This window comes from Carcharhinus amblyrhynchos, chromosome 4 (genome assembly GCF_965287045.1).
Source record: "Carcharhinus amblyrhynchos chromosome 4, sCarAmb.v2.hapA, whole genome shotgun sequence".
In the NCBI taxonomy this organism is placed as follows: Eukaryota; Metazoa; Chordata; class Chondrichthyes; order Carcharhiniformes; family Carcharhinidae; genus Carcharhinus; species Carcharhinus amblyrhynchos.
In genome coordinates this window covers 15,759,967-15,887,712 of record NC_137327.1, presented here as the reverse complement: position 1 = coordinate 15,887,712, position 127,746 = coordinate 15,759,967, and the positions used below count along the sequence as shown (strand labels likewise).

At 41.3% G+C, this 127,746-nt stretch overlaps 1 protein-coding gene across 1 annotated transcript; it reads left to right on the top strand.

Annotated features, from left to right (window-relative positions):
* The first annotated feature begins 39,661 nt into the window (after positions 1 to 39,661).
* usp10 (ubiquitin specific peptidase 10) lies at positions 39,662 to 108,837 on the top strand. Its single transcript, XM_080186733.1, has 14 exons — positions 39,662 to 39,756; positions 67,846 to 67,914; positions 68,946 to 68,991; positions 69,651 to 70,742; positions 74,443 to 74,534; positions 77,085 to 77,194; positions 77,475 to 77,530; positions 77,807 to 77,910; positions 81,025 to 81,124; positions 86,801 to 86,978; positions 88,531 to 88,696; positions 89,799 to 89,943; positions 96,288 to 96,353; positions 106,740 to 108,837. Exons 1-14 carry the CDS (start codon positions 39,736 to 39,738, stop codon positions 106,925 to 106,927), a joined length of 2,433 nt encoding a protein of 810 aa, XP_080042859.1. The 5' UTR covers positions 39,662 to 39,735; the 3' UTR covers positions 106,928 to 108,837.
* Positions 108,838 to 127,746: the final 18,909 nt, after the last annotated feature.

Below are 127,746 nucleotides of genomic sequence, written 5' to 3'. Positions count from 1 at the left end.
CTCACTAATCTTTCACGCTACGTTAGAATAGGAAAGAGTTGTCAAACCTGCTATTCTGCCTTAATGCACAATATATAATTTGCATTTTAGAGAGGTGGATTCTTTGCCATCAATATTTTCTGAAGATTTGGATGTATTTTACTTTTTATGATATAACTTACAAACAGAATTTTCGCTTTTAATAAAAGGGTAGCAATTTGCTGTCATTCCTAGGCATGTGAAAGAACTTAACACTTCTGAGGTATCCTCCACAACCTCAGGCTGTCCCAAAGTGCTTCGCAGCCAGTGAATGCTATTGAAGTGTATCCACTTGTGCTACAGGAAAAGCAGCAGTCAATCTACCTACAGTAAGATCCCACAAACTGCAACCGGTATGTGACCAGTTAACTGAAGTTCAAAAAAGTACTTAATTGGCTGTGAAGTACTTTGTGATTTGGCAATCTAGTGAAAGGCACAATATTTATGCAAGTTCCTTCTGAATATAGCATGCATTTTAAAAATGAATCTGCACAAGGGCCTTGCATTTTGTAGGAGGAGGGCAGAGCCAGTTTTGGAATGAAGTTACCAGGAATGAAGGCAGATTCAACACTTCCTCCTCCTCCCTCAGGTCAACAAAACAAAGTAGATTGTCATCGATTTCAGAAAGCGTAAAGGAGAACATGTCCCTGTCTACATCAATGGGGATGAAGTAGAAAGGGTCGGGAGCTTCAGGTTTTTAGGTCCCTCCATGCTGACACTATAGTTAAAAAAGTCTACCAACGCCTCTACTTTCTCAGGAGGCTAAGGAAATTTGGCATGTCAGCTACGACTCTCACCAACTTTTACAGATGCGCCATGGAAAGCATTCTTTCTGGTTGTATCACAGATTGATATTGCTCCTGCCCTGCTAAAGACCGCAAGGAACTACAAAAGGTCATGAATGTAGCCCAATCCAACATGCAAACCAGCCTCCCATCCATTGACTCTGTCTACACTTCCTGCTGCTTTGGCAAAGCAGCCAACATAATTAAGGACCCCATGTACAAGGTGGACATTCTCTTTTCCACCTTCTTCCATCGGGAAAAAGATACAAAAGTCTGAGGTCAAGTACCAACTGACTCAAGAGCAGCCTCTTCCCTAATGCTGTCTGACTTTTGAATGGACTTCTCTTGCATTAAGGTGATCTTTCTCTACACCCTTTCTATGACTGTAACACTACAGTCTGCGCTCTCTTCCTTCTCTATGAACAGTATGTTTTATCTGTATAGCGTGCAAGAAACAATACTTTTCACTATGTTAATTCATGTCACAATGTTAAATCAAATAAAAAACCAAAGTTCAAAAGTGTTTAATTGTCTCAGAAGACTTTGTGATTTGGCAATCTGGTGAAAGGCACAATATTTGTGCAAGTTCCTTGTGAACATAGCATACATTTTAAAAATGAAACTGCACACAGGGCCTTGCATTTTGTAGGAGGTGGGCAGAGCTAGTTTTGGAATGAAGTTGCCAGGAACGCAGGCAGACTCAACACTTTTCCCCTCCTCCCACAGTTTGGCTGTATTTCTTTTTGTAGAACTCTCCGCTCACCTGACGAAGGGGCGAACCCCAAAAGCTTGTGGGGTTACTATCAAATAAACCTGTTGGACTTTAACCTGGTGTTGTGAGACTTCTTACTGTGTCTACCCCAGTCCAAAGCCGGCATCTCCACATTGGGAAATTTCTGCCTGTATATTGAAAGGCTGCCCCCTGTTTCTTTGTAGAAAACAAAATAAGAGCTGAAGAAAAGTGAAAGGTTATTTTGCTTTGCTTACACTTTAGTGAGAAACTTAATGTTGCCAAATGCTCCAAACACAAAAGTCTTTTTAACAGATTGTGGAGTTGGTAAAACATTATTTCAACCCCAGACCCTCAATCATAATGTTGAGATACAAATTTAATTTGGCAATCTGAGAGCCGGGTAGACAGTCTCAGACTTCGTGGCCAGATTTAGAGGGCTGGCAGAACACTGCTTATTCTGCCCAGCTTTATGAGTTGGTTGACATTTTTTAAAAATTCATTCCTGGGAGATGGGTGTTGCTGACTGGCCAGCATTTATTGCCCATCCCTAGTTGCCCTTGATAAAGTGGTGGTGAGCTGCCTGCTTGAAACACTGCAATCTATGTGCTGTGGTTTGACCCACAAGAATTTGCAAAGGCTGATTATAATCAACATTGACAAGGGTTTGTACCAGTATACAAGGTTGCCTTTTGGAGTCTCACCATTTTCCAGCGTACGATAGAGAGTCTCTTACAAAAAAGCATCCCAATGTAGCGGTTTACTAATCACTGGAACCTCACGTAAAAACACATCAGATTCGGAAGAAATTAAAAGGGTTTAAAGAAGCAGGCGTTAGGCTGAAATTGGAGAAGTGTGTATTCTAAGCTGAGAAAATTACGTAGTTAGGTTTTTGGGTCAACACAAAAGGGTCACATTCTTTGAAAGAGAAAGTAAAAGCTATCAAGGAGGTTCCACAACCAAAAGACAAATCAGAATTGAAGTCATCCCTGGGCATGGTGAACTATTATGGTAGATTTTTAAAATATTAGCCCCACTCCACCAGCTGTTAAAAAACATCAACTTTGGAAATGGCAAGAAAAACAAAAAGAAGCCTTTGTAAAGATTAAGCAAGCTCTTCAGACATTGGCCTTATTGGTGCATTTTGATCCAACCAAATCTTTGGTAGTAACCTTTGATGTATCACCGAATCAAGTGGGTGCAGTTTTGTCCCATCATATGCCGGATGGAGTGGAAAGGCCAATTGCTTTCGCTTCTTGAACACTGTCAGATGTGGAAACAAAATGTTCCCAGATAGATAAAGAAAGCTTACCTATGCAGTCAAAAAGTTTCATCAGTACATTTATGAACAGCACTTTGCAATAGTTTCAGATCACAAGACATTGTTAGGTTTATTTGGAGAACATAAGCCTGTGCTGTCAATTGCCTCTGCAAGTGTATAGAGATCGGCACTTTTGTTATCAGTGTACAATTATACATTTCAATATCACCCTGGGACACAAATAAATGCAGATGTACTCAGCCAATTGCCCTTGCCACAGACTGTGGCATCATCACTGATTCCACAAGAGATTGTACTGGTGCTGCATCTGGTAGAGTTTGCCAGTCTCTGCTAACACCTAAATATGTGGTCAGATACAGAGCCTGTGCTGTCAAAAGTTAAGAAGATGGTGGTGATATGAGAAGGCAGAGTTGCTTAAACTTTACTAACACAGAAGGACCTGTAAAAATGGGGTGTTGCTGAGGGGAGCTAGACTTCTAGTCCCAACCCAGAGGAGATGACTTCTGTTACAAGAAGTGCACGACACCCATCCGAGACAAAGCAGGATGAAGGCCCCAGCCACGCTGAGCATTGATGAGGAAATAGAAGGGATGGTTTTTCAATGCCCCAATTGCGCAGCTCAGTAGACCATGCTGCCACCAGCAAATCTGCATCCCTGGGAGTGGCCTGGTAGACCATGGGCAAGGATACATATCGACTTTGTTGGACCGTTTATTGGTCATATGTTCGTTATATTAGTAGATGCACATTCTTAAGTGGTCATGTGTGCAGTTGCCACTGCTACCATTACCAAAGTAAGGAAATATTTTGCCATTCACGGCATTCCGGAAGTTGTAGTGTCAGACAATGGTACATCATTCACAGTGGAGGAAATCCAAACATTTCTAACATCAAACGGGCTTCACCATGTTAGGTCAGCACCTTACCACCAGCCTCAAGTGGGCTAATGGAAGATATGGTACAAACATTCAAATTGTTGATGCAGAAACAAGAAAATAGGCTTCACCTTCTACATATAGTCAGTTTATTGTTATCTTATAACATCACTCCCATCACGGCCACAGGGGTCACGCCAGCCAAACCACTGATGGGATGCCATTTAAGAACATGGTTGGATATGATATTCCCAAATTTGGCGGGGAGGGTGGAGTCTAGGCAAACCTCTCAGAAAGAAAATGGGATTCAAGGGAAAAAGACATTGGGTGGGATTTTCCAGCCACATTCATCCCAAGACCAGAAAATCCCACCTGAGGTCAACGGACTTTTGCATGGTCCATGTCTCACCCGCTATGATTCCTGTGGCAGGCAAAGAACATAGAAAATTACAGCACAGCAACAGACCCTTTGGCCCTTCAAGCCTACACTGATAACGCTGCCCATCTGAACTAAAACCTCCTATCCCAGGGACCATATCCTTCTATTCCCATCCTATTTGTCAAGATGCCCCTTAAAATTCATTATCTGCTTCCACTACCTCCCCCAACAGCAAGTTCCAGGCAACCCACTATGCCCTGTTTAAAAAACGTGCCTCGTACATTTCCTTTAAAGCTTGCCCCTCGCACCTTAAGCCAATGCCCCCCAGTAATTGACTTTTCCACCCTGGGAAAAAAAACCTTCTGACTATCCACTCTGTCCATGCCCCTCATAATCTTGTAGGTCACCCTATTTATTAGGTCACCCCCCCCCCCCCACATCCCGCACCACCCCCACCCTACCCTGTCATTCCAGTGAGAACAAACCAAGTTTCTGGACAAGATAGAAAAATTCCACCCAGTGTGTTCCAAGTTGAGGATTCAGTCATGGTCAGAAACTTTGCGGTAGGACCAGCATGGGTGACTGGTAAGAGTGTGGAGAGGACAGGCCGGTCTCCTATGTCATGGAGATAAAAGGCTGTCATCTCAAGAAGCATGTAGGTCCTCTGAGGAGGAGCTAGACTCTGGATTGATGAGTTTGCCTTTTGCATCTGTCCAGGCTAATACTTAAAATTTCAAAGTGCCCACCACAGAAGCTGAGGCGCACTACCAGAGTCAGGAAGTGCCCGGACTGGCTAAACTTATGCTGAGCTTTTCCCTGGAGTATTCCTGTTCCTTTAATAAAATAAAATTGTTTTCCATGCTAATCTTGTTCTTTGTTTCCTCCAAAGGTGAATTCTGGAGTTAAGGGAGAAGGAGTGTGACAGCATAGCCCTTAAAGGGAGCATTACCTGAAGGCCAAGCAATGGGGCCGGACCCAACGTGGGAAGCTTGGCCAATTGGGAGAAAGGGCACATCGAGGAGGTCCTGGATCAGGAAGGTCCCTGGTTGAGGAAGTCCCACAAATTAGGAGGGGAGTGTATAGTTGATTCAGTGACATAACTGATTCAGCCTAGCCTTTCATTGTAAATACTTATTTATAGTTGGCAATAGATTCCTTGTTACTTTGAGCCACATCAAGTCACCCTTGATTTATTACTGCAGATTCTTGGAAATTTTGCAGTCATAACCAGGCTAAATATCAGTTCAAGTAAGTAGCTCCCTTTTCATTCATTGTATTCCTTGGAATTTTGCACCTTTCTATTTCGCTTCAGTGAGGCTTTTCCTGACGTTTCATTTTATATATTTTTAAAATAGTTTTTGTCTCTACAGCACTGTGGCAGGGACCCCATAGTAATGCCACAAACAAATTTGAGAGCAGGTAGTTTACTCAACCCATTCTGTTACAATTTACTCTGAGGAAAAATTACCTTCAGCATTTTGTAGAGGAGAGATGTATTGGTGCAAAGGAAAGATGACCAGTTTTAGACACAAGTCATAACGGAGTTTTCAAAGCAACTGGAGCTAAATATCTGACTGTGCAACTTCATACTGCTATTTCTGCACTTCCTTACAAAGAAATTTCCTCCATTCTTAAAGTTAAAAAGCCAATGCTCTGAGTGGACCAGGCAGGCCTGAATCCACTCTTTGCTTGCTCCAAGATTCAGATTCAAAATCCAATTTAAGGTCCCCACAAGAGCGACAAACAAGATCTTGGATAAAAGCAAAATACTATGGATGGTGGAATCTGAAACAAAAACGGAAAATGGTGGAAAATCACAGCAAGCCTGATAGCATCTGTAGGGAGAGAATAGAGCCAATGTTTCAAGATGACCCTTTGTCAGAGCTAAGAGCAAAGAGAATCCGCAGATTTATACTATTGGAGTGGGGAGTAGGGAGCGGGAGGCTGTGTGGAATTGAACAAAGAGAATGTAAGTGAGGCTACAGAGGGTTGAGAAGGTGCTAAGAGTGTCCATTCTTTTGTCGGGAAAAAGATACAAAAGTCTGAGGTCACGTACTAACCGACTCAAGAACAGCTTCTTCCCTGCTACCATCAGACTTTTGAATGGACTTACCTTGCACTAAATTGATCTTTCTCTACACCTTAGCGATGGCTGTAACAGTACATTCTGCACCCTCTCCTTTCCTTCTCTATGAATGGTATATTTTGTCTGTATAGTGTGCAAGAAACAATACTTTTCAGTGTATACCGATACACGTGACAATAATAAATCAAATCAGAATGCAAGAATGGCAGAACAGAGGTACAGATTGTTAAAGGGCTGCCTGAGGCAAAGGGTTTGATCTGATGGTAGATCTTAGCCAAAAGCATCTCTGTACTCTGTCCTGTGCATAATGAGTAACTTGTCACGTTCTCCTCAACTCATGACCTCAGACTCTTTACATTCCGTGCCCTTTTAAGTGGTGTTTAAAAAATAAAGTGTTTTATAATCTAGTGTGATAATTGTATTCCACTAAGTAGAGATAATCAGATTCTCCAAATGTTCCCTTGTTTAAACTGTTTGTGTGTCATGAAATTAGAATTTGACAGAAATTGAAATGAAGTATCGTCCGAACAGAAATGTTTATTTAATTGATGCTGTTTACCTTGAGTTGAAAGCACATTTTTGCGTGTAAGTATTTTATTTAGAAATGTTTAATTAATATTTTAGACCTAAAATGTTATGCTGCATGGCCTATTGTCACCTGTTAATTTACATGTTGTAAGTTAGAATGAACACTGACCATCTGGCCCAACCAGTCCAATTGGACTTGCAAAATCTCACTAACTGTCCTGTCTGGAGACAATACACATCTCTTTAACCTGTGCTTAATGCTCTCTCCACTCACATTTCTGCACCTTTAAGACTTGATTAGCTATAAAGATTTGCATTCCAATCATTATTCTGTAAATTGAGTTTGCGTCTTTATATGCCCTGTTTGTGAACAGAACTCCCACTTACCTGATGAAGGAGCAGTGCGCCTAAAGCTAGTGGTGTTTGCTATCAGATAAACCTGTTGGACTTTAACCTGGCGTTGTGAGATTCTTACTGTGTTCAACCGGTTCACGACACTGTTTATGCTCCATGTGGGCCTCCTCCCATCCAACCAGCACTAATCATAGAATCTCTACAATACAGAAGGAGGCCATTCAGCTCATAGAGTCTGCACCGATCACAATTCCACCCAGGCCCACTTTCCATAACCCCTCACATTTACCTGCTAACCCCCCTGACACGAAGATCAATTTAGTATGGCCAATCAACCTAACCCTCACATAGGAAACTGGAGCACCTGGAGGAAACCCACACAGACACAGGGAGAGAGTACCAACACCACACAAACCCGAGGCCGGAATTGAACCTGGGTCCCTGGTGCTGCGAGGTACTAGTGCTAAACACCGTGCCATCATGCCGTTTCTTCCCTCCCTCACATTTATCTAGTTTCCCCTTAAATACAGCTTCTGCTCCCTGTGGCAGTGAGATCCGTATTCTAACCAGTGTCTAGTTAAAGTTTCTCCTGAACTCCATACTGGAATTATAAGTGACAGTCTCATATTTATGGTCCCTTAGTTTTAAACTCCCTACAAGTGGAAATATCTTCTACGCATCAAATGGTTTCATAATATTAAAGACCTCTATCAGTTAACTCTCCAATTTTCTCTTTTCAAGGAAAAGAATCCCAGATATCTTTCCATTTCATACCATTTTTATACACATTTTTTGTTCATTTTCCAGTACCACTGTATCCTAAGATGAGAGATCACACAACATCAGGTTACAGTCCAATGGGTTGATTTGAAATCACCAGCTTTTGGCTGCTGCTCCTCCATCAAACTTCACCTAACAAAGGGTCAACTTTCTGAAAGCTTGTGATTTCAAATAAACCTGTTGGACTATAACCTGGTGTCACGTGACCTCTCATCTTGTCCACCTCAATCCAATACTGGCATCTCCAAATCGTGGCCGCCATCTACTGTGTCCTAAAGGTGACTAGGCTTGTTCACAGCAGTGGTGTTCACAGCATTAGCGTGGTGTGACTCTGCATGAGTTTAGTGTAACTTTCATACTTTGAGTCTCGGCATCTGAGCCTTTTGGCTAAGATGCAAATAAGATCAAGCCTAAGACAGGTAGTGAGAGCCTTATCTTGTCAGCTCGGATAGGCATAGCTAGGGGCTCAGCAAAGATTGACAAAGGTGCCATAGGCACAAGACAAAGGAAGTGTTAATGGTAGTGATAGAAATGCTAATAGTGATTTGATTTGATTTATTGTTGTCACATTTATTAGTATACAATGAAAAATATTGTTTCTTATGCGTTATACAAAGCATACCATTCATAGAGAAGGAAATGAGTGGTGATTGTAGTGTTACATGTCATAGCGAGAGTATAGAGAAAAGTCAACTTAATGCGAGGTAGGTCCAATTTAAAGTCTGATGGCAGCAGGGAAGAAGCTGGTTTTGAGTCGGTTGTTGTGTGTCCTCAGTCTTTTGTATCTTTTTCCTGATGGAAGAAGGTGGACGAGAGTACGACGGGGTGTGTGGGATCCTTGATTATGCTGGCTGGTTTTCCCAGGCACCGGGAGGTGTAGACAAGTCAATAGATGGGAGTAACAGTGTGTTAATAGTAGAATAACGGACAGCACTCTGAAAGCAAAGCAAGTTATAGGTGGCACTGTGGAGAAGGGGGGAGAAATATCCCAAACCGCATCTCTGCCTGCAACACCTCCCCATATATTTCCAACATAAAATCATTGAATCTCTACAGTGTACAAGGAGGCCATTCAGCCCATTGAGTCTGCACTAATAACAATCCCACCCAGGCCCTATCCCCTTAACCTCGCTTATTCCCCTGACACTAAAGGGCGATTTAGCATGGCCAACTCTCTTGACCTGCACATCTTTGGATTGTGGGAAGAGACTGGAGCACGCAAGGGAATCCCACACAAACACGGGGAGAATGTGCAAACTCAGCACAATCACCCAAGGCTGGAATTGAACCACGGTTCCTGGTGCTGTGAGGCAGCAGTGCTAACCACCGTGCCACTGTGCTGCCCCACTGTGTCACCCTCAAACATCTACAATATTTTGCTTTTATTCAACATAACAAGGGTGGCACGGTAGCACAGTGGTTAGGGTGGCACAGTAGCACAGTGGTCAGCACTGCTGCTTCACAGCTCCAGGGACCTGGGTCCGATTCCTGGCTTGGGTCACTGTCTGTGTGGAGGTTGCACATTGTCCTCGTGTCTGCATGGGTTTCCTCCGGGTGCTCCAGTTTCCTCCCACAGTCCAAAGATGTGCGGGTTAGGTTGATTAGCCATGCTAAAAATTGCCCCTTAGTGTCAGAGATGAGTAGGTTAGAGGGATTGGTGGGTAAATATGTCGGGATATGGGGGTAGGGCCTGGGTGGGATTGTGGTCGGTGCACCCTTGATGAGCCAAATGGCCTCTTTCTGCATTGTAGGGTTTCTATGATGAACTTGTTTTCAATTTTATCCTTATAGAAATGAAACTCAGTGTTTCTTTATAATTTTTAATAGTCTGATTAACTACTTTTAATGATTTGTGTATCTACCAGTAGGTCACTTTGTTTCTCCACTCCATTTGAACTCTTGGGGAAAAGTTTTCCTGACACCATAGAGAGTGATGTTGGCGGGGGGAAGATTGAGTAAATAGAGGCAGAGCCATATTGAGGTTGCTCACTAAAGCATTCCTGCCATTGGGAATGCTATTTCAATAGTTTTAATTAGAGGCATTTCATTTCAGGCTCTTTGGTATCTTGCCAATAGCAGAGCAGCCACATGGAAATGCCTCCATGTCGATGTAGATGGCCTCCATGTGGCATGCTGCAAGAATCTTTGGAGCCGGAGACTCCATGCCCCATTGAAGGGGACTTCAGGAAAGATAATTAAGCTAAAAGAGAAAATGCTAGAAAATCTCAGCAGGTCTGGCAGCATCTGTAAGGAGAGAAAAGAGCTAATGTTTTGAGTCCAGATGACCCTTTGTCAAAGCTAAAAGGCTTTGGAAGTGGGAGGTATTTATACTGCAGGGTGAGTGAATAAAAGATGAGTCATAGCCACAGAAACCAGGCAAACCAGCTGACAGCTGTCCACACAGAGGATAAAGGGTGCGAATGGACAAAATAAGCTAATATGAAGATGTCGGAGGAGGAAAATGGATCAGAAAGAGGTAAGATTCAGAAAAGGAGAAACGAAAGGGGAGAAACGGTAAGGAAAGGGGGATAAAGTAGGGGGAAAGAATGGGGGGAGAAAAAAATGAAGAAAGACAATAAAGAAATAAAGGGCAGAGAACAGTAAAAGAAATAAATAAAATAGAATGAAAACAAAGGGGTCGAGGTGGGGTGGAGCCAGTCATCTGAAGTTCTGGATTCGATGTTAAGACCGGAAGGCTGTAAAGTGCCTCGCCGAAAGATGAGATGCTGTTCCTCCAACTAGTATTGAGCTTCACTGGAACACTGCAGCAAGCCAAGGACAGACATGTGGGCATGGGAGCAGGATCCTGTGCTAAAATGGCAAGCAACCAGCAGGTCAGGGTCATTACTGCGCGCAGACCAAAGCTGCTCAGCAAAGCGATCACCCAGTCTGTGCTTGATTTCTCCGACATAGAGGAGACCACGTCGAGAGCAGCGAATGCAGTACGTCAAGTTGAAAGAGGAAAGTTAAGCCGCCTGCACAGCTCCCGTAAGCCAGAAACAAAAACAGAAAATGTGGGAAAAGCTCAGCAGATCTGACTGCGTCTGTGAAGAGAGAATAGAACGAACATTCTGAGTCTGGATGACCCTTTGTCAGAGCTCAAACAAAGGGTCATCCAGACTCAAAATGTTGGTCTATTCTCTCTCCATTGATGCTGTCAGACCTGCTGAAGTTATCCAGCATTTTCTGTTTTTGTTTCAGATTCCAGCATCCCTGATTGATCCTGTAATTCAGGTTGGACTTCCCCTCTCTTCTTCTTTCCCTTCCTTGCTGTCTTTTATCCATCTGAGGACCCGAACCTGCCTCAGCGGTACCCATCTACTCCCTGTGGGATGGCTCCAGAGTTGCCAGCCTCTGGGCCCCCCTGCTGTGGAGGCAGTCACTTAGAGGCTGCTTCCAAGGAGATTGCAATGCTGTTAGCAAAGTGTGGGCAGTGGTTCCTCACTGGGCTGTGCTGTTTGCATCCTGAAGCCCTCAAGAAATTTCTGACCTTATTTTCCAAGCGCTTTATAGGCTCCTTACATTTTTCTTCACAAAAGCAGCAATAGAAGTGAAGGCAGTAGAACAACCCATCAATTTCTTGCAGATCTTCCTTTAGTTTCGCACTTGTGTATTATTTTTCATGTCAGTGACATTATTCACGTATTTGCTCTTGATGTCAGTGATCAGGGAAGCAAGACTGGCATGTAACCTCAAGGGTTCCTAAATCTGGCAAGTCTGACGAAAGATGTTACATACCTGAAAATATTTTATTAAAACATATTTTAGTAGAATACAAATATTAAGGTCCAATTCGTATGCACTTAAAACCATAACCAGCCGTGCACTTATTTATTTTGAAATGTGAAAATGAAAAGCATATTACTTTCTTTTGCTGGGGGGAAGTTATTTTATTAATTATGATAACGGAAGTTAGATGTTTTTTAAATGAACAGTTTAAGTTTATTTATTTACATTAACCCTGCAATGAAGTTACTGTGAAAATCCCCTAGTTGCCACACTCCAGTACCTGTTCGAGTACACGGAGAGAGAAATTAGCACGGACAATGCACCTAATCAGCACATTTTTCAGACTAGATAGAGCTTGCTTTCGAATAGAAAATATTCCCACAATTCAAATGTATAACAATCACACACCAAGACAAAGTCAGAACAGGTTTGTCTGACTTTCAATTTAAATACATAACGTGGACTTCTGAATGCTTCAGAATTTACAAAGAAATTTAACTTCACTGCTGAGTGATAGGAAATTTTATTTCCAGCTGTGTACTGCCTCAAGCCCATAGGGTGTGGCCAGTGTTTCAATCCATTTCTGACAATTTGGCAAGTAATATATAAGTAATATACAAAACCAAAAACAACCGCAGATGCCAGAAATCTGAAACAAAAATAAAAGCTGGGGGAAACGCTCAGTTGTCCTGCAATAGTGGAGAAAACGGATCACTTAATATCACATCAGACAAGGAAGAGATTACAGCTGAGCAACGTTCAAAGAGGGACATTTTTAAAACATTCTTTCACAGCATGTAGGCGTCGCTGGCTAGGCCTTCTTGAACTGCTGCAATCCTTGTGATGTAGATACACCCACACTGCTGTTAAGGACGAAATTCTTTGGTGTGTGGCTTGGAGAAGAACTTGCAAGAGGTGGTGGTGTTCCCTTGTTGCCCTTGTCCTTCTGGGTGGTAGAAGTTGAGGGTTTGGAAGGTGCTGTTGAAAAAGCCTTTGTACACATTGCTGTCACTGTGCATCAGCGGTAATGGGAAAGAATGTTTATTAGGGTGGATGGGCTGCCATTCAAGCAGATTGCTTTAGAGTCATAGAGTCATAGAGATTTACACCCTGGAAGTAGGCCCCTTGGCCCAACTTGTCCATGCTACCCATTTTTTTTAAACCCCAAAGCTAATTGCCTGCATTTGGCCCATATCCCTCTACACCCATCATATCCAGGTAACTATCTAAATGTTTTTTTAAAGACAAAATTGTATCAGCCTCTACTAAGATCTCTGGCAGCTTGTTCCAGACACCTACCGCTGTCTATGTGAAACAATTGCTCCTTTGGACACCTTTGTATCTCTCCCCTCTCACCTTAAATCTATGTCCTCTAGTTTTAGACTCTCCTACCTTTGAGGAAAAGGTATTGACTATCTAGTTGATCTGTGCCCCTCATTATTTTATAGACCTCTATAAGTTCACCCCTCAGCCTCCTACGCTCTAGAGAAAAAAGTCCCAGTCTATCCAGCCTCTTCTTTTTACTCAATCCATCAAGTCCTGGTAGCATCCTGGTAAGTCCTTTTCTGCACTCTTTCTAGTTTAATAATATCCTTTCTATAATAGGGTGACCAGAATTGCACACAGTATTCCAAGTATGGCCTTACCAATGTATTGTACAACTTCAACAAGACATCCCAACTCCTGTATTCAATGTTCTGACCGATGAAACCAAGCATGCCGAATGCCTTCTTCACCACTCTGTCCACCTGTGACTCCACTTACAAGGAGCTATGAAAATGTACCCCTAGATTTCTTTGTTCTGTAACTCTCCCCAACGCTCTACCATTAACTGAGTAAGTCCTGTCTTGGTTCAATCTACAAATTCATCACCTCGCATTTGTCTAATTTAAACTCCATCTGCCACTCAATAGCCCATTGGCCCAAATGATCAAGATCCTGTTGCAATTGGAGATAACTTTCTTCACTGTCCACTATGCCACCAATCTTAGTGTCATCTGCAAATTTACTAATCATGCTCCCTATATTCTCATCCAAATCATTAATATAAATGACAAATAACTGTGGGCCCAGTGCTGATCTCTGAGGCACACTGCTGGTCACTGGCTTCTAGTTTGAAAAACAACTCTCTACAACCACCCTTTGGCTTCTGTCAAGAAGCCAATTTTGTATCCATTTAGATACCTCACCTTGGATCCTGTGAGATTTAACGTTATGCAACAACATACCATGTGGTACCTTCTCAAAGGTCTTGCTAAAGTCCATGTGGATAACATCAACTGCACTACCCTCATCTACCTTCTTGGTTGCCCCTTCAAAAAACTCAATCAAATTTGTGAGACATGATTTTCCACTCACAAAGCCATGCTGGCTGTTCCTAATCATTCCTTGTGTCTCTAAATGACTATAGATTCTGTCTCTCAAAATACCTTCCAACAATTCACCTACCACTGATGTGAGGTTCACTGGCCTGCAGTTCCCAGGCTTTTCCCTGAAGCCCCTTTTTAAATAAAGGTACAACATTTGCCACTCTCCAATCTTCAGGCACCTCACCAGTGACTATCAATGATTCAAACATCTCGGCTAGAGATAAGATAGAAGCAGGGAGATTGTTTCCACTGACAGGTAAAACTAGAAACAGGCGAGCAAACGGGAAAATTCCACCCACAGTCTCTCGTCCCCCACCCTCACACACAGTCTTTTCCCCCCACCTCTCATAGACATTCTTTGTTTCCCTCACCCTTCGCAAATACTCTATACCCGACCTCTCGCACACACTCTCCTCTGCCCCACACACACGCACATTCATACACACACACACACACACACACACACACATTGTTGAAATTGTACAAGATATGGGTAATGTCAAACTTGGACTACTGTTTTCCGTCCTGGTCACCTTATTATAGAAAGGATATTATTAAACTAGAAAGAGCGTACAAAAGATTTACTAGGATGTTACCGGGACTTGATGGTTTGAGTTGTAAGGAAAGGGACTTTTTTCCCTGGAGCGTAGGAGGCTTTGGGGTTATCTTACAAAGGTCTATAAAATAACGAGGGGCATAGATCAGCTAGATAGTCAACATCCTTTCTCAAAGGTAGGGGAGTCTAAAACTAGAGGCACAATAAGAAGTCTCACAACACCAGGTTAAAGTGCAAGAGCTTTAGGTGGTATCACAAGCTTTCGGAGCACTGTTCCTTCATCAGGTGAGTGGGGATGAAGGGGCAGCACTCCAAAAGCTTGTGATACCAACTAAAGCTGTTGAACTTTAATCTGGTGTTGTGAAACTTCTTACTGTACCCACCTCAGTCCAACGCTGGCATCTCCACATCATTAAAACTAGAGGGCATAGGTTTAAGGTGGCAGGGTCCAGAGGGGCAATTTTTCCACACAGAGGGTAGTGAGTGTCTGGAACATGCTATCATAGGTAGTAATAGAGGCAGGTACAATTTTGTCTTTTAAAAAAGTTAGACAGTTACATGGGTAAGATGGTATAGCGAGATATCAGCCAAACGCAGGCATTTGGGACTAGTTTAATGGTTAATAAAAGGGTGGTATGGACAAGTTGGGGTGTAGAGCCAGTTTCTATGCTGTAAACCTCTATGACTCTATGTATGCCAATACATGTGACAATAATAAATCAAATCAAAATTAAGATCACCATCTATTCTTTTAAACACCAATGAGTAAAGGCACGTTTATGCTGTATGAATGTGGTCCATTTTCTTAAAAACCTGAACTTAATCTGCAAAATTATACAGAAACAAGACTGACCAATTAAGCCTCTTTGTAGTATGACAATGATTTTGCCAATTGATTTCTAATGATGTGGAGACTGGATAATCAGACACCATGCTAACCTTCTCCCTTGACTCCAATAATTCAGAAGTTGACAGCTGATCACAAAGTAAAACGAATCAGTTCTGATAAACCTGGAACTTCAGAAATTACAATAGTTTAGGGACTGAGCCAACAAACCTTTTACTTTGCCAAGCCCATCCCTCCCTCTTGTTCCAGTTCCTGATGATACATGCTTGAGGCGCTGGGACTTTTGCATACGATGCACAATTCGGCTATGTTAAAAACAGCTGACTGGAACACAATCTCCAGTTGCTCTAAGTAAGCATTTTCTGTGTTCAATAAGAGGCTGATTGCTCTTGGTGAGAGGAGATTGCAGATGGGAGTGTATTTATAACTTCCTAACTTTAAAAGTGATAAGAAGCCAGTTGGAAAGGTTTGTCTTTTCTTCTTTCAAGAATTCTGTGTCACTCTGATTCTGACCTGTGTACCCACATTCCCTTTGAGCCACCACTGGGAGCCTTCAATTGTATAAAACACCCCAAGGCACCGCACAAGAGCTTTCGCATAAAAAAAATTGGCACAGTGCCACTTAAGGCGATATTGAGACAAATGAACAAACTTTTTGCAGAAAAAAAACTAAATTTAAGGTACGTCTTAAAGTGAGGAAAGAGAGGTGGAGAAGTTAAGGAGGGATTTCCAGAGCTTAGGGTCTTGACAGCTGAAAGACCAATAATGAGTGATTCAAATAGCTAAGCTCTGGAATTCCGTCTCTAAAATCTCTCTGTCTTTCCACTGCATTAGAGTCTTACACACAGAAAGAGGCCTTTGGTTCATTGCGACATTGTTATTTTTGTTATTTTTCAATAACAGTACTTTAAAATTTACCTTTTGCTCCAATTGTCAGACATGGTTCTAAGACCTCCTCCTTTGACTCAGTGGGCAATGAAACTTTCCCGTCTCACCTGCCATGGGAATTGTAGTGGACGGGGATTGACCACGAGCAGGATTTTCCAGTCTTGGGGCAAGCGCAGCAGGAGAATCCTGCCCAGTGTATTTTTGACTGATCACACTTCTAATTGAAAGGACCTATATAGTTGCAATATTATATATACACTTGGCACAACTTACCCAAGTGTAGAGTGTGATGGACACAAAGTTTTTACATATAAGAATAGACCACCTTTGAAATTTCTCATGGCAATCTTCCAACCTTTCCAGTCATGAATGCTTAGGACCCAAGTCATTTCAGAATTTTCTAGATTACAGAATGAGGATAGAGTGCCTAACAAGAGAGCTGAAAAGCACCAAAGATATAAATATTTCCCCAAAGCATAAAACAGTGATAAAACCCTATAAAACAGCACAATTGAACAAACAAATTAAGAGCAGGAGTATGTCCTTCTTTTATTCATTCATGGGACATGGGCATCGCAGGCTGACCAGCATTTATTGCCCATCCCTAGTTGAACTGGGTGCCTTGTTGGGCTATTTCAGAGGGCAGCTGAGAGTCAACCACATTGCTGTGGCGCTGGAGTCACATGCAGCCAGACCAGGTAAGGATGGCAGATTTCTTTCCCTAAAGGACATTTTCCGACAATCGACAACGATTTCATGGTCATCAGTGGATTCTTAATTCCAGGTATTTTCTATTGATTGCAAATTCCACCATCTGCTGTGGCGAGATTCGAACCCGGCTCCTCAGAATATTAGCTGAGGTTCTGGATTAATAGTCCAGTGATATTATGCATTGATCCTCGAGCTTGCCCTGCCATTTCATAAGATCACGGCTGATTTGATTGTGTCCTCATCCCCACAGTTGTGCCCATTAATATCCTCCCCTGTTAGTCAAGTGTTGTCCACTTCGGTAGGAATAATGGTAGGAAGGACTATTACTTACATGGCGAAAAACTGCAGCATGCTACGGTGCAGAGGGACCTCGGGGTCCTTGTGCATGAGTCGCAAAAACCCAGCCTGCAGGTGCAGCAGGTGGTCAGGAAGGCAAATGGAATGCTGGCCTTCATAGCAAGGGGGATTGAATATAAAAGTAGGGAGGTCCTGCTGCAACTGTACAGGGCACTGGTGAGGCCGCAGCTGGAGTACTGTGTGCAGTTTTGGTTGCCGCACTTACGCAAGGATATTTTGGCCTTGGAGGGAGTGCAGAGGAGGTTTACTAGGCTGATACCGGAGTTGAGGGGGTTGAACTATGAGGAGAGGCTGAATAAACTAGGCTTGTACTCGTTAGAGTTTAGAAGAATGAGGGGAGATCTCATTGAGACATATAAGATGATGAATGGGATGGATAGGATAGAAGTGGAGAGGCTCTTCCCGCTCAGAAAGGACAGTAGGACTAGAGGGCACAGCCTCAAGATAAAGGGGGTGCAGTTTAGAACGGAGTTGAGGAAGAACTTCTTCACTCAAAGGGTGGTAAATCTCTGGAATTCTCTGCCCGTTGAAGTGGTGGAGGCTGCTTCACTAAATATATTTAAGACGCAGGTTGATAGGTTTTTGATAGGCAAGGGGATTAAGGGTTATGGGGAGAGGGCAGGAAAGTGGAACTGAGCCACGACAGAACAGCCATGATCTTATTGAATGGCGGGGCAGGCTCGAAGGGCTAGATGGCCTACTCCTGCTCCTAGTTCTTATGTTCTTAAGTTCTTAAGAATCTAGCTATCTCTAACATAAAAATATTTAATGACCATTGACTAAAGATGTTTTCTGTGGAAGAGACTTCCAAAGATTCATAGCCCTCTGAGAGAAATAAATCCTTTTCATTCAGTCTTAACTGGGAGACCCCTTTATTTTTAAACTATGTCCCCTAGTTTTAGTCTCTCCCACAAGGAGAAAGATCCTTTTGGCATCTACATTAACCCCTTGTTTCAGTTAGATTGTACAACCTTTCCTCATAAGATAAACCGCTGAGGCCCTTGCACTGATCTCTGTGGCACTCCACACTTGTCAACCCAAAAATGATTCATGCCTTCTCTGTGTTTCCTGTCAACTAACCAACCCTCTCTCCAAGTTAATATGTTACTCCTCACATGAGCTTTTATTTTGCGCAGTAACCTTTGATGTGGTCCTTGTTAAATGTCATCTGGAAAACTAATACAGTAGATCTTTAGAATATAGTACGTCTTTATCCATGTTGCTTATTACCCCTGCCAAGAACTCCAGTCAAACATATCCAATGATAGTGAGAGTGATTTGCCCAAAATGAAACTAAGTGCCCAATGGGTGGGAAAACAGGAGACTTTCCTGCTATGTTTTCTGGGTGAGCTTACTTGGTTGAATTTCCAACACGCTGTGCTTCACAGAGTCTGCCAGGGGATTCACGCTGGTAGTGGGGCAGGGTGGGGGGGAGATTGGTGCATGCGCACTGTTCTCTCCAATTCGCCAGCCTCCTGATGGCTTCCCTGACACCCCACCCAAGATACCACCCCCACTCATGGCTATCCCTGATTGCCTCCTCCTTCCCCTACTGATCGCTGTGTAGAGTGCGCTGTGATCCCCCTCCCACCCCACCCCCTACATGACCGATTGCTTTGCCCCAGTCTGTTCTGGTGTTCAGAAGGCCCTGCCCCCTTGACATAACCCAGTGCCTGCTGGGCAGTGCCAGGATGTCAGGGTGGCACAGGCCAAGGGACACCCCCCCACGACCCCTGATCTCCTGGGGGAGGGGTGCATGGGTGGGTAGGGGGCTGCCTCAATGGCCTCGGTCTCCACCAGTAAGGCCGTCATGCCTGGTCCCTATTGCTGGGGACCAGCTTTAATTCCCACTGGTGGGAAATTCCCCTGGTGGGTTCGGCAACATTAGCGACCCTGGATGATGTCGTCCCAGGCTTGCTAATGAGATTAAAGTGCTGATATCAATATCGTAATCAGCCTTGCATGATCTCCTGGCGTGAGGCTAATTATGCCATAAAAAATGGCCCGGGAAAGAAGCTGGTCGCAATTCCCTGCTCAGCCCTCCTGCCGGTACTTCCCAGCTCACTGTGCTACTTGAACACTGCAGCAGGCCAGGAAAATCAAACCCTGTATCTTCCCGACGTGCTGTACGAAATTAATGCTTGGATCCACTCCAAATAATTCTAGACAATTGATGTTTCCAGACAATATATTTCCAAGCTGAAGAGGTTAGAGTGTAGTTAGAGTATCTGGTGAAGGATACAGCATTGTTTGGGACAGGGTGATGAGAGAGGTACAAAGTCAGAAAGCCAAGCATTTTGGCACAACAGCAGCTGAAATGAATAAGTAGGCCTAAGTTCAATGAGTATTGGAACAAGGGTCTGTAATCTGTTATCTGTAACTATGAGTGGCAAAGTCTGAAGCAGGCAAATGGGTGTATCTAAGCTGGGGACAATAGCACAGCAATTCCTGGAACGGAGACTGAAGAAAGAAGTTGCTAGTTCAGAGTTTCATTATTGCAGTTCAGAAACAGGTCTATAACACTGCAGCCAATTTCTGTGTCCTGTGCTAGCGCCTATAATAGTCTGATAATTTCTATCGTATAGTGTTTATCACTCATCATGTAATGCAAATCCTTCTGATTGAACTTAGGTCTATTTACTCATTTCAGCTGCTGTTGTGCCAAAATGCTCTGCTTTCTAACTTTGTACCTAATATTCCTCTCTCATCACCCTCTTCCAAACAATGCTGTATCCTTCACCAGATACTCTAACTACACCATAACCTCTTCAGCCTGGAAATATGTTGTTTGGAAACATCAATTGTCCAGAATTATTTGGAGTGGATCCAAGCATTAATTTTGTACAGCACTTTAGAAGATACTGGCTGTGATTTTCCCAGCTTGCTGCATTATTCGAATAGCGCAGTGAGCTGGGAAATACCAGCGGGATGGCAGAAATGGAAATTGAGACCAGCTTCTTTCCCGAGCCATTAGCCTTGCACCGGGACACAGTGTAAGGCTGATTACAACATTGAAATCAGCATTTTAATCTCATTAGCGAGCCTGGGAATGCATCATTCAGGGTCGCTAATGTTTCCAAACTCACCAGGTGAGGTTTCCATCAGCGGGAATTAAAGCTGGTCCCCAGCAATGAGGACTAAGCATGATGGCCTCGCTGGAGGGGGCAGGGGCCATTGAGCCCTTTGTGAACCCCCCCTTGCATGATTCTATTCTTATCTCTGTGAACACATCCAGCCCAACGCCAGCAATGTTTTTCCTTTCTGCCCCTGCACATTCACTTCTGGAATCCATAGATATTGCCTTAGGCCTCTTTATTACTCAAGCTACATACTGCTTCCAGCAGATATCATTCACAGAAATGTATTCGACCTCTTCACCACTTCACTTGGTTCCACAGCCTCCTCCACGCTTCCAGAATGCCTGTTTCACTTTAAGCCAAAAAACCTTGTGAAATTTTGATGTCCTGTTCAATATAGAACTTGAGCTTGAAACTATGCATGCTATCTATCACCACACCCAGATTTTCACCTCCATAACTTTGTTCACTCCCAGCTCTGCTGTAATCCCTCTATGTCTATTTTCTGAAAACTTTAAATGACTAGTGTTGCCCATTATTGTACACAGGTAAATCTCCCTTAATTTGTCCAGAAGAAAACCACGATGATATTATTTTCTGTTCAGTGCATTACTGATGTTGTAGATACACATTTGGAAATCTCCAGCTCATAAAGCTGCATTTAAGAACATAAGAATATAATAAATAGGAACACAAGTAGACTATTCAACCTTTCAAGCCTGCTTTAAAGTTTTAAAAGTTTATTTGTCAGTGCCACAAGTAGGCTTATTTAGAAACACTCAAGTGAGTGCCTTGTTCGAGTCTTAATGTTGCTTTCGACGTCATTGTCTATCTCTAGCAAAACCACAATCAAGGGATCTAAACTGAGGCGCGGTTATAAGGGTCCTGTCAGTGGGATGTTATACTGACTCTATGCTTGCGTCCCAGCCTCTACAGGGGCCTTATCAGTCAACGGTTCGACTGCTCCAGTATGCTGGGCCACACCTCCTTGGGGAAAAAGTGTTTTTTTTAAGAACTAATAGCTTTTATTATTCTCCAAAATATGACGCACACATTCAGTGTTTCTTGCTTGCAGCCGCAACCTGCAAATTTGGTCCAGGTCTCGTTGCCCTTGTGAAGTCAGTCTGCAGCCACCATGGGATCCTTCTCAACCATCTTCAGTCCTTCGAGAGCCTGCAGCACCTTCCTGGCCACAGACTTGGAGCCATTGCTAATGTGACTGGGCTTCACACCGTTCCGCTGTAAATCTTGGTCATGGCGCCAACTCCAACGCCACCCAGGTACAGGTGACACACCATGGAGGCAGCTCGGGTGTGGAACAAGTTCTCATCGTAAGGTGCCAGTTCCTTGTGTTTGCCCACTTTCACTGTGTCAACCCAATTGGGCACCTTCAGTTTGCCAGACTTCTTGAGAAAAGCATCCAGAGCTTTGACAAACTTCTGCTGATTCATGTCCTTAACTGTGGGCAGATCTATGGGGCTGGCCAAGCCTTTATTAAATTTTAATAGTACAATATAAACAAAACATTATAAATGTAACATTTCAAACATTAATTAAAACAGTTACCAAAGTAATGAATATGAAACATTAATTAAAAGTCAAAGTAATGAATAGGAAGCATTTTTTAAAACGCTAACAGAGTAATGAATATGAAGCATTTTTAAAAATGCTAACAGAGTAATGAATATGGCCAATCAATTATAACATTATAAATTGAAAATTGATGTCCACAATAACTGTCCATATATGGTCTGATTAAACAGGCATTTAGAGCCAGGTTGTCACTCAAGCTGATGACTTGGCTTGCATGTTTGTCAATGAAGTCTCTCATTTGTCACTGAATATTCCTAACAACTCCAGTGTTAGGGACAAAGTGAGTCTTGAGAACTGTTGGGCAAATATTTGGAATCTTGCGATGTTCAGGAACTTCACCAGGCTATTGTTCTTCTCAAGCCATTTGCCCCTTGAACCCATTACAAATCCAAAGTATCGAGGCTCAAGGCCTCCTGTCAGTTTTCTTATCTCCGGTCCAAGGTAACTTTATTTCTTGCATCTCTCTTCCTATGCCTTCTCCAAGCTACCGCAATGGTCTTCAAAACGGACAGTCGTATCTACCACCGCGACACATTAATCTTTTTCCTTCTTAAAAATGATGTCCGGCTTTCAGAGGGAACCATCTTTGGCAACAAGTAGTGGCTCCATATATGATGTCCAACTGTATTTTCCGATGTAATTGGGTAGTTGGTCTAAGATTTTGTTGTGGCGTTTTATCCTCATGTTTTTAATCAATGGGCAGCAGCCTGAGATGTGTCCAACGGTTTATGTGACTGCTTCAAATCATTTGTTGGTTTTTATGGCCAAAGGCCTTCCTCTTGTTAGAGTTGTCCCTGTGGAAGAAAGTACCTGGGAAGGAAAACTGAAAGCTTGGATATCCAGCTTAGAGGCTGCAGCTCTCTGGCCCAGACAAGGCGTGGAGATCCTGACAGTTCATGTCATCCCTAGACTGTATTTCCACTTGATCCTCTCTTAGGCTTCACAAAACACGCATTGTAGGAGCAAATTATTAAAGAGCCGGTAGGATTTTAATTGAAATGCAGGTTTGGTCCAATTGTTAGATCTTTTATCATTGTTATAATAGCGAATCCCAGCACCTTGATATTGTAGCCGCCGCCACTTAACAAATTCCCACCCTCTCCATCCTGCATATTTATTCAGTGGCTCCTGGGGACCTGTTTCCTCAAATCGAAGTTTGGTATTGCCGTCCTGATCATATCCATTGGATCTATTCCGTCATTGTTACCGTCATCTGTGTTGGGGAGAAAATCCTCAGTCTCTTAAAACATTGAGAGCTCACAACTCCTGCATGTTATCCACAATGTTCTGCTCGCAATACTGAAATAAGGCATGAATGATCCCATCCTTGGAAGCTGCTAATGATTCCCATTTTCTAATGATTGCAGCTGGTATTTGCACTTCAAATTTGGGAATTCCCAGATCTTCATTCCTAATTCGGAAATATAGGATGCCATCCGTTATGTGGGAGGAAGATTATAAATTGCTTCACAGCATTTTGGATGAGTTGATCCAATCTAATTAGTGTGCTTTGCGAAGCCTAAGAGAGGATCAAGTGGAAATACAGTCTCGGGATCATATGAACTGTCAGGATCTCCACGTCTTATCTGGGCCAGACAGCCGCAGCTTGCAAGCTGGATATTCAAGCTTTCAGTTTTTCTTCCCACATACCTTCTTCCACGCCTGCCCATGGATCTATTCGGGTACCCAAGTACTTTTCAGTTTTACCAGGGGAACATATGAGACTACCTCCCTCCGCAGTTGCCAGTTCTTACAATGATTATACAGAAAGATCTTTCTTTTATACGTAAAATGGAAGTCTTTCGTCTTGTTGATGTTAATGGCCAGACCCATATGTTCATAGAAGAACTGCAAAATCTTCAGGTGTCATCCAATCCCAGCATGTGAGTCACTCAGGAGGGTGATTCATCCTTGAAGGCCATTGACTCATGTTCCATCCAGGGTCATAAATACCCCTGAGTTGGTCTCTTCTAGACTGCAAATCAATGGATCCAATGATATGTTAAATAGGATTGGTGAGAGTGGGTCTCCTTGTTTCACATCCTTCTCAATTTTTATTGGGGTGGTCTTGGTCTTGTTACCTTCGATCACCACTGTGGTTGCCCTTGTAGAGGTCTTGAATCAGATCCACAAAAACTCTTGGAAACCGTACATGATGTAATGCTTTCAGTAATAATTTGTGTCCCACAGAGTCAAACGCCTTCGTCAAATCAACAAAGACAACTGTGAGGTCCTTCTACTGCGATGGTTTGCCCCTCCTTATGTTTTCTTACAAATTGCCTGTTTTTTATCTGCGGTTCTATTTAACATTGCACTGGATCCACTGATTTGCTGTCTAGAAGAAGCCAACTGAGGGGCATTGTAATTCTGGATGGGACACGAGTCAACTGGTCACATTGGCCTTCTCAGATAACATCACCCTCCTGAGTGACTCACACGCTGGGATGGGACAAAACCTGAAGATTTTGCTGTCCTTCTGTGAACATACAAGTCTGTCCAGGTTATTCTTTGCTCCCTTCATGATGTTCTGTAGCGCGGCGATGTTCTCATTGCATCCGGGAGTCGCTGCTAAAAATTCTTCATGTCTCGGGTTGATGTCAACAGCATCACTCAGCCTTTTCGCCATAATATTCGTGATGAGGCACAGCAGCATGGGACCTATTGTGACTGGACACCAGTTGTCAATATTTTTAAGGCGTTCTTGATCCTCGCATTTGGGAATCAAGACTGTCCAACTCTGTTTCATGGATTCTGGAATCATTTTAGCTTTCAACCACAGGGTGAACAGACGGAGTATCTGTTTATCGTCTTCCTCGTGGATGTCTTTGATCTTTTTACCATCCGGCCCAGGTGCACTGTTTTTCTTGATACTCTTGATAGCTTTAGTTATCTCCTCAGCCTCGATTGGCTTCATTAACTCTCCATTATCCATCTTGCCCTTGTAAGTGGCATATTCACTGATATTTGCCTTGCTGTTTTGATTGGAGAGTTTCTCTCAAAAACTTTCCTCCAGTTCTACCTTGGATAAAGGGCATGAAGTTGATATGGGCACACCACCACCCCCCCCCCCCCCCCCCCCCCCATGATCTGTCGAGCAAGTTGATGCCAGTTTTTATTATACAGCAGTTGGGTTGCTCTGAAGAGTTCTTTGTACTTTGCCCATCGTCTTTTCGCTCCAGTGTTGAAACCTGTCTTCGGTCTTCCCTTGTCCTTCCTATGCATAATTACCTGTGGACCCTCCCTTTTCTTGCTGTCTTCCTCTCCATTCATCAGAAGGTCGATGATGCTTTCCATTAGCCCTAATCCCAGGATAAGACTATCAGAGTCATTCCTAGCATTCAGGAGCTCCTTGGCCTGGGGAAGTTGGTGATCCATATCCCGATGTTCAGGGACTGAGGCCAGAGGTCGTCTAACAAGTCCTGAATGTGGGTCCGAGTCCACGATATCTGCCTCTTCCGGTTCTTGTTTGGATTCTGGGGAGTCCTCCACATCGTCTTCTACTGCGGTGGTTTGGGCTTCCTTACGTTTTCTTACAAGTTGCCTGCATTTATCTGCGATCTGCTTTATCTTCTTGGATGTTAAGACAATTGCAATTTCCTTGTTGATATACCTGCAACCGGTAATCTGCGTCTCAAGCTCTTCAAGTTGTATTTGCTCCTCTTTTATTGGTTTGTAATTGTGTCTTCCTGACTTGGCTCTGACTGGCAGTGAGTTCTTCAGGTGTTTGTTATTATGAAGAACAGGATGTTGGTGTCTTTCATGCTGTGAGAGCCCGCTCTGTGATGTGAAATTTAATTCACAAGCACTGCACTGGCGTTCCCCGATTGTTAAGTGCCACTTCTCACCTTTACACTTCGGATACTGGCAGGCGACGGAGTGGAACACTCCTGATTTACTGCATCGTGAACACATGGTCCGAATTGTCTTGATCTTATGCACTGTATTCAGATGTTTATTAAATGAGCCACTGTTGGAAGGATGGTGCCGCAGGCCTTGCAGAACAACCCATCACTAGGGTGATGGATGGTCACTTCTCTTACATCTGTTTGGTCTTGAGATGGTTTGATAATCACTCCTTCGATGAAGGTTACAGCATCCTCAGTACCACCATCTTCTTCAATTTCGGAGTTGTTTGCTGTAATTCCCATTCCCATTTTCAGGGATCAACATTCTTTATTATAGAAGGTGCGAGTTGGTATTAGCGTATCATCCGCTGGATGGGCCTTCCAGTTGGGCTCTTCTCCAATAATTTCTTCATCTTCCACTATCACAGAGGCTGATAGTGGGTCTGGTCCCTGAGTGCACCTCCCAAAATGGCCTGTAGTATCGTCCAGGTTCAAAATTTCCTCTTCTGTTTGCACGGAGGTCGATCTTGTAGCTAACTCCTTAGCACTAGATCCATTGCAATCTTGAGTTTTGTATTTTACACAGTGAGCGATCATGGACTCATCTCCGGGACGCCACCCATCTGGACTCCCTCATTACAAGTGGATTATTCATTACTTTTTTTAAGGGTGATGCCATCTTACCACAAGAATCTGATCTCCGTAGATCAACAGCCTCACACGTTTTTTCTAAGCCGTTTAGTCCCTTGGTAGCAAGCTATCAAGGTTACCAGCGGGGCCAATGGGGATGCACGACTGCTACTGTGGTCGCCAAAAACATGCCAAAACGTCCAAAGAGGTAACTACCAGTGTTGACTCTCCGGTGAGACCCGTCCAAGAGAGTCATAGTTACTCCTGCCAAAAATATAAGAATATAACAAATAGGAGCATGAGTAGGCTATTCAGCCTTTCAAGCCTGCTTTAAAGTTTTAGAAGTTTATTTATTAGTGCCACAAGTAAGGCTTACATATTAACACTATAATGAAGTTACTGTGAAAATCCCCGGCCCTTGCTCGGGTACACCAAGACAGAATTTAGCATGGCCAATGCATCTAATCAGCATGCCTTTCAGACTGTGGGAAGAAACTGGAGTACCCGGGGGAAATCCACTCAGACACGGGGAGAAAGTGCAGACTCTGCTCTGACAGTAACCCACGCCAGGAATCAAACCCAGGTCCCTGGTGTTGTGAGGCAGCAGTGCTAACCACTGTCCCTCCTCCTCAGTAAGATCATGGCTGAGATCATGGCACATTTAGAGTACTTCACCATTCAGTAAGACCATGGCTGGTCTTTTACCTCATCCCCATAACCCTTGATTTCCTTAGTATCCAAAAACATATCGATCTCTGTCATGAGTATACTCAATGACTCAGTAGCCCCATCCCTTTGAGGTAGAGGATTCCAAGGTTTCATAAGCCTTTGAGTGAAGATATTTTCCTTATCTCAGTCCTAGATCCTGAGTCTGTGGCCCTTCATTCAAGATTTTCCAACCAGGGGAAGCATCCTCCCAGTCAGCCTCTTAAGAATTCTATGGCCGTTATTTAGCCACTATGCAAGCTGCAGTGCAAATCCCATAATGGCTGCTAAATCTTGCGGGAGGCTGAAGTTGCAATGGTGAGATTTCAGTTCGGGATCTTCCCTGCCCCCTCCAATGTTGCAATGAGGTTCATATCCAGGAAGGGCATGAGCCTGATTTGCATATATTAGCATTCATTATAATATCATTACTGGGCCTGATGCTGTTCGTTCTGCTTTCAATCTATCTTCCCACCCAATCAATGTGACATTACGCAAGCATTCTGCTGGCCAGGTTCTCCAATAAATCCACTATCCTCCCCATAAAGACCGCGATACGTACATGTCGATACCACTTCATCAGCCAGCAGGAAGGTGGAGTCCTCCGCCTCTCATGCCACTCTCTTGAGGGCTGCCAACATCTTGTCAAGACCCATTCCAGAGGCCCATCATTTGACACAGACTTAATTGAAGCCAGTACCCCAGCAGTCCTTTTGAGTGCTGGTGACCTTGGCTGCCCATGTCTCTTCCTGCTGCAGACACGTAACAGTGAGGTGTCCACCTCAGTTTGGTACCTGAACTAGATCATGAAGTTTGTGCCTCTGGGCTGGGGGAGGGTGAAACTGCAGTGTCAGCTCTAGTGGTCCAATATCTTTGTCATTCTCGTTCCTCTACAGGCTGGAGACATTGCTGGAGTTGGGTTTGAGGTCAAGCCTCACCCTCTTCTTGCTGGTACTTGTAATCAAATGAGGAGAGAGTGAGTGACTTCATGGGCTGCCTCCAACATGACATTGAGCATAACCTTTAGCTTTCTGTGTAAAGACAGTAAACATAGTTCCTTACTGGATGGAGGCCAGATGGCAACCTTGCCGTCTACACATGAACAATTGAAAACCTCCCCTGCCAGCCCAGCAGCCCACTCGGTGTGAGATGCCAGAGGGCACCCATGCCTCTTCTTATCCCCTCCCTCTCTTGCTTTTGCTATGCATTAATTCATTCTCTGCAAGAAAGTAAGGTAGTTTTGGAGGAATTGGGATGCAGGTGGTGTTTGCATGATGCCAGCCTTCACCAACAGCCCACTAGCTAATGTGTGCCATGAAAAATGCACTGCAGCTAGTCCACAAGGTCCTTTAGCAGCACCCTCCAGAGTGGTGAGCTCATTTAGATAGAAGGATAAGGCCGACTGAGGCACTGCAGCAGCAGTGAATGACCCACTAAGCCAATGCCTGGCACACAACAAGCACTCTTTGATCGAAGATCCACAATTGCTTCTCTGGATGCAGACTACATGGACTGCAGTGGGCATTGGGGCATCATCACATCAGGTTGAGATATGCTTTGATGTATGGGCAGCACAGATGATACCTTGCCCCTGAGACCCATGACCCAGTTCCCATATTGTGAGGTGAGTATATGGAGTGGAAAGTTCACTTATCCTGATGGCACAGATGCATTGCAGGGCTATCCTGATGAATGCAGTTGGCACTCATCACCTTGGTGGCTGCCTCCCATTGTGAGTCAGGTGGGCTTCCTCCTCCCATCCCATTACAAAATTGGCTGAAAAATAGGAGTAAGAAGTCTCTCAACACCAGGTGATGAAGGTGATCAGGTTGACTCACCTGATGAAGGAGCAGTGCTTCGAAAGCTAATGGCTTTTGCTGCCAAATAAACCTATTGGACTTTAACCTGGTGTTGTGGGGCTTCTTACTGTGTTTATCCCAGTCCAATGCCGGCATCTCCACATCATGAAAAATAGGAAGCAGAGGTCAATGGGTATTTTTTGAGCTTGGGGGAAGGTTTGCAGTGGTGTTCCCCAGGAATTGGTATTGGGACCCTTGCCTTTCCTGATACATATGAATGATCTAGATTCTGTTGTGGGCGGACAGTTTCAAAGTTTGGTGTCATGGTTGAAGTGAAGCTTGCCAAGTGCATGACACTTGTTTATAGTCATAAAAGAGATCAATCCAATTACCTACCGGTGAGGCACTTAATTTGGAGGAGGAATATTATTCTGGTAAGTTAGCCTGTTAATGAGCATTCAAACAATGCAAATGAATAGAAATGGACTTCTCAACATTGTTTTGTGAGAAACTTGATCCGTCTTTTGCTGCAATTATATAGTGTGTTGGTGAGGCCACACTTGGAGTAGTGTGTGCAGTTTTGGTGTCCTTGAATGAGGAAGCATGTCCTTGCTATTGAGGGACTGCAGCAAAAGTTATCAGGCTGATTCATGAGATGGTAAGTCTTTCATATGAGGAGAGACTAAGTCGGTTAGGATTATATTCGCTGGAGGTTAGATGAGTGAGAGGGGATCTCATAGAAACTTACAAAATTCTAACAGGGTTATTTCAGGGTAGATTCAGAAAGAATTTTCCGATGGTGGGAAAGTCCAGAACTAGGGGCTATAGTTCATAGAGGATAAGAACTGAGGTGAGAAGAAATTTCTTCACCCAGAGATTAGTGAATGTGTGGAATTCACTATCACAAAAAATAGTTGAGGGCAAAATGTCGTCGGATTTCAAGAATAAATGAGATAATAAATTAGCTCTTGGGGCTAAGGGATTAAGGGAAAATGGGGGAAGAGGGGAATCAGGGTATTGAATTTGATGATCAGCCATGATAAAAAGGGATGGCAAAATCCTCGAAGGGCCAAATGGCCTACTCCTGCTTCTAGTTTCTATGTCTTTTACCACCCTTAAAAGTCACGGGGACAAAATTCCAAACTAATTTTGCACTGGCGGGAATTTTTTTCATTCAGGCCAAATTAACTGCCTCACCTGCCATGAAAATACCACTCATTCATTTTTTTTTTATTTGGTTTCTGGGAAAAAAAATACACTTTTCTTTTGGCAAATAAATACCACAGCTGAGTAAATAAATGTAAATGTTCCATTCTAAACCTCTCCACATTAATAATTAAAGTATAGCTGCTTTAATAACATTCATATTTATTGTCAACCAGCAAAATTAGGTTAAACATTTATTGGAAATGTGTGGAATTGGATGAAGCTGGCAAACAATATTCAGTACACGCGCCAATCATAAACCCTTAAAGACTTTGCCTCAGAAAATGATATTGTTTGAGGCAAGAGTCTCACGGGTTTCTTTGGGTAAAATCTAGTGGTAACATTAGGTTTTGTGTTGTTACTGAGATAGTACAATAAAAATCTGATAGAGTTTCTGGGCTTTGCACAGAATGGCATATACTTTGATCACTCTGTGTGCGTGTAACCAATTCCTATGCAAATGATTATACATTTTGAAATTGCAAATTGAGAGGACAAAGAATCTCTTTTTCTGCTGAACTTGCCTTCTATTGTTGTCAGCAACAGAAACTTTGATTTATACAGCCCCTTTACTGTATTAAAACATCCCAAGACATTTCACAGGCAAGTTATAAAACAAAATATTTCACGAGCCACATATGAAGATTTTGACACCATCTTCCAGTCTCTAGATAGTTGGAGATCTCAAAGATACGCATTGGACACATCAGGAATCCCAAAGTGTGCACATCCCCAGTACTTAACACAGCAAGTTTAAATGTCCTTTTGCAGTTTTACCCCAGCCAGATTACTCTACAATGGGCCAGAACCATGCAGATTTGGGTTGTTTGCCCCATACTTCCCTCTGCGTTTACATAACGTTACTTTAATCACCAGTTTAAAACAATGAATTATAGAAAATACTTAATTATCCATATATTCATAGAGTTATCATCAACTTCAAATGGGAAAAAAATCAAAAGAAATATTTACACTTTGGACACAGAGGGAGTGTATGGCTCTCACAGTCAATGTTGTTAACAATCAACACACCCCACACTTCTCTTGCCATTGCTTTACACGTGTATCACTTCAGTCGTACTGGTAGGAAAAAATTACACAGATGGAAATCAGCGGCATGTGGCAACCCTGTGTGTGGTCAACCAAATGTCCCTTGGGCCACACTCAAGCCAGATGGGCCACATGTGGATCCCAGGCCTCAGGTTGTCCCCCCCCCCACAAACTCTTCTGGAGTGTCAAAGCACCCCAGAACCAACAGCACTCTTCGCACCCACATTTCCCATTCCCTTCCTTCCCAGGCAGTGATATTCTCCCCTCCCCTTCAGACAGTGCTCACATAGCTGAGCCTACAGTGCTCAGCCACCCACGTCCTAACAGAAACCCAATGCTCCCCACGCCCGACTACTCGACACCCCCGAACAACACAAAGTGGCTCCATACCTGACTACCCACCCTTGAGCAACCCAAAATGCCCAACCCTGTGACTACCCTCTCCAAGTACCCAATTCCAACCCCCTCCCATCTGAGAACCTAGCCTTCCCAACAACTGACAGGCCACCCCACGGACCCCGAGCTTCTAACTTCTCCCTATCCCCACGACCACCCCCTTCCCCCTACCACCATCTACATTCTCACTGACCACCCGTCCTCCCCCAGCCCCCTGACCACACAACCCACACCACAACCACCTGACTGTCTTTGACTCCCCCCCTTGCTGAATAATTCTGTTCTTATTTCAGATTTCCAGCATCCACAGGGATGGCTTTTGTCCTGATTTCTATCCACTGTCCTGGAGTAGGAGAAACACAACATTAGCCAGGGATTCCTGCTTCTGATCATGCCCCGTTTACCATGGAATGCAGAAAAGTGACGCTGCACCTGATTGTTATCCCTGGATGCTGGAATAAGGAATGAGAAAATTAGGCAGGGTTCCTGTTCACTCTCCAGAGGCCCTGGAATGAAGAATGGTAAAAACAGACAGCATTCCTGTTCCACAGACTCACCCTTCCCTATCTGTGTAATCCCTTCCTGTCTCACATCACTCTGAGATATCTGTGCTCATTTAATTTTGGCCTCTTGCATATTCCTGACTTTAGCTATTGCTGGCTATGCCTCCAGTTTCCCGAGTCTTAATTGTGCAATTCCCTCCCTGAAATCTTTGCCTCCTTCCTCCTTAAAGACGGACTTCAAAATTAATTTTGGAGGATGGTGACTTCTTGCAAGCTGTCCCCGGCGTACCCTCTAATACTATATTTTACTCTTGTTCTCTGCATTTAAAATTGTACTCTAACTCTTTCACTATACTCTGCACCCTCTCCTTTCCTTCTCCCCGATGTACTCTATTATGCACCTCTGTGCTTTGTCTGTACAGCACACAAGAAACAATACTTTTGACTGTATACTAATGCATGTGACAATAATAAATCAAATCAAATCAAATTTGGTCAATTGCCTTAATCTCTCATGTCACTCGGTGTTAAATTTTGTTTTACACTATTCCTGTGTAGCACGTGGGAACATTTTATGCTCTGACAGTTGCTATATAAATTCAAGTTGTTGAACACTATCCAATGAGCCTCAATGGAAACTGTCAATGGCTGTCGGGCAAGGACAGGGTCAGGGTCTTACAAGCTGAATTAGCGTGCACATACATAGTGAACATGTGGATAAGGTAAAGAAGGGGATAGAGCAAAAGAACCAGGTGAGGAGGATATGAAGGAAATACACATAACAGTCCCCGTTCTCCAGCCTCCTTCTCGCACTGCTTAACGCTAGTATTTCTCTCCCTCTTTCACCCTGTCAACTCCAATCCCTACCCCCAAACCCCTAGCATCCTCTCCTTCTCACCATCCGAATCCTTACTTCCTGACCTCCAAATTTTCTGTAATCTTCTCTCTCCTATAAGCTCTAATATCTGTTCTTCCTTTTCTTAATTCATTTGTGGGGCATGGGGGTCACTGGCTGGCCAGCATTTATTGCCCACTTCTAGTTGCCCTCAAAAGGGCAGTTGAGAGTCAACCACACTGCTGCGGCTTTGGAGTCACACGTAGGCCAGATCAAGTAAAGGTGGCAGATTTCCTTCCCCAAAGGACATTTGTGAACGAGATGGGTTTTTCTAACAATCTGCAATGGTTTCATGGTCATCAATAGATTCTTAATTCCAGATACTTTTTATTGATCTCAAATTCCACCATCTGCCATGGCGGGATTTGAACCCAGGTCTCCAGAACATTAGCCGAGTTTCTGATTTGATTTCTTAGTCATGTGTGTACAGTGAAAAATATTGTTTTTTGCATGCTATACAAAGCACTCGTACATAGGGAATGAGAGAGTGCAGAATGTAGTGTTACAGTCATAGCTAGAGTGCAGAGATAGATCAACTTAATGTGAGGTAGGTCCATTCAAAAGTCTGATAGTAGCAAGGGAAGACGCTGTTTTTGAGTCGGTTGGTACGTTATCTCAGATTTTTGTACCTTTTTCCCGACGGAAGAAGGTGGAAGAGAATGTGTCCGGGATGTGTAGAGTCCTTGATTATGCTGGCTGCTTTTCCGAGACAGCAGGAAGTGATTTTTGATTTAATTTATTATTGTCACGTGTATTAATATGCAGTACAAAGTATTGTTCCTTGCATGCTATACAGACAAAGCATACCATTCATAAGAAGAGGTGAGACGGTGCAGGCTGTAGTGTTACTGTCATAACTAGGGTGGATTAGGATTAATAGTCTAGTGATAATACACTCGACCATTGCCTCCAGACCAACTGTGTCTAGTTTTGGAAGTCATTCCCGTCCTTACCCCAATTAGTCTCCCATTATTCTTCAAGTCAGGTAGGAACGTGTTTGGTCCATGTGGGGAAGGACAGGCGGTTGTTAACCAATATTTCACGTGCAGGAATGATCTTGAAGCCAGTGGGTGGGCAACAGGAGGTGTAAGGCAGTGACAACACCAAACAGTGGATGGTGACATCAAGGAATGGGCAGTAGTTTGCCTGCATTAACAGCCAATGACTCATGCAGAAGTAGATAGGAATGACCTCACAAGCGCTGCAAAGAATCCCATGTATAAACTGATAATATCTGAAAATAACAGTGACACATTCTATTGCCTCATTACTGCTGGTTTAATTTCCAAGTTTAAAAATGGGAAAAGCTTTCAGTAACTTCACCCCGAGCTTTCAACTTCATTGAAGTGGTATTGCCATCCACATAAATGGGCTTTGTCAATGGAAAAACTACATGTGCACTGAATGATAAATATTTTCTCATTTTAAGTTTGAAACTAATCACACACACTTACAAATTACCCAACACGGAGCATATAATAGAAAAAAAGTACTGCAGATTCTCAAAATCAGAAACATAAATAGAAAATGTTGGAAATACTCAGCCAGGCAGGCAGCATCCAAGGAGAGAAAAACAGAGTCCGCACTAATTCTGATGAAGGGTCACTGACCTCTGCTTGTTTCTGCACAGGTGCTGACAGATGTGCTGGGCATTTCCAACATTTCCCATTTCTACTGGAGCAAAGAAAACGTCTTTTGCCAGCCCTCCAAAAATAAAAGCAGTCAGACTTCTTGTGAGTCTCTCATTCTCCTTCAGCAAGAAACCCAGAAGGTGTGGCCTGAAATCCGACGTGGCACAACATTAAACTTGAACTTTTGAAAAATTTAAAAGGGGTAAAGACAATATCAATAATTTGCTGAGCAAAAGAAAATCATTTCAAAGCAATCATTTAAAAAAACTGCGTCATGAATAAAAATGGCCATTAAAAAGTGCCAAGCAGCACTTAATAAAATGTTTTTGTGCCTTTCTGCTTATGAAATAGAGGTAGAGTGAGACAGACTAGGCCTCAAGTGCTGGTCACCAGGGAACAGGGAAGGACTGGGGCTGAGCTAAGGAGTTGAGTTTTACTAGCACGGAATTTGCAGTAGCCTGTAGCACACTCCATGCTGGCCTTGATAAATTCATACAAAAGTGTGGATCGGAAGTAGGTTGTCTTTCAGCTTGGGTTTTCCCCCTTTCCTGATCCGGTGTGTGGATAGACTTTTGGGGAGAGAGGAGGAGGGCCATGGGGAGGGTATGTCTGCACCAAGCAATTTCTATGCGAGCTTCTTTTGGGGGCACCAAATAAACTAAATCATCAAATTGAGTGCTGAATTAAAAGGCAGCCACTTGAAGGGATACTTCATCAAAGTAAACAAAAGCTCAGAAGAAATTTTAACATCAAAACAAAATGTGATTGAAGGGGTTGATTAAACACTCCAGTCCGCATCGTGCCCACAAGGCAATGGAAAGTCTCAATCACGCTAACGAACACTCTGTGCTCCCTTTCCAGGGACACTTGGCAACAAAATAGCCACAGAAGAGGGGCAGTTGGGACAAATGACCCGCCTTGACTTTTAACAGTGCTCAGCAGAAGTATATGCCAGTGATGAGGAAGGAGTGTAGAAAAATATATAATCAGCCATGGATATCTAAAGAAATAAAGGAGAGTATCAAATTGAAAGAAAATGCATACAAAGTGGCAAAGATTAGTGGGAAACCAGAGGATTGAGAAATCTTTAAAGGTCAACAGAAAACCACAAAAAAGCTATAAAGAGAAATAAGTTGGATTATGAAAGTAAACTAGTTCAGAATATAAAAACAGATAGCAGAAGTTTCTACAAATGTATAAAACGAAACTGGAAATGCGAAAATGGCTGAAGCATTGAACAGGTATTTTGTTTCGATCTTCACAGTGGAAGACACAAATAACATGCCAGAAATGGATGACAAGAAGGCTACAGCAGGTGAGGACCTAGAAACTACCATCATCACTAAAGACGTGTTGAGCAAGTAATGGGGGGGTTAAAGGTAGTCAACTCTCCTGACCCTGATGGCATGCATCCCAGGGTGCTAAAAGAAATGATGGGGGAAATAGCAAATGCACTCATGGTAATTTACCAAAATTCGCTGGACTCTGGGGTAGTTCCCGCAGATTGGAAAACAGCAAATGTGACACCACTGTTTAAAAAAGCAGGTAGACAAAAGTGGGTAATTATAGGCTGGTTAGCTTAAATTCTATAGTAGGGAAAATGCTTGAATCTATCATAAGGAAGAGATAGTCAGACATCTGGACAATTGTCCCACTGGAAACACGCAGCATGGGTTCATGAAGAGCAGGTCATGTTTGACTAATCTGGTAGAATTCTTTGAGAACATTGCATCTGCAGTGGACAATGGGGAACCTGTGGATATGGTGTATCTGGACTTCCAGAAGGCATTTGACAAGGTGCCACACGAAAGGTTGCTGCATAAGATAAAGATGCAGCATTGTAAGATATGTTACAGCCAATGTATTAGCATGGATAGAGGATTGGTTAACTAACAGAAAGCAAAGAGTAGGACTAAATGGGTGTTTTTCAGGTTGGCGTTCGTGACTAAGACCATAAGAAGTAGGTGCAGGAGTAGGCCATCTGGCCCTTCGAGCCTGCCCCGCCATTCAATAAGATCATGGCTGATCTGAACTGGGTCAGTTCCACTTTCCCGCTTTCTCCCCATAACCCTTAATTCCCTTGCCTACCAAAAACCTATCTACCCGAGTCTTAAATATATTTAGCAAGGTGGCTTCCACCACTTCAACGGGCAGAGAATTCCAGAGATTCACCACCCTTTGAGTGAAGAAGTTCCTCCTCAACTCCGTTCTAAACTGCTCCCCTAATCTTGAGGCTGTGCCCTCTAGTCCTGTTGTCCTTTCTGAGCAGGAAGAATCTCTCCACCTCTACCCTATCCATCCTCTTCATTATTTTATACGTCTCTATAAGATCCCCCCTCATCCTTCTAAACTCCAACGAGTACAGACCCAGTCTATTTAATCTCTCTTCATAGTCCAACCCCCTGCTTCGGGAGTTGCCTATTGCTTCATGTCGTTAGTGTGCTTGAACTGGACCATCTCAAGGGCAACATGACAGCTCAGAGACTATCTCTGTTGCTGTGCAGACACATGGATTTGGGCCTGTGTCTGTGGGAGTTTGCACGTTCTCCCCGTGGTTGCATGGGTTTCCTCCCACATCCCCAAAGATGTGCTTTTAGGCTGATTGATTGGGTACTAAATTGTCCCTAAATTGGACCTCCCTGATCCTCGCACATTAGGCGTAGGCTAAAATCATGAATAGGACACTGAGACAGTGGGATGGCGGCGCGGGCTCGTTGGGCCGAAGGGCCTGTTTCCCGTGCTGTGTTGTTCTTTGTTCTTATCTCCGGTATCAGCCTAGTTAAACTCCTCTGCACTCTCTCCAAGGCCAAAATATCCTTGCGCAAGTGCGGCGACCAAAACTGCACACAGTACTCCAGCTGCAGCCTCACCAGTGCCCTGTACAGTTGCAGCAAGACCTCCCTGCTTTTATATTCTATCCCCCTCGCTATAAAGGCCAGCATCCCATTCGCCTTCTAGATCACCTGCTACACCTGCAGACTGGGACTGGGTTTTTGCGACTCATGCACAAGGACCCCCCAGGTCCCTCTGCACTGTAGCATGCTGCAGCTTTTCGCCCTTTAAATAGTAATCCCCCCTACTATTATTCCTGCCAAAGTGGATAACCTCACACTTGCTAACAACATAATCCATCTGCCAGGTCCTCACCCACTCGCTCAGCCTATCTAGATCCCTCTGCAGGCTTTCCACACCCTCCGCACAATTTGCTTTTCCACTCATCTTTGTGTCATCAGCAAATTTCAACACCTTACACTCAGCCCTTTCCTCCAGATCATCTATATAAAATGATAAATAGCTGAGGCCCCAGCACTGATCCCTGCGGCACTCCACTAGTTACCAACCGCCAATCTGAATAGCACCCATTGATACCAACTCTCTGCCTCCTATTAGACAACCAATCCTCTATCCACGCTAACACCTTACCCCCAACTCCATGCCCCCTAACCTTCTGAAGCAACCTTTTATGCAGCACCTTATCAAACGCCTTTTGAAAATCGAGAAACACCATATCCACCGGTTCCCCTCTGTCTACCGCACTAGTCACATCCTCATAGAATTCCAATACATTTGTCAAACACGACTTCCCCTTAACGAATCTGTGCTGCATCTGCTCTATCAAACAATTCTTCTCTAGGTGCCTCGCTATTTTTCTTTGATGACGGATTCAAGCATTTTTCCAACAACAGACGTTAAACTAACCAGCCTATAATTCCCTGCCTTTTGCCTGCTACCTTTTTTAAACAGCGGTGTAACATTAGCCGTTTTCCAATCTTCCGGCACTTCCCCGGAATCCAGCGAAGATCGTGAACGTAGCCCAATCTATCAGGCAACCAACCTCCCATCCATTGACTCCGTCTATCTACACTCTGCACTGTCTCAGAAAAGCAGCCAGCATAATCTAGGAACCATGCACCCCGGATATACTCTCGTCCACCTTCTTCAGTCGGGAGAAAGGTGCAAAAGTCTGAGGAAACGTACCCACTGATTCAAGAACAGGTTCTGTCCTGCTGCCATCAGACTTCTGAATGGACCTACCTTTCTTACTAATCTTTCTCTTGCACCCCAGCTGTGACTGTAACATTCTGCACTCTCTCATTTCCTTTATATAGGGTATGCTTTGTCTGTGTTCTGCATAAGAAACAATACTTTACACTGTATACTAATGCATATGACAATAATGAATCAAATCACTTCAACCCCACCCCCACCTAACCAGCTTGAAAAACAAGGAATGGGACTAATCTATTACCCTTTCAAATAGCAAGTACAGACCTAATTTGGCCACATTTTTGTTTCAGATTCCCTTGCATTAAATTGATCTTTCTCTACATCCTAGCTATGACTGTAACAGTACAGTCTGCACTCTCTTATTTTCTTCTCTATGAATGGTATGCTTTGTCTGTAAAGCTCACAAGAAACAATACTTTTCACTGTATACAAATACACACGACAATAGTAAATCAAATATTTATCCCTCAAACAACATCACAAGAACAGATTTACTGGTTGTGTGAGCTTACTGTACACAAATTGATTCCCCCTTATTTCCACATTGGAATTGTGACAATTTCTGAAGAGCCAAAGGGTTCAAATGCCCTGAGATAATTGTCCATGAATAAAAATTTGGAACAACCTGACACTGATATCTGCGATCAAAGGCCACAGAACCTTTCTGCCTCTGCGGTCTCCTTGAGTTGTTATTTGAGAAAAAGGCAAAACTCTCCCTCCCTCCACCCAGCCTCTTGCGCATGCTCCCAGACTCTCTTTGATTCCACCAATGGGAGAGGCAGGGGCGGACGCTGACCAATCCACGATTGGGATCTCTCGGGCCGCGCGCTATTCGTCCAATCAGCGCCGCGCAATCCTCGCCCAATCAGCGCAGCGCGCCTCCCCTCCAATCAAGGCCGCGCCTCCGACCCGGTTGGCCATTGGCAGAGCGGCACTCTTCGCGGCGGGAGCCAATCAGAGGACGGAGCGGGGCGGCGCCGCCGACCAATGGGAGAGAAGCGGGTTGGGGCGGGGGGAGGGGCGGAGGCCAGCGGCCGCGCGCAGGCGCACTGGGCTTTCGCGTAAGCGGACAACATGGCGGCAGACGGGGAAGCATGAGTTATCTCATTCAAAAAGCAGCAAAATGGCTAGCAACAATATCAAGGTAAAGAGGAAGGGTGGGGAGAGGAGAGGGAAGGCGGGCGAGGAAACGAGTTCCGGGGCTGGGAATGGGGCGGCCGGGATGGATGAAGGAGGGCTAGGGGCGAGCGAGAGAGAGAAATCCATGAGGTTTAGGCCCCGGGGTATTTTCTTCAGCCTGAGTCACATAGAGTTGTAGCCCTGGGCCCATACGCTGTTGCCTCTCTTTCTCCAATAGAAACATCTCTGCAACCCCAGATTGCCTGCCCGGATTCCCTTCCATTTCACTTTCATCGTAGGCAGTTTTTAAAAAATACATCTCCATTAATCGGTTCAGCCAGAACCAGCACCCCCCGCCCCCCTTTGAGAGATAAGGGGGTGTGGGGGAGGGGCGCATGATGATTCATTCCAGCTTCTACTCTCTCCCTCTGTGTGTATGCGACCGAGTCAGTGTCTCCAGCAATTTCAACTGGAAAAGAATATTCCAGGGTGGAAGGAAGCTCAAGATGCAAGTCTGTGTGTGTTTTTTTTAAAATCACATCACTAATATTAATGAGAAATTATTCGTGTTCCGTCTGTCTCTCTGGACATTTATCCTTAAGAATGGTTAAAATGGATACCGACATTTTTATTTGGGGAGGGGAGTCCTGTTTTGCACGTGGTCTGAACCAAGTCCCTTCTGTATGGTCTCCTAGTACTATAAATACGCGCACCAGAGATCTTTTTTTTAAGCCTCGTTTACGATGTATGTTTAAAGTTTATTTATTGGTGTCACCAATAGGCGTACATTAACACCGCAGTGAAGTTACTGTGACTGTTGCCTCATCGTGCTTGTGGCACACTCACTTTTAACGTGAAGGAGGTTTGGTAGTAATATCGTCATGATTAGTTCACAGCTTTATAAAAGATCAAATTATTGTAATCCAGCATTAGCTGCCAAATGTATAGTTTTTAATATGTAAATTCTCTACCCCGATAAATCATCATAGGAATCACATGCACAAATTTATCTTTAAAGCAACCTGCCATTAAGTATTGTTAGTTTAGTACTACAAATTAGTTGAGCTAAACTACCTGTGATGAACATTTTAAAAATAGTCAACTTAATTTTTCACATTCAGTTCAACATTTGGGGGAAAAACAATGTTCATTGAAGCTTCTTGGTTGATGGTGGATTTTTTAATTGGCCTTTCTTAGAGCTGCTCTGTTCATTTTATTTTATCAAAATGAATTTAGGACAATGGGAGGTTATCCAAAAGGTCATCTTTGCCTAAGTTCTGAACTGAAATTCAGCTGTGACTGCTTAATGTTCCTGATATTTCACTTCACGCAACATGTGGATAATGCTTGAACCTGTGTACACTAATGTTCTATTTCCAGAAAATCCCTTTTATTAAGGATTAGGACTCATAGGGGAAGAGGGTTGATCAAGTACAGGGCAGGTGGTGGATTGGGTGATTACACCAACTTGATGTCATTCTTTTGGTTGCGAGGAACTCAATTTTGACTCAGTTGAATACAGAGCGTTTTAAAATATTTATACTAACCTAACAGTGTAGCTGTGAAGGCAGTAGAAAATTATTAGCCCTAGGACGATCATTAATAGTTCTAACCACTTGTTAATATCAGTTGCTTTGTAAGAGAAATGTACTTATGCTTGAGAATTCAACAGATGATGTTTTGATGCCGCCTTGCGACTATGTAGATCTCCCGAAGAAACACCTTTTTGTGATTAATTTGTTTTCTATAATTATGAAAATAATTTTCCACTTCATATTGTGTTTTTTAATTTTAAAATTTTAACTTAGTTTGCTTTGCCCAGTTCTTTTTCAATGCTGAAATGATCATGCTAAATGGAAATTCACACTCAACAACTGTGGCACTTTCAAAAGCAACTGTAAAACAACAGTATCTTGCATTTGTGCAGTGCTTTCAAATGCCTTAGGGAACCTGGACAGCAGATTTGTCTTAAATCAACATTGAAAATCATTATTATCACTGCAGTCAGTTGGACTTGCTTGTTGGAATACATCATAGAAAACTTCAAATTGATCTTAAGATTTAATTTAAACATGCGTGGCTTTTTAGTAAGCAAAACATATTTTGATGACATTACTATTGTTTCTAGTTTTCTATTATTTTATCCTGCAACAGATAAATCATGACATTATAGTAACCTATGGTTAATGCTGTATTCTGAGCAGGTTAATGCCAGAAATTGGGTAAGTGCCAAGCCATTCAATTTAATACTTGTGTGAAAATTCAAAAAAAAACTTACGACAGCAAGAATATAGAATCAAGTGCTATAACACGTCTGAATTAGGTGCTTGCCTTTTTACTAGTGGGGTGCTTTGAATGGGGAGAAATGGAGTGAAAAACCATTATTTTGTTTGTATACATTTGCAAGTGTGAAAGAAAATTAAATGTTGCTGGATAAAGCCATCAATATAACTAAAACTGGTGGCAGCTGTTGGTGTCCCAACGTATGGAAATCCAGAAGTTTTTGTCAAAGATTCCACGACCTTCCGTAGCGTACACTGTTGAAGACCCTGCAGGTGGCAGCCCTCAGAAATGGCATGAACTGATGTGAACATTCCTCCTTATGCTGTAATAGCACTGATAAGAATCACAAAAATGTTTTCTTTGTTGTATGAAGCATAATTGAGTTTTTAGTGGACTTTAAAATCAACTGAGCAACTTCGCTGATCTTAGCTTATTTTATGTTTGTGGAATGTCAAATTTCTACTTGTTAGTTCTATCCTTTAAATTTTAAGTTTGTTTTGTTTTGTATTTTCCTCATTATCTTGCATGTGCCTGATTGCATTGTGTGTATCTAAATATTTATTTCACTCCTGAAATTGTTCAGCGTGATTGGCTGTTTAGTTTGATAATGTCACTGTTCTGGACTTTTGGAGATCTCCTCCACTTGGCGCCAGCATCGTACAGGTGCCATGAAAGAGGAAATCACCAGGGTGGTGGATGTTGGGGTATAGCTTTCTTCAAGGTCAACAATGACCGCTGTCACTTCACCAACCATCGGCACAGCACACGTGGTCACTCGGACCTTCGTTCCTTTGCTGGCTCTTTGGTAGATCTCTACAATTAGATCCTATCGCATGCTATTTTCCTGTAGCCCTGCAACTGTCTTCCTTCCAAGTATTTAACCAATTCCCTTTTTAAAATAACTATTCTTTTTCACGGCCCTTTCAGAAAGTAATTCCAACTTGCTACAAGTCGCTTCTGGTTTTCTTGTGCCAATCACTTTAAATCTAAGTTCTCTGTTTACCACTGACTTTTCTGCCATTGGAATGTAGCTGCTTATTTGCTCATCAAAACTGTTAATGACTTTAAACACCTCTCAACTTTCTTCCTGCCCTTCGTCTCTGCAGAGAGCAAGTCTATTTTTTCTTGTCTTCGGTACTGTTCTGGTAAATCTTAAGGCTTTGACATACTTCCTGAAGTGTGATGTTTCAAATTTAATACAATACTCCAATTTGGTTGTAGTCAGTGCTTTCTGCAGGTTTAACCTTGCTGTATTGTGCTTTTGTGATCTTTATAAATAAAACCAAAGATCCAAAGTAAAAGTAAAGTTCATTTATTAGTCACAATTAAGGCTTACATTAACACTGCAATAAAGGTACTGTGAAATTCCCCTTGTTACTGTACTCTGGCGCCTATTCAGGTCAATTCATCTAATCAGCGCTGTGGGAGGAAACCCACATAAATATGGGGAAAACGTGCAAGCTCCACACAGTGACCCAAGCTGGGAATTGAACCCAGGTCCCTGGTGCTGAGAAGCAGCAGTGCTAACCACTGTATCACGGTGCTGCCCTTTTCAGTAGCCTTTTAACTTGAATTTATTTTTCTGCACATGCCTATTCTCTCCCTTCCTGCACCCCCTTTTAAAATTATATCAGTTAATTAATATTGCCTATCCTCATTCTTCTTTCCAAATTGTATCACTTTTTTACAGTTAAATTTCATTTGCAATGTGTCTGCTCATTTCACTGGTCTGCTTTATGATGTACTGATGTATACATGTGAACTTGGGGTAGGAATGGGCCATTTGTCCCCTGGGTCTGCTCTGCCATCCAGTAAGATCATGGCTGATCTGATTGTAACCTCAACCCCACATTCTGCCTATCCCTGCTAATTTTTGGCTTCTTGTAAGTCAAGGATCTGTCTACCTCTTCCATAAAAATATTAACTAACCCTGACTCCAACCGTCTCTGGGGTAGAGAGTTCCAAAGATTCAAGACCACCTGAGAGAAAAAGATATCTTTGTAGAATCCACAGTGCAGAAAGAGGCCATTAGGCCATCGTGTCTGCACTGTCAACAATCCCACCCTAGTCCTATCCCCATAACCCCACATATTTACCCTAAGGGGTGACACTAACACTAAGAGTCAGTTTAACGTGGCCAATCAACCTAACCCGCACAGCTTTGGAGTTTATGAGCAGACTGGAGCATCTGTAGGAAACCCAAGCAGACATGGGGAGAATGTGCAAACTCCACAATGTGACTGAGGCTGGAGTTGAACCCAGGTCCCTGGCGCTGTGAGGCAGCAGTGCTAACCACTATGCCATTGTGCTGCCCAGTTCTTGTCCCCTTCTTAAATGAACAACGCTTTATTTTTAAACTTTGTACCCTAGTTCTATTCTCTCCCACGAGGGAGAGATTCTCCTTTCAGCATCCATCCTGAGAAGTCCCCTCAGGATCTTGTATGTTTCAACAAGATCACTTCTGTCTTCTAAACTGCAGTGAGTACAGGCCCTGCCTGACAACCATTTTACTTGTAAGATGAGATGTTTGCTACTATTTGCTGCATTTTTGAGTCTTGTCATACAGCAACATCCTGTATACCTAATTCCATGGCAAGTATTTGTGTATCAGAAAGACCAGCCGTCCTAATAGAATCCCTACAGTGCAGTAGGATGCCATTTGGCCCATCAAATCTGCTCCACCACAATCCCATGTAGGCCCTATTTCCATAACATGGTCAATTTAGCATGGCCAATCAGCCTAACCCGTGCATCTTTGGGCTGTGGGAAGCCTGAAGAGACGTCACTGTGTACTTCGTCCAATCCAAAAAGCAACTGTTCACCATTACTCCCTCCTTCCTGTCCCCTCACCAATTTCCCAGGAACTTCAGTGTCACTTAGAATTTATACTTAGTTTATGACCAATTGTGGGTAGAATGCCCGTGTGCTGAAAGACTTTACTTGTGTTGTGGTAGATAGATATGTTTGTGTGTCAGCATTAGCTGTTATAAATTTCTGTCAACATTTCAGTTTTAAATTTTGTAATTTCAGCTGTTGCCATGTAGTTTCAGGTTCTCGCCAAGAGGTGGCTATTTGAGCAAGTTATTGAAAGTGTCCTTTTCATTCCTTCTTGATCTGATTATTGCACCTGTAAATTATAATATATTGACAATCAAATATAATACACACTTGTGGTAAATGTAATGATTACTGTAATGCCAAAATTTAATTTGGATGGTAAAATGATACATCCTTTAACACACTGTGTAATATCTTTGCATGGGGGAGTGCTTCTATATTGCTGAATAGTGATTAAATTGATAGTTCCAGTTGAAGATATTTGAAATGCTTCTCTACCTAGGCCTTTTTTCTGTCTCTGAGCTGGACTATATAATATTTACATAATATATTAAAGCTCCTGGTGCTTTTGAGGTTATTTGCATTGCAACATTGAATGCAGAAGGCAAGAGCTTTTTCAGGTGGAGTTGGTTGTACTGCGAGTTTGTAGCAAGCCAGTGAGTTGTAAACATTAGTAGGAGCAGGAGTAAACCATTTGGCCCCTCGAGCCTGCTCTGAAAATCAAGCACTAAGATGAAGGTAGCTCACATTTCCTGGACAATAAGGGTTGTGGAATGATGTACTCTTGTCAGGGTCATCCCTGTCTGAAGGGCATATTAAAAGTAGAAAATAGATTAACGTACCAGTTATTGAAGGTCAAGCATAACAATCTCATAAACTTAGTTATTTAGTGAAACCTCATACTTCATCTTTGTTAATGTTACCAAGTGAAGTACATTACATGTTGGACTTCAAAGAACATTTCAAAACTTTATATTTAATTTAGTTTCCAATGAGAAGTGTTATGAATTTTAGTCTGTTTGCAACAGCCACTTTAGATTAGATTTAGCATAAATCTCAACCATCTGCAGTCTGACTACATCTGTTCTGTACCAGCCACCCTTTATTACCTGAATGAGCTTAGTGCTGAATAATGGCCAATTTTTGTGGTTTGAATTTGTCCCTATTGTAACTGATTGGGAATGAATTCAACTACAGTTATAAGGAAAAAAAAGACTTTAGTCCTGGGTTGGATTTTAACTTGTGTCCCAGAGATAAAATAACGGCGTTAACTGTCCAACTGTACCACCAAATCCAAGATTTATATAGATATTTACTTTGTAAAAACACCAAAATCTAACCATTTCATGTCCACAAACCATTTGAAATCATTGACTTGTTTCTTAAAATATTTATATCAACTTAAGATATGTCTGCAATTTTGTGCAGTTGCAACAGGCACACGATGTATTGTGTAATAACTTGAGTTGTGTAACTGGAATAAATTTTATCAAAAGGATGAAGTAAATGTACAGTTATAGGATAGACAAATTTCAACTTAATTTCACCTATATAAAAAGCACAATTGAATGAGTATGTTAAAGGTTTAACAAATCTGCCCAGTGCAAACAAAAGAGCTTTCCTACCTCATGTATCCACATTGCATTGAAAGGGGCCATTTTGTTTGTTCATTCACCAAGGATCATGCACATTGTCTTTCTCATATGCAGACAACATAGCAAAATCATTCATTCACATGGTCTTTTACCTTTGCTACTAATTTAAAAATAAAGGCCTGTTCCTGTTTCGTGTTTTTAGAAACGTAATTGTCTTTTTTGGTGTCTGACTTGTGGAAACCTGTCATCATGCCTGAAGCAGCTTTAATGTTGCACTAGTGCAGCACATGGAGATCTCTCACTCCAGAATCGATGTAAAGTTGTCAGATATGCTAAGCATTGACAGATGGTGAGACCTTAACTTGTTACTGGGTATGTCTTTCTAGCTGTGTGCAAACTACATAGAGCAGCATTAGCTCTAATGTAAGGATCTTTTAAACCATAATATTGATTAATGCACTTAAAACTTAGGGAGTTTGCATGCAAAATTCTGGAGCTCAAACTTAGTATTGTGCAACCGGTTGTGCAGAGGAATACTGCTCAAACTTAATCAGCAAAACCCATGCATTCTATCAGAGAACTGATAGGCTTTCTGGGATTCCTGAGTAGGTATACTATCCATTTTATGACTTGTAAGGTTATTTGGAACCTAGACTCCACATTGACAGATCTACCCAGTTACAGTCTTCCATCTTGCAAGATGATGGTTTACACTGATCAGCTCTGTTAAGCCTGTCTGGTGTTAACATTCGAAATTGTAATGCCCTCTCCAAGGACTGGGCAAACTTTATGGAGACTCTGGCCCTTTGAACCATCAGGGTCCATTCTCCACCTTCCAGGCAACATTAATAGTTGGTTAATTAAGCGATTTGGCAAACTGGAATACCCTGTTTTCATTATCAGATTGCTGCATCCGTAAGAGTTTGCTTCTGAATTTTCAGTGCAAAGCATGTCATTTAGAGCTACTTTGACTACAAAGAAGACTACCTTATTACTTTATCAAAATTTTTAATTGTCATTATGGGCTAACATGGTGTGAATTCAGTGAGACATTATGATAAAATCATTGTGTTCTATTTAAATGTTTGATAGCAAACTGTTTTAGTTAGATTGCGTCAACATGTTAAATTATGAAGTAAATATCATGAGGTTTGCACTTGAATAAAGACAAAAGCTTCTCACCTTCTGTGAAGCTGGCTACACTAAAAGCTATTAAATTTACACTTCTAAAGGAAAAATAAGAGCTGTAACAATTTTTTACCTTGGGATACTTAAAAGCTATCAATGTTTTTAACAAAAGAAAATGTCTGTCTTTTACAAAAGGAGGTTTTAAAGAAAATGTCTTTATATTGTACCTTATTACTACCTCATCATGTCCCAAGATATTTTATAATCAATGGGTTACTTTCAAGATAAAGCCACTGTTATGTAGGCAAGCATGGGAGCTAATTTGTGAACTGTCTGATACTGCATAATGCAGATCTAACACACCGCCAGTTTGAGGCAAATGTGTGTAGCGAGATGGCCCAAGACATTGTGTTGAACACGTAAGTCAGAGATTCCTAGATGAGAAGGTCTCTGGTTCAGTTTTTGACTTGTACTCCATTAACTAATCTTGGCCATGTTAAACTATGATTTGGGGAGGTAGTGGCATTATAAGAACATAAGAATATAAGAAATAGGAGTAGGCCATCTAGCCCTTCGAGCCTGCCCCCGCCATTCAATAAGATCATGGCTGATCTGTCGCTGCTCAGTTCCACTTTCCCGCCCTCTCCCCATAACCCTTAATCCCCTCTCCTAACAAAAACCCATCAACCTGCGTCTTAAAAATATTTAGCGAGGCAGCCTCCACCACTTCAACGGGCAGAGAATTCCAGAGATTCACCACCCTTTGAGTGAAGAAGTTCCTCCTCAACTCCGTTCTAAACCACCCCCCTTTTATCTTGAGGCTGTGCCCCCTAGTCCTACTGTCTTTTTTGAGCGGGAAGAGTCTTTCCACCTCTATCCTATCCATCCCATTCATCATCTTATACGTCTCAATGAGATCTCCCCTCATTCTTCTAAACTCTAACGAGTACAAGCCCAGTTTATTCAGCCTCTCCTCATAGCTCAACCCCCTCAACTCCGGTATCAGCCTAGTAAACCTCCTCTGCACTCCCTCCAAGGCCAAAATATCTTTGCGCAGGTGCGGCGCCCAAAACTGCACACAGTACTCCAGCTGCGGCCTCACCAATGCCCTATACAGCTGCAGCAAGACCTCCCTACTTTTATATTCAATCCCCCTTGCTATGAAGGCCAGCATCCCATTCGCCTTCCTGACCACCTGCTGCACCTGCAAGCTGGGTTTTTGCGACTCATGCACAAGGACCCCGAGGTCCCTCTGCACCGTCGCCTGCTGCAGTTTTTCGCCCCGTAAGTAATAGTCCTTCCTACCATTCTTCCTACCAAAGTGGACCACCTCGCACTTGCCAACATTAAATTCCATTTGCCATTTCCTGGCCCATTCGCCCAGCCTATCTAGATCCTTCTGTAGACTCTCCACACCCTCCGCACAATTTGCCGTTCCCCCAATCTTGGTGTCATCAGCAAATTTCGACACTCTACACTCGGTTCCCTCCTCCAGATCATCTATATAAATGGTAAAAAGCTGAGGCCCCAGCACCGACCCCTGGGGCACTCCACTAGTCACCATCCGCCAATCCGAATAGCACCCGTTGACCCCCAGTCTCTGCCTCCTATTTGACAACCAATCCTCTATCCACGTTAACACCCTACCCCCAACTCCATGTCCCTCGACCTTCTGCAATAACCTCTTGTGAGGCACTTTGTCAAACGCCTTCTGAAAATCTAGAAAGACCACATCCACCGGCTCTCCTCTATCCACCGCCCTAGACACATCCTCATAGAACTCCAGTAAATTTGTCAGACACAGCTTCCCTTTAATGAAACCGTGGTATTGTCACTGGACTAGTAATCCAGGGACCTGGTTTCAAATCCCACCATGGCAGATGGTGAAATTTGAATTCAATAAAAATCTGGAATTAAAAGTTTATTGATTGTAGAACCATTGTCGATTGTTGCAAAAAACCCTGCCTAATCCTTTAGGGAAGGAAATCTGTGAACCCTACCTGGTCTGGCCTACGTATGACTCGAGACCCACAGCAATGTGATTAACTCTTTCTGAAATGGCCTAGCAAGCCATTCAGTACTAGGACAATTAGGGATGGGCAATAAATGCTGGTCCAGCAAGTGACGCCCAAATTCAATGAATGAAAAAGTAGTATACGGTGCTAGGGAACAGTGTATACTCAATATTCTGATTCATGCAGTTATGTTTGTAAATTAACAGTCAGTCGTCCTTATCTACTTAAATTGTACGCAACTGGTCCAATTCATCTTGCTGCATTTTCTTCACTTGGAGTTTAAAAATAGTAGTAATATGGCTACCATTAAGTGAAAATTTGTGGTTAATCTGGGGTCAGTCGAAATGATGAAACATTACTGAATTTGTTGCTGAAAATTGCTACCTGAATCTCATTTAGCTGGTGAAGGAGAGGATAAACTACAGAGTAAATAAATTTGGGCTGTTTTATTGCTATTTGTTTTCACCTACTCAAACATTTCAAAAATGGGAATGGGGATTTTCACATCAATGTAACATTTTGTTTTCAGTAAGTGCTGTGCTTTATTCTGATTCTGCTTTTGAAAATCTTTTGAACTTTGATTTTTAATCTCAATTTTGAGGATATTTTACAACATTAAATTTTATAGAATATACTCTCTCAAATTTGAAGTGAGACTCTTGAGCATATTGTTTTTGTCATGTATTATTGGAGTCTGATGAAATGTGTGACTAGTATAAATGTTTTGTGTATCAGTGATTGTATTTCACAAATCCATGACCATGTGCTGGTGAATGAATGAGCTAACATTCCATGATGGCTTTTTGAATAAGTGACAACTAGACTTTAACGAGTCATCGTAATTTAAGCATGTGTTTAGGTACATGGATTCCTTCCTTTTGTCTCTCCCCTTCTCTCTTTGTAGGTAATTTAGTTTTGTGGCCTGTTGATTGTTTCCATGGATTTGGGATGTGCAAACTAGATTATAGAGTACAATGGCTAATAACCTCATGGAGACTTGACAGTAGTTAAATGGTTAACGATGGCTAGTCAAAAAAAAAGCTTTTGCAATACTGTTAATACTGCAATACTTTTTCCAAAAAATTGTAAAGATAAATCAGTTCAAATTTGGCTATATTTAAAGTGCGTTTCAGTCAATTTCTTTCAATACAGTATCTGCGATACATCAGTACGCTTGCCATTACAGGTTATATTTGCAATGTACAATTGTGTTTCATGTCAAATGTTAACAGACGTATATAGCCAGAGAGGTTTTAGATGATTTGCAGCCCCTCTTCATACTGAGGCCACTTTGACAGTGGCCTATTGATGCCTACCCCCAACTGTGCATGCCTCTCAGCATTTCGATCTGGATCGTGGAATGTGCCAGTTTGCAACACCCTTGAGCTGAACCAGATAGCATTCCCTCACCATCACCAAAAGTGCCCAATTCATTCTTTGTAACATTGTTGATTCCCACCCTGCCTCAGCACGTCGAGTGTTGAAATCTCAGGCGTGCTTTTATCTCCAGACTAGACAACTCAAATGCTATACTGGCTGGCTTTCCAACTTCCACCCTTCACCACAAAGCTCATCCAATTCTGCTCGTATTCTGTCCGCATCCTGCTCACCCGTTACTTCTGTTCTCACTGATTTACACTAGCCTCAGGTGCCTTGATTTGAAGTCTCTTCCTGGTCAAATCTCTCTGTGACCTCATTTGTTCCTAGTTGCAGGATAAAAGGTAGGCCATTTAAAACTGAGATGAGGCAGAATTTCTTCAATGAGGCTGGTGACTTTTTGAACTTTACCCCAGAGGGTTGTTGAATTTCAATCATTGAGCATGTTCAAGACAGAAATTGATGGATACTTGTTACTAATGACATAGGGATACAGAGGGAAAAGGGTGTAGGGGTAGATAATACGCCATGATCTGTTTGAATGGTACAGCAGGCTTGATGGGCCAAATGGCCCACTTCTAATTCCTAAGTTCCCATTTCATTACCATCTCCCACCCCACATTCCTCCCAAGAGCACTGTATTCATCCAATTCTGGTCCCTTGTGAGCACACAGCATCGCAACATTAGCTATTTCTTCAGCTGTCTAACTGTGGCATTTCCTCAATTACTCCTTTCAAGGCATTCTTTCGCAGTAATCGCCCATCCAAATTATTTCCCTGTTGACTTGATATTATTTACGCTGACTTAGAGCATGGCATTGGTAGGAATGGACTGTTACAAGGGTGGAGGTGGTGGTTTTGGCGATGAAGGTGGTGTGCTGTTAGAAAGGATGCTAAAGTTGCAAACAATCTGGTTCAGCAGAGACAGTGACCAGGGAGAGGAATCACTGAATGGAATTTGTTGCAGATTTTAATAAAATCCAGAATAATTTTGCACCCCACCCCCTTAACTTTAATCTGGTGGTAGAAGTTCCAAAACCAGTCGTACCATGCCTATTGTCATATTTTCCACTGAGAGGTAGCTATATAAATGATGTAGTGACATTGTCGATGGACTAATAATCCAGAGATCCAGGGTAATGTTGTGGGAACCGGGGTTCCAATCTCATGGTGAAATTTGAATTCAGTCAAAAATTAAAAGTCTAATGATCATGAAACCATTGTTGACTATCATAAAAACCCATCTGGTTCACTAATGTCCTTTTAGGGAAGGAAATCTGTCATCCTTACCTGGCGTGACCTACATGTGACTCCAAATCCACTGAAAAGGGTTGAGTCCTATTTTGGCCCAGCCAGCGACACCCACATCCCAATGAATATTAAAAAGTTGATCTTGTTTTTGTGTATTTTTCATGAGGAATTTCTATAATACCGATCCATTGTTCAATCTTTTGTCCTTGACCCTATCTATGCATGACTGTTCAGATTGACGTGGTTGTGGTAACTGTGGGCCAGAAGAAAGTGGCTCAGTGATCATTTTTTTCTTTTTTGTTCTTCTGTTGACTTTCTGCATTAGTACTTGCCACAAGTCCAGGTTCACAGGAGGTGACAGTTATTTGATAACCTTAACCAAAGTCTTTTACAAACCTGGCTCATGGCATTTTTGGTTTAGTTGTTGTGACTGTGGGAAAGTTCAGTCTTTCCTTGTGTCTTGGTTTCATGTACATTGTCTTTGAAGAAGGAGGCTTATGAGAGTGAGGGGAAACTGATTTTATTGCAAATTAAAGCATAGGATGATTAACACAGCTGAGGGATCTAGGTGGTGTACAGCTTGGACAGCAGATAGAAATCTGAGACCTTTCAGATTTATATGGCTGTCTTGCATATTTAATCAGAGACGTTGGTACTTGTAATCCGGTCAACAAAAAAAAGCTGTCTTTATTTTAAAAGATCTCTAATTTTGGTAGAAAAGTCAAATTTCAACTTAATTGTCACAATGTGTCCTTTTATAATACTGTGGAACCTACCTCACAGAGCATGTAGAACTTGCATTTGCCAAATTTAAAAATCCCAAGTGTTCTGTCAGAACTCCTTAACAAACTTGGACATTTAAACTTGAATTCGCAGCACCTCATTGTTTTTAAAACCTTGTTCTTTATTTTGACCGCAAATTGCCACTAATGTCATACTTTCACTATGAAATCCCTGTGATTTGATAATTTCAGTCTTAATTATGTTAGTGGTGTCAGGGAAGTTTAGCAAATCCAGACTTGGCCTTCACCCCCCTGAACACTCATGCCTGAGTGCTAATTTGGCTCAGCACGTACCTTTGTATCAAAGTTGTCGGTTCAAACACGCAAACTGGCTGACGTTTCGTAAGTATTGTGAATGCAGGATTTTTGAATGCTTTCTTTGCGTTACTGATTTTCTGTCACTAAGTGCGGTGAGATTGTAAATGACCATTGTCAAAACTCATGCTAAATCGTTAGAATGACAGGTATTGGACATTCCCATATTTCCTTTAGTTTTAAATCTTTTCATAGTTCAGCTTTCTTTCAGCATCTAAGCTTCAACACAGCAAATTCTGTTGATTGGCAGATATTAACCAAAGGCTCATCATACAGTGAAATGGCGCTAAGGAATATAATTTTTGTTTTTAAAAAAAAGTTTATCGATTGATTTAGTCACAAGTAGGCTTACATTAACACCACAATGAAGTCACTGCGAAAATCCCCTAGTGGCCACACTCTGGCACCTGTTCGGGTACACTGAGGGAGAATTTAGCATGGCCAGTGCATCTTCCGGACTGTGGGAGGAAACCCACACAGGCATGGGGAAAAAGTGCATACTCCACACTGACAGTGATCCAAGCCAGGAATCAGACTCAGGCCCCTGGTGCTGAGGCAGCAGTGCTAACCACTGTGCAGTGTTTTTCTTGTAGGTTTTCAAAGATGTATTGAAAAATATTGCATATTTATAGTAACCCGAGAGAAGAAAGTTTGAGGTGTGAGTGCTCCGAATCTGGGAAGACACTGGCAAACACACACTTCAGTTTGTTAAAAGTTCAATTGACAGTGTTTTAAAAAATTAGAAATGGCAGTTAGTTGGAATATGTGCAATCCCTATTATAGAATGTAAGGGATTGGACATAGCTCCGCACAACATTGAGGGCCGAAGGGCCTGTACTGTGCTGTAATGTTCTATGTTTCTGTGTATATAGAATGTGTACTATGAATGGCTGTTGCTATGCAAAGTAATGTATATTCATTTCTCTTGGGTTTTTCCCTGAACGTAGCAATGTTTCTACACTCGTAGCTGTAATTGGTCACTGGTATGTGGACAATACGAATCAACTTGTTCCCTTCCCATTCATGCATGACTGCTTCAGCCTCCTTGCTGTTCAGAATTTTTGTTTTATATAAGTTGCCATGTAAGATGTGGACTAAAACCGTTTCTTGGGTGGTGCACTTGGCTTCCAGCACCCGAGTTGCTTCATCTCTTGGCTCATTATCTCCAATATGCGAAACAGCAAAGTAAATGTATAATGACATGTCTGGTGATCATTTCAGATTTGTAAGTTTTTTTTAAAAAAAGAGAACTTCAAGCAGTATTTCAGCTCTCTGAAAATATTACTGATATTGGCATGTCCTTTTCATACAGGACCTTGAAATGTATCATGCAAATCAGTGGATGTTTTTCTTTATCGTTTGCCTGTGTATCTGCCTGCTTCTGTGCACTTTGGCTGCCATTCTAGTTGTTGTGCGGATTACATTTCTTTCCCTCCCCTTAGATCCCTTTTTCCCCATCTCACTTTATTGTCCCTTCCTCTTGCCCCATCTCAACTACAAATTACTCCTTGGTTGTCTCACTATTTGACTGTCATATCAGACTTGAATCTCCATTAATTAAGGTCGCAGCTACCTGTTACGTGTCATGCCCTCTACTGAGGCATCTGCCAATACTTCCATTGTCAGAGCAACAATAAGTATTGCTGCAACACAGCCACCCCCAGCCATCCACATTTTGTCCAGCACTGCCCTTTTATACTTCCGCCAGTGGACCAACAGTCACCACCAAAATATTTACACAGCTAGCAAAGCATTTGCCATCCCAACTGTGATCTTATTCTGGGCAACTGAGGTGACATTGTGGTGTTGCCTTGTTGTTTTTTGTGCTACTTATCCTGTCTAAACTGTCATGGTGGCCATGTGAAATTCATCACCAAATCACGCCATGTCATCTCCCAAAGCTGGCCCAGTTCTTTTTTTCTTCCTTTGAACATATTCCCTTTTTCCCACCTTTGTTTTTAAAATCCTTCGTTTTGACTATGTCTAGCCCCATCATGATGATGGCCTCCCTCCTTTTAGCCCTCAGTCACAAATCACACTCTCTGTGGTGAGTTTTTCACTTCAACCTTTCTGTAGCTTTTGGTATGGTTGACTGCTGAATTGTCTACTGATGTGCCCCCTTGGTCCAGCTCAGTAACCTTTATCTCTGAAGCTTCCAGAATACTCTGCATTCCTCTGACTGGTCCCTTAGGCATAACCTTTGTCCCACTTAGTCGTTGTTTTATCAGTCTTTTGGTGTCCGTGTTTTTCTACAATTGAAGGTGGCTTACAGCTGCAAATAATGTAATGCAGGTTGTGATTTGCATTAAACCACAAGACTGACTCTCAAACTATAAAAAAACCTCATAATATTTAAAATTAATGTACAGGAGTGTCACTTAGCTATACCAGTGGTGACTGTCTACTTTCCATAATGCTTGTAAGAAAAGTGTATAATGAAGTGAAATGCAGAGTAAAATAAATATCTTATGTACAGTTTACCTCCTTGGTTGACGTTGTGCTTATAATTGAACTTTGATTAATTGCACTTTTTTTATGAGTCCTTGTGTGCAAATCGTCTGTTACATTTATCTGTAATGGCGACTGCAAGTACAAGTATTTAATTGGCAGTGAGTGATTTTGGGTCAATCTGAAGATATAAAAGATGCTACATAAAAGAAAATTGTTTTTGTTGGTAACTAAATTTGAGGTTATAATTATTAATCCTTCCTAATCACAAAAGGAATTCGGTAGTTCTAACATCCTGGGACGACTACTGTTTTGCATTTGATTTTATAAATTTGATAAAGGACTAAAATAAATCTGATCTACAATGTTTGAAATTTTGCTTCAGATCTGTATCTAACCATTGCTGATATGAGAGAGCAGTTCTGTTTCCCCACCTGCCCCCTTCACTGTCAACTCTCCAACTTTGTACTTGACACATAGACCATGTATTATTCTCTGCTATACTCTACATCTGTTTCTTTGGACTTAATGTTCTGTGGTATTCGAATGACAACAAATGTATCATGGTCACACGTACCAAAGGCCCAAATATCTTGATCCAGAAATTCAAAAAATTGAATACAGTAAGTAAATCATGTAATATATATCTTAATTCAGTGAATAAAAGATGAGCCCATTTATTTGGGCAAAATTTATATTTAACTTAATTGACTCAACATATAAGGCAATCATATTCCACCTGCCCCTTCACCTTAGAAATGCATGCTTTACTCATTTCATATGCCACAGACTGTGCTGCCATGATTACATGAGCACTTCCAAGCAATGAGCAGACTGTAAGTGGTGAATGCTGAACGTCAATGGATCTGCTGAAAAATGAATGAAGTCCGAAACTGGTTTGAAGTTGTAACATTTGCTGACTTGTCAGCCATTCTGAGGGAACTTGGTGTTACTCAGAAACTGAAGCAAGAGCCGGAGAAGATGGCGATCCACCCTGAAGATATCCAAGACCAAATGCTGCATCAGAATAGGCACAAGCCTGATCTTGAGAAGTATTTGGGTCCTCAGAAATTGTCAGTGGTTACATCAACACCAGAAATGTAATGTGTTTACACACACTTAAGTGGGTCAAATCAAACCGAGCCCAGCAAATATTTCAGAACAACTGCTAGTTACTTTATGGAACAAAAATGTAGTATGGCAGTTAAAGATCAAGGTAACTCAGACTAACAAAAGTCCTTGATGCAAAAATTACCAGTTTTCAGCAATTCATCAGACAGTGGCAAAATACAAATACCCATTGTGTCATATCGATAATATAGATGAAAGGCTCATGAGTTTCGATATACCCAGCAACCAAACTGTGGAGTGGAAAGGTTTGAAAATATTTCTAGTGTAAATGACTGGACTTGAGATGAAATAATTCCCTGTGGTACCAATCTGCACGTCCAATGGAATGAAGTTGAAACGTGGTAATTTTCAAACATAAAACCATGCTAATCGTCAGGCATCCCGCAGGATTGTTTATGCATGTCCATGATACCAGTTGGATGGTTGAGAATGGAGTGAAATAGTAGACCGATAATGGATAGCTTGTGTGAAGAAAGGAACTTATTAGTGCAGATACATTAGGGTTGCATCTAATTGATGCGCATGCGAGCAGCAAAATAGCACCCAAATTACATGTTGCAGTTTTCAGCACAAATGCAAAAATGCCAAATTTCAATCATCACAGCAACTTATACAACACAGAAAAGGGTGATGATTATTTAGCTAATTCTGATTAATTGTTGCTATGGTGAAAGCAACATGACACATTGCTTGTCAGGAATGAAATGGATGTTTGTCTGCTGCCACTTGTCTCCAGGCTTTCTCCTGTTCATCCATGTTTAGTTTCCATTCATGTTGCTCTTTCCTGATTCTTAGCCTTGGCAAATACTAACAATGGCTGACAAGTTCTTAACTTAAAGCTACTTTTGCTCCCAAATGCAGCCACTGTGCTTTAGATTTCACCTATATGATAACTCAGTTTCCCAACTGCTCAAGTGCTTAAAAGAGCATAAGTAGACCATTTGGCCCATTGAGTCTGCTTCACTTATTCAATGACACGACTGATCTGATAAGATAATCCTCAACACTTTATCCCTGTAACTCTTGATTCCCTTGCTGAAATCTGTGTCTCATCCTCAAACGTAATGATCCAGCCTCTACAACCCTCTTATTATGTTGGTTTACGTCGCACTGCGGACTTGGCCATCCTGCAGGTAGACAAGTCCCCAGGGCCTGATGGGATATACCCCAGAGTACTGAGAGAAATCTCTGTATCCTCACTAGCTACAAGGGAGTCCCAGAGGATTGGAGAATAGCCGATGTTGTTCTGTTCTTTAAGAAGGGTAGCAAGAATAATCCAGGTAATTACAGGCCGGTGAACCGGCCTAATCAGAATACTGATTAGAATGTTAGTCTTTACAGCTAATCTGGTCTTTAAGGTGCAGGCAATGTGAGTGGAGATAGCATTAAGCATAGGTTAAAGAGATGTGTATTGTCTCCAGACAGGACAGTAAGTGAGATGTGGCAAGTCATGGGGTTACAAATAGTGTGACATGAACCCAAAATCCAAGAACAAGTGGTGTTCCTCAGGGATCAGTACTGGGACCTTTGCTGTTTGTAACATACATTTTCCTCCAAATCATTTATATATAACTGGATTAATTAGTAAGTTTGCGGATGACACAAAGGTTGGTGGATTTGCGGATAGCGATGAGGACCATCAGAGGATACAGGAGGATATAGATCAGTTGGAGACTTGGGCGGAGAGATGGCAGATGGAGTTTAATCTGGACAACGTGAGGTAATGCATTTTGGAAAATCTAATACAGATAGGAAATATGCAGTAAATGGCAGAACTCTTATGAGCATTGAAAGGTAAAAGGATCTGAGTGTACAGGTATACAGGTTCTGAAAGTGGCAGTGCAGGTGGAGAAGGTAGTCAAGAAGGCATATGGCATGCTTGCCTTCATTGGGCATGGTATTGAGTTTAAAAATTGGCAAGTTATGATGCAGTTTTATAGAACCTTAGGCTGCACTTGGAATATAGTATTCAGCTTTGGTTGCGACAGTACCAGAAGGTTATGAAGGCTTAATGAGAGGGTACAGAAAAGATCTGCCAGGATGTTGCCTGGTATGGCAGGCATTAGCTATAAGGAGAGGTTGGAGAAACTTGGTTTGTTCTCACTGGAGCGACTGAGGTTGAGGGGAGACCTGATAGAAGTCTACACAATGATGAGAGGCATGGACAGGGTGGATAGTCAGAAGCTTTTTCCCAGGTTGGAAGAGTCAGTTACTAGGGGGCATAGGTTTAAAGTGCAAGGGTCAAGCTTTAAAGAAGATGTACAAGGCAGTTTTTTTTATAGTGGGTGCCTGGAACTCGTTGCTGGGGAAGGAAGTGGATACGGTCGTGACTTTTAAGGGGCATCTTGACAAGTACATGAATAGGATGGGAATAGAGTGATATGGTCCCCAGAAGGGTGAGGAGGGGGCGGTGTGAGTTAGTTGGGCAGCATGGTCTGTGCAGGCTTGGAGGGATGAAGGGCCTGTTCTTGTGCTGTAGCTTTCTTTGTTCTCTGTGGTGAAGAATTCCACGGATTCGCTACTCTAAGAAATTCCTCCTCATCTCTCTTCAATGGGTCACACCTGACTCTGCAATTATGCTTTCTGATCTTAGGCACCCCTACAAGGGGAATAGCCTCTTGACGTTTAGTTTTTGTTTGCGACAAAGATCTTTCCATCACTTCCTGTTCCAGATCATTCCGTCAGTTGTCTGCACTGGTATGAGTCAATGTCTTTTGTTTAATATGTATACCATGTGATGTTGCTTGACCCCATTGGATCAGCTTCTGCATGTATATAAAGCTTCTTTCCTCTATCCATTCTGTCACTGAGTCGCTTTTATTACACCTCTCCTGCTTCTATCACATTCTGTCCTGCACTGCCAACTCAGTTTATGCTTTTGTCACATTGTATCTGAGGTCTCCTGTTTCCTGTGATTCTTTAATTCAAAAACTGCAACACATCAGGTGGCATAGTGGTTAGTGTTGCTACCTCACAGCACCAGGGACCAAGTTCAGTTCCGGCCTCAGGTGTGGAGTTTGCACATTCTCACCAGGTCTGCGTGGGTTTCCTCCAGGTGCTCTGGTCTCTGAAAGTCCAAAGTTGAGCGAGTTAGGTTGATTGGCCATGCTGAATTGACCCTTACTGTCAGGAGGGCTAGCAGGATAAATACAGCAGTTACGGGGATAGGGCCTGGGTGGGATTGTTGCCAATGTAGGCTCAATGGGCTGAATGGCTGTTTTCTGCACTGTAGGGATTCTGTGACTCTCCAGAATACTTTTGGATGATGCCTCACCTACTTTGGGACTTGTAATCCTATCATCTCCATCTTCCTAGTCCCAGACCAGGAAAGTTTGGCTGTCTTGAATAATATATATATTCGTGTTTACATTGATACATTCAACAGTAAAACAAACCTTAACTGCAAAGACACAAGATTGTATGGCACCTAAAGCCAACTATTTGTTTGGATGTTTGCTTCAAATATTTTGATGACATAATAGGCAAGGAGATGGAAGCAATTGTAATAGGACTTTATTGGGTTATTTTGGCTTGTCTCCTGAAGGACCGGAGGTATTGAATGATGCAGCTTAGTGCAGCAAATTAAAATTTCCATATACTGAATACTCCAGCAGTTCCCCGGTTACTGTGATTTGTGGTTTTAGATATTTGCTGCATCAACTTTGACTCAATTTTTGCCTTAGAATTTTTTTCTAAAGCACCTTGATTTAAATGTGTACATTGAACTATTATAAGATGTTAGAATGTTATAAATAGCATTTTTAACGTGGGTGAATACAGAATAATTTTTCTCAGAAGATAAGTATTTGAATCATTTGTAAAATAAGCAAAATACTATGGATGCTGGTTTCTGAAACGAGCAGTGGATGCTGGAAAAACTCAGCAGCTCTGGGAGCATCAAGGAGAGAAAACAGTTATCGTCAAGTTCTTTTTGTTCTTAAATTTGCAACATTTTGTGGCAACCTCTCACAGCTACACTTAAATATCTGACATGTTCTCTCTTGATGAAGACCAACTCTGCTTATGGATGCTGCAAGACCTGCTAAGTGTTCCCAGCATCCTCTGCCCTTGATTAGTTTAGAAGGTCTTTTTAAAATTATTGTAGGTATTTCAGTTTTAATTTTTACAGAATTAGCTGAATGTCTGAGCAGTTTCTATGTCTAGATGGAACTGTGGGCGGCACAGTGGTTAGCACTGCTGCCTCACAGTGCCAGGACCCAGGTTCGATTCCAGCGTTGGGTCACTGTCTGTGTGGAGTTTGCACGTTCTCCCCGTGTCTGCATAGGTTTCCTCCCACAGCACCAAGATGTGTGGGTTAGTTGGATTGGCCATGTTAAATTGCCCCTTAATGTCAGGGGGACTAGCAGGATAAATATGTGGAGTTAAGGTAAAAAGCCTGGGTGGGATTGTGGTTGGTGCACCTTCGATCTGAATGGCGACCTCCTGCACCGTAGGATTTGATAATTCTATTTGCCATTGTTTTGCCAGAGATGGAAAAAAATATGAAATTGAGTGAAAACTAAAATTGAGTGTAAAGTTTTTATGGTTCATCTAGATAGATCTAATTGTAATAGTTTTCTCACAAAAGATCCAGTAAGTAATTCCTGTGTCGGTAATTTTGTGGTTGAATCTAGATTAATTTAATTGTTATTTCTCTAATTGATCTAGTATTTCCAGTGAGTAACTTTGTGGTTACTGTACATACAAGTGCACAAGTCAAATTAGTTTTTAGGCAAAAGGCTGAGGAGCTAGCTTCAAATTTTACACTTTAGATTGCAATTTACAAGTCGACCCTATATTTTTGGGCACAAATTTAGGTTTACATTTGACGTATGTCGACCCCCTCTCTTTCTGCCCAAGTGCTATACGCTCATTAGGCATCTACCTCAACTTAACCTCAAATGCACTCGTCTTACATGTGGGATCAAGCAGGCAATACGGGCGATGTTGCCAAGAAGATGTACAAGTGTTTACATGCGCTGACACAGCAGATCTTGCAGGACAAATTACAAACAGAAATGGCTTCTCCGGCAAAAAGAATGAAGTACAAAGCTGGTTTAAAAATGGCAGTTAATGTTCTACTTGGCATACAAATCCACCCATGTTGTTGGAAAGATTTTTGCAGGCTTTAATCGTCAATGTGTATGTTGCAATCTATAGTACTTTCAATTAAAGCACACCCAACACCTAACATGGCGCTCAAAAGAATCTGCCAGTTTATTCCCCCCCAAAAATCTAAAATCAACCTACATTTTTCCTATTTTAATTGTCAAGAGGAAATTGGAGGAAAACAGATTAATGCTATGATTCCAGCTGATGTTGCTACTGGACATGTCACACCCCAAGATGGAACCTGGCCTGATTGATCCGAACTTTATTTTTCATTTAGAAACCCGAGGGCAGCTAATTAATAGAGCCACAGGGTCTGGCAAAGGACTTTAACAAAATAAAACACTCATTAAACAAGAAATGAACGATATCACACTTTTTTTACCCCAACCATAACTTTACAGATATTTCAGAATTGTAAGGTCAACATGAGTCACAAATTCTATCTTGTACACTCATGTTCACTGTAAGTACAGCCCATGCACACCAGTAGGCGATATATGGCCAAATGCTTGTCCAGATGCTTGTCACATTGAGCCACTTGTTGTCTCAGAAGCTCTTTTAACTTGGATTTCCAATCTCCACTCTGAGAACTCTTCTTGGAATTTTTTCCCAAACTATGCTTTCATCTGGACAAACAACAAGGATCCACCTCCAGGATATCAACCTCTCATTTCCCCAGATTGCCACAAGCATTCCAAGTATCTCTCGGAAACTCAGCCATGTCAACAGGATAGTATTGTACACTAGTTTGCGGAAGTAGTCACAAATATTTGGCTGTCTCCTCTTCTGGCTTCTTGCAAACTAGTGAATTCTGTTCTTCTCAGCTTTCTCTCTTTAACTCAAAGCTTTTTCCTCTGCTCTTTTCTTTAACTTCACTGAACAAGACCTTGTTCAGATTCCTGATGTTGTTCCTTGACTTGGGTGTCTTTGAGACTTTGCCTACTCCCTGTTTTTTGCAACTCCTATTCATATCTCTGTCTAGCACCTTCGAACACCTTCCTCCAACTAGAACGTCTTCATATTTCTCCCTGTGTGGGTCCTACAGCTAAGCAACAGCTTAGTCTTCCCTGTTTTATTTTAACTTCTTGAAATCACCACCCCTCCCCCCCCAACCCCGCCTTCAAGAATAATAAAACCTCATTAAAATGCAAATCCAAACTCTCAGACTTTCAGGCAAAATCCAAAGCTCACATTCTCCCTTTCTCAACACATGCAGAAATATAAATTAAACTTAAAGCTATATGCATAAATATAAATAACTTACGCTAGCTCCTAACAGGTTGGGAGTAACTTTTGATTGAATAATGAATTGAAGTTTTCAGTGCAGTGGTAAAAGTTTTACTTGGTTCTGAAATTTGGTCTGGAGAAAACTAAGGTGGACTCTCTTGAAGCCAGAAGTCATAGTGTTGACTTTTACATAGAAAACTTTTACACATGAATATATAGCATGCTTTGTTTCTGGAGGAATATGTACAGGACTACTCTTGCACTGAAATTGCTGCCGAATCCACATTAATGATATGTCTTCATCCAATTCCTAAGATTACTATTATTTTTCTTTTTGCTAAGCGAGGTTTAAAAATTCAGCAAGCATTTTATTTAGCTAATTATGCAATATAGCAAAACCTAAAATTTTGAACAGCAGTCTCCCTAATTGCTAGGCCAAAGTCATAGTTTGTATTCCCGGCTGTATGGAGAGAAGACACTGTGCCAATATATGCTGTGAAATCCCCCTAGTCGCCATAGTCCGGAGCCTGTTTGGATCAGTGCACCTAACTATGAATTGCCCTTTGCATTAAGTTATGTATGGTGGTCACGCAAGAGTCTCACCAACCTTTGTTTCTGTCTCTGAAAATACCCAAACTACTTATCCTATGTTCAATCTAAAAGGCACTAAATACAAATACCTGGGTTTTCAGTTGACTGCAGCATCTGTGGATTTGTTTAAATGGGAACACGAGCATTTGAAATAGTCATTCCTCTAGAGTTTTTAAACTATCTTCAGACACTTAAAAAAATTTGGAACACTTGGGTAAGTTAATGTTTGATAGCCATCATTGCAATAATTGTACGAATGAGTTAAGGTTCCAGTCCTCTGCGTAGAGCTGGCCTTTAGAATTAACTGAAACTGAGTTTGATATTGAAGAAAAAATGTACAAAATGTTTCAGATCAATAGGCTTCCTGAATAAAGATCATTTAACTAAATTTTAACAAAGTCATTACAGATCTGCATTGAATTACTTGATTTGCTCTTCACTCCGGTAATGCCTTACATGCAGTGCACTGATCTAGATCATCTGATAACCTTCAAACAAAGTTTCTCCATCTTGGCTAATCTGCAGATAGTTTACTAAGAAATGGTCTAATTAGAAGTGTATTCATTAGCAGATGCTGTTTATCTATAATCATGCATTAAGCATAATATAGAGGTTTCCCAATTTCATAAAGCACAAAACTTGCTTTCACCTCTTGGATAATTTGCTAATTATGTGGCAGAGTGGGGTCTTTAGAAAATATACATGTAAACTCTTAAAGATAAATACGATGTGTAGCATTGAACGTCATTTCAAATGTGTGCACTGATGATTACATGAAGTTTGTTTAATATTGAGATAAGCAACATTTTTAATTCTTGGTGAAATTTTTAAATTCAAAGTATGTTGCAACCTTAAGTGGAAAGTAATATCAAATTTATTTTTGTGCTTTGAATCATTTTGGTATTTTTTCTGGGAAATACGTATCAGACTACTCTACAATTCATACAAATCAAGGGTGACTTGTGTATTTTGGAGTACAAATTTTATTTTGAAGTTTCTACTTTGAGCTAAAATAAAGTTGCAAGAACACATTCAAAAGAGGGGGTTGTCAGTTGTTTTGACTCCGTACAGTTCACATCTTCTCATGCTGTATTAGCTCAACATTCAACTACATTTCAATATTTATTCATGTTTAATATTTATCCATATTTAAGCGAATGCAAACCGAACAACCTGCTCAGAAAACTCTGCTTGCATTTTGACAGGTATAACAAATTCTAACACAGCAACTGAGACTGCTTTCAACATTCCAAAACAATGATAATATTCCATTAAAAAGTCAATTCACCCTATCTCCCAATGTTAACGGATACTTTAAAAAAAATTCCAGGATCTATCCGTTTTCTTTGGGTCAGATCCTATCCATGTACGATGAGATCCTTCCTTTGGGGTGGCACGGTAGCACAGTGGTAAACTCTGCTGCTTCAGAGCGCCAGAGACCTAGGTTCGATTCCTGGCTTGGGTCATGGTCTGTGTGAAGTTTGTACATTCTCCCTGTGTCTGCTTGGGTTTCTTCTGGGAGCTACGGTTTCCTCCCACATCCTGAAAGACGTGCTGGTTAGATGCATTGGCTTGAACAGGTGCCGGACTGTGGCGACTAGGGGAATTTCACAGTAACTTCATTGCGGTGTTAATGCAAGCCTTACTTGTGACTAATAAATAAACTTCACTTCACTTCACTAAGCTTTGAGATTTTATTTACAGGCAAAGGAGTGACAACATTACTTCCATTCATCTTCAGTGGTAGAGGTAAAAATCCTTTCAAAGTGGATCTGTGCAGTGCATATTGTTTTAAGCATCAGAAGCCAATGGCAAATTTAATTTTAAGACCAATTTTACCCCTGTTCAATGGAAAGATACTTGGAGCTTCTAAAGACAATTGGACATAGTGCACTAACTTATCAAAGCTATATTTTTCTCTTGCTGTTTTTCTTTTTAGTTTTAGTTTAGTTTTCTTTTCCTACATTCCAAGACAGGGTATGTACCAAAGTATGATTCAACAGGTATAAGTTGCTGTCTAATAGTTATAATTTGTGATGGAATTCTGGCTAACTGTTTGACTGTATGAAGAATTAGTTTTTTGCAACTGCCCTGTGCACTCACTTCTAACAATTACCGGATATTGGCTGAATTCCTTCCACAATGATAATCTGAAGAGGTTGGAGCCAATTGAAGTACCGCCAGCACTGCCTATCTTTGGTTCAGCGCCAACTGAGTATTCTATCTGCAGCCATCCTAACCTGCATTGCTTATTCCGTTGCTGGTAAATTTAATGAGCCTTTGAGGAAAGTAGTTGAGTTTGTATTGATTCCCGTTCTCACCAGCCAGTGACAATATAATCCCTTCTTTGTGCTATAACCCATTATTGGCTTGCGCAATTAATCCAATAAGTTTAACTGAATTCTCACTCTTGCTAATCTAATTCTTAAGTTTGAAATCTAAGCCTTCACAAACGTTTTGTCATCCACTTTTAAATTTTAACACCTTACTGATATTGCAAGGTTTGTGCTGCTGCCTCACAGTGCCAGGAATCCGGGTTTGATTACTGGCTTGGGTCACTGCCTGTGTGGAATCTGCATCTTCTCCCCATGTCTGCGTGGGTTTCCTCAGGGTGCACTGGTTTTCACCCACAGTTCGTAAAACGTGCTGGTTAGACGCATTAGCCATGCTAAATTCTCCCTCAGTGCTCCCGAACAAGCGCCGGAGTGTGGTGACTAGAGGATGTTCAGTAACTTCATTGCAGGGTTAATATAAGCCTACTTGTGACACTGAAACTTTTAACCCTGGGGTTTTTGCACTTTGTTTCTGAAAACATTTGAATTTTTGCTGTGCTTTTCTTGTACAATTTCTAAACTCAAGCAGGAGGTGTAGATTAGGAGTTAGACCAGAAACTCTGATCATTTTTTGTCTTTGCCCAGGCTTTTGGTCACAAATATTTTGTGTGGTTCAGTGTCGAAATTTGACCATCAAAGCTCCTTTCATGGAGTGAAACGTCCTATGTGAATGCGAGTTGTTGGTCTCTTGGAATCTGAAATAAATTTATAAAAACTTAATTACACCTCTGGCATTTATGTTTGATTGAACTGGACTAGCCATATAAATACTGTAGCTACAAGAACTGGTCAGAGGCTAGTAATCTTGAAGCAATTAACGCAGCTGCCTTCCTGAAGCCTGTCCACCATTTACAAAGCACAAGTCAGGAATGTGATGTGAGAATACTCTCCACTTGCCTGGACAAGTGCAGTTCCAACATCACTCAAGAAACTTGACACTGTCAGGACAATGCAGCCCACTTGATTGGCACTCCATCCACAAACATTCACTCTCTGCCACCAAAGCACAGTAGCAGCAGCGTGTACCATGTTCAAAATGGGCCACAGGAATTCACCATGGTTCTTTAGGCAGTGGCAGCATCTTTGAAATCCATGACTCCTCCCAACTAAAAGGACTTGGGTAGCAGACCTATAGGGACACCACCATCTGGAAGTTCCCCTCTAAGTCACATACCATCTTGACTTGGAAATATATCACTTCTTTTAGTCTTGCTGGGTCACTCCTTGCTTAACAGTACCACACCACAGAGACAGCAATCCGAGTAGGCAGCTCACCATCAGCTTCTTAAAGGTTATTAGGGATCTATAATAAATGCTGGCCAGCCAGCGATGGTCACATCTGGACATTTTGTTTTTTTAAAAAATCAACGCATTTGTGTCAAACTGATGAAGTTAGTGTAAATATTCTGTATTTCCCCCAGTTGATGGTGTAAATGTTTTCTGTCTTCAACATTTCATGAACGTGGAGGAACTTGTTGCCTGGTACAGTCCTGAGTAACTTTTGCATGATTATGTAGTACGTGCAATAAAGAATATGTATAAGAATTTAATGGAAAACGTAGGCTGGTATTCTATATAATTGTACCAAGATAAACAATAAATAGCCCATTTACAACATTTGCTGCCAGGTTATAGAGTATATGTTTGCAGTTTGGCTAATAACATCAATGTTTTCTCTTTTCTTTCAGTACATCTTTGGGGAGTTCAGCCCTGATGAATTCAATCAGTTCTTTGTAACATCACGCAGCTCTGTGGAGGTGAGCGTGCTCATTGAGGAAAACCTGGAATTTTTATTTCTGTTTCTTGTACAATTTTTAGCTGATGATATGCACTTGATTTTTAAGTTGTGTCTATTAGCTGATTTAACGGATGAAATTTTGACCAAAAACTGGTGCCAGAAACTATTAAAAAGTGGGATGCTGTGCGTAGATGGACAGGCTAAGGGCTTTTCAGCTGAATAAGATTTTGTATTTAAATTATTTGTCATTCCAATCACTCTGAATTTGATATAAAAGCACACATTTCATAAATCAAATCTTAAATACATGTAATGTCAATTTCCCTCTCCGATTTCTTTTAAATCGATAGCTTAAAAAGCTTTATGTGCCATGTGGTGGTTCCATGATGCCGTCTACATATTATAGCCATCACATTGCTGCTACATTACGGTTGTTAGGGCACAGCTTTTTTCATCTTTTTAAAAATGAGAGAGCTAAGTTTTTACATATTTCGGTTAGGGATCTTTCACACGAGTTGATTCGATAGCTACCTCAGTTTACAAAGTTGAGACACGCCCATTTATGTGTTCAAGTAATCTTTAACTTCTGATTTTGAATCAACTTTTGATGTTGAAGAGTTCTTGAATATTTTTAATTGCTGTTCAGTTAGAATTGTGGAGCTTCTTGTAAAAAGAAGAAGTGTTGAAAAGTGGCCAAAGCCTCTTGGGAGTAACTTCTGTTTTTTTTCCTCCAACACTGGCAACTCAGCTCTCTGCACCCAACATTAATGAAGGAGCAGCATAAAGACAGCAGGATGATTGCTTTTCTTTGAGTCATTCCCTGCATTTTAAAAGTAATGTATTCTGTAAAGGCGTGAGGAAGTTTGATATTGTATAGTGCTTACTGATGGAAATGATAATCTTGCATGTTTCAGTCACGGTTTTCTGGATTTAATTGTTTTCATTGTCACTCAATTGTATCACTCAAAACAGGAAGATATGGTAAAACATAATCTTAATGGTGCTTTATTTACAATGAAATACCAAACTTCTATTTTCTGTTTGGCACAGCTCCCCCCATATAATGATAAAGTCTTGCATGGCAGTCAATCAGTGGGTAAGTGTTTGGTTTCAATGTATTTGCTAATATTCCATTGAGTTTGAAAATCTGGAAGGATTTTGGGGCGAGAGTAAAAGTCAATGTAAAATTAACTTTTGAAAATCAAATGAATGTAATAAAATTCATCAATTCTTATTTGGAGCAGTCTTGATTTACAAATATTTGATTTCTTTTGGTGCAAACTAATGCTATTAGCAAATAGTCCCTTGCAATGGGAATACACATTTTTAAAAATAGCTTAAATAAGCCTTTTCGCCTGCAGTTACCAGAATTCTGATTTATGCATATATTGGCTGTTTTTTTCATATTGAGATCCAGGATTTAAGATAATTTTGGAATTAATAAAATTTTAAAAATATATATTTTATTGCCTTTGGCTGTTTGGTAAATATGTCATCGGTGTTAAACCCCTGGAGACTCGTGTGATTTCAACTTAAATCCCAAATGAATAACTGTTTAAGCCATTGCAGAGGGAATTTCTAGACTTGATGTTTGTTCATAAAATTCATAACACATCATTAGCCTTAATGATATATTTTTAAAATTGTATATTGTAATAATGGGTTTTTGGAGCAAGAGGAAGGGGAGTTTATAATCTAGTGGAGCGGTATTTAGGGCTTAAACTTTGCGGCTAATTTTTTATTTTGCTCAAATAGGAGATGGAAATGATTCAGACACCGAAGAAAATGAGTCGGAACCACCTGGATTACAGGGCAACGTTTACAAAGTTTCCAGTACGCTGAATCCACAGGCACCAGAATTTATACTGGGATATCAACCTGTACAGAAATCCTTAGACAATTTGTCAGAAGAAGCTGCCTACAGCTCCATTGACTGCCAATTTGGCGAGGGTAATATTTCTCTGGACAGTGGCAATTGCCAGGGGAATGATGATCTTGTTTACCGAGGGCAAGGCCCAAGGGAAAGGAGGAACAAGAAGAAAAGACCTCCTGGATATTATCGTTATCAGGAAGGTGTGAGTGATACTGGTGTTCCCTCTGAAACATCGGGCCTTGTTAATGGACATGTGTTAAACTCAGGGCTAAATGCTATAAGCCCAGAAGAGGTCGAATTACTTGGCCAGAAAGAGATCCCTGAATCTCATGGAGCTATTTCTTCAAAGGCTAATCAGAGGACTTGTGATAGCCCTGAGAATGATGCGGACTTCATTAGTGGAGCCTTCTGTAATAATACAGTCTCTAGTTCGTTAGATGAGGCCAGGACTGCTGAGCAGCCTGGGTTTGAGCTTAAGGCTAGCACTGAGGCTGATAATGAGGTTAATTCCTCTGAACAGCCTGATCTTTCCGAGACTGGAAGGAGTAGCCCAGTAAGGACAGCTATTGCACAATCATATGCAGGCACAGATATTACTGTGGATGTTAAAAATGACAGTGGACAAACACTGGAATCTTCTGGTGATAGTGCTGTAACACTTCCTAATACTTCTGATGGGGAAGGATTGCACACTGATAGCACAGAATGTGAGCAAGATAAACCAGAGGATGTATATGCAGTTGAGCCAGAGCAGACAGCCGTAGCTCCTTCTACCGCTTCTGCTCCTTTGCCTGCCAAATCCTGGGCTAGTCTCTTCCACAATTCAAAGCCCTCTTCAGCAGGATCTGTGGCCTATGTTGAGGCAAAATTTACACCAACCAATGCTTCTGTTCAGTTACCTGAAAAGCAACCAGAGATAAGAATGGATGTGCCTGTTCCGGTGTCTGAGGATTCTGCAGCTCAACCAATAGCAGGTAACTTATTTTTTTTTTCAAAAGACTGACGTCAATTTACTTGTAATATTCCTTGGATGGTATCAAGTTAAATATTTGGTGATTCGATAGTAAGGTAGTTCCCAATAATTGCTGGAACAGAATCCTGAAGTTTTCCAAAGCTGACATTCCAGTTATACAAGAACCTGAAACCTTGCCTGTCCTAAGCAACTACCTCCTGACTTGTATGTATTGCTGCAGCTGCTATAATGTATAAGACAGTAGCCTAAACTTTGAAAGAGGGAGTGCAGAGACTCCCATTGGTGCTTGCAGAAGACAGGTTGGCATTGACAAACCTGTGTCTTCATACCTGAACTTTGGTCCAGTTGTGGGGACTGTAAGGATTACCTCACTACACGCTGATGCTTGGTGTGCAAAAACCAGTTTATTCATGCTAAAAATAGACTGGATTGTCCATTCAGCATTAATTTGGACAGCAGTGATGAGCTTTGATAGCTAGTGTTTTTTTAATCAGTGCAATGCAAAGTTTTGTTTGTGCACCAATGATCACAATTACTATAGCCAGTGTATCTCATCTTATGGTTTTACATTGTTTGAATCCCAATAAGAACCCCAAATTAGCTCAAGATTTATCTGTATTATTCTCCCATTTGACATTAAAACAAACTGAAAGATGACTTTCAACCAGGAGCAATGTCTTATCAACCACAGTTCCATTTTGTGCTCTGTGCAAGTTGTTGAATAGGCATCAAACATTCTGGGGCTGACCAGCTGTACCCATTTCATAATGAGGGCTGGCATGCAATGTGGCAACAGTCAAGTATATAAGTAAGTGGGATGACATGAAGCTGTACCTACTTTGCTTGAGTACTAATCATTATTATGGATTGGTGCTTTTGCAAACCAGAAAGCATTTGTTTACTAACTTACCATGGTGCTGAATGTACGAACTGCAAAACTAAGTGGTAATGTCAGGAATGGACTGCAAGTCTCACATTAACTCATCTAATTGCCAAGACATGGGAATATTTGGATTTTGGTTAACTTAGAAAAGAAGTAGTATTGATACTATGTAAAGACTGTGACCACTGGATAGTAGCTCATGAATGGCATTTTGGTTTCCTGAGAAAAGTGTTTGCTTTCTCAAGAGTACTCCATAAAAGATGTTAGGGGAAGGAGTCACAGAAAAGTTGCATGTTAAGATCATAATGGGAATGTTTCCATTTTCTTTTTCAAATTTCTCTCTGCCACAAAATCAGTGACTAAATTATAGTTCTATGGATGATGGATCTGACCTTCCACAAGTAGCGTGGCTGGATTGCAGAATTGATATTGGGGATCTAAGGCAGGTCTTTCAAACTCCACATGGCTCAGCAAGGAGCCTACATCTGTATTAACCACAATTATTAATGCAGTGGTGTACTGAGAATGTTCTACTGGTAATTCAAGATGTGCTTACAGCTGTAGTCAGATCAAAACTATAATATTGCAGCTTTACCAGGATAATTTGTGCTCAGGGTCAATTGAAGATAAACCACCCAGGTTCAAAAATAATAGCTTCTTTGTAAGTCTGCTGTTGTGTAGGCCCTTATTTAGTTCCTGTTTAACTGATTCACTTGCACGTATTGATCTGTAAAATATTTTGCTTTTTTTGTGGTGTAGCTGAACCTACATCAGTTGATAGCTGGAAAGCTGTAAATCAGTATCCACTTGTGATAAGTTTTAAAATTTTAATCAGTATCCATCAGGGGCCAGCTGTGCAGAAATATTTTTGCGAATCCATCAAGGTCAGCATTTATTTACACGTAAATTCACATTTAACTGCTCAGTTCAATAGTTGCACTTTACTGTTGCCACAAGATGGTGCTAATAACTCACAAATTGTTCTTGTGCACCTTGTAATGCCAGTGATAATTTTTTGTTTGACCTCCACCAACTGGTAACAGTTTCTTTAATTCCTCTACTATTGTTTTGCATCCTGTTATTTCTCATCAGTCACTCTGATTTATCTTCTCCAAAGATGTTTTTCTGATATGGCCATTACTATTTCACAGATACGCATATGTTTACGTTTCAGTGATAACTCCCAAGTAAACCTGACCGATTCTCGTCATGGATGTTGATTATATGTTGAAAGGATTAAGTAACGAGACATCCTCATCTTTTTCATCTTCCAAAACTTGCCGATTGTGTTAACCTGTTACCAAGTTTAACTGTTGCTCATTACTAGGAATCAGCTTGTTCTACTCCAGCCGTTTCAGCTCGTTGCACTGCATTATTTTGTCTCCCATGCTCTATCGCAGCGGTCTCCAAACTCCGATCCAATGCAACCCGCTGTGGGCCATAGTTTGGCGACCCCTGCTCTATCGGATACTTTCTAATAAATGCACTTCGATTATCTACTCAGTAGTCATCTTTGAACAAACATTGCTTTTGTGTGTTCTTTCTTAACAAAATTGCACATGCTTCAGATTTGCTGTTAGATCTGTAGAGTCTGTATTTCTGAAATATTGTGCTGAAGAAAATACAGCAGCAGCTTAAAAATATGAATGTTGCCTACAGTCAGGATAACAGGATGGATTCCAACAAACTTGGAAACATTTTCTTGATATGGCTCCATCTATTTGGCCAAAAGAGTGTGGTTGGCAAGTACCTGAAAAGTGTACCATGGTCTGTCTATAGTATATCCTTGCTCTTATGTTGTTTTAAAAGTGTTATGTTGGTGTGCTTTGCATATAGTGCTAGGATTGAGGAAAGCTTAAGTTAATGTGTTTACCTGTCCTTGTGTTTCTCAGTCTTTTGGCTAAGGTCAAGTGTCAGATCAATCCACAATGGAGTGCATAGCTTTTTCCTGTCAGCTTGGATCTTGTGTGTTTCTCTAGAATTAATTTTTGGAGCAGTCAAGGAGATGGCTTGTCCTGTCCATTCTGCACATTGGTTTTGTAACTTTAAGAATGCAATAAAAAAATTTTTTAAAAACAAGTTTATCCTTCCAATGGGCAAATTGAATTGTGTTGAGGATAATAAATGAGCGCTACCAGCAATTTGTGTGCTTGATTGCAATTTGGGTTTCAAATTTTCAGTAAGAGTCTATCAGAGTCTATTATGTTATTACTGTTTGTGGTGGAATTGTTTTTACATGGGATGTGGATGTATACAAACTACATGGAAGTGTCTCTCCCTGATTAACTTGTTTTTGGATCAAGCTGAATAAACAATTCATAAAGTTGGATATCAATATAATATTGTATAATATCAATTTTTATATGCTACACCTGCAAGATTATTAGTAATGTAATATCCATTAACTGCCCCAGTACATTGAGCACTATAGGCTATGCCACAGGGTGTTGAAGTGCAGATTTGTACTTAGATATCCCAAAGAAAGGCAATTCCTAAACAAAGCTACCTGCATAAATTGAGACAGTGAATCCACCTGTAGAGCTGTTACCATATTTGCTAGCTGCCTGAGTCAGATAATGGTAACAGAGCTAACAAGGAAAAAAATATTTTTGTGCAGTGAGGGTACATAGTTATGAGACAGGGGAGTATGCAGATGTATAATAATAGTTATACCAAAACTGTTAAGCATGTTTAACCAAGTTTTTAATATATTATGATCAGTACGCGTTTTGAGGACCAGAATGAAAGTGGCCTCCACGGATAAAATTGAATTCAGTATATTCTTATAATGTGATTCTTTTTCTTTCCATATCTATAGAACTGCTGGAAAATGTGAAACTGGTTCATAAACCAGTGTCCTTGCAACCTCGAGGTCTGATCAACAAAAGCAATTGGTGTTATATCAATGCTGTATCCTTAAAATCTGAATACAACATGACAGCTAATATCCAACTATATATATATATATATATACCCAAAAGACTGTAATGTGAGCTCTAGTGTTGAAACAAACAACGTAATATGACTTGAACATGTTTGTAGCATGGTGGTGGGTGATAAGTTAAATTTAAAATAAGTAATTGTGTGCCACTGCAGTAGGCATTGCTGGGACTAACTAGAAAGCAATGAAGGTGGTCAGGAAGGCGAATGGGATGCTGGCCTTCATAGCGAGGGGGATTGAATATAAAAATAGGGAGGTCTTGCTGCGGCTGTATAGGGCATTGGTGAGGCTGCAGCTGGAGTACTGTGTGCAGTTTTGGGCGCCGTACTTACGCAAGGATATTTTGGCCTTGGAGGGAGTGCAGAGGAGGTTTACTAGGCTGATGCCGGAGTTGAGGGGGTTGAGCTATGAGGAGAGGCTGAATAAACTAGGCTTGTACTCGTTAGAGTTTAGAAGAATGAGGGGAGATCTCATTGAGACGTATAAGATGATGAGTGGGATGGATAGGATAGAGGTGGAGAGACTCTTCCCGCTCAAAGGACAGTAGGACTAGGGGGCACAGCCTCAAAATAAAGGGGGGGCGGATTAGAACGGAGTTGAGGAGGAACTTCTTCACTCAAAGGGTGGTGAATCTCTGGAATTCTCTGCCCGTTGAAGTGGTGGAGGCTACCTCGCTAAATATTTTTAAGACGCGTGTTGATGGGTTTTTGATAAGAGAGGGGATTAAGGGTTATGGGGAGAGGGCGGGAATGTGGAACTGAGCCACGACAGATCAGCCATGATCTTATTGAATGGCGGGGCAGGCTTGAGGGGCCGGATGGCCTACTCCTGCTCCTATTTCTTATGTTCTTATGAAGTCAGAATTCTCAAAACATTTTTAAAGCAGGGCTCCATTAAGATTACTTTGCCTATAGATAGGTCTTTCCTTCAAAAATCCACAAAGCTTACATTTCTGTCACCAATAACAGTTCGCATTTGTGTCACTTATGGAATTCATTAAATGTAGTGATGTCCCTCCTATTAAATGATTTAAGAAACACATCCCAAGGCCAGATGTTAGTGCTCAGCCAGAGATAATTTTCAAATGAATGTTTCTGGATATTCCCTTCAGTAGTTGCAATAGGCAGGTGTGAACACCTGCAAGCAAAATACAATACCTGAAAGTGATTTAAAGCAAGTAGATGGATTATCAATCCCACTTTTAATTTTAATTGAAAAATATCATACTTGGATGACTTAAATCAACAAAACTTGAAATCATTGGAACCATTTAATCTCGCTCAGATGCCAAGTGACTGGAACTCTTAATTTAAAAAAAAATCTGAATTTCACAATTATGCTGCAGTTCTGAATGAACTTTAGCTGAGTTAGTGAGAGTATGCAATCTTTTGGAATAAAAAGCAGTACAATTATCAGTTATTACTCTGCATTGTCACTTTGTTTATATATAAATTAGCCAAATTTAAATGTTTTCAATTTTTTTTACATTTCTAAATTGGGAGTGGGTCAACTTGTCCCATTCCTTCAGATTTATTTAACTTTCTTACAATGGCCCCACAGTTTCATTTCGGTTGAATCAAGTTGGATAAATTTGGGATTCTTGTTGTATTGTAACAATTTAAATGCCAGTGAAATGGGAAGCATCAGTATAACTGTCTCCTCTTTCTCTACCCATCTTAACTCAGCATTACCACAATAAATCTGCAGTAACTCTCCAACAGAACATCTTTTCCAGGCCCTCCCTGCCCTGTCCCTATAACCCCACTTAATTATCCTGCTCATCCCCCTAATTTACACATCTTGGGACACTAAGGGGCAATTTAGCATGGCCAATCCTGCACATTACATCTTTAGAAGTGGGAGGAAACTGGCGTACCCAGAGGAAAGCCCGGGAGACTTGGAGAATGTGCAGACTCTGCACGGATCGTCGCCCAAGGATGGAATCAAACTCGTGCCGGTGCTGTGAAATAGCAGTGCCATTGTGCTGCCCCTGTTATGCATTATCTAAAGTCTTGATAGAGTAACCCAAATCTTAGTTACCTAATCGGGCAGTTTTATAATACTGTATTAAATTTAATTGAGTAAAATTTTACAGAAGCTTTATCCGGATATTGGTCAGCCGCTATAATGGTGTGATGTATCTCCAGACTAGTTACCACTTCACTGCTTTAAGTACTGTTCTTTTCCATGCTCCAAGCGACCTTTGACCCCACCCATCCCAGCATGACAAAACTGTCCATCCCCAAATCTGGCCATGGCCTCGGTGAGGGTTCGAGGTTTGGGATACTATACCTGTACATGAATAAAACAGGCAAGCCAGTCTCGGGCCTTTGATCTTGTATGGTTGTATTATACAGTTAAATGGTCTTCAAAACCCATCAGATTTTTTAATATATGCTTTGATGCAGTTGTGTTAGGACATAGATTTCTGTTGGTTCCACCACTTGGCTTCAAGTACTGTGTTGTAGATCCGTAGTAAACCAAGTGGAACTATTATCTTCTTAACTAATGTGACATAGACTTTGCAAGCTTTGGTTGCATGCCCACCCATGTTTCATCTGATGAAGTCTATTCCGATATATAATGAGATACAGAGACCTCGCAGTTCTACACCAATGATTGACAGCTTGTACGTATTACATTTGTTTATACATATACTTGAAAATGTTTTGAAAAATGCTCTAGTGGACGATATGGTCAGGTCTGCTCACTTTTCTATAAATTTAAATGTAAAGTAGGTACTTCCAGAATTTGAATAATCATATTGCAGAACACCTGATACAATTGCTTTCTAAGAGTTTGTAGCTTAGTTTAATTATATTTAAGCAAAAGAATACACACATTGAAAACTTCAATAAAAATGTTCTTTAAACTGAACCTTATTCTGTTTTGTTAATTTAATTTAATAGCGTTCGACTGATGAATGAGTTCTGTACTATGCCAGTACCCTCCAAGCCAAAAATAGGTATGTAATTTAGGTACCACATTAATCTGTGCATTTTATTGGCTGTGTGCTAATTAAGACTTATGTCAACTTCATTTTATTTACAATGACATACAGCTTGATTCTGAAATGACCAACTACAGAATAGTTTAATTTTTCAATTTTAGTATTTATAACCTACTTTGAAATGAATGGCAGAAAATCTTCATGGTTGGAAGTAATTTATGTTGCTGTGTAAATGCTTTACTTCTGCATTTTACTAGAACCTCTTTTGACCATCTTTCATAATTATGTAAGGTACTGGTGATAAAACTGTTAAAGATATTCGTACTGGAATTCCTTTCGAACCAACCTACATTTACAGAGTGCTGACGGTTATCAAGTCAAGTTTATCTGAAAAGGTAAGTTTTTAAGGCATTGTTTGCCCTGAAGTATATTGTCATATTTTTCTTAATCCCAAATAGTGTTTTGGAGTTTCAGTAATGTTGACTCTGTCAAGTCCTGTTAGAATCACTGCTGTTGTTCTGTTGCAGTTTGAATATGCAATGCTGCAGTGAAACTGTAAACAAAAATTAAATTGAATTATGTATGACCCTTGTGCTCATTAACAATCCAGATTGATTTTATCATTTTTATAATTCATAATGGTAAAATCCTGTATGTCAAAGTGGAACTTGAAATTTAAAACGTTATTGGTGGCGCAGTGCATGGTGCCATGGATTGGGATGTGAGTTTATGCCCGTGACTTCTCCTCTTCTCTCTCCTCCCCCCACACCTGAGTTGTTCCGATCTCTCTCGTACCAAAGTGGGAGGTGCTGAAGAGAGGCCGTGCCCTTCCTCACAGAGGAGAGTTGTCACCGAGCCATGCTCTTCCTGTGATGATGAAAGGTATTTTTTAATAATCATTAGTTGTTTTCGACTGTCTGTCTGCAACTGAATTTTTAATTTTCCCCACTCCCAAGTTTCTCTATACATCAAAATCGCTTTTCCTGATTTTAGGAATACAGGAGACCTGGCTCCCAATCACTCTACGATTGCTGGTGCATAGTCAGCTGTTGGGTGAATTGAGAGCGATGGCCCTCTAAGTTTCCTGCTTTCCAGAGAAATCTCCCAGTGACTCCACCTCATTAAGATTGGGGATTTATCTACCCCTTCTTGCTATCCACAAGAGTCCCCTCCCTCCTGCCTTTCCAGAAGGGGATCATGGACATCTTTTTCATCTTCACGTTGCAGTTGTTGAAACTCCAACATTTTACATCACTGTGCCACCAGATGCAGTTGACTTAATTCCCTTGCACCGCAAGAAGCAAGTGTCTTGTAGTGTCTCTCTATCCACTGACGCCTAACCTAAAATTGCAAATGTGGCTGTAGCTTTGAAGAAATAAATGTACTATTTCATCTCGCCTCCTTTATCATAAATCTGTGGTTAATGATTGACCTAATTACATGGAAGAAAAAACCTTTTCTAAAAAAGGTAAAAAAAAACCTCTGTACGCACATGGGTTAAAATTGTAATTGGACAATAGACTAATCTGCGAATCAGTTACAAACACTCTTTCTATAAAGTATGGCTCATTTATAGTACACCCACCCAACAACTTGCCAGCTTCCATTTCATTGTCCATAACATTTCTCAAGAGTTCTGCAAATGGAAATTTGGAATAGTATTGAATTCCTCCACTCTGGCTAGGCTTGTGGTAGCTGAGTAGCATTGGCCTTCAAGCCTCTACTATGTAACGACTTTTAGTTGGTTTCCTATAAACTTAACGAAAGATCAGCAGGATAAATTTACCACTGTCTTATCAACTGTTCTGTTTGATTCAAAAGAGATGTATTTTTCAAAACACATCAAAGCATTTTATCTTATCCCTTTTTATGGATATTTCAGGCTCCAGTTTCTTATGAAAGTCTAGCTATAACGTCAGGAGTGTGTTGCATAGTGATGGTAACCAGAATTGTATCTTTAAAGCTAATTATTTGCATAAGGAATAAAAACTAAACAGAAATAATACTTTCACACTTTAGAGAAAATTTTCCACTTGCTGTCATTTGCTCTGTCTTTGCCCATTAGATGAATTTACAACATGGTATAGATTTGGTATCTGTCAGTTATTTCATTCAGGTCTTTCATGATTGCTGTATTACAAACTAAGGAGAAGATTTGCATTTATACAGTGCCTTCCTAGGCCTTAACATGTTCCAAAAAGCTTCACAGCCAATTAAGCATTAGTCACTTGCAATATAGACAAAGGCAACAGCATATTTCTGCACAGCAAGATCCCACAACTATCAGCAAGCTAAATATTCTGAAATGTTATATTTATGTTGGTTGAGAGAGCAGTGTTGGACAAGACATTGGTAGAATTTCCCTGTTGCTCTTTGAATTGTGCCATGGGATCTTTTACATCGATCTGTTGGAACAGGCAAGGACCCCTGTTTAAAGATGCCACTTCACAAAGCTATCGGCCTGGATTACACGCTCAAGTCTCTGAGAAGGGGCTTGAACCCGTAACTATCTGACACAAACGTGAGAATATGAACACTTTTTATCCTGGGGTTTCAATCTGCAACAGCTGTTTTCATGAATGTGTTTTGATGGTAGATTAACGGATTTCAAGAAAACCTGGACGTTCTCTCGAAGACACATTTTAAGATGCCTCCTCAGGACCTTTGTCCCCCACAAGGAGCATATTCAGCTCTGAAAAAGAGTCATATAGACTGAAAACATTAACTCTGTTTCTCTCTCTCCACAGATGCTGCCAGACCTGCTGAGTTTTTCCAGCATTTAGATTTTGAGCATGTTCCATGACTAATATCGTTTGCTTCAACTGAACATTAAACCGGTGGCCGCCTTTCTTGCACTAATCACTTTCTGTTAGCCAAGTTGTTGTATTTGCAGCCACATCCTTTGTTGAAGCTCTAACCGTTGTTTTGATCAGGCCATATTTGAGAAAGCAATTTCAGGAGTGGCTACACTAATCTCATCTGCTGCATTGCCCAGTATTCTAGGAGCATGTCTATTTGAGGGAAATGGTTGATTACAATCAGGACAGGCCTGTTATTTTTAGCAACTTAACGTGCTGACCATCCAGTGCAGAACTGAGGGATGGCGGGATGAGAAGCCATGAGGTTAAACTGAGGCTCCACCTCTGTTCCATGTGAATGCTAAAGAACTTGCACCACAAACCTTAAGTGGAACAGGGTCCAAGGGTCCTGCCAGCATTCCTTGCTCACTAACAGCACAAAAAAACTTAATTGGCCATTCATCTCACTTGCTGTTTGTGGGACCTTATTGTGTGCAATTTAACTGCTGTATGTATCCACATATCTGATTATTTTAAAGTAAAATAATTCATTGGGTTGAAAAACTTTGGGGTGTTCTGAAAAATTACATAAGGTTCTATAGCAGGGCAAGTGTTATTTTTCCTGCTGAAACTTTCTTATCACTAGTTTCGTTTTCAGCTTGTTTTTCTTAAACATATGTTTTAACTAATGAATCGTGTTTTCTCGTTTAGGGTCGACAAGAAGACGCAGAGGAATATTTGGGCTTAATTTTAAATGGCCTGCATGAGGAAATGTTGGCACTGAAGAAACTGATAACTCCTCAGGATGAAAGTAAGTGATCTTTAGTTCTCCCCCTTGCCCCCAGAACTTTACAGTTGGTTCCTGAAATGTGACTAGTTTATATATTCATGTAAAAGCTGAATTTTCTCTGGGTCAAAGGTTGTGGGTAGATTTTTACTTGGGTAATGTTTTTGAGGAATTGATATGTGTGCTTCGTTTGGGCCCAGAAAAGACCAACAATGGACTAAAGTAAAAACCAACGACAATAAAGCATCCAAATTAATTCTTCAATTTTTAACAAAAACTACTTGTAAACATTTACTCCAACGCAATAGAAATAATACCATGATGAATTAACTACAATGCTTCACATAGCAATCAAGAGTCATTTGGAACTATTTGAATCTGAATAGCCCGGTTTTGCATTACATCAGGTGGGCCACCTTTATCATCTTCGTCGTTGGTAGTACTGGTATCCTTGTTCCACAAGTTTTTTAAACTTTGAAGTTTATTTATTAGTGTCACGAGTAGGCTTACATTAACACTGCAATGAAGTTACTGTAAAAAAATCCCCTAGTCGCCACAGTCTGGCGCTCGTTTGGATACATTGAGGGAGAATTTAGCATGGCCGATGCACCTACCTAACATGTCTTTTGGACTGTGGGAGAAAATCGGAGAGACTGAAGAAAACCCACGCAGACATGGGGAGGTTGTGCAGACTTCGCACAGTGACTCAAGCTGGGGATTGAACCCAGCACCCTGGCACTGTGAGGTGACAGTGCTAACCACTGTACCACCATGCTGCCCTTCTTGGTACTTTTACATGTATTCATTATTCCACATTTTAGAAATTGTTTTTAGACAATATTGAGATCAGATGCATTCCATGAGTCTGTGATCCATTGGCACAATGTTGCTCATGAGACTGTTTACATTACTCCACTTTTAGTGAATGTTTTTTCACTGTCTAACATCCAATTGTTCTATATTGTTGGGATATGTCCCTTGAGAGGTTTATTTATACACATCCAAGGGCTGAATAATATTTGTAAGACCACCAGGTTTTAGTTGATTTCGCATCATTGGCAAACAGTTGGGATTTGGATATGCCGCGATGAGCAAGCATATCTTTCTTTGTGCAGTCCTCCTCGCGTCTCAGATCAATCTACTTCTTACAACTGCGTTCATCCACCTAGCCCTTTGTGAACAAGGATGACGTTTTTCTGAAATTTCTCTTTGGGGAGAGCTTTGTGCTTAACCATCACCATCTGATTTAATTTTGTGCCAACAGCCAAAAAAAAAATGGAACCATTGAGTTGCCCTTCTCATGGCCAGTCATCTTTACAAAGATGATTTTTTTAACCAATCTTGGTAATGGTCTTGTTTGCTAGCATGTCGAAGTTCATGGTGTTTCACCCGTATTTGCAGTTCGGGCCATTTGTTGTACATTCTTGATGTCACATGACAGTAGTGGAAATCGAGGGTTTTGTTGTTGAGGTCAGATGACAGACATGTTCTGGCAGCAATAAATTGTGCCTTTTCGTTAATCTTGTGCACCAGCTGCCACTGGCCTTCAATTCTAAAATATCAACTTTCTTCACTTTTGAGGGCATAAAAGTTGGATGGTTCCACAGCTGGCGTGATATTTTGCCAGTGCTCACTAACCTATTCTGCCATTTTTTAATCCAGTTTAAATTGAGCTGTATATTTGATATTCTTTCAGGAAGAATGTCTCAGATCATGTGGTACACATTAGTTTTGTAATTGGCTGGGAGGTATCTGCACATGTCTTTAAGTGAATGAACCATAATAATTGCAGGTTAAGTAATCCATTAATACAACACTGCTTTTCTCTAAAATTCTACAGTCTGCTTTCATGTGCGATACATGATAAATTACATTTTTATGGCGATAAGTCATTGGGTCAACTTCTAGACGAGTTTATTTGGTAGTTTCTTCAGGCTTTGCGATAAAAATCAGAAAACCCTTGACTCTAAATGTTTTATATTCTTACTGTATCTTTAATGCATGTTATAAACGTCTCAACTAACATGTTATAATCTTTTCAATTGCTAATTTAATTCTTTATGATAATTAAAGGTAGACCATTTTAGATATTCCTTGTTCTCCAGATCATTGGATAGTGCTGAGACTCACCAGAGATAATGACTATCAAAAAAAATTCCAAAATTAAGTATAGTTACTTAATGAAATATTATATAAAGTGCATTGTATTATAAAGGATCAATTGGACTAATCCTGAATTTGTATCAAGATGTCCCAAACGTGTTGAAAATTTTTGTGCAGTTACTGACTTACAATTCACATATGCTGCATAGCTTCAGATATTTTCCCAGTAATCTGATGGTAATTACTTATTTTGTACCTTTTCGTTATTTGGTAGAAGTGTCTTTGTTATCAGTTTTGCGGTGCAAATCTTTGCTGGAGCATTTGTTGGCAGAGGTTGACACTTCCAAATCAGTAATGGCTAATTTTTGCACAATGGTAAATGCTTTTTTAATAGCCTGTTCATTTTGACTATATTTGACCAATTCTGTAATGTCAGTTTGTGACTGGAGGTTAATTACTCCAATGCCAGAGCTTCTCTCTTATCTTGATAGGCATGAACAAATGGGGAATAGAGGGATTTCAGTTGGTGCTAGTTTTTTTTAATTCCAGATTTATTTGTATAAATGAATTTAAATTGTGTAATTGCTGTGATGGAATTTGAACTTGTCTCGGTCATTAATGCGAGCCTCTGGATTTTAAAAAAAATTTCGCAAGATTGCTGGCTAGGTGGACAATTTTATTGTCCAGCCCTAATTGTCCTTGGGAAAGTAGTGGTGTGCTGTCTTAAGCTGCTGCGGTTGTAGGTACACCCACAGTGTTTGAGAAGGAGTTCCAGGATTTTGACCCAGTGACAATGAAGGAACAACAATATATTTCCAAGTAAGGATGTTGAATGACTTGGAGGGGAACTTGCACGTGATGGTGTTTCCATATACCTGCTGCTTTTGTCCTTTCAGATAGTAGTAGTTATGGGTTTGGACAATAATGCCTTAGAAGCCTTGGTGAATTCCTGCAGTGTATATTGCAGATGATACACACTGCTGTCATTGTCCATCAGGGTTGAAGGTGATAAATGGAGTGCTGATCAAAAGCAGGCTGCTTTGGGAGTGTATTAAGATCCTTAAGTGTTGTTTGAGACACTCGTCCAAGCAAGTGAAGAGTATTCCATCATGTTCCTGACTTGTGTTTTATAAATGGTGGACAGGCTTTGGAGAGTTAGCAGGTAGGTTACTTCAGAATTCCCAGTCTTAGACTTGTATTTGAAGTCACAATAGTTGTATGGCTGTTCCTGTTCAGTTTCTGGTCAATGAGAAACCCCAGGATGTTGAAGGTGGGGGATTCAGCGATGGTCATGCCATTGGATGTCATGGGGAGACGGTTGCATTCTTGTTGGAAATGGTCATTGCTAGGCACTTGTGATGGGAATGTTAATTGTGACTTAGCAAAAGTCTGGATGTTGCTGCATATGGACATGAACTGCTTCAGTATCTGAGGAATCACGAATGATGATGAATATTAGCACACAACCCCACTTCTGACCTCGGAGGAAGGTCATTGATGAAGAAACTGATGGTAGTTGGACCTAGGATATTACCCTGAAGAACCCCTGCAGTGATGTGCTGGGACTGAAATGATTGACCTCCAATAACCACAACCATCATCTTCTGTACAGGGTATGACTCCTGCCAGTGAAGAGTTTTACCCTTGATTTCCCTTTTGACTCCAGCTTTGCTAGAGCCCCTTGATGTTATACTCAGTCAAATGCTACCTTGATGTCAAGACTAGTCGCTCTCATCTTACCTATGGCATTCAGTTCGATTGTCCGTGTTTGGACTAAGGATTTAGTGATGTCAGGAGCTAAGTGGCCATGATGGTAACGAAATGGAGTTAGTAAGCAGGTTATTCCTGAGTAAGTGCTATTTGATAGTACTGTTGATGACCCTTTCCATCACCTTGCTGATGGTCGAGAGTAGACTGATGGGATAGATAATTGGTTGGATTGGATTTGTCCTATGTTTTGCAGGCAGGACATTGGGCAGTTTTCCATACTGCTTGGTTGATGTAAGTGTTGTAACTGTACTGGAATAGCATGGCTAAGGGACCAGCATATGCTTGAACATACATAAATACATTGCAGTATCCAATGCCTTCAACCATTTCTTGATATAACGTGAAGCCAACTAAATTGGCTGAAGACAGACATCTGGAATGATGGGGGCTTCTGGAGGAGGCAGAGATAGATCATCCACTCTGCCCTTCTGGTTGCAGATTGTTGCAAATATTTCAGCTTTGTGTTTTGCACTGATTGAGGATGGAGGCTTTATTTGGATACGCTGCCTCCTGCTGTTAGTTATTTTACTGTCTTCCACTATTCATGGCAGGATGGGGCAGCACTGTCGAGTTATGGGATTGTTTAGCTCTGTCTATCACATGCTGTTTGGCATGCAAGTAATCCTGTGTTGTAACTCCACCAGGTTGACACCTCATTTTTAGATTGTCCTGGAATGTCGTCCTGCACTTTTCATTGAATCAGAGCTAATTTTCCAGATTGGTGGTAGTGATAGACTGGGGGCTGTGGTGTGGTTTCAGGCTGTCGTTGTATACCATTTTGCTGCAGTGATGGCCCGCGTGGTTGTCCAGTTTTGAATTGCTAAATCTGTTCAAAATCTGTCCCATTTAGTGCCATTCACACAAGGCGGGTATCCTCAATGCGAAAGTGAGACTTCTTGTAAGGCCTGTGCATTGGTCACTACTACCAATACCATCATGGATCGATGTATTTGCGACAGGTGAATTGGTGAGGACGAGGCAAGTGCGTTTTTTCCACTTGTTGGTTCCCTTATTATCTGCTGCAGTTCCTGTCTAGCACCAGTATTCTTTAGGACTTTGCCAGCTTGGTCAATTATGGTGCTATTGAGCCATTTTTGGCAATGGGTCCCCCATCACCCTAGTCACCTTCATTGCTTCTTCCAGGTAATGTTCAATGATGCTGAGTGATCCAGTTGATTTAATCCTTTTTGTACACTTTCAGCAGTTTGATACAATTGAGTGGCTTGCTAGGTCATTTAAGCAGATACGATAGTGACCTTTTAAGGGGTGTCTTGACAAGTACGGGAGACGGGAGTCTATTTCTGTTTGTTGGTCTGTTGAATGGCTTTTTAAAATCTTTTGGACATGCTTGACTGAAACTGGGGTCGAACACTAGTTTGCAGCTGCCAAAAATATATATACAAGCCTTTAAAGTTCTGTCATGAAACTGCTGTGCATGCACGGAGTACAAAATTTATTAATAGGCGTTCAATAAAATGCTAACTATAGCTTACGTTTTTGTTTTGTCTGGACTCTGTGTGTGGAAACAAATACAAGAATATCACCAGTGCACTACAGAAGGTATTTCTCTATATCCCAGCAGACAACTTCTATTCTGAAATGACTCATTCAATTTTTTTTACTTTAGTGTAGCTAAATAATCTATACTTTACAGAGAGAAGCCAAGTGTGCTATTCGTGACCAAGGTGAGGAGGAGTTTTCTTGGTTTGTTTTCAATTTGCACAGCACGCTGAAATCATGTGCTGGGATGCTGTTATCAAATCTTTTTCAATATAGACTGCAATAAAAGCAGGTGAGGTTTATCTTGAAGTAATGTTTTTTTTAAAGGAACTGCTGTTTCAAATGGACCCGAATTACAACAAGGAACTGAAGAAGAGTTGGAAGAGCAAGGCGAAGGTAGTGAGGATGAATGGGAGCAAGTTGGCCCCCGGAATAAGACGTCTGTTACTCGCCAATCTGATTTCATTCGAACCCCAATCACTGATGTCTTTGGAGGACACATCAGGTAACTCACAATCCCTGTCTATTTCATTATTGAACGACCTGTATCATTCTGTTGTGGAACCCCACCCTTTTACTATAGTTAATGGAACCTTTTTAGAGGGCATAGGTTTAAAGTGAGAGGGGAGAGATACAAAAGGCTCCAGAGGGGCAATTTTTTTCACACAGAGGGTGATGAGTGCCTGGAACAAGCTGCCAGAGGTAATAGGAGAGACGGGCGCAATTTTGTCTTTTTAAAAGTGTTGAGACAGTTACATGGGTATAGAAGGAGATGAGCCAAACGTGGGCAATTGGGACTAGCTAAGGGATTATGAGAAAAGGGCAACAGGTTCAAGTTGGGCCGAAGGGCCTGTTTCCATGCTGTAAACTTCAGTGACGAATGTTTTTGAGTGACTTGTGCATGTGCTATAATGCTGCGACTTTTTTGTTATCTGACACTTGGTTTGAACTTAAAGCATTGTTTTAAAACAATTTTTACCTTGTATATCAGTGACAGCAACAATGGCATGAGTGGGACTTAACTGCTTTAGCAGGGCAATGTCAGCCTTTGACTAAAAGAACTAGTATGTAAAATCAGAGCTTTATTATTTGATTAGGTGTTTGCCATAAAGTAGAGGAAGCAGTGTGATTCAAGAAATAGTCTGTGAAAAAAAAACCCATAAACTTGCAGTGCTCCAATATATGAACCATAAAACTGAATGACCAGCTTTTGCTTCAGCAAAGACCTACATAATGTAGTATCACACCTATTACCCATTCCTTCCATTGGATATATTTGCCACCAGATACAAGTTATATCAAATTCCTCTAAAATAATTGTAAATAAAAATACCTTGTCTATTCAAGGTTTATATTGTTTTTGTTTGGAATTATTTTGAAAAGGGAATATTTTTTTCTACGGCATCACCATTAAAAATTTTGGTAGGAGTTGCATAAACTGTTGGCAAAAAACAAAATCAGGAAAATAGGCAATGAACTGTAGTCTCTGTAGCGCAATTGGCTTACTGCAATAAGCTGTAAACCAACAGGTTTGTGGTTTAAGCTCATCCGGTGATGGCACGTTCACTACCTTCTCTCCATCAGCATTCATTCTATATAAAGCATTCAGACAGTTACATGGGTAAGATGGTTATAGAGGGATATGGGCCAAATACGGGCAATTGGGATTAACAGTGGTTAAAAACTGGGCAGGTTGGGCCAAAGGGCCTGTTTCCATGTTGTAAACCTCTGACTGTATAATTGTGTTCTATTTTTGCGCTATAAAGCCAACTAGTGGACTAAAATAAGCTAAACAGCAAGAGGGAGAAAATTTCATGGCTATGGGGACTGAACAGTGGAGCGGGACGAATTGGTAACATTCTAAGAACTGACACAGACACTTTATGATTCTACATAGTGTAGCAAATTTATCCCTCCAAAAAGCTTGTTAGTTGTGTGTGTTATAAATTCCATTACCGTGTTTAGAACACAGCTTTGCAATTTAGGTATTCCCTTGTTTTCTAAAAGATATTTAGCTAGTGCTTTTGAATCATGCCCACTTTTTACATTGCCTCCAGGTCCGTGGTTTACCAGCAAAGCTCCAAGGAATCTGCTACCCTCCAGCTGTTCTTCTCGCTGCAGCTTGATATACAGTCTGAAAAGATCCGCACAGTGCAGGATGCTCTGGAAAGCTTGGTGGCCCGGGAGTCTGTCCAGGGATATACCACTAAAACTAAGCAGGAGGTACGCGTTTCTAATTACAATGGATTCCAAATATAAATGGGGATCACGCAACAAGTAAAATCCATTTAATTTCAAGCTGCACTTTTTTTAGAGTTCTACTTGTATGCAAACATTTTGATTCTTACCCTGGTTTGTAGAAGCTAGAGTACAAGCAATTGTTTCACAGAATGAATAGCCTGTGTATATGCCTTCTCTGTAGCTTATGGTGGCATTTAAAATGCTCATCAAGTAAGTATATTCATTTTAATATGAAACCAAAATACTTGGATTTTTGTTGTCACAGATTTGGTCTGTCCTTTCAAAATTCATTCATGGAATGTGAGCATTGCTAGTTTGGCCAGCATTTAGAATTCATTTGCATATTATAGCTCAACATGTAATCGTAAATCTGTATTGTGAATTATAACACTATCCTGACCCAAAGGATACCATTCTACTGCCATATTTCTGACATTGCCATTTGAGATTGAATATTGGGTAATATTGTGATAACAGCTTTGTTGATTTACCTTTGAGTATTATTTATAATTTTATTGGCAGAACCCCTTGATTATTTTAACATTTTTTACTCCATCCTTAAAGTTACAAAGCCAATGCTCAGAATGGGGGACTGGGCAAACCAAAATCCATTCCTTGCTCCAAAAACCTAACCTCAATTCATGGTCCTCATAAGAGAGACAAACAAGATCTAAGTGACGGGATGCAGCATTGCACCCCATCTTGGGCTTGGTCTTAGCCAAAGGCTGAAAAGCGATTTAGTTGGAAGAGTTCTAAGTAAATGAGAGATAATGGAGATGCCTTGAAATTGTGTACAATTTCTGGCTGAAGACAAACTGTTCAATCGGCGTTTTAAATAAGTAAAAGTGTTGGATAAAATTTGTCCTTCTCCAAATATATTAGATTGCTATAAAATCTTGGAATTAAGTAAATCCTGCAGTAAGGAAAATGAATTAATATAGTTTCATGATTTAAAAAGTATTGTATGATTTTAGTAATTTGCAGATTGTTTTTTACCAAAGTGACACATGGCTAATTTGCCCATGAAGCCATTACATATTCTCATGCTGCAAGACTTGAAATTCATTTCCACTCACTGTTTCAGGTTGAGATTTGTCGCCGTGTTACCTTAGAAGAATTGCCTCCTGTTCTTGTTCTGCATCTTAAACGCTTCATTTATGAAAAGACCGGAGGATGCCAGAAACTGATCAAGAATATTGATTACCCCATTGATCTTGAAATAAGCAAAGGTTAGTGTAGCTTATTTGTGCATTAATAGTGAATTGATTGCTGTACTTTTTAGCCTTTGTTTGCTGAAGTCTGATGTGCTACAGTCATTTATCAAATGCAGCAGTATCCCCATTCCTCTGCCATTTCCCAGTTTTGATTCCCCAATACTCCACAGCACTGGAGGAGGATAGACAGATGTAGGGCATCGCCAGTGTTGCTCTGAGTATGTGATCGTGGCCTGATGTGATCCCTGCTTAATTTATTTTGTTCTTGAAGTGTTTGGTTTCTATTTGGCACTGAGCTGTGGCAGAATTTAGCTCAGGTTGCACAACATAAATTTAAGTTGTATTTATTTGAATGCTGTTTGTTATAAACCAGAATAAGAATAGGAAAATATAGGACCAGAAAACAACATGCAGTCTATCGAGGGATCATCCATCACCCCAATCACTTGCACCTTTCTTCACTTCTACTTTAAAAGTTGCTAGATATCAGGTATGATAATCACCTTCATTTTTCACCTCTGCAAACGCCTGACCAAAAGGTCTGGAAAGGAATCGTATGGGAAGAAAAGCAGCATTACAAACCAATGTAACTGAAATAATTCCCCAATTCAGTGCCAATCATGTCAGTGGAGAAATCCAGTGAGAAATAATCTGAAATGTCTGGAAATATTTTAAGGTGCAGACAAGCCACTGTTAGTAAAGACAGTCAGTCAATTGAGAATAACTGGGAAGTAATGTTCAGAGAAGTCAGCAGAAAAATTACTTTTAAAATTAGTTTCTAATTATGTGAACAAATGGAGTAGGAATAGGTAAAGTATTTGCATTTTATGTAGTATCTTCCATGACCCTGGGACATCTAGAGTGTTTTGCAACCAATTAAGTACACTTGAAGTTTTGTTAACTCACGTAGGAGACACAACAACCAATTTACTTAAAGCAAGCTCCCACAATAGTCATGAAAAGACCAGATCATTCCTTGTGCCATTGGAGGGATACATAATGGCAAGACTATTTAGCTGTTTTGAGTAGTATCACTGGATGTTTTATGATTGTGGGGCTGACAGTATTGGTTCGGATTGGCGGATGGTGACTAGTGGAGTGCCCCAGGGGTCGGTGCTGGGGCCTCAGCTATTTACCATTTATATAGATGATCTGGAGGAGGGAACCGAGTGTAGGGTGTCGAAATTTGCTGATGACACCAAGATTGGTGGAACGGCAAATTGTGTGGAGGGTGTGGAGAGTCTACAGAACGATCTAGATAGGCTGGGCGAATGGGCCAGGAAATGGCAAATGGAATTTAATGTTGGCAAGTGCGAGGTGGTCCACTTTGGTAGGAATAATGGTAGGAAGGATTATTACTTACGTGGAGAAAAACTGCAGCAGGCGATGGTGCAGAGGGACCTTGGGGTCCTTGTGCATGAGTCGCAAAAACCCAGCTTGCAGGTGCAACAGGTGGTCAGGAAGGCGAATGGGATGCTGGCCTTCATAGCGAGGGGGATTGAATATAAAAGTAGGGAGGTCTTGCTGCGGCTGTATAGGGCATTGGTGAGGCCGCAGCTGGAGTACTGTGTGCAGTTTTGGGCGCCGTACTTACGCAAGGGTATTTTGGCCTTGGAGGGAGTGCAGAGGAGCTTTACTAGGCTGATACCGGAGTTGAGGCGGTTGAGCTATGAGGAGAGGCTGAATAAACTGGGCTTGTACTCGTTAGAGTTTAGAAGAATGAGGGGAGATCTCATTGAGACGTATAAGATGATGAATGGGATGGATAGGATAGAGGTGGAGAGACTCTTCCCGCTCAGAAAGGATAGTAGGACTAGGGGGCACAGCCTCAAGATAAAGGGGGGGGCGGTTTAGAACGGAGTTGAGGAGGAACTTCTTCACTCAAAGGGTGGTGAATCTCTGGAATTCTCTGCCCATTGAAGTGGTGGAGGCTACCTTGCTAAATATTTTTAAGACGCGGGTTGATGGGTTTTTAATAAGCGAGGGGATTAAGGGTTATGGGGAGAGGGCGGGAATGTGGAACTGAGCCACGACAGATCAGCCATGATCTTATTGAATGGCAGGGCAGGCTCGAAGGGCTAGATGGCCTACTCCTGCTCCTATTTCTTATGTTCTTAACATCTCACTTGAAAGACAGCACCTACATCAGTGCGACACACCCTGCTTGAAGAGTCAGTCTTGATTTTGTGCTCAGGGATTGGGAGTTGAAATGACCTTGTTCTGACTCGGAAGCTTGCTATCACCAAGCCATAGCTGACATCGATCAGAATTATCTGAAGCATTGAATTGGTTCTCTTCATTGAAGAGAGTTCGCAAATTCTGGATCTACTTACTTTGAAAATCCATTTTACAATCCAAAAATGTGGATTACATTTTTAATCCATTTTTGCTGTTTGTCATTTTCATAAATGACTTAGATGAGGAAGTGGAGGGATGGGTTAGTAAGTTCGCCGATGACACGAAGGTCGGTGGTGTTGTGGATGGTCTGGAAGGATGTCGGAAGTTGCAGCAGGACATAAATAGGACGCAAGACTGGGCGGAGAAGTGGCAGATGGACTTCAACGTGGATAAATGTGTAGTGGTCCATTTTGGCAGGACCAATGGGATGAACGAGTACACTATCAAGGGCAGGAGTCTTAGCAGTGTTGAAGAGCAGAAGGATCTTGGGGTCTTGGTCCACAGGACTCTTAAATCGGCCTCGCAGGTGGAGGATGTGGTCAAGAAGGCGTATGGTGTACTGGCCTTCATTAATCGAGGGATTGAGTTTCGGAGTCGGGAGGTAATGCTGCAACTTTATAAGTCCCTTGTCAGGCCCCACTTGGAGTACTGTGCGCAGTTCTGGTCGCCTCACTATAGGAAGGACGTAGAAGCTATTGAAAGGGTACAGAGGAGATTTACAAGGATGTTGCCTGGATTGGGAGGCATGCCTTATGAAGATAGGTTGAGGGAGCTGGGACTCTTCTCCCTGGAGAGACGAAGGTTGAGAGGCGAGCTGATAGAGGTTTATAAAATGTTGAGAGGAATAGATAGGGTGGATTCTCAGTGGCTATTTCCCCAGGTTGAAATGGTCGCTACGAGAGGACACAGATTTAAGGTGCAGGGAAGCAAGTACAGAGGTGATGTTAGGGGTAAGTTTTTCACTGAGGGTGGTGAGTGAATGGAATCGGCTGCCGTCAGTGGTGGTGGAGGCGAACTCGCTGGGGTCTTTTAAAAGACTTCTGGATGAGTATATGGGATTTAATGGGATTGGGGGTTATAGATAGGTCTATGGATTGGTAGGTATTGATGTGATCGGCGCAACTTGTGGGCCAAAGGGCCTGTTTGTGCTGTAGTGTTCTATGTTCTACAAGCATTGATTAATCAGAGTGTAGAGAATTACATATGCACAAAATACTAGCTGTAAGAGGAAAATAAAACAAGTTGAGCCTTGGAGACCTTGCTGAACTTCAAGAAATGTTTTTATTCCACACGTGTGAGGGGGCGATGAACTCGGGCCTGAAAACCCAGGTTGCCTGCAAGTTCTCGCTGCCCATCGTAGATTCACACAGCCTACTATACTTTTCCATGTCGCAGAGTTTTATATTTTCATATTAATTCTCAAGTTGGATACAAGATGGTTCTTTTAATCTCATTGTGCAAATACATTGTTCAGTATATCATTGCTAATCATTTTTCCGGACACCTCCCTTTCACCCAATTATGATGTCAAAACATTGTGTTTGACCAACAAATCTACGATGTGTTAATTGTTCCCCGCTTCTGCTAGGTAATATTTTCCAGAAGACCATGAACTCCCTAGACTGTATGGAGCCTGGCTGTCTCAACGCTGGTTCTCCCATTGTTATGCTAACTTAGAAAGATCGCCTGCGCGTTACTATTGTTAGAAGTTGATAGCATATGTTAATTGTTATCAGTTGGCAGAGCATGCCTTTAGCTGTCTGTATTAACCCTTTGCATCCCTCTGGTGAGGCCTGGCTGTATGGGCTTTCTTTATGTATCTCCTCATGTATTACACTGAAATCAAACAAAATATGAACGGGCGCAGAAATTAAAATATAAAAGACATGATCCCTGATATTGCCCTATAATAGTAGCTGAGTAAGTTTTGACTGAGATGGAGGGCAAGAATTGTTCCAAAATAAAAGTACTCATGAGTTTCTTTTATAAATTGCTTAAATTTTTGCTCTGTTACTTTATCAGTGACGTAAGTTCCAATAGTTTTCCCATATTAGAATTTAAGGCTATATATTATTTCAAGTACCAATTAGAACATTTATTCTTTTTACTGTTTTTAACTTGAAATGAAACTGGTTTGTGTTAACACTCCAGCATCTTACGGAGAGGCATTCACAGCTTTATTAGAGCCAACAAGACCTAGACCTGATAACAAGAATCCCAGAGGCAAACTAAATATACCACATAGATCCACAGTGACAGCATCAAATTGAATAGCAGCTGAGCACAAATAGAAAACATAACAGCCAAGTCATAATATGCACTGCCTGAGAATTTCAGTTGAGGCTTTCAAAAAGGAATTGGATGTTATCTGAAAAGGTTACAGGGAGAAGGTGGAGGAAAGACACTGGATGAATTGCTCATTCAGAGAGCTAGTGCAGACAGACACAGAGCCAAATAGCGTTTCCTGCAGTGACGATTCAGTGAATTCTGAATTGTGTTATCAATCTAATCATGCAGTCAGCTTTTTCTACAAGGAGGCAGCGGCATTGTTTATAATGCAATTTTAAAGTGAAATCAATAAAAGCTCTGCTCACCACAATCAAATATTTTGTGTTTTTTTTTGTGCAGTTTGATTTTTTTTAATTATGGGATTTGAGCTTCACTGACAAGTTCAGCATTTTTTTGTCTATCCATAATTTCCCTTGAAATAATTTGAGTTGCCTTCCTGGTCCACCACAGTCCATCTAGTGCAGGTACACCAGCTATTAGGAAAGGACTTCCACATTTTGGACAAAGCAAGAGTAAAGAAATGGCAATACTGATTCAAGTCAGGATGGCATGAGGCTTGGAATGGAAATTGCATGTGCTGTTCTGAAGTGTCTGCAGTCCTTGTCCTTTGAAGTTGTAGAGATTGAGCATTTGGAAGCTACTGTCAAAGGAGGCTTGGTGAGTTACTGCAATACCTCTTGTAGATGGCACTCACTGCAGCCATTGTATGCTGGTTGTGGAGGGAGTGAATAATTAAGCTGATGATTGTGTTGCCAAGAGTGTTTTGTGCGAATGGTGTTGTTCTTTGTTGTTGGAGTTGCACTCGTCCAGGCAAAGTGAGGAGTATTCCATTACATCTCTGACTTGTGCCTTGTAGATGGTGGACAGACTTTGGGGAGTCAGGAAGTGAGTTACTCGCCACTTATCAGCCCAAGCCTGAATTTTGTTCAGATGTTGCTGCATGTAGAGGTGGGCTGCTTCAGTATGGTTTGGAACTGCAATCATCAGCAGACATCTTCACATCTGACCTTATGATGGAAGGGGGAACATTGAAGCAGCTGAAGGTGATTAGACCTGCAGGTACTCAGAGGAACTGCCCTGGGGCTGAGATATTTAATCTCCAACAACCACAACCATTTTCTTTTGTGCTAGGTATGAGCCCAAATAGGGAAATGATAAGTCGAATGCATGAAGTAGATTTGAAGCACTCATCTTGGGCGAGGGACAGCAAGTTCTGTAGTCATTTTATGTATGTGCGTGTGAAGCAGTTGAAAGAAAAACACTATCCTAGTTAGTGCACAGACTCAGAAGATCCCTTCCCTCCCTTTTGAGAAAACATTCATTCAACTATTTCTTGGAGCCTTTTTAGCTTTTATTTAAATTTTATATGGCAAGTCTTGATTCCAATCAAACACAGGGCACGTAAAATTCAGCACTTCACATTTATAGTACATTACTGTTGTGCATTCAATATGCTTTTGTAATTCGCTCCTGATACACTGACTAAAGGAAATTAATGGCTCAGTTCCTTGTTTTCTCAAATGTCTAAGTTTTCTACACATTAGGGTGTAAGCAAAATGCATTATTAACTTAGAGTAATGACAGGTTAGTTTTGGTGTACTAAGAAGATATTCCATTGAGGTAAGACACAGCAACTCTTTCATTTTCCTTTTGTTCTGATGCTAACTGCATGTTTATAATTTGCAGCGATATTTTAATGCAGGGTACTGAGCTTTCGAGACTGAATTTGATACATTGAGTTTTGATGTGTATTCAGCTGAATCTACTGTATTATATAAGCTTGCTCCACAACTATCTCCTCACGGTTGACTTTTCCCACGTTGTTCCTGTATTGTGTTGAAACCTGACTATAACAAAATAAGCTTTTACTGAAACTATTGCTTTGCTTTTAGATCTCCTTTCTCCTGGTGTGAAGGGTAAGATTTTCAAAGTCCAACGAACCTATAGGCTGTTTGCAGGTATGTAAGAGATTAAAAACGTTTGATGTTTAACTATCAATGCGAAAAGTACTGAAATGTTAAAAAGCGTACTCTTTGGGAGTTAAATTTCAGCAGACTTTGCAGCACTGCTAAATTCAGTATTGCTTGATGCTTTGTTGTTGCCAAATCCTCATGCGTGCATATGGGAGAAGTTACTGTTTAAATCAAAGGAATAATGATTGAATATTTTCCCCCCAAAGGGCGTGAACATTTTAATAGCCTGATGTCTCATCGAGTGTACATTTAGTTCTTAACTACTTTCAGAACTATAACTTATAAGAATGCAATTTACATAGTGAGTAAGAATGAATTTCTTACCTCCCCTCGAGAAGAAAACCACTTTCTGCCTACTTTATGTGAGAAGAATATAGGATGCTTATTTGAAATTTTAAATGGGCAAATGGATTTTGATAGAGGTGTTTGCATAGGAGCGCTGTTATGAAAATCCTAATCGCCTGGAAGACCAGGCTGGAGTTCAATGTAGCATAAAGTTTTTTTAAAAAACCAAAATCGAGCCCTATATTTTGTATGCAAAAGGCATGGCTACTTCAAAATCTGTGTTCATTCCAGGAGTAATGAATACATGCTGCTTAATATTAACCCTTGGCTGACCAGATGCAGAGTTCTTCACATAAGCCTGAGTTTAAAGAGGGTAAATGTTGATGCTTTGCTCCCCACCAGCAGTGTTCGTCTAGAGATTCTTGTTCAACGTTTTTATCTGTTCATCTTGTTTTCTTTGAGTTGGTTTGTCTGCAGAAGATTCAAATACAGCTGCGCTCGTTCCAAATAAGCTAAATACTTTTGCAGGGAGTATTGATGTATTTAAACTTACATTTCCATCATCTACCAATTGTTTGTAAAGTGCTGTAATTTGACATTAGTGTCCTCGTACTGAAGAGCTGGCTCAATGTTTGTTATGTTCCATCCTACTTGTTAGATTCAGTTAATTCAGTCGTTATGATTGTAGATGTTCATGTTGGCTTCCCAGGAAATTAATTTGTCAACATTTTGTAAGGGACCGATTGTTTATAGCCATTGTAGTAATAGCTTGTGTATCCTCAATTAAAATCTCTATAAAGATCATTAGCACTTAGAGAAATTCAAACACCCAATAATTAACATGATATCATATGGTGCTACTTCTTTCACATTTTCAAACATGCATAAACTTTATATAAAAACAATTAATTAAACAAAGCAAGCATAGCTAACTTGAGACTTGTCAAGACTTGAGTATAAATCCAGTCTTTCTCTTTTGGACCAAAGCTAAGCTTTCTAGAATTGCATCGCTCAGGTATTTCAGCTATTCACCAAGGTATGAGATTTCATATGGGAATCCTTCCATTTGTTTTTGGATAAGCTACCCTCAACTTCAAAACCCCATTGGGAATGCCTCAGTTCAGCTTGTGCTTAAGTACAATTGTGCTGAGTGGTTTTTAAAAATCAGGAGTAACCCTAGTTCCCATGGCCTCTACACTCCTCCTCCTCCTGGCTTTGGCTGGCACAGATTGCTTTTTGCCAATGTGACCCCACAGCTGTTTTTTTTTTAAGCCCCTCGCTGATTTTTCTCACTTTTGCCTTTAAGCCGCAACCTAGTTGAATGTCTGTTTCTGGAAGCACGAACACACAGACAAATTAAACCTCCTAACCTCCACAGCAACGTGGTACACTCTGGATACTCCCAAACAGTAATGTAAATCTGCTATTTTTATTCCCTTCAAAGCCCGTGAATTCTGGGACCCACGTGAATAACTTGCATCTCTAATGGAGTTAATGATCCTCTTTAATTATGAAGTTTAATATTTGCAATAGAATATTGCAATTATTTATTCATTATTGAGTCAAAATAAAAATTAAGGTTCTTCTGCTCTATAGCTACGTTTTACCACGTTTTCATCAGTGAAGGACATATATGCTGAAGAATTGATTGCTCCCACTTTTTGTACCTTTTATCAGTATCAAGCGCATCCAAATAATGTGTAGCATTAATCACAATTTTGGAAATACTAAGTGTGTTGAATTGGTTTCAACCTCCCTAATCAAGCACCTTTGTAGTCTTTGAAGGATATCTGAATGAGGCTTGTGGTTTGACTCATGTTGAAACCCATTTCACACTCATCATTAGTCTAGATGGATTAAATATTTCCATGTTGAGTACAATTTAATTACCTTTTTTACTTGAAACAGGAATAATAAAAAGTTTGAGGGATGGTTTAATGGGAAATTAAATGAATGATTAAGTATGTGAGCAGGGGAATTTTTTTTGTCCTTCAAAGAAAAATGTTTTTGCTAGAGGAAGAGATTAATATACTTTAGAAAACTACGCCATTCCAAAAATAACCTGGGTACAGATCAAAGGGATTAAGACTTCATTTATTCTGTGTGCTAGGTTGTACTTAGCATCAGCATAAAAATAGTATTCATTTAAGGTTAATGTGCAAGCTGTTTTGAAACTTTCACATTCTACTTATGGATGTAGTGCTAATAGACACAGTTAACTGCAAACAGCTGAGTCTGGTAGGTACTCTTAGGGTGAGCTGAGGAAATGGCTGACATACCATTGGGATTTGAGCAAGTATTGAAATACCCATTCAAAGTTAACATCTAATAGGTGGGTATACATTTGAGGATTTTTATTTTAGAAAACTGCACTTGCATAGAAGTGCACACTTTTTAAAATATCCTCAAATGTATACCCACCTATTAGATGTTAACTTTGGGTATTCCACACTTACTCAAATCCCAATGGTATGTCAGCATACTTGCATAGAAAGTATGTTACCAAATCAGTCAGTATTGTGTTGCATAATTTAATTTTCATTTTTTTCTTGTCCCATTGCTAATTATTTTCTTTAGTTCTTGGCTTGCAATCTGTCTGATACTCCACTGATGCTGAAATAAATGTCACTAGCTAGTCTAACAAAGACTTCATTCTCAACCCATTGGAGTTAAGAAAAATAAACCGCTAGCCTGTTATCCTTTTTCTAAGTTAGGATTGTGTGAGAATTGAAGGAGAACTTCCAGGTGGTGATATTCCCAGCTCATCTGCTGTCCTTGTCCTTATAGACAGTAGCAGTCGTGGGTTTGGAAGGTACTCATAAGGAGCCTTGGTGAGTTCCTGCAATGCATCTTGAAGGTACTAGTGCTTGGTAATGGAGGGAGGGAAAGAGCCCCTGACCTGTTCGTGTAGCCACAGTATTTATTTGGCAAGTCCAGTGCAATTTTAGTCATTGGTAACCTCAGGTGTTGATGGTGAGGATTCAGCAGTGATAATGCCATTAAATGTAATGGGGCAATGGGTAGATTCTCTTTTACTAGAGATGATTGTATGGCACAAATGTTACTTATCAGTTGTCAGCCTGAGCCTGAATGTTGTCCAAGTCTTGCTGCATTTGGGCATGGACTGCTGCAGGTATCTGAGAAGTCATGAATGGTGCTGACCATTGTGCCATCATTAGTGAACATTCCCATCTCTGACCTTATGGAAGTTAAGTCATTAACTATTCAGCTGAAGATGGTTGGGCCTAGGACACTACCCTGAGGAACTCCTGCAATCATGTCCTGGAGCTGAGATTGACCTCCAACCGCCGCAACCATCTTCCTTTGTGTCAGGTATGACTCCAACCAGCGTAGGATTCCCCCAGCTCCCATTGGCTTCAGTTTTGCTGGGGCTCCCTGATGCAACACTCAGTCAAACGCTACCTGGATGTCGAGGGCAGTCACTCTAACCACTGGAATTCAGCTCTTTTGTTTAAGTTTGAGCCAAGGTTGTAATGAGGTCAGGAGCTGTGAGCCTGGCAAAACCTAAATTGAGTGTCAGTGAGTAGGTTGTTGCTAAGCAGTTGCTGTTCTAAAAGTATTTACACTGTTTGGTTTGTTATAATTTTTACCACATTATTCCTGCAATGGACATTTGAGTTTCACCTGAGGTAAATAAGCAAATGTGACCGTGACTCCATCTGTCGCTGAGGGACGACACGTTTGCTTGACAGGGTGAAATACATGGTATTTACCATAGACCTCTGACTGCTGGGAGTTTAATTTGCTCTAATGTTTCGTTATCTTCAATGGGAGGATGTGTGTTAACGTAAGTACCAGAAACAAATGTCTTCAGGATACTGCACATTTTTTTAAATAAACAATACTTTAGAACCTGCAGTGCTGTAACTTCAAGTAGGTTTTATTTACCCTGTATCGTTTTGCTTTCTACAATAATGACATTTCAAACTTTTTCATATGAGCGGGCCAAGAGCAAATTTTGCTACTCTGGGATCTTTCTTCAAACATAGACATAACACCTGTCTTCACTTCTTTTGAAAAAAAGTGTGTTTTAACTGGTCAAAAGGACGCCATTCTATCCTTGCAAAAATATATTTCTGGCTAATATAAATAAACAATCCAGTAACCTAACAAATACATAAAAAATGTAGCATTGACATCTTGGGATCCCTGGGAATTCCCTGGTGGACACCCAACGTCTAGACACTTACGTTTTGGTTTTCTGTGCACAATCCAATAGAGGAATGCAAACTTTATACTAGATTATGATGACGTGAAGTAAAATTTTATTTGGATACAATTGGAAGTTTAAAGAATATACTGTGACTTTATATTTAAAAAATTATATATACAAAAACATCTAAAACATGTTTGAGTGTATTATGAAATAAATGAAAAATCGTGCAGAGCTAACAACTTCTCCAATTTTAAAATTAAATGGTTACGGGGAATTTAAAATGTTTCTTAATAATTTGGTCAGACTGCTATCATTCTTAAGTTTTCTTCCTGTTCTAAATGGAACCTAGAATCCTAACATTCATAGGGATGAGCTGCTCTATTCTGGGGATCCAGCAGAACAACGGTTGGTATTCATTTTGTCCAAGTTTTTATATGCAAAGTATTCTGTATCATTGAAAGCTTTGTACGTACAATAAAATACCAGACCACTCTACTCAAGTTCAAGCAGGAAACTGGAGCACACTCAAAAATGTAATTTGTTTTCTGTCTAACCTTTTAATACCTGCCAAAGGAAATCAAAAATTTACATTTTAAATTAGTTTCTAGAATGGAGTTTTCTTGTGATTTTGCCACACTAAAACAAATTAAAGCAAACATTGTTTTATACCATAACAAGGTTAAATCTCCCATGCTTTGAGAGACTCTTTGTATTACTGCTTTATCCTTTAGCTGGATGAGTCTGCTGGGGTTGGTTTCCAAGGTGCTAGCAACTGTTAAGGTTTTGATGTCAGCATCCTGTACTTGGGAGTCCAGACAGTGGAGTACATTGCAAAGTTCATCAAACTTACGCAGATCATTACAACACTGAAGCCACTGGATAGTGATCATTTTGTTCCACTTCCCTTTGTCATAAGGCCAACATTAGCACCAATGCTGAGGCATAAATCCGGTAATTCAGCACATTGGGAATCAATCATATCATTCCCAGCACCTATTTAGCTGTCTTGGCATTATCTTGTATAATGGCTGGTTTGTGGAATTTGATGACCCCTTGCAACGCTAAATTAATTATTTAGAGTTTAGTGAATAAAAATTGTTTTTGATACACTTCTGGCTGTATATTGTGTTGAGAGAAATGTTCATTGCTAATTCATTGTGATTTTAGTATTTTCAATGTAGTCTATTGATGTAGTGACTCAATGAAAATTGCAAACGAAACGTAGCTTGCTTACAAATTCATATTTGGAGTGCATATGCATCATTTTTCAGTAATCATATGAAATATATTTTTGTGCCGTTCTTAATTTTTGGCTTTTCCTGGCACACACATGTGATGTTACTGAATTTTCAATTTAAAAAAAAATGTCATTTTTGGGGTTGATTCAATGTTTTTGCAGTTTTATAAGAAAGGATAAAATGTCCTGTAAACTCTCCAAACCACAAAAACAGTTCCCTGCTTTAGTACAGTACTCTCTATCTCAAAGTGCGTCATCTTAAGACACTGGTTGCTATAGCATTGTCATGCCTTTGTAAGTGGGATTGTTGACTTCTGGGGTTAGTCAGTGGTCTGTTTGGTCTTTCGCTGCTGGATAACATTTTTAATCCTTGGTGTTCATGAAAGTAAAATGCTGACATAAGCCAGTCAATGAAACATGTTACCATGTTGTCAGCGCATCTTGCTGAAATTTGATCACACCATCAAACTATCCTTTCCTCTTTTAAATATGTCAGTCAAATTATCTTTCCATTTTATGTCCCCAGCCACCACTTCTTAGCAGGCGTACTACAGTCTAATGCAGCAGTAGTATTAGACATGGCCAACTGTTTTTGGCAGATTTTACATATTTCATCTTTTAAAAAGCTTGACCAAACTTTGTGGGACTGTTCATAAAGTATTACATGTCTGACTTTAAACCTGATAATCCGATAAATTTCTACTATGCATAATAGTTTGTGCATGGATAATGCCAGCACGCTGGCTGCCAATAAGTTCTGAAAAATTGATTAAACCAATTTTAAAAAGATTCATATAGACAGACTGGCAGCAGAACTGTTGAGAATCTGCATAGCTTGACTGTTAGTCGAGGTGAACCCCAAACTAATGTACACACAAGCAGTGCTCCATCTAAGCTGCTCATCCGCACAGCATGGAACAGTCCAAGTGCCGTACACTTCATTTCACGGCTGTACTCATCCTGATGATTAAATGACGTTTACTGCCACTCTAGCCTATGAGCAAAGAACTGGCAGACTCCCCTATGACAGAAGAGAGCCAGATTTGACTGCATTAATCAGGTGGACTTGCAGCCAAAATTCATTTGTGTCCGTTCCTGAAGCCCGAAGCTATGTCAGCACTTATCTTTCTTATGGCCCTGTTGCTGCCTTCCGCTCAAAATGTTCGCTCTGAGCAATGGCTTGGAAGAAGGGCTGTAAGAGGGTGGGTTGGGAAGAGAAGCAATGTTGGAGGCTCAGGAATGGAGAAAGCGTGAGAGAGGTTTAGCAAGGGGGTGTTGAAGCTGAAAGTTAGTGAGTGGATTTTTGGGCCAGTTAATGCTGCATCTGGTTTTGTGGAATTGTTAAAAGAAAGCTGATACCAAACACATTTGACACATTAAAAACACAGGGATATATCTAGGGAATTTGGGAAACATTCTGGATTGCTAACCCAGATCTGGAAATAACGCAAAGGTTCTTGCAAGAATATCTAGTGGGACATTTTAAACCAGGCATACATACACAGTCTCTCTCTTTGTCTCTCTCTGACCTTCATCCTCCAAATTTGCAGAAACACTTACCTCTGCTTAATTGTTTATGTATGGCAAGTACTGAGCTATTTTCCTCACTAATCATAGCAGTTTGTTAAAACAGTCATGCTGAAAATGTTGCCTTTGCCACATCTCTGCAATTCTCTTTTGTATGCATTGTAAGAGACAGCTCACTTTAAAAGTGGTCAATAGGTTTGTTATTTCACAATTAATGGATTTTAATTTAAAAAATTGTAGGTGGAGTCCATCCTATTACTTTTGCAAAAAAACTACCTCTGGCCATTCTCCCTCCTGGAATTCCTTTCTCCCTTTACCACATTGCTCCCTTCTTCCTCAGTTTCCAAATATAGTTTCCTCCTTCAATATTCTGTTAATTTATTCTGACCTCCACCCATCAAATTTGCAGAGACACTTACCTCTGTTTAATGATTGTTGTGTAAAGTAATTACTGAGCTATTCCCCTTATTATTCACAGCAGTTTCAGTTAAGAAAAGTTTCACGCTGAATAAAGTCACCGTTTCCACGTTTTCTATCAATTCCAAATACAAGCCTCCTTACTCCTTTGAATTTGAGTTTATGAAATTGAAATAAAAGATCCTTGTCTTGATCCATGGCTACCAATTTGACATTTGTCAAATGACTAAAATATAAGCTAAATATAAAAGGAAATGCTTCTCCAATAAAATAGTAGTGTAGTCATTATTGCATTGAACTTAAAACCCAGAGACAGTTCAAATGCTACCATAGTAAATTAAAAATTGAATACACTAAAGCTGGTAATTTGTGGGATAGCATGTGCCACCATGCCAATGACTGGGGTTGGTATCCTTTCTTCCGTACCTACGGTACCTTTCTGAAAATGTGGTTTTTTATTTTTACTGGTGGCACACATCCACACCGCCTCAATTGGTGCACATAAAATTCATTTGGCACGTTGGTGGAAAAAATTGAAAGCAACATGCGATACTTTATTAGTTCTTGTGTCAGTTGTGCTGTTGAATTTGTGCGGTAAGGACTTCTTTGAAATAAAATTAAAAACACATTTTACATCAGTTTGGTTCACAATGGGCAAAGCAAAAATCGTCTAGTAGATCATATCATTGGCTTTTTTAGGGAAATTTGCCATGTGCCAATTGGCTACCATGTTTATACTTGCACAACTTTGCAAAAAATACTACGTTGAAGTGCTTTAAGACATCCTGGAAATTTGTCTTATACAAATGTCTTATTTCTTTTAATCCCAGTAATGTTACTTTTTAAATCAAATGCCATCTGATCAGAGTTGGTTGACCCAGCTATAAAAAATCACTCCTAAACTTTTCATTGATCTGTATTACTAAATCTGTACTAAAATCTGCAGTTTCTATTTTTTTCTAAGAACCTGGTGTGGGCCTGCTCTCAAAATACATCTTTCAAAAGACGTCTGAGCCTTTGATTATCTTTGTACCCTTTTAGTTAGGATGTTTCTGTATAACACACAACCACAGTTTCCTTGAAATATAAACATTGACTGGGAGATAAAAGACAGTGTACTTTAATACTGTATAAGGGGCTGTCTTATGGCTGTTTAACTGATATATGACATGCTTTAATGTTACAAGTATACGTTAGGCAACAAGAACAGTTAGTCAAATTAAATAATTATCATAGCATCCAGCTGGTGTACTGATAGAGCTCTTTTCAGCAAACGGGTATATGTATGAATCACAACTATGGCATTTCCGCTTTTGGAAATGAATCATGTGATGTGGCTGCCCTGCCTGCTGTCCATCTGGGGTTGATTTTTGAGGGCGGGGGGTGGGGGTGGTGGAGGGGGGAGAGCAGTGCATAGGTGCTGGTAAACCAAACATGGTATGGCCTGTTCATTCTTTCTATGCAACTTTAGTTTTATTAATTGTTTTAATATAGTTCAACTGTTTACACACTTCTGTTCACCATCTTGAAGCTCATGTTTTGGGCTTGACGAACTAACAAGGTTTTATTTATTCTTATATAAAAAGCAGATCAGTCATGCTCTGCAGGGACAAAGACAGTGGGATTTGTTTATCTACTTAACTATTTGATCAGAAAATGCTTAGGATAATTTTGCTTCTGTCAAAAACTGCACTGAGTAAAATTGTTTCTGAAAGTTATCACATGACTTTCAATTCTAAACAATTTACTTTCAAATAGTTTAATTTTACTTTTTGATTTAAAATCCTAAGATGGTTGGCCCCTTAAATATTCTAGTAATAGGAGAAATTGATAGTTAAATACATTTTCTGGGCTGCCTGAATGCAGCTGGTATTATACTCCAACTTTTCAATAGAAATAATATTTTGTTCTTTATTCTCCCTTGGACAGTTTTGATTTTGTTTTTTCTAGTGGACTTATGCTTAGACCGTTCAGCTACTAAGATTGTTGCTGTACATTACATAGTTTCAATGGGTGCCACACTCTATGTTGGCTTTTATTTCAAGGCTAGTCAGAAGTTGGTCCAATAATAGTGAAACAATTGATGTCAGCCAAGACACCTTCAGGTGGTAAATTTATATCGCATTCCCTTTAAGGGTTTCCAAAATGCAAGGGGGTAGGGTGGACACATGTTCGTGTGTGTGCACATGCACACGTATTCAGAATCAAGAGGCAGTAAAGAAAACTTTGGGGCAGTCTTGTGCAGTTTGCCTATACAGTCACATTTGAAAGGGAGTGACACACTGATTATAAATCAGCATCTAATAATCATGGATTATTATGAACATAGATATGGCAATAGTTTCTTTAAATTTGTATTGTTTTGAAATACCTGATCATTTATGGAATTGTGATCTCTCCAGTTCCATATCTACCACAACAAATTTATAAAATGGAGTTACATAAGGTAAAATTGCAAGTTACTGCTCCAAAATTGGGAGTGGACCATGAATATTTTGATGGAAGCATAGCCTAAATAGGACGAAAGACTGTCACTACTTTGTAATCTTATTATTACAAAAGCAGATGATTCAAGAATCCTAAATCTGTTGTATTAAAATGTATAAAATATTTATGGAAGTGTGAAAACATCAGCTACAGAATATTGACTATTACTGATTGTAGAATGATAGTTTAAATATCATGTTTATTTTCAGTCCCCCACAATGTTGTTTTTTCCTCTTTTCAGTCGTCTATCACCATGGAAATAGTGCAACTGGTGGACATTACACTACAGATGTCTTCCACATTGGTCTGAACGGCTGGCTGCGCATTGATGACCAGATAGTGAAAGTGATCAATCAGTACCAGGTTGTGAAGCCCTCTGCTGAACGTACAGCCTACCTCCTGTACTATCGCCGAGTTGATCTGCTGTGAACTGTCTCTGCTCTGTTGCTCTAGCATCTTGCCTCCCAGAGCACCAACCGTCAGACAAACCCCTTCCCTCCCTCATTGCAACTTTTCAAATCCACTCAGTAACTTCAGATTAAAGTTTAAATGGGGAAAAAACCTGGAGATGTGCACCAGCAGCAAATCTTGTAGATTTATGTCTATATGTGACATCTTTCATTACATTTAACTTCATACACATCAGTTGCTAACATTTTCGCTTTTGATAATAGGTAACATATGAGCCCATATTTCTGGGGGAGGGAAAAGTGTTCCATAGTACTGAATGCTTTGGTGTTTTGATGAGAAAACTTGCGTGTGTGATTACTGGGTGTTGAGTAGCAGTAGGATGCTGACAGTTTTAAAAAAAAAGCTTAATGAAAAAAAACTTAAAACCGCACGTTACAAAATAACATGCAAATCCACATTTGAGATTGAAATATTGAGTCTGCGTAGATGGGTGATTGTAACCTTAATACAGTTACTAAGACTTCTGATTGCAATTATGCTTCTGTGTACACAATTGAAACTTGACATAAAAAAAGATGATTGATATAATTCCATTAACAGTTCAGTCTGGCTTTGTTTACTTTCTGTGATTTTGCTCTCCTTAATTGTTGAAATGGAGCTGTACACAATTTAGTGATATTTATAGAAAATTGAGTTCATCACCCATCAGTTAATAAATTCATTGCAAGCTCTTTAAATAACTGTTTGAGACCTGAATTGGACGCGCATTCGCAATGGTGCAAAGAAGACTGATTTGAGAACAAGTCTATTTAAACTTGGCCTGTATTGGTACCAGGAATTGATGAACTTTCAAATCCCCTCCTACAGTTCTAAGATAGTTACCCATTCAAAAATATTCAGACAACCGCCTTTTTAATTTGTGCAACCTCCGTGGGGCTGTAACAAAAATAAAACACTTCCCTGTGAAATTCTCCTGTACTTTTACGAAATGCTATGTTTTTGTTTGCTAATTGTAACATTCTTACAAACTTGCAGTTAACTGGCAACTCATTCCACTATTGATTGCCACACAGCCCATATATAGATCTCGCCAACTTATTCACATGCCAATGGAATTGGTTGTTTGTTTGGGTCAATTCAATGTTACCACCTGTCCAATAAGCTAGTAATTGTCTCATCAAAAGAGGTCCTCATTATTGCCATATTTTCCACGAGCTAACTGTTGAATTAAAGTGCACCTGCATTTTAACGGACTGACCTTGTATTACTGCCGTAAGAAATTTCATTCGAGCCATTCGGCCGTGTTACATGCTTTTAGTTATTGGTTTTGAGGATGTAGGTTTCTGTTGGGTTGGAGGATAGCTGGTGCTGGGGATTGGTCTCTGTTTCAAAAACCTTTTCCATGTTTGGTTGCCAGGGATTGATAGACAGCTATCTGCAATTTTTGCTTGATGATCTGTTCAGTTCATATATTCAATGGTTTATTTTTCCCAATCTTTTTATCTCTTAACTTGTGCATTCCCTAATTAAAGACTTCCCCAGTACCTTGAAATCCTTTCTTAAATGACCAAACATGGCTGACATTTTAATGTGAGATATTTTCAGAGCTTTTTAAGATCTATACATATGTGGTAACCAAATGATTTGCTTTTAGATTCTGTGAACTTGATCTTGAGTTAATTTGTTGTCTTGCAGAAAAACTACCTTGAATAAAAGTCTATTACTATGAAGTATTGCAATGTGTAATCTATTTACCAAGGAGTTTCCCTTAATATTCTACTCAAATCCTCATTTATGTAATGTGCTTTATTTATCAGCATAATGGCAAAAATAGTTCCATATTTGCACAATAGTTCCATGTTGCTTGCTATTTGAAGATTTAATCCTGCAAATGTTACAATAAATTCAGTTACAACTTTTTTTAACCATTTCTTGGTTAAAGTGTGTGGTTAATATTAAACCTAAAGGTTGACTGTTAAAATTGTTCCTCAGACGTTTAAGTTAGAAAGTAAAAGTAAAATATATTTTAGTTACAAGTAGGCTTACATTAACACTGCAAAGAAGTTACTTTGAAAATTGACTAGTTGCCACAACGGCGCCTGTTTGGCTACACTGAGGGGGAATTTAGCATGGCCATTGCATCTAACCAGCACATCTTTGACTGTGGGGCAAAACCAGAGCACCTGGAATAAACCCACTCAGACATGGGAAGAACATGGACAGACAATGACCCAAGTTAGGAATCGAACCCAGGCCCTTGGTGCTGTGAGGCAGCAGTGCTCCCACTGTACCACCATGTCGCCCTTGCCAATGACACTTCCCTCCTTCCTCCATTAACTTATTACCATTTTCCAATTCTGATGGGAGCAGAAGATCTGAACACTGACTAAAAATAAAAGATCACTAATAATTGGAATTGATTTTTATCATCTTGCTCAAAGTAATGCATTATGTTACAGATTGATTGTACCTATTGACACACAACACCAGGTTAAAGTCCAATTGGTTTATTTGGTAGTACAAGCTTTCAGAGTGCCGCTCCTTCATCAGGTGAGTGAGAGCTTGTCTCTATGGCGCAATCGATTAGTGCATTCGGCTGTTAACCGGAAGGTTGATGGTTCAAGCTCATCCAGGGATGCACTTTATTCCTCTGTACCTGAAACCTCTCATATTGACACACAAGGAATTTGTGAAACTCCCCTGCTTGAGACAGCTGATAAAGCGTAAAATCTCCAGTTAGAGCCAGCACTAAGCCACAAAACCGATTACACCACAGCGATGGTTTACTTAAGTAATTTTAGCAGCCCAGTGGCATGCAACAGATGGATCATTTGTGGGGGAAAAGTTGTTTATTTTCATTGCTTTGTTTGCTTTAGTTGGGCAGATTGAGGTGAAGTTGAATACACTGTCTCAAAAGCTGCTGCGAGTTTGTCTATAATCCATAATCATTTGGTAGCAGTATATGAACTTCATTCATAAAACTGACATAATTGGCCGTCAGTTCTTGGGACAATGTTTGATTTGGCTGCAGAGCCCAGGAAACCAGTTCTCTAAGCAAGCTGCAAGTTACTCTGAATTAAAATTAAGTCAACATTTTTTTAACGAATGTCTTAATTTTGTAATTATGCTGAGTTCCTTTATAGTTTTTAATTTCGATTTGACCTTCAAATCTTGACCACATCTGCTGTATCAGTAAAATCAAATCGAATTTTTTTGTTTTTAGGAACTTCAGGCAGGAAAATAGGCACCCGGTGTTATCTTCAAGTTCTACAGCGCTATTCAAGAAGATCATTGGCTGATCTGGTGGTCTCAACTCCACTTTGCTGTCTGCACCTGCCCCCCCCCCCCCCCCGACTATTATTAATGTTTTATTCTGCATGAATAAGTTCAATGACTCAGGCCCCCATTGTTTCCTGGGGAAGAGAATTCCACATATTAATGACCCTTTGAGAGAGAGAATTTCTTCTCATCTCCATCTTAAATGTTAATCTCTTAATTTTAATGTGTCCCTGGATTCCCACCTCTCCCACAAATGGAGACATCTTCCTGGTATCTACCTCATCGAATCCCCTCAGGATCTTGTGTTTGAATAAGATCACCTCTCATTCTTCTAACCTCCAATGACTATAGGTCCACCCTGTTGAACCTTTAAGCTCCCCATCCAAGAAATGAGTCCAGTCTACCTTCTCTGAACTGCTAATGCAATTATATCTTTTCACACAAGGAGACCACTGGTAAAGCTAAATAAAACTCTGAATAGCAGAATTTTGCTTACTTCCGTCACAAAATTCCCTGGAAGTGCTCTGGATATAGAATATTATATCTCCCAGATTGTGTTGAGCATGATGGTGAGGCTATCATTGCTTGCTATTAAGGATTATATCACACAGCAATTTCTGTTTTAAACACACTCCCAGTTAAACACAGGAATCTGTTGTCCCTAGATGTTTTGCTGCACTGATATCTCTGAGCGATTGCATTCACCTACACCTGCATCTCGTGGGTCAGCTTCACATCAGAAGAAAATTTGGGGGTTGTCCAAGTATTGTGCATATTTTTAAGTATGGTGAGTCTTATTTCACAAGTGTGTCTCCACTTTGCCCTTCCATTAGCAGTTATAATTTCAGCTGTCTCAACTTTGCACTGAAATTTCCACCCTAAACCCTACAAACACTTCTCTTTCATTTGTTTCCTTTAAGATCTGTTTTAATAGCCTTTGGCTTGTTTGTAGATATATCTCCTAATAGCTCCTCAGGAACAGTGTTCAATTTTCTTTCACGTTAGTGGAGTGTACACATTTGCACATAGTTCTTCCCTAAATGCGCTAAAGAAATGCGGCTTGTATGTAAACATTGAACCTTTGCACAGAAGGTAAATGCACTGAAAGGTGTCATCGTGAATCTAATTAACTTCATTTTGCATAATGATGACGCAAACTACTTCCTGCAGCATTTAGCTTGTTCTGGTCCAATATCACAATCAAAATTAAAGGTTTCTGTACCCAGGATTCAACTCCTGAAAGCACACAGCATAAATTTTCAGCAGGATTATAACTCCATTGAATCAGAAAGATTATTCTGATGTATGGTGCCAAGAGATTAATTCAAACCACCAGCCAGTTTATTTTTCTGAGTTTAGGGATTAGTTTTGGCGAAGTATTTGCTGTGATGCCTTGTGTAGTGAAGTTAATTTATTTGTCACAATTAAGGATTCTGTTAATGCTGCAATGAAGTTACTGTGAAATTCCCCTAGTCACCATAGTCCAGCACCTGTTCAGGTCAATGTGCCGAACCAGCACATCTTTCAGACTGGGAGGAAACCGGAGCACCTGGAAAAAATCCACGCAGACATGGGGAGAACATGCAGACAGTGACCCAAGCAGAAATTGCGCCCAAGACCCTGGCGCCATGAAGCAGCAGTGTTATCCAGTGCTGCTATTCCACTCCATGAATCTTGTGGATTGCTCTTTCAACCCCTCTACTCTCAAGATGAATTATACCAATATTAGAACAGCCAGAGCTGCTATGGATGCTATCTGCTTTCTATCATCATAGAATACTCTTTCTCTTTTAGGGAAGAGTTCAATCAGTTTATACACCATTTGTCTTATTCTGGATTGTCGTAATGATAGGTATAGCACTGTGTTACATGAAGTGACTTCAATTTGTTCACCAAACAACTTTCCTGCTTTTCACAATTGGATGGAAAGCTTTCAAATGGGCAAATCTGTATTGTGTGATCTCCTCAGCCAACTGTTGTCCTAATAACTGCATCTATAGTGTCTTTGACTTATTGCATAGACCGCAAAGTTAAACTGTGTAGTGTATTGGATTGAATTGACAAACAAGAGATTGAGTTAAATTGATGCTATGCCAGTTTTGGGTAGTTTGCTTACTAGGAAACGTTAGGCAATGTGCTTAGTAAGCCATGTCTGCAGTCTTGGGCAGATAACCCCTGCATCATGTATCCTTTGGCTTTAACTTGCTTGTTGATATATAAAGGGTTGCATTGTTGCTGTTTGCAATTTTGCACATTACAAGAAAACCTATGGGATTGAAGGGGGCAGTAGCTGCCTGGATATGAAATTGGCTGAGGGACAGCAAGCAATGAACAGTTCTACTTCAGACTGGAAGGAAGTATACAATGGTGCCCGCTTGTTCATTCAGCAATATCCCTAAGACCCACATTTCCTCACCAGCAAAGATAGGGTAGATAGAGATTATCGATTTGTTGCCCATAATATTTGGAAAACTCAAATGACTCCAGCTAAATTCCAAAGAATGTGGCCCTAGCTCTGTAATATCTCCTCTAAATGTATTCCTTGATGTCCTGGCATCATGCTAGTAAATAAAATTTTAAAAATGCTGGAAATACATAGCAGGTCAGACAACATCTGGGGCGATACAATAGACGTCTCCGGTCAGAGTCATCAACCTGAAACAATTCTATTTCTCGCCACAGATGCTCCATGTTGTGCTGAGCTTTGGTAGTGTTTGCTGTTTTCAAATTTCTGTTGTTTGCAAAAGTTTGCTTTTGTGTTATTATTCTCATCGATCATATAATCCCTGTAGCGCAGGAGGGGGCCATTTGGCTAATCGGGTCAACAATCCTATCCAAGCCCCATCCCCACAGCCCCAACATTTACCCCATTCATCCCTCTAATTTATGCATCCTGGGACACTAAGGAGCAATTTAGCCAATGCGCCTAACCCGCACATCTTTGATTTGATTTATTATTGTCACATGTATTAACATATAGTGAAAAGTACTATTTCTTGTGCACTACACAGACAAAACCTACCATTCATAAAGAAAGAAACAAGAGATTTGCAGAATGTAGTGTTACAGTCATATCTAGGATGTAGAGAAAGCTTCCGCGAAATCTTTGGATTGTGGAGGAAACCAGAGCATCTGGGGGAACTCATGCAGACTTGCAGAGAACAGGCCACATAGACAGTGCCCCGAGGCCAGAATTGAACCTAGGTCTCTGGAGCTGAAAGGCAGCAGTGTTGACCACTGTGCCACCGTACCCGCCATGGTAAATCTCTTCTGCCTCTCTCCAAATCCTATGTTTGTTTCCTGAGGTGTGCTGTTCAGACTTGCTGGATGGAACAATTTAATTGTGTGGAAGGAGTGAAGAAGCTGCGTTCATTGAGTTTGGATCAAAAAAGAATAAACCAAGATTTGATAGATGTGTTCAAAATTATGGGGCTTTCAAGGGATAGACAGGGAGGAACTTTTCAGTAGCGTAAGTGTTAGTGAGCAGAGGACAACGTTATAAGATAATTGGCAGAAAAAAAGTTTTTCTTATTGAGTTAAAATGAAATTAGACCATAAGACAAGACCGTAAGACATAGGAGCAGAATTAGGCCACTCGGCCCATCGAGTCTGCTCCGCCATTGAATCATGGCTGATTTTTTTCTCATTCATTGTCTCAATTCGTTGCCTGAAAGGGTGATGGACAAAATCAATGGTCCTTTCAAAAGGGAATTGAACTTATAATCAATAAGAAATATTTACAGAGGTATCAAGAAAGAACAGGAGTGGTGGGACCTTTTCGGAGGGTGGAATCAGGAAGCTTAAACCAAATGGCCTTCTGCGCTGCGTAGTTCATTTTTGGGGGATGGTGGGGAGCCTCCAATCTGCGATATAAATGTTCTTCCCCTGCTCATTGTCTCAGGATTTGATGTCACCACAGCAGGTAAAATGTTCTTTTATTTCACCCCAAAGGTTAGCAAAAAAGGAAAAGGAAGTCAAAAGCCAGGAAACCTCTGAAAATAGGGTTAGCAGGTCACTAATGGACTTTGCCAAACAGCTAGTCTGTGACAGAAAAAGAAAAAGTAGCAAATACTGGCGGTGAACAAATATGAATGAAAAGGTTTGCACATTCCCTTGTGTCTGCGTGGGTTTCCTCCGTGTGTTGCAGTTTCCCCCCGCAGTCCAAAGATGAGCAGGTTAGTTGAATTGACCGTGCTAAATTGCCCCTTAGTGTCCCAAGATGTGTAGTTAGGGAGATTAGCCATGCTAAACTGCTCCTTAATGAACACCTTTACTTTCTCAGAAGACTAAGGTAATTTGGCATGTCAGCTACGACTCTCACCAACTTTTACAGATGCACCATAGAAAGCATTCTTTCTGGTTGTATCACAGCTTGGTATGGCTCTTGCTTGGTCCAAGACCGGAAGAAACTACAAAAGATCGTGAACGTAGCCCAATCCATCACCACAAGCCAGCCTCCCATCCATTGGCTATGTCTATACTTCCTGCTGCCTTGGCACTGCAGCCAGCATAATTAAGGATCCCACGCACCCTGAACATTCTCTCTTCCGCCTTCTTCCATAGGGAGAAAGATACAAACGTCTGAGGTCACGTACCAACCGACTCAAGAACAGCTTTTTCCCTGCTGCCATCAGACTTTGAATGGACTTAGCTTGCATTAAGTTGCTCTTTCTCTACACCCTAGCTATGACTGTAAAACTATACTCTGCACTCTCCCATTCCCTTCTCTATGAACGGCATGCTTTGTCTGTATAGCGTGCAAAAAACAATTCTTTTCACTATGTTAATTCATGTGACAATAATAAATCAAATCAAAACTTCAGATTTTTCCTTAGAACAGGATTATATAATGGTAGATTGCTCTTCTGCTTGTGAAAGAGTTAATTGAAACCGGGATTTTAAATGGTTGAAACCAGTATGATATCAAACCTGCGTGAAAGAGCTTTGACTAATGTAAGTTGCATCTGAATAGGAGGAAAGGAACCAAGTATGGGGCCAGAGTGAGATACTTAGCAAAGCAAATAACCAATGATGCACCGCAAATGAAAATTTGAAATATCTATTCCCTATAATACCACTTGAGTTGAAGATTGATGAGGAATATTGTTTTATAGATAAATAAGTTCAAGTATTTGCTTTCTCTCCTAAAGGCCATTCTTTATGTTTCCATCCTGACTTAAAAATATCAACATACAGTTGGACAATCCGTAGATATTTTATTTGCAATAAATGCTGCTAGTTACCAATTGACAAAAATAAGCAAATATTTCCAGTCTTATCTTGAAACAAGCTGGTCTTTTATGCTCAGCTTCTATCCCAATCGTGAGCAGCCAACTCAATTTATAAGGGATATAACCTGACACTTATGTTTGGAATGATGTGGCTACAAGAGCATGTCAGAGGCTGGAGGGTACTCTGGTGAGTAACTCACCTCCTGACTTCCCAAAGCCTATCCACCATCTACATGGCAGAAGTCAGGAGTGTGATGGAATACTCCCCACTTGTTTGGATGGGTACAGCTCCAACAACACTCAAGAAGCTTGCCACCATCCAGGACAAAGCACCCCATTCATTGGCACCACATCCACTCCCACCACCACTGACGCTCAGTAGTAGCAGTGTGTACTATCTACAAGATGCACTGCAGCAATTCACCAAAGATCCTTAGGCAGCACTTTCCAAACCCATGACCACTTCCACCTAGGAGGACAAAGGCAGCAGATACATGGGAACACCACCACCTATAAGTTTGCCTCCAAACCACTCACCATCCTGGCTTGGAAATATATTGCTGTTCCTTCGCAGTTGATCATGTCCAGTAGAAGGAAAGGTGATAAAGGGCTTGGTAAAGGCCAAACCAAGCAGCACCACAAGGTGCCCCTCGACAATATTCAAGGCATTACCAAACCTGCCATCAGGTGTCTAGCTCGCTGAGGAGGCATCAAGCGTATCTCCGGCTTGATCTACGAGGAGATCCGCGGGGTGTTGAAGATGTTTTTGGAGAATGTGTTCAGGGACTTGGTGACCTAACTGAACACAAAACGGTGACCGCCATGGATGTAGTGTACACGCTAAAGCGCCAGGGGTGGACACTGAATGACTTTGGTGGTTGAGGACGGTGTAAAGGCGAGCAGTCGCTGGGTCAAAATCTTGGAATTCCCTCCCTAATGGCATTGTGGGTCAACCCACAGCACGTGGACTGCAGTGGTTCAAGAAAGCAGCTCACCACCATCTTCTCAAGGGCAACTAGGAATGGGCAATAAATGTTGGCCAGCCTGTGATGCCAGCCATGTCCTACCAATGAATAAAAACTGAAATCGGTCACTAGGCCATTGGAAGAGTTCTGTTATTTCTTTTGAACCATAATCTCTGCGAACGCTACTCTTTTGTTTTTGTTCTTGCAGCTGTTGAGTAACGTTGCATTCAGCCTTTGGACGCTGTTGGAACATTGTGTTCACCCTCTTCCCTCCCTCGTATCTGAATGGATATTTTTTGTATCTGTGCTGCATCCCTATTGCATTTGATTAAATTTTGAATGTTGTCTATCTGGAAAGATTGTCAAATTTAAAACAGTATTTTCTGCTCAGCGAGCTGCTGTGAAACTTTACACCTGGTTAGACTTCAGTTAAGCTTCGATTTAAACAATATATGGCTGGTGTTTTCTGTTACGCATGCCTGAACCTGGTTTGTGATTTGCGCTGGTCTGTTACTGGAACCACAGATACTTTGACTCCTGGCTGGCTATTGGAGTGAGTCTGGCCAAATGAACACAAGAAAAGAATTAAACAAAACTGCTCAGTCGAGTACTCTAAATTTCTTGGAAACACACAGCAGGTTAGGCGCCATCTGTGACGAAAGAAATGGAATCAATATTTCATTCAGTGACCGTCCATCAGAACTGCCTAACCTGATGAATATTGACAGCACTGGCTGCTTTTATTTCAGATTTCTTGTATCTGCAGAATATTTTGTCCTTTTTTAAACTCCTTGTTTTCCTCAGTTGACGACCAAGGAAGTGGCGTGGGGTGTTCATCAGGACTGGAACGATACGTTTGCACAAATAGTCTTAATTTTTGTAAATAAGAAAGATTAGTTCCAGATGGCAGACACTGGCACTTAATAAATGAGGTTGTGCGTATTTAACAGTTCATAAAGACAGGCACTTTTTGTAACAGGAAAGAGTTATTTTGTCTAACAGACCCATCTGCTTGAGGGACCTCAATTCTCATCCTAATCTACCTTCTGTTATGATCCTGGACCAGACCACCCCCAATTTATGGGCAGCATGGTGTGGGGCACAGTGTTTAGCACTGCTGCCTCACAGTGCCAGGGACCGGGGTTCGATTCCCGGCTTGGGTCACTGTCTGTGTGGAGTTTGCACATTCTCCCTCTGTCTGTGTGGGTTTCCTCCAGGTACTCTGGTTTCTTCCCATAGACTGAAAGACATGCATTGACCCAAACAGGCAAATGTTCAGTGTGGTGACTAGGGGAATTTCACATTAACTTCATTGCAATGTTAATGTAATATTTAATTGTGACTAATAAATAAACATTAACTCTAAAAGACTTTATTTTTGCTGCAATAGGGTTAGGAATCAATAACTTTTTGTTTAAAGTGGATAAGGTTTGTGATCTCGAGTACTGACTGAGAAAATAAAGCTACAGGTTTTCAGTTTTTGATCAAACAAAATAAATATTCACAGGCAAAGCCAGGAAAGTAAAAGAATTTACAAAAGAATCTAACATCAGCTCCATATAAATTAACAGGCAAATGGAGGACAAAAGCGCCACACTGTACAATACGTGACAGATGCGACCGAGGCAGATCCCTCGGATTTACCAGTAAGTCACCGAGATGTCAGTCTCCACTGTGAGTTACACAACCGCATTAAAACGGTCTCCTTCACAAGGGGTTTTCAAACATTTTACTTTCAAAGATCACGCGGGCGATCTTACCCACTTGCCATGCTAGTCGATTGGTGTTCAAGCCGGTAAGATCACAAGAAAGGTGAAAAACTGAGTTCACACCCAATTTCTCGGCTCTGTCAATGATATTGGCGCCAGATTGATTGCAAGATCAGCCCAGTAAGTGGGCAAGGCTGATTTAAATATTTAATATTAGTTTCAGTATGATTAGCCTGGGACAGAATTGTCCGGGCTCAGTTACCATAACAGCCTGAGCAGTGGAAATTCTCATTGGCAAGGATCACGCATGGTTCCCACAGCGGGGACCAAACATGATGACCTCGCTGGTAGGACCAGAGGCCATTGAGGCCCACTGGGTAGCTGTGGGCAGAGGTGAGCATTGTCCCTTAGGCAGTGCCAGCCTGGCACCCTGGCACTGTCAGCTTGGCACCCTGGCAGTGTCTACCAGGCACTTTGGAGCTGCTCATTGGGCACTGGGCAGTGCCATGGGGTGGAGCCTGAAAGGGAGGGTGCAGGTCCCGAAGGGAGGCTTCATGTGGGAGCTGCACACAATCGGCAATCAGGCATTGCTGGAATGGTGATTGGCTGGGAGGGGGAGGAGTGAACAGGGGCAGAGATTGTGCATGGGGGGGGGTGAACAGATGGCGATTGACCCCAGGGAATGGGTGGGGAGGTGCAGAAAATGGATGGTAATTGACGTGGTGGGGGAATTGGGAAGTGATTGACACAGGGGGGAATGGGTGGCGATTGGTCGGAGGTTGGGCTTTGGAGGGGTGAATGGGGGCAGCAATTGACAGGACTTTACAGGACTTAATCAGGGCACAGTATAACTCCTAACAGCTAGCTACCTCTGTTATTCCAATGTAAACACCATCCCACAGACGTACACTCTTCTTTAGACTTAGTATAAAACAAACATGCTAATGTGATGCTGAATTTTCTGCTTTGTAACACCTATGGACAGAAATCCAAGCCAGTTGTTTGCAGAGAAGAATAATTCTTCAAAACAGCCAAACTTCAGAGAGGTAAACTTAATCTCTGGTGATTTCCAGTCTTCAGACTCCAGAAAGAGGGAAAAAACCACGGTTGTTTCTCTGCTTCAAGCTGCATCTGAAAACGCAACTAAAACTGAAATACCCGTGAAAAATAGTCACATAACATGAGCTGTCAACTGCCATCAATTAAGCTCCACTTAGCAATCCCAGGGGAATGTTAAAACCACAGAACATCATTTCAGATTAAAATCAACATGATGTCAATTATATTGATCATGTGGCGATGCCAGTATTGGACTGAGGTGGGCACAGTAAGATGTCTCATAACACCAGGTTAAAGTCCAACAGGTTATTTGGTATCACGAGCTTTCGGAGCGCTGTTCTTTCATCAGCTGAGTCAATTATACTGCTTCAGTAACAATAAAGGACACCAGCTACAATCAACACGGTGCCAACAAAATATGATGCAGATGAAAAGCATGATGAAAATACATTTCTTAAAGATACACTGGTCCCGAAATGCCTTCGTTACTGTTGCTGCACCCAAAGACTGCAACGTCTTTCCAGTAAATGCCTTAATGGTTAGCGCTCTTTTTTTAAGATAACTAAATAACATTCCCCTGTGACTGTAGCTGCCGCCCCTGTATCGACTTCCAGTTTAAGTGTCTTGCCATTTCCCAACCAGGTAATCACAATAGGGGTCACTTCACTTAGGTGGACCTGGTTTAGGGTGAATAACCCCGGTCTCTTCTCAGGATCCTGGTCCAATTTCTTTGAGGGAGTTAAACTAATAGCCACAGCCATTTCATTTTCTACTGACTGTGCTAGTGGTTTTCACCATGTTTCTAAGTGACCTTTTCTATTACACTTAAAGCGCACACAATTCATGCATTGATAAATTTCTTGGGAGTGTTCTCTCCCACATATGTTTCAGCCCTCACTGTAGCACTCCTTCTCTCAGGGTCTGTTGCACCCAATTCAGGGCTGTTTTGCATCTCAGCTATTTCCTGCCACAAACGATTTACCTCACTCTGCCACCTTGCAAACCTTGTTTAAAAGTTTATTTATTAGTGTCACAAGTAGGTTTACATTAACACTGCAATGAAGTTACTGTGAAAATCCACATTCCAGCACTTGTTTGGGTAGAATTTAGCATGGCCAATGCACCCTAACCAGCGCACCTTTCAGACTGTGAGAGGAAACTGGAGCACACAGAGGAAACCCACGCAGACATGGGGAGAACGTACAGATTCTGCACAGTCAGTGATGCAAGTCCTGGGTTCCTGGCGCTGTGAAGTAGCAGTGCTAACCACCGTGCTGCCCACAACTCCTGCAACTCTGTTACACCCTGCTCTGCTCGTTCAGTCGCCTGGACCAGCTCCACAGCTTTTTCTAAGGAGATTTTAAGGAGCAGCGTGTACCAAATACAGGATGCACTCATCAGTTTGACAGTACCTTCCAACCTTGTGACCTCAACCCGCTAGAAGGACAAGGGCAGGAGATGCATGGGAATTCCACAACCTGCAAGTTCTCCTCCAAGCCACACACCATCCCGACTTGGGAACATGTCACCTTTTCTTCACTGTTGCCGGGTCAAAATTCAGTAACTCCCTTCCTAATAATGTTGAGGGAATACTGACACCACATGGACTGCAGTGGGGGTTCAAGAAGGTGGCTCACCACTCAAGGGCAATGAGGGATGGACAACAAATTTCTGGTCCAGCAAACGATGCCCATGATCCTGTGAAAGAATAGTTAATAATTGATGCTGATAGCTTTCGGGGAGGTAGTGACACGATGGTGTTGCTGCTGGACAAGTAATCCAGAAACCCAGGGTAATGTTCTGGGGACCAGGGTTCAAATACCACCATGACAGATAGTGAAACTTGAATTGGAAAGTCTAATAGTAACCATGAAACCATCACTGACTTTTATAAAAAGTCATCTTGTTCACTAATGTCCTTTAGGGGAAGGAAATCTGTTGTCCTTATCTGGTCTGGCCTACATGTGACTTCAGATCCAGAGCAATATGGTTGATTCTTAAATGCTCCTCAGCGATGGGCTATACATTCTGGCCCAGCCAGTGACACTCACATCCCATGAACAAATTTTAAAAAAACTTAACTTTATGAGGATTATTTTTCTTGCTTTCCTCTCTGCTCCTCCAGTCTGTTTCTGTAACAGAGATCACTCCTATGTGGTGGAGCTGCTGCTTTGATTTGTAATCAGCAGTAAGTTGCATTTAGATATTGTCTTTGGATGTACTTCACCCAAGGTGCTTCACAGGAGCAGTACAAGCCAAAATTGAGCCATGTGAGATGATACCAGGACAGTTGATAGAAAGATTTATCAGGGATAAATATTATTAAGGAGTGTATTACAGGAAAGTGTATTCTGAGCGGTACCTTGGTACGGTGGTTAGCATTGCTGTCTCACAGTGTCTGGGACCCAGTTTCGATTCCTGGCTTGGGTCACTGTCTGTGTGGAGTCTGCACGTTCTTCCCATGTCTGTGTGGGTTTTCTCTGGGTGATGTGCTGGGTAGGTGGATTGGCTATTCTAAATTCTCCCTCAGTGTACCCGAATAGGCAACAGAGTATGGCAACTAGGCTATTTTCACGGTAACTTCATTGCAGTGTTAATGTAAGCCTACTTGTGACATTAATAAATAAACTTCAAACAAAGAGGGGTTGAGAGGTGGAGGGGTTTAAGGAGGAAATTCCAGCGTTTAGACAATAACATTCAAAAGTTTAAGTTCAGCAATGGACAAAACTCCTGAATTGGAGGGGAACAGATGTTTGGAAGGGTTGTAGCTCTCAACTGTGGGAAGTCACAGAGATAAGTGGAATTTAATGTTGGCAAGTGCGAGGTGGTCCACTTTGGTAGGAATAATGGTAGGAAGGCTTATTACTTACGTGGAGAAAAACTGCAGCAGGCGACGGTGCAGAGGGACCTCAGGGTCCTTGTGCATGAGTCGCAAAAACCCAGCTTGCAGGTGCAGCAGGTGGTCAGGAAGGCGAATGGGATGCTGGCCTTCATAGCGAGGGGGATTGAATATAAAAGTAGGGAGGTCTTGCTGCGGCTGTATAGGGCATTGGTGAGGCCGCAGCTGGAGTACTGTGTGCAGTTTTGGGCGCCGTACTTACGCAAGGGTATTTTGGCCTTGGAGGGAGTGCAGAGGAGGTTTACTAGGCTGATACCGGAGTTGAGGGGGTTGAGCTATGAGGAGAGGCTGAATAAACGAGGCTTGTATGCATTAGAGCTTAGAAGAATGAGGGGCGATCTCATTGAGACGTATAAGATGATGAATGGGTTGGATAGGATGGAGGTGGAGAGACTCTTCCTGCTCAGAAAGGATAGTAGGACTAGGGGGCACAGCCTCAAGATAAAGGGGGGACGGTTTAGAACGGAGTTGAGGAGGAACTTCTTCACTCAAAGGGTGGTGAATCTCTGGAATTCTCTGCCCGTTGAAGTGGTGGAGGCTACCTCGCTAAATATTTTTAAGACGCGGGTTGATGGGTTTTTGATAAGAGAGGGGATTAAGGGTTATGGGGAGAGGGCGGGAATGTGGAACTGAGCCACGACAGATCAGCCATGATCTTATTGAATGGCGGGGCAGGCTCGAAGGGCTAGATGGCCTACTCCTGCTCCTAGTTCTTATGTTCTTATGTTCTATAAGGCGGAACAAGGCACTGGAGATATGGAAAGGAGTATTGCTTAACCAGGAGCCAATGAAGGTTGGTGATGGGATTTGAAAGGCAGAATGTCAGATGACCCTAAGTTTGTGGAAGGTAGAGATTGGGCAAGCTATCAGAATAATGGAGAATTTGTGAAGTCTAGAGATGACAAAGGGTTTCTGAAGCAGATGAGCTGAAGCAAGGATGAAGGGAGATGTTATGAAGGTGGAAACAGGCAATTTTAGTGATTTTTAAAAATTTCTTCATGGGACATGGGTGTCACTGGCTGGCCAGCGCTAGTTGCCCTTGTTCAGAGCTTAGTTGAAAGTCAACCACATTGCTGAGTCTCTGGAATCACACGTAGGCCAGGCCAGGTAAGGATGGCAGATTTCCTTCCCTAAAGGACATTAATGAACCAGACGGCTGTTCCTGACAATCGACAATGGTTTCACGGTCATCAATAGATTCTTAATTGCAGATTTTTAAAAATTGAATTCAAATTCCACCATCTGCCATGGCAGGATTTGAACCCAGGCCCCCAAAACATTAGCTGAGTTTCTGGATTAATAGCCTAGCAATAATAACTCTCGGGCATCACCTCCCCTGATTCTACAGTTATATGTGTGAAAGCTCACCTTGGGATGATAATAGTTGTGAATACTCTAATTCAGCAACTAATAGTTGCCAGGGACTGAGCTGGAATCAGTCCCTCAGGATTAGTGTGTGTGCTGGGAACCAAAGCAATGTCTTCAATCTTCCACATTTAATCGGAAGAAATTTCTACTCCTCTGGTGCTGGATGCCGGGCAAGCAGTCTGATAATGTACAGACAGTGGAGGATTGAGAAAAGTAGTGGTGAGGTAGAGCTGGGTGATGTGTGTGCAAGTGGAACCTGACACTCTGTTTGCATATTGCGTGGCTAAAGTGCATCATGTAGGTGAGAAATAAAACAAAGAACAAAGAACAATACAGCACAGCAAACAGACCCTTCGGCCCCCCAAGCCTGCGCCGCTCATGCTTCCAGCTAGACTATTTGCTTGTATCCCTCCATTCCCAGTCTGTTCATGTGGCTATCCAGATAAGTCTTAAATGATCCCAGCATGTCCGTCTCCACCACCTTGCTTGGCAGTGCATTCCAGGCCCCCACCACCCTCTGTGTAAAATACATCCCTGTGACATCTGTGTTAAACCTCGCCCCCACCTTACCTTGAACCTGTGACCCCTTGTGTTCGTCACCTCTGACCTGGGAAAAAGTTTCCCACTGTTAACCCTATCTATGCCTTTCATAATTTTATACACCTCTATTAGGTCGCCCCTCATCCTCCTCCTTTCCAGGGAGAACAACCCCAGTTTACCCAGTCTCTCCTCATAGCTAAGACCCTCCATACCAGGCAACATCCTGGTAAACCTTTTCTGTACTCTCTCCAAAGCCTCCACGTCCTTCTGGTAATGTGGCGACTCTTTTCCCTTGAAAGACGCTGACTGAGGGGGGATCTAATAGAGGTATATAAGATTATGAAGGGTATAGATAGAGTAAACAGAGGTAAGCTATTTCCTATGATAGAGACACGTAGGACAAGGAGCCATGGACTTAAGGTGAGGGGGGAGAGGTATAACACAGATATTAGAGGGAGGTTTTTCACACAGAGGGTAGTGGGGGTATGGAATGCTCTGCCAAGTAAGGTGGTGGAAGCAAACATGCTAGAATCATTTAAGAGTAACTTAGGCACATGACTGAGTTGGAGATGGGTGGATATAGGAGATCCTTTTAAATAAGGGTCATTAGCATTGGGGCGTCCCTGGTAATGTAAATGGGTATAGTATGATAATAATGTTTTTTCTCTTTTCATTCACAGGTTTTAAGTCGGTCCACCTCGTGTCCAATGAGGGGCATACACACGATGGGTGGTACTGGGGCTGCTCTTGGTTGTTCGAGATTGGCCTAGTGCTTCATGTTGTTAGTGTGTGCCTAAACTGGACAAGATACTGGGCAAGACGACAGCTCAGTGACTATCGCTGATTGCTGTGCAGACACATGGATTTGGGCCGGTGTCTGTGGGAGTTTGCGCATTCTCCCTGTGCTTGCGTGGGTTTTCTCCGGGTGCTCCGGTTTCCTCCCACACCCCAAAGATGTGCTGTTAGGCTGATTGGCAGGAATAAATTGTCCCTAAATCAGTTTCCCTCAATCTGGATGGCCATAAAACATTAGACAGAGGTCGTGGGTGGAGAGGGGGACTGGTGGTGTTGAGATGGCGGCGCGGGCTCGTTGGGCCGAAGGGCTTGTTTCCCGGGCTGATTTTGTTCTTTGTGCTTTGTTCTTTGTATTCCAAATGTGGCCTAACCAACATTCTATATAGCTGCAACATCATACGCCAACTTTTATACTCTATGCCCCATCCTATAAAGGCAAGCACGCCATATGCCTTCTTCACCACCTTCTCCACCTGCGTTGCCACCTTTAAGGATCTGTGAACCTGCACACCCAGGTCCCTCTGTGCATCTATACTCCTGATGGTTCTACCATTTATTGTATAGCTCCCCCCTACATTAGTTTACCAAAATGCATCACTTCGCATTTATCTGGATTAAATTCCATCTGCCATTTCTCTGCCGAATTTTCCAGCCTATCTATATCCTGCTGTATTCTCTGACAATGTTCATCGCTCTCCATAAGTCTAGTCATCTTTGTGTTATCCGCAAACTTACTGATCACACCAGTTACACCTTCTTCCAAATCATTTATATATCACAAACAGCAGAGGTCCCAGTACAGAGCTCTGCGGAACACCACTAGTCACAGACCTCCAGCGGGAAAAAGACCCTTCCACTGCTACCCTCTGTCTTCTATGGCCAAGCCAGTTCTCCACCCATCTAGCTGGCTCTCCTTTTACCCCATGAGATTTAACCTTTTGCACCAACCTGCCATGAGGGACATTGTCAAACGCTTAACTAAAATCCATATAGACGACATCCATGGCCCTTCCTTCGTCAATTGTTTTTGTCACCTCCTCAAAAAACTCAACCAAATTTGTGGGACATGATCTCCCTCTTACAAAACCATGCTGTTTATCGCTAATGAGATTATTCCGTTCCAAATGTGCACTCATCCTATCGCTAAGAATCCTCTCCAACAATTTCCCTACCGTGGACGTCAAGCTCACCGGCCTATAATTACCCGGGTTATCCTTGCTACCCTTCTTAAATAACAGGACCACATTTCCTATCCTCCAATCCTCTGGGACCTCACCTGTGTCCAGTGACAGAAATAGAAAGGTTACATTCTCTTTGTAACCAGGAGAGCAGATCTGCCTTTTGACATGAACCTCCAATCACTTTACTGAGTGTCTGAGTTTGTCAACAACCAGAAAATCTTTGACTTCTTTAACACATACAGTGGGCAGCACGTGGCACAGTGATTAGCAACTGCCCCACAGCGCCAGTGACCTGGGTTCAATTCCAGCTTCGGGTGAATGTGTAGCATTTGCACATTCTTCCTGTGTCTGTGTAGTTTTTCTCGGGGTGCTCCGGTTTCCTACCACAGTCCAAAGATGTACTGGTTAGGTGGATCGACTGTGCTAAATTTTCACTTAATGACCAAAAGTAGATCTTTCTCTACATCCATGCTATGACTGCAACACTACATTACGCACCTTCTCCTTTTGTTCTGTATGTACGGTATCTGTATAGTGCAAGAAACAATACTTTTTACTGTATACTAATAAATGTGACAATAAATCAAATCAAAACAAAAATTTGTAGGCTGGTGGATTAGTGGGATAAATATTGGGGTTATGGGGATAGTGTTTGGGTGGGATGCTCTAGTGGAAAATAAATGGCCTCCTTTTGCACTGTGATGATTCTTTTTTTTTGGAAAGCTGACTGCTAATTGTGTTGGGAGTTCAGCTCTCTAAGCTGTGAGCACAGAAAAGGCAAATTTGATTGGCCTCCACTAGAGGGCAGCTCCAGTAGAATCTCACACGTTCAGACAGAAACCCATGTATTTGACTGGAAACAAACTCACCCAGGATACAACTCACACCCAGGATAGAATTCACACCTAGGATAGAACTCAAAACCAGAACAGAACTCAAACCCAGGATAGAACTCACACCCAGGATAGAACTCACACCCAGGATAGAACTCACACCCAGGATAGAATTCACACCTAGGATAGAACTCAAAACCAGAACAGAACTCAAACCCAGGATAGAACTCACACCCAGGATAGAACTCACACCCAGGATAGAACTCACACCCAGGATAAAACTCAAACCCAGGATAGAACTCAAACCCGGGATAGAACTCAAACCCGGGATAGAACTCACACCCAGGATAGAACTCACACCCAGGATAGAACTCACACCCAGGATAGAACTCAAACCCAGGATAAAACTCAAACCCAGGATAGAACTCACACCCGGGATAGAACTCACACCCAGGATAGAACTCACACCCAGGAAAGAACTCACACCCAGGATAGAACTCACACCCAGGATAGAACTCACACCCAGGATAGAACTCAAACGCAGGATAGAACTCAAACCCGGGATAGAACTCACACCCAGGATAGAACTCAAACCCGGGATAGAACTCAAACCCAGGAAAGAACTCACACCCGGGATAGAACTCACACCCGGGATAGAACTCACACCCAGGATAGAACTCACACCCAGGATAGAACTCAAACCCAGGATAGAACTCAAACCCGGGTTAGAACTCACACCCAGGAAAGAACTCACACCCGGGATAGAACTCACACCCAGGATAGAACTCACACCCAGGATAGAACTCAAACCCAAGATAGAACTCAAACCCAGGATAGAACTCACACCCAGGATAGAACTCACACCCAGGATAGAACTCACACCCGGGATAGAACTCACACCCAGGATAGAACTCAAACCCAAGATAGAACTCAAACCCAGGATAGAACTCACACCCGGGATAGAACTCACACCCAGGA

Coding starts and splice junctions, on each gene's coding strand:
- usp10 (XM_080186733.1), top strand. CDS start 39,736: ATGGCTAGCAACAATATCAAG. Junction 74,535..77,084: donor ATTGGTGTTATATCAATGCT/GTATCCTTAAAA, acceptor AATGTGACATAG/ACTTTGCAAGCTTTGGTTGC. Junction 77,911..81,024: donor AGTCAAGTTTATCTGAAAAG/GTAAGTTTTTAA, acceptor TTTCTCGTTTAG/GGTCGACAAGAAGACGCAGA.